Below are 142,232 nucleotides of genomic sequence, written 5' to 3'. Positions count from 1 at the left end.
CCGGGGTCCAACAGGAATGACAATAACGGGTTCGGAGTCTTTATGAGAGAGCCATTGGATTGCTAGTACCTGCCGGACAGGGTGGCTCACTGCCCTCCCCGGGGATAGGAGTTTTTTGACTGGGACTCTGTCAAATCAATCAAGTTACGTTCCGGTGCAGAAGGCACAATTTTCTCACAGCTTGGGGATTCTCTGGTTAGACTTTTCTCCCCAGCCGCATTATTCTTTCTAGTTAGAGATTGGACTAGCGTACGGAGATCTCCCGTAGGGACACCGTGCAAGAATTGTCGGGGCACCCCTAATTGTAGGGCTTTACACCACAACTCATTTCGGTCCTTATCAGGCTTAAACCTTCCCTCCAATTTAGGGTTTTGAGTGTGAGTTCGGACTTGGCGAACCTTTCGGGGGTGTTCGGAGGATTTCTCACTAGTTAGGCTGGCCCAGCCCATTCGGCGCCCATATTGATCTATTTCCTGTACATATTCATTCCAGGTGGGCATGTAGTGACCGCGGCCCCGCCCATGAGCACCCCGAGAATCCCGTATATGATCTTGAGTGCGAACAAGGAACGGTTTCAGGCAATCGGGAAGACCACGGATGAGAGGGGCTAATCGATATGGGTTGATAGGGGCTGACATTGGGGATTTCCGAAATTCCTCTCTGTCATACATGGCTTGCAGACAAGCTGCTTTCCGTACAGCCGCAAACAGATCAGAGTAGCCTGTAGCTCTAATCTCTAACGGCTCCCCCCTCTCTCGCGGATCCATACCCCCTGCCCAATAGGCTGCTCGAGCGCTTAGGGAATAGTTATGATCCCCAGGCATAGTGGTTAAAAACACTCCTGGTCCCCAAGAGTCTCCTGCTTCTTGCTCACTCAGCATAATTCTGTCCCTCCCTTCAGAAGAAACTCGCCACACGTACTCAACAGCTGACTCTTCTGGTCGCCTCGAATATTTCTCCCTTATTTTTGTTAACTTGGTCGGTGTCCATGGAACGGTACACACAGTGGTGTGAATTTCATCATCGTCATCAACCGCAGTTTCAGTTTTAACCAGAGGACGTAAAGGAAAAACTTGGGATTTCAAAGTAAAAGTCCTTTCCTCCTCATCTTCTTCGTCATCCTCACTATTAGACAAAAAAAATCTCCGGTCTGGGTTCCGGAATTTGGATAACACATTAACTTACGAATCTGTTGGACCTGGGTCGAGGGCTGCATTTTATCTAAGAGCCCAGTCACCCTTTCCAATAACATTTTAAGTTGGCGATTTTCACTCCCCAGTTGAGCATTCCGGTTTCCTAAACATTCACTCTCACTCACAAGCTTATCGACTTGAGTTCTTAATTTTTCTCCTGTCTCCTTTTGCAAGGCTAATGATGACTTCAGCACCTCATTCTCCGATTTCAGGGTTGCATATTCTACAGCTGAAATCAGATTAGGAGCAGGGGTTTCTCTAGCTTCTTGTTGTGCACAAGATAAACAGGTGCCTAACACAGCACAAATCACACCCTTGCCTTTCCCCGCTCTGAGCTTCTGTGAAGCCCGACACTCTTCAATATGTTCCACCACTTTCTCTTCATCCTTCCAAAATTTTTGGGCCCACTCCTTCCCAGCCTGGGAAGGGGCACAATCATATTTTTGCAGCAGTTTATCCATGGCAATCCTGCCGACTACGCCAAATTCTATTGCGTGAAACGGGGCCAAGCGGTTTTGGCAGAAGATAAACCCCCTTGCGTTCTAACACTCCTCACCGAGGTGGGAGGCTAGGTGCGGCTGGGTTTAAATTCTGAGTGATGCCCAATTCAGCACTATCAGCCCAATCGCGTTTAATATGTGTTAAACTATTACGATTTGGATACACTAGTAGTGGGCTGCACCTTCAGTCTAGTCGTGCTTATGAACTAGCACGGCCTCTCTCAAGTTTTGGTCGTGTTCAGTGAGAAAGCGAAACGGCTAGCTACTGAAACAGTGCAGTTTATTTAAACAACAGATATACAGGTTCTTTAGGATTGCCGGTGATAAATACACTGTCTGCAAAGCACGTGCAAATAAAGCTATTGTTAAGTATACAAAGGCGCGACAAAATTATAAACGATACAGCCTGGCTATAAATGTAGGGTAGAGATTCTCTAGAGAAATTTCTAAGTCCCCGAGAAAGCGCTCGGTGTAATCGAAGTCTTACCCAAAGGCATCTGTCGTGGTTTAGCCTCAGATGGCAACAAAGAACCACGTGCCGCTCGCACGTCCCTTCCTAATACAGGAAGGATCGTAAGAAAAGGCAAGACTCTTGGGTTGGGACAAAGGCAGTTTAACAGGACAGTAAAGGGAACAGGCAAACAACAACAACAACACGGATAGGGGAATATACAAACGCGATTACGGAACCGCCGCTCCCCGCCACTCGCCGACCAGCCGGACCCGGGACGCCCCAGCCCGCTTTTAAGCAGCAACTTCCTGCCCCCTCCCCCGGCAGCTCAGGGTGGGCGTGGCTCACATGGCATGGAATACCAGGAAAAGTTAACCCTATCCCCACCGGAACCAGGACATTATCCACCCCTTATTCCATACCATCTATGCCATGCCCAGCAGGTTCCAATGAATTGCCACCACTTTCCCCTGTTATATATATATATATACACACATATAATGCCCTTAGTTTATGGGTCATCCCTCCAAAGTGTCCGTTGAGTTCTTTTAATCCACGGCTTTGGGCTCCATTTGTTAGAACAGTCTCTCAGGGCAGGTGAGATGCTGGGTGGTGCTGGTCTGTTGCATGCTGTATTTTTCAGAGCTTGTGACTGGTGCACCTGGTGTGGCTCATGCACGCAGTCCGTGGGCTGAAGATGTAGATCTTGAGGAAACTGCTGGGCGCCAGCTGCTGAGATCAGTTCTTATCCCATCATCCCTGTGCCTTACTTGTAGTACAACTGATATCAATTATAGCAATGAGGACATACAGTGACAGTGTTACTTATCAATTAACAGCACACAATCTGATTCATTGGCTATTCTCGCCCAAAATCAGATCCCCATGAGGTACACATCGGACTTGCCCATCCTGCCGCATCACCCACCAAGTGCACCCAGGTCCTTGGGCAAAAGCAATCCCACGGATGGGTTTGCCTTTGCCTGAGGCAGGACTAACCCAGACTGTCTTCCCTAGCATATTCTTCATATGCACTACGGGGACTTTATCCCCTTCTACAGTACGTGGAAGTTTTGATTGGGCAGGGCCAGCCCGATTGTTAGATCCCCTGGTGTTAACTAGCCAGGTAGCTTTTGCTAAATGTGTATCCCAGTGTTTGAAAGTCCCACCACCCATTGCTCTCAGTGTAGTTTTTAACAGTCCATTGTATCGTTCTATCTTCCCAGAGGCTGGGGCGTGATAGGGGATGTGATACACCCACTCGATACCATGCTCTTTGGCCCAGGTGTCTATGAGGCTGTTTCGGAAATGAGTCCCGTTGTCCGACTCAATTCTCTCTGGGGTACCATGTTGCCACAGGACTTGCTTTTCAAGGCCCAGGATAGTGTTCCGGGCAGTGGCATGGGGCACAGGGTATGTTTCCAGCCATCCAGTGGTTGCTTCCACCATTGTGAGCACATAGCGCTTGCCTTGACGGGTTTGTGGCAGTGTGATATAATCAATCTGCCAGGCCTCCCCATATTTGTATTTCAGCCATCGCCCTCCATACCAAAGAGGCTTCAAACGCTTGGCTTGCTTGATCGCAGCGCATGTCTCACATTCATGGATGACCTGTGCAATAGTGTCCATGGTCAAGTCCACCCCTCGGTCACGAGCCCATCTATATGTCGCATCTATCCCTTGATGGCCTGAGGAGTCATGGGCCCACCGAGCTATGAATAGTTCACCCTTACGTTGCCAGTCCAGATCCACCTGAGCCACTTCAATCCTAGCGGCCCGATCCACCTGCTGGTTGTTCTGATGTTCCTCCGTGGCCCGATTCTTCGGTACATGGGCATCTACATGGCGTACTTTCACAACCAGATTCTCTATCCGGGCAGCAATATCTTTCCACAGTTCAGCAGCCCAGATGGGTTTGCCTCTGCGCTGCCAGTTGCCCTGCTTCCACTGCTGTAACCACCCCCACAGAGCATTTGCCACCATCCATGAGTCAGTGTAGAGATAAAGTACTGGCCATTTTTCTCGCTCAGCAATGTCCAAAGCCAGCTGAATGGCCTTCACCTCTGCAAACTGGCTCGATTCACCCTGTCCCTCACTGGCTTCTGCAACCTGTCGTGTAGGACTCCACACAGCAGCCTTCCACTTTCAATGCTTTCCCACAATACGGCAGGACCCATCATTGAACAGGGCATATTTCTTCTCATTTTCTGGCAGTTTATTATATGGTGGGGCCTCTTCTGCACGCGTCACCTCCTCCTCTGGTGACATTCCGAAATCCTTGCCTTCTGGCCAGTCCATGATCACTTCCAGAATTCCTGGGCGACTGGGGTTTCCCATTCGAGTTCGCTGCGTGATCAGTGCAATCCACTTACTCCATGTAGCATCGGTTGCATGATGTGTGGTGGGGACCCTTTCTTTGAACATCCAACCCAGCACCGGCAGTCGAGGTGCTAAGAGGAGCTGTGCTTCTGTACCAACTACTTCCGAAGCAGCTCGAACCCCTTCATATGCTGCCAATATCTCTTTTTCTGTTGGAGTGTAGCGGGCTTCGGATCCTCTGTATCCACGACTCCAAAACCCTAGGGGTCGACCTCGAGTCTCCCCTGGTGCTTTCTGCCAGAGGCTCCAGGTAGGGCCGTTCTCCCCGGCTGCGGTATAGAGCACATTTTTAACATCTTGTCCTGCCCGGACTGGCCCCAGGGCCACTGCATGGACTATTTCCTGTCTGATTTGTTCAAAAGCTTGTCGTTGCTCAGGACCCCATTTAAAATCATTCTTCTTCCGGGTTACTTGATACAGAGGGCTTACAATTTGACTGTAATCTGGGATATGCATTCTCCAAAAACCCACAATACCTAAGAAAGCCTGTGTTTCCTTTTTACTAGTTGGTGGAGACATAGCTGCTATTTTGTTGATCACATCCATTGGAATCTGACGGCGTCCATCTTGCCATTTTATTCCTAAAAACTGGATCTCCTGCGCAGGTCCCTTGACCTTACTTCGCTTTATAGCAAAACCAGTGTTCAGAAGGATTTGGACTATTTTACTCCCTTTCTCAAAAACTTCTTCTGCTGTGTTTCCCCATACAATGATGTCATCAATGTACTGCAGATGTTCTGGAGCTTCACCCTGTTCCAGTGCAGTCTGGATCAGTCCATGGCAAATGGTGGGGCTGTGTTTCCACCCCTGGGGCAGTCGATTCCAGGTGTATTGGACGCCCCTCCAAGTGAAAGCAAACTGTGGCCTGCACTCTGCTGCCAAAGGGATTGAGAAGAATGCATTCGCTATATCAATCGTGGCATACCATTTGGCTGCCTTGGACTCCAGTTCGTACTGGTGTTCTAGCATGTCCGGCACAGCAGCACTCAGCGGTGGCGTGACTTCATTCAGACCACGATAGTCTACAGTTAGCCTCCACTCTCCATTAGATTTTCGCACCGGCCATATGGGACTGTTAAAGGGTGAGCGAGTCTTGCTGATCACTCCTTGAACCTCTAGTTGACGAATCAGCTCATGGATGGGAATCAGAGAGTCTCGGTTAGTGCGATACTGCCGCCGATGCACCGTTGTGGTAGCAATCGGCACCTGTTGTTCTTTGACCCTCAACAACCCCACAACAGAAGAATCCTCAGAGAGACCAGGCAAGGCAGACAACTGTTTAACTTCCTCTGTCTCCAAAGCAGCTATGCCAAAGGCCCAGCGGTACCCTTTTGGGTCCTTAAAATACCCTCTCCTGAGGTAATCTATACCAAGGATGCATGGAGCCTCTGGGCCAGTCACAATGGGATGCTTTTGCCACTCATTCCCAGTTAGGCTCACTTCTGCCTCCGGTACAGTCAACTCTTGGGATCCCCCTGTCACCCCAGAAATACAAATGGGTTCTGCCCCTCTATAGCTTGATGGTATTAAAGTACACTGCGCACCCGTGTCCACTAGAGCCTTATACTCCTGTGGGTCTGATGTGCCAGGCCATCAAATCCACACCGTCCAATAAACCCGGTTGTCCCTTTCCTCCACCTGGCCGGAGGCAGGGCCCCCCTAATACTCGTCATAGTATCCATTACTCACTTCTTGCATAAATGACTTGGAAGTTCCTTCAAGAGGATCAGAAGCAAGATCAGGCCTTCTGCTTTGTCTGGGGAACGGCCCACTGGAAACTGGGGCGGCACTTCTCCTGGAGGGATCCCCTTTTGTGGTTGTCCTTCCTTGCAACTCCTGTATCCGTGTCCGCAGGATCGAAGTAGGTCGTCCATCCCACTTCCTCATGTCCTCTCCGTGGTCCCGCAGGTAGAACCACAGGGTGCCTCGTGGTGTGTACCCTCTGTACTCTCTCTCTTGAGTGGGGAAATGCCTGCTTCTAATAGCTGAGATGCTGGCCCGTGCAGGTGGGGAGTAGAACATATTCTCTTCAAGTTGCTGGACCTTCCGCGACAGTTTCTCCACAGCTGAGACAAGGGGGGAAGAGAGACTTTCTTCATATGGCCGGAGCCGGCCAGCCACCTCATCCACCGTTGGTCCCTCTTCACCTTTCCATTCCATTACTGCCAGGGAGTTGGCATATGACGATGGTGCGCTCCGTACAAACTTCCGCCACATGGGCCTTGTGCATCGCACCTCATCAGGGTCTGTGGGTAAGTCGGCATTGTCCAAGTCATAATAAATCATCTCCCGCACGGCTAATTCTCTCAGGTACTGGATACCTCTTTCCATGGTAGTCCACTTGCTTGGCTGACATACAACATCCTCACTGAAGGGGGACCTCTCCCTCACGCCTGACAGGAGTCGTTTCCAGAGGCTGAGGGCTTGGGTCTTTTTCCCAATCGCCTTGTCAATGCCGCCTTCCCTAGACAGGGATCCCAGCTGCCTGGCCTCCCTACCCTCTAATTCCAGGCTACTGGCCCCATTATCCCAGCACCGGAGCAGCCAGGTGACAATGTGCTCGCCTGAAAGTCGGCTGAAATCTTTTCGCATATCCCGCAGCTCACTCAAGGATAGGGATCGAGTAATTATCTCCGGTTCTGCCTCTTCCTCCTGCTCTCGTGATGGCCCTGGTTCATCATCATCTCTTACTAAGCGAACTGATTTCTTTGTGTACTTCTTCTTCTGTATGGGGGCAACTGATACCGGCACGGGTTGGTTCTCTGGTTCAGTGGCAGTGGCTACCACGGGGGTTGCAGTAGCCGCAGTGTCTGCCGCAGGGGCTGCAGCAGCCGCAGTGTCCGCCGCAGGGGCTGCAGCAGCCGCAGGGGCCGCCGCAGGGGCCGCAGCAGCCGCAGGGGCCGCCGGTCTGGTTTCCATCTCTTCCCCTTGAGGGTGCTGCATAATTCTGAGCAGTGCCTGGTAGATACTGGCCAGGGCCCAGCACAGCGCGGTGAGTTGTGCCTCTCTAGAATAGCCACAACATTTTCCCTTCAAATATTCTACCACTTTATCAGGGTCCTGTAATTGTTCAGGGGTGAAGTCCCAGACCATTGGAGGCGAGTAGTTCTCTAGGTACCTGCCCATGCTCTCCCACATGCCATGCCACCCCTGACTATCCAGCCTCGGAGCAGATCTCCGGGTGGTAGTCTTAAATAGTCGCTTAACCCTAAACAAGACCTGGAACGTATTCAGGAGACATAGCACTAGGAACACACTAGTTTGAGTATCCCAAGGATATTCAAGATTCTCAAAAGCTGTCATACCTGACCCGAAGGAGAAAAGGGAGGCAAAAGGGCTGGGGAAACTATTAACAAATTCTGAGAGACTGTGTCCAATGTACGGACAGGACAACAAAACCACATAAACACCCCAAAATAACCATCTGAACAGTGATGTTATCATATCATAAACAGATATCGCACAGGACAGCAGAATGATAATCCTCATCCCTCTTCCAGACATGGTAAACAGCATCGCAGGGAGTACATAAGCCATATAGGAATTTATGTAACACAGCCATGAGAACAAACCAAGCAACATGATGACCAGTTATCTCAACCCTTCGAGCCCCACGTTTGGGCGCCAAAAAGGACTGTCGTGGTTTAGCCTCAGATGGCAACAAAGAACCACGTGCCGCTCGCACGTCCCTTCCTAATACAGGAAGGATCGTAAGAAAAGGCAAGACTCTTGGGTTGGGACAAAGGCAGTTTAACAGAACAGCAAAGGGAACAGGCAAACAACAACAACAACACGGATAGGGGAATATACAAACGCGATTACGGAACCGCCGCTCCCCACCGCTCGCCGACCGGCCAGACCCGGGACGCCCCAGCCCGCTTTTAAGCAGCAACTTCCTGCCCCCTCCCCCGGCAGCTCAGGGTGGGCGTGGCTCACATGGCATGGAATACCAGGAAAAGTTAACCCTATCCCCACCGGAACCAGGACAGCATCCCTATGCGGGGGAAGAAAGGCTCAGCCCGTCGACTGATCCCAGAAAACAGCGGTGGAATTCTTCGCGATGGTGTCTTACCTGACATCCCCTCTTTCTTGGGCTATTTTTATATTATTTTTTTATCTTCAAAGTGGAGTTTGAGTGACTTTAGTCATACATACTTTTATTATGATTAATGTACTCAAGGAGGAGTGTTCACACCTCGGGGGCGGATAGCCTCTGGGATGGAGCTGTGTTTTGGTACATTGTGGTGAGCAAAGTTCGCACAAAAGGACAGCATTTCATCAACATTTGACGAAATGTTGGCTCGGGTAGCGTGTAGGCCGCTTATCAGTTCCGTAGTACCATCTCGTCCCCATATCTGCTATTCGTCACAAGGGAAGACCATGGAACAAGCGCGTTCCGTTCCATCCCTCGTGTAGTTTCGCAAACAACCTTGTACAGGGAATCACAGATGTTGCATTCTTCGTGTGCTAGCTGCGGCTGTATTCTACCTCAGAAGCCTCTTGATTTTATGACTTTCCTTAATGTGTGAACAATGCTGTATTTTTGTATTCTTGGCCAATTTAGTAATTATTCCACAAGAATAACCATTGGTTGCCGATTTATCAACGGGTCTACTCACCACAGGCCAACTGTAATTAAAACCATCTATGTAGACTCTACCAAACCGGACAAATACAACACTGATTCTTACAAAATTATGGAGCCAAATTCAGATTGCTGGCACAATTTCACTTTCATCAAAACTACAGTAGTGTACTGTATTTGGGTCTACAAGGGCACAGAATTGTTATTTGAATTTATGATCGACTCAAATACACCTGAACTTGCTGAAATAAATCCACAACCTACACCCCCACAAACTCTCAAAGGCGCTCTCTCTTCCAAGAGAAAAAAAAACACCTCTCTCTCTTCTAAGCCCTCCATTAGACTAACTCCTTACATTTTCAACATTGGCCCTTACATTATTAAACACACAGGTCAACAACAGATACTGTTTAATCCCACATATTCCCTCAAACGAGTAGAATTGTCCATGCAGATTAAAATCTCTGTGATCAAACCCACCTACTTACCATTCCTGAGTACATCTTATGCAGAATGGTCAGCATGGTTATGCAAACGAACTCTGGCCACTTCACACGGACGGATGAGGGATGCGACTGGTATCTTAGGAACAGGCCTGGGAGTCTTGAATAGTATAGATGCTGAGATACTTGCCAATAAACTAGTCACAACCACTACTGATCTGGACAAATTAAGACATCCCCCACAGTCCTCTCTATTAGCATTGGGAAACCACCAACGGCTTTTATCGAATATATTGCCTCAGTGGGAAGAAACGGGTGAAAAAGACCATCAGCTGATCACAGATGCACTTGGTACAACCCAAACCAATGTTTCCTTGGCTCCTAGTTGTATCCGAGCCCAATTGTGGATGCAATCTATGACAGCCGCAATCATAAGGGAAGGTGAAGAAGGCACCTTGCCCACCGAAATTCGAAAAGTAATATAGGATAACGCAATTGAATTTGAGAAAAAATTTCAGTCCAGGTGGTATCTGGTTAATTTCACCTATGATCCCATTGAGAGCAAGGCCACAGCTTTTGTCTTAACAATACGCAATGCCTCAGTATACACCATATACTGAATCATCGCACTGAGGTTGAATCACCAAGGAGCTATACTCTATCCAACACAGCACAGAGGTTGGGCACGACAAAATGAGACTAAATGGCAAACTGTTGATGTTGACGCATGCGTTTCACGAGATCAACAAGGATTCATTTGTGAGAGTAATACTCTCAAAGCACAAGACCTTTGTCTTGACACCAACCAGAATGTTTGTCACTTTGAGATACATCCCGATGAAACCCCAGAGACTGTGCTTGTATATATTGGGAAAGGGTGCGTTAGCATGAGGTCTCCCTGTAGTCTTGTATTCAGAGATGACATAGTAATCACTCAAATCTTTCTTTCTGAACTTTACTAACACAAAGTTATGGGATGGGACTTCAATTATTAAGCTCCTGTTACATCTTTTCAATTGCTACAATCTAATTATACATTGATTCGAGATTTGTTGCCACCGCTTACGTGGCCCCACACACCTTGGGGCTGCAGGCTTTCCTGGCGTCTTCAGCCTCAAAACCACCCTTTCCCACTTGGCACCCCGCCAGCCCCCGAAATTCCCATATGTCTGCAGATTGCTCCCACACCCAAAGAGCCGGGAGGGAAAACTATGCCTTGTTCTAAAGCTCTTTGGGAACCGCTTGCGTAGCCCCACAGACCTGGGGGCTGCAGGCTTTCCTGCTGCCTTCACACTCAAAACCACCCTTTCCCACTTGGCACCGCGCCAGGGACAAAAATGGCCATATGGCTGGAGATTGGTCCCACGCCCAAAGAGCCAGCAGGGAAAACTATGCCTTTTTCTAAAGCTCCTTGGAAACCGCTTGCGTAGCCCAACAGACCTGGGGGCTGCAGGCTTTCCTGCTGCCTTCAGCCTCAAAACCACCCTTTCCCACTTGGCGCCGCGCCAGGCACAATATGGCCATATCTCTGGAGATTGGTCCCACGCCCAAAGAGCCAGCAGGGAAAACTATGCCTTGTTCTAAAGCTCTTTGAGAACCGCTTGCGTAGCCCCACAGACCTGGGGGCTGCAGGCTTTCCTGCTGCCTTCAGCCTCAAAACCACCCTTTCCCACTTGGCGCCGCGCGAGGCACAAAAATGGCCATATGGCTGGAGATTGGTCCCACGCCCAAAGAGCCAGGAGGGAAAACTATGCCTTCTTCTAAAGCTCTTTGGGAATCGCTTGTGTAGCCCCACACACCTGGGGGCTGCAGGCTTTCCTGGCGCCTTCAGCCTCAAAACCACCCTTTCCCACTTGGCGCCGTGCCAGGCACAAAAATGGCCATATGTCTGGAGATTGGTCCCACGCCCAAAGAGCCAGCAGGGAAAACTATGCCTTCTTCTAAAGCTCTTTGGGAACCGCTTCCGTGGCCCCACAGACCTGCGGGCTGCAGGCTTTCCTGCTGCCTTCAGCCTCAAAATCACCCTTTCCCACTTGGCGCCCCAACAGCCTCGGAAATTCCCATATATCTGGAGACCGCTCCCATGCCCAAAGAGCCAGCAGGGAAAACTATGCCTTGTTCTAAAGCTCTTTGGGAACCGCTTGCGTAGCGCCAAAGACCTGGGGGCTGCAGGCTTTCCTGGCGCCTTCAGCCTCAAAACCACCCTTTCCCACTTGGCGCCGTGCCAGGCACAAAAATGGCTATCTGTCGGGAGGTGGGTCCCACGCCCAAAGAGCCAGGAGGGAAACCTGTGGCTTGTTCTAAAGCTCTTTGGGAACCGCTTGCGTGGCTCCACACACCTTGGGGCTGCAGGCTTTCCTGCTGCCTTCAGCCTCAAAACCACCCTTTCCCACTTGGTGCCCCGCCAGCCTCGGAAATTCCCATATGTCTGGAGACTGGTCCCACGCCCAAAGAGCCAGCAGGGAAAACTATGCCTTGTTCTAAAGCTCTTTGGGAACCACTTGCGTAGCCCCACAGACCTGCGGGCTGCAGGCTTTCCTGCTGCCTTCAGCCTCAAAACCACCCTTTCCCGCTTGGTGCGGCGCCAGCCTCCAAAATTTACATATGTCTGGAGATTGGTCCCACGCCCAAACAGCCAGCAGGGAAAAGTGTGGCTTCTTCTAAAGCTCTTTGGGAACCGCTTGCGTAGCCCCACAGACCTGGGGGCTGCAGGCTTTCCTGCTGCCTTCAGCCTCAGAAAACCACCGTTTCCCACTTGGCGCCGCGCCAGGCACAAAAATGGCCATATGGCTGGAGATTGGTCCCACGCCCAAGGAGCCAGCACGGAAAACTATGCCTTGTTCTAAAGCTCGTTGGCAACCGCTTGCGTAGCCCCACAGACCTGGGGGCTGCAGGCTTTCCTGCTGCCTTCAGCCTCAAAACCACCCTTTCCCACTTGGCGCGGCGCCAGGCACAAAAATGGCCATATGTCTGGAGACTGGTCCCACGCCCAAAGAGCCAGCACGGAAAAATATACCTTCTTCTAAAGGTCTTTGTGAACCGCTTGCGTAGCCCCACAGACCTGGGGGCTGCAGGCTTTTCTGTCGCCTTCAGCCTCAAAACCACCTTTTCCTACTTAGCGCAGCACCAGCCTCCAAAATTTCCATATATCTGGAGACTGTTCCCACGCCCAAACAGCCAGCAGGGAAAACTATGCCTTGTTCTAAAGCTCTTTGGCAACCGCTTGTGTGACCCCATAGACCTTGGCGCTGCGGGCTTTCCTGGCGCCTTCAGCCTCAAAACCACCCTTGCCCACTTTGCGCAGTGCCAGGCTCCAAAATCGACATATGTCTGGAGATTGGTCCCACACCCAAAGAGCCAGCAGGGCAAACTGCGCCTTGTTCTAAAGCTCTTTGGGAACTGCTTGCGTAGCCCCACAGACCTGGGGGCTGCAGGCTTTCCTGGCGCCTTCAGCGTTAAAACCACCCTTTCCCATTTGGCGCGGCGCCAGTCTCCAAAATGAATCATAGAATCATAGAATCATAGAATTGTTGATGTTGGAAGGGACCTTTAAGATCATCGAGTCCAACCTTTAGCCTACCCTGACAAGAGCCACTTCTAAACCATGTCCCTAAGTGCCCCATCTACCCTTTTTTTAAACACCTCCAGCGATGGTGAATCCACCACCTCCCTGGTCAGCCTATTCCAATGTTTAATAAAACTTTCAGTGAAAAAATGTTTTCTAATATCTAATCTAAACCTCCCCTGATGTAACTTGAACCCGTTTCCCCTCGTCCTATCACTTGTCACCAGGGAGAAGAGGTCAGCCCCCATCTCTCTACAACCTCCTTTCAGGTAGTTGTAGAGGGTGATAAGGTCTCCCCTCAGCCTCCTCTTCTCCAGGCTAAACAACCCCAGCTCCCTCAGTCGTTCTTCATAAGGTTTGTCCTCCAGACCCCTCACCAGCTTTGTAGCCCTTCTCTGGACATGCTCCAACACCTCAATGTCCCTCCTGTAGCGAGGGGCCCAAAACTGAACGCAGTACTCGAGGTGGGGCCTCACCAGTGCCGAGTACAGGGGGATGATCACTTCCCTAGTCCGGCTCACCACACTATTCCTGATACAGGCTAGGATGCTGTTGGCCTTCTTGGCCACCTGGGCACACTGCTGGCTCATATTCAGCCGGCTATCAACCAACACTCCCAAGTCCTTTTCTGTCGGGCTGCTTTCGAGCCACTCTGCCCCAATCCTGTAGCGCTGCATGGGGTTGTTGTGACCCAAGTGCAGGACCCGGCATTTGGCCTTGTTGAACCTCATACCATTGGTCTCAGCCCATCGGTCCAGCCTGTCCAGATCCCTCTGCAGAGCCAACCTACCCTCAAGCAGATCAACACGCCCGCCCAGTTTAGTGTCATCTGCGAACTTACTGAGGGTGCATTCGATCCCTTCATCCAGATCATTGATAAAGATATTAAAGAGAACCGGCCCCAGCACCGAGCCCTGGGGGACACCACTTGTGACTGGACACCAACTGGATTTAACTCCATTTACCACCACTCTCTGGGCACGGCCATCCAGCCAGTTTTTTACCCAGCGAAGAGTACACCTGTCCAGGCCATGAGCAGCCAGTTTCTCCAGGAGAATGCTGTGGGAAACAGTGTCAAAAGCTTTGCAAAAATCCAAGTAGATAACATCCACAGCTTTTCCCTCATCCACTAAGTGGGTCACCTTATCATAGAAGGATATTAGGTTTGATAGGCATGACCTGCCCTTCACAAACCCATGCTGACTGGGCCTGATCACCCTGTTCTCCTGCATGTGCCGTGTAATGGCACTGAGGAGGATCTGTTCCATGACCTTCCCAGGCACCGAGGTCAGACTGACTGGCCTGTAGTTCCCCGGATCCTCCTTCCGGCCCTTCTTGTGGATGGGTGTCACATTTGCTAACCTCCAGTCAGCTGGGACCTCCCCGGTTGTCCAGGACTGCTCATAAATGATACCAAGTGGCCCGGCGAGCACCTCCGCCAGCTCTTTCAATACCCTTGGGTGGATCCCATCCGGCCCCATAGATTTGTGCACCTCCAGGTGCTGAAGCAGGTCCCTCACCATTTCCCTTTGGATTACGGGGGCTTCATTCTGCTCCCCATCCCTGTCTTCTAGTTCAGGGGTCTGGGTGCTCAGGGAACAACTGGTCCTACTGCTGAAGACTGAGGCAAAGACTTCATTAAGTACCTCAGCCTTTTCTTCATCCTTGGTCACTATGTTGCCGGCCCTATCTACTAGAGGACAGAGATAATCCTTAGTCCTCTTCTTATTGCTAATATATTTATAGAAACTTTTTTGTTGTCCTTGACAACAGAAGCCAGGTTTAGCTCTAGCTGGGCTTTGGCCCTCCTGATTTTTTCCCTACATAGCTTAACTACCTCTTTGTAGTCGTCTTGAGTGGCCTGCCCTTCCTTCCAGAGGCCATAGATCCTCTTTTTTTCCCTAAGTTGCAACTCTAGCTCCCTGTTTAGCCAGGCCGGCCTTTTTCCCCGACGGCTTGTCTTCTGGCACATGGGGACAGCCTGCTCCTGCGCTTTTAAGACTTCCTTCTTGAAAATCATCCAGGCTTCCTGGGCTCCTTTGCCCTGGAGGACTGCCTCCCAGGGGACTTTGTCAACCAGGCTCCTGAAAAGCCCAAAGTCCGCCCTCCGGAAGTCCAAGGTAGCAGTTCTGCTGACCCCTCTCCTTGCTTCTCGCAGAATCGAAAACTCTATCATTTCATGGTCACTGTTCCCAAGACAGCCTCCAACCTTCACATCCCCCACAAGACCTTCCCTATTTACAAACAACAGATCCAGCAGGGCACCTTCCCTAGTTGGCTCTCTCACTAGCTGTGTCAGGAAGTTATCCCCAGCACATTCCAGGAACCTTCTAGACTGTTCCCTCCCTGCTGTATTGTATTCCCAGCAGATGTCCGGCAAATTGAAGTCCCCCACGAGGACAAGAGCTCGCGATCTTGAGACTTCTCCCAGCCGTTTATAGAATATTTCATCTGCCTCCTCATCCTGATTGGGCGGTCTATAACAGACTCCTACTACGATATCTGCCTTGTTAGCCCTGCCCCTGATTCTTACCCATAAACACTCAGTCTCATTATCACCATCATTAAGTTCAAAGCATTCATAACACTCCTTAACATACAGGGCCACACCCCCGCCTCTCCTTGCTTGCCTATCCTTCCTGAAGAGCCTATAGGCATCCATGGCAGCGCTACAGCTATGTGAGTCATCCCACCACGTTTCTGTGATGGCGACTACATCATAATTATCCTGCTCCACAATGGCTTCCAGCTCCTCCTGTTTGTAGCCCATGCTACGTGCATTAGTGTACAAGCACTTCAGCTGGGCTATCGGTCCTTTCTCCTTTTTACTGGCGGGAGCCGAAATTCTGCCACCCCCAGACTTATTCCTAAGGAGCCTGGTTACGCCCCCTATCTTTTCCAAGTCTAGTGCCAGCATGCCACCTTCAGGCTTTTTGCTAGCAAGCTTGGATCTATACCCTTCCCCCTTCGAATCTAGTTTAAAGCCCTGTCAATGAGCCCCGCCAACTCTTGCCCTAAAACCCTTTTCCCCCTCTGAGACAGGCTTTTGCCGTCTGTTGCCAGCAGGCCTGGCGTCCTGAAAAGCAGCCCATAATCAAAGAACCCCAAGTCCTGCCGATGACACCAGTCTCTGAGCCAGGCATTGAATAGCTGGCATTTCCTATTAATCTTCTTATCAATCCTTGCAACTGTTGGGATAGAAGCAAACACTATTTGTGCTCCTGATCCCCTAACCATCCATCCCAGGGCCCTGAAGTCTTTCTTCATTGCCCTCAGGCTTCTTCCTGAAATTTCATCATTGCCTAACTGAAAAATCAATAAAGGGTAGTAGTCAGCAGGCTTAACTAGGGTAGGGAGTTTCTTCTGGACATCCTTAACTTTGGCCCCAGGGAGACAGCAGACCTCCCTACAGATTGGGTCTGGTCTACATATGGGACCTTCTACTCCCTTCAGAATCGAGTCCCCTACTACAAGGATCCGTCTTTCTTTCCTAGCCGAAGATGTTGTTATATGAGGCTTAATCCATCTCGGCCTCAGTGACAACTCCAAGTTCAGTAAGCTGTTATCCTTCTCATCCTCCGGTTCCCTTTGCAGAACAACATATCCATTCTGCAAGGGCACCTTGGATGGTGTGGGGGTCACCTGGGTGGCACGCCTGCCACGCCAGACAGGGACTTGTTGCCACTGGCCCCTGTCCTCTGAATCTCCACATTCAGCTGTGCTGCTAGAGGGTGGGGAGTGGAGCTCTGTCTGCCTGAGGTGCTTCTTTCAGGGAAGGCAGGATGCGACTCCAGTTATCTATCTCCTGTTCACAATCCCTTATACTTCTCAGAGGACTTACCTCCTCACGGAGCTCCATCACTAGGTGAAGGAGTTCCTCTACCTGGGCACACCTCCCACAGGTCTGCTCACCACTGCCATTCAACACAGGCGCAAGAGCAGGGCACACCCTGCAACCTGACACCTGGGTGGCAGCATGTTCCCATGCAAGCTCCATCTGAGTGGCCACATCGGACCTGCTCGGTGCAGAGCTCAGGGATAGCATGGCCTTCTGCCGAGTTCTTACCATGACGTCCTGGTCAGGTTGAGAGGCTTCCAGTAACTTACGGTTCAAGGAGCTTCGTCATATACGACTGCTCTCGCCAGGGTGACACCGCCCAGCTGCCTGCGTGCTGGGTGCACAGCGGCCGGCCGCTGCGCTCCGGGACAGTCCGTTTAGAACTGCCGCGTGAGTCATTGTCTCCGCCCCCGCCGTGTCAGCAGCCCACCCCCGAGCTGCCGGTTCCGCTACGACGCAGCCGCTTTTCCCAGCCACGAAAGCCCTCAAAAGAGCCTTTTTGCCAGATTACCTGCCGCGATCCCCTTCCCCAGTGAGGCCTTACCTGCACTGGAGCTGGTCTCCTCGGCAACCAGCCATATGGCGATATGACATATGGCCATATGGCTGGAGATTGGTCCCACACCCAAAGAGCCAGCACGGAAAACTGTGGCTTGTTCTAAAGCTCATTAGCAGCCACTTGCGTAGCACCACAGACCGTGGGGCTGAAGGCTTTCCTGCTGCCTTCAGCCTCAAAACCACCCTTTCCCACTTGGCGCCGTGCCAGTCCAAAAAATGGACATATGTCTGGAGATTGCTCCCACGCCCAAAGAGCCAGCAGGGAAAACTGTCCCTTGTTCTAAAGCTCTTTGGGAACTGCTTGCGTGGCCCCCGAGAACCTTGCGGCTGCAGGCTTTCCTGGCGGCTTCAGCCTCAAAACCACCGTTTCCCATCTGGTACAGTGCCAGTCTCCAAAATGGCCATATGTCTGGAGACTGCTCCCACGCCCAAAGATCCAGCAGGGAAAAATGTGCCTTGTTCTACAGTTCTTTGGGAACCGCTTGCGTAGCCCCACACACCTGGGGGCTGCAGGCTTTCCTGCTACCTTCAGCCTCAAAACCACCCTTTCCCACTTGGTGCGGTGCCAGGTTCCAAAATGGCCATATGTCTGGTGATTGGCCCCACGCCCAAAGAGCCAGCAGGGAAAACTGTGCCTTGTTCAAAAGGTCTTTGGGAACCGCTCGTGTGGCCCCACACACCCTGGGCCTGCAGGCTTTCCTGCTGCCTTCAGCCTCAAAACCACCCTTTCCCACTTGGCGTGGCGCCAGGCTCCAAAATCGCCATATGTCTCGATATTGCTCCCAGGCCCAAAGAGCCAGGAGGGAAAAGTGTGGCTTGTTCTAAAGCTGTTTGGGAACCGCTTCCCTGGCCCCACAGACCTGGGGGCTGAAGGCTTTCCTGCTGCCTTCAGCCTCAAAACTACCCCTTCCCATTTGGCACCGCACCACCCTCCAAAATTTCCATATATCTGGAGATTGCTCCCACGGCCAAAGAGCCAGCAGGGAAAACTGTGGCTTGTTCTGAAAATCTATGCAAACGCTTGCATGGCCCCACACACCTTGGGGCTGCAGGCTTTCATGGTGCCTTCAGCCTCAAAAGCACACTTTCCCACTTGGCGCTGCCTCAGATGCCACAATTTCCATATGTCTGGAGATTGCTCCCATGCACAAAGAGCCAAGAGGGAAAAATGTGGCTTGTTCTAAAGCTCTTTGGGAACCGCTTGCGTAGCCCCACACACCTGGGGGCTGCAGGCTTTCCTGCTGCCTTCAGCCTCAAAACCACCCTTTCCCACTTGGCGCGGTGCCAGGCTCCAAATTGGTCATATGTCTGGAGATTTCTCCCATGCCCAAAGAGCCAGGAGGGTAAACTGTGGCTTGTTCTAAAGCTCTTTGGGAACCGCTTCCGTGGCCCCACAGACCTGTGGGCTGCAGGCTTTCCTGCTGCCTTCAGCCTCAAAACCACCCTTTCCCATTTGGCGACACGCCAGCCTCCAATATTTTCATATGTCTGGAGATTGGCCCCACGCCCAAAGAACCAGTAGGGAAAACTGTGTCTTGTTCTAAAGCTGTAACCAGAACCCGAACCCAAACGTTAAATCTAACCCTAACCCTAACCCTAACCCGAACCCAAACCCGAACCCTAACCCTAACGCTAACCCTAACACTAACCTAACCTTAACCCTAAACCTAACCCTAAACCCTAACCCTAACCCGAATCCTAACCCTAACCCTAACCCTAAACCCTAACCCTAACCCTAACCCTAAACCCTAACTGGTAACCCTAACCCTATCCCGAAAGAACAGGCAAGAGGAAGTCAGAAGCTTATGGGTAGGAATTAGAGACCGAGGCAACAAGGGGAACCTGGTGGTTGGTGTCTACTACAGGCTGCCTGATCAAGGGGAACTTGCTGATAAAGCCTTCTTCCTCCAGCTACAGGAGGCATCGTGCTCGAAGGCTCTTGTCCTGCTGGGGGATTTCAACCACCCCGGCACCTCCTGGAAATGTAACATGGTGAGCTGTAGACAATCCAGGAGGTTCCTGGAGTGCCTCGACGATAACTTCCTAAGACAGGAAACAGCCCTGCCCGAGGGGATGCCATACCGGACCTGACAGTCACCAATGCGAGTGAGCTCATTGGGGATGTCAAGATTGGAGGCAGGCTGGTGAGCAATGACCACGCACTGGTGGATTTCACAGTCCTAAGGGATTGTGTCAGACAAGGAGCATAGTCAGGACCCTGAACCTTAGGAAAGCAACACTCCAGCTCTTCAAGGAGTTAGTCAATAGGACCCCCTGGGAAACGGACAAGGGGGCAGAACAGAGCTGGCAGATCTTCAAGGACACTTTCCATAGAGCACAAGAGCTCTCTATCCCCAGGTGTAAGAAATCAAGCAAGAAAGGGAAGAGACCAGCATGGATGAGCTGTGTTCTTGGCTGAACTATGTGTTCTTCTCTGCATCTCCCCGGTAACTACCTCCAAAAAGGGATGGTGCTTCTTCCGGCTGCAGGGCCCTTGCCTCCATTGAGGGCAGCCCTCGGGAAAAGAGGGGATTTCTTTGGCAGCCCTCGTGAGACAGAAGCAGTTTTTGGAGGCTGGCTTTGGCCTGGACCTCCCTGACAATCAAGGGGACTGCCTGGGCACACACAAGTGGCTTTCTATGGGGAATGTAAAAGTACTGGCTGAAGGCAGAGGGATCTTCTGATGGCTGGCTCTCTCTCATTTCCAAACCAGACAACATGTCCTTCACTTGCAGAGTCCTGCCCAAAGATACCTTGCCCCCAGGGGGGACACCTGTATGGGACACCCAAGGTCTCAGCCCCACCAGGCTCAGCCCCAGGCTGACCGGCTGCACCTGGGACCTTCTCAGGACCTTGGATATCAGAGGCTTCTCCCGCTTCACAGACACCTTGAGACTTCATGGCAAGCAGATCCCAACACAGGCGACCTGAGCCACGCCCACAGGATTTCTCTTCATTCTCACTGTGCATACGATCACACACTTTTCTTTCTTCCTCCCTAGCACTAGGTGCTGTTACCGCAGCAGAGGGGAAGGTGCCGGGAGAGGCGGCCGTAGCAGTGGCTGTTAGCCAGGACACTGGAGGCTTCTCAGCTGCTGAGACGCACCGACAAATACAAAATAAAGAGCTCTGGGGCTGTTCCCCGCCAGACTGACTGGCCTGTGCCTGGCGATGGATCAGTCTAAAGGTGTGATCCCAAAACTGCTCCTCGGGGCAGGACAGAATGGAGTCCACACATACCCCACAGCGGGACCACGTGCAGCCCCACTCCTGCACATGCCAACACACAGGCAGCATGATCCAGGAGCCTCTCCCGCTCTTCCCGGAAAACAAGCAGAGCTGATGCCTCCCTGAAGCGCCTGCACGCTCCTGCTCGCAGCATGGAGAACGACCAGCGGGGCGAGAAGTCTGTGCGTGATTAGCAGGCTGGGACTGCCGGGGTAGCGCAGAGGTGTGGTGGGTAGATGGCACAGTGGGAGGGCTGCGGTGCAGGCATGGGAGGTCTGGGAAGGCGAGGTGGTGGACTTGGCTCCTGCTCGGGGTGCGACAGGAGACAGCAGACAGGTTCAGGGTCGGCAGGCAGACAAAGGTGGGTGCCATATTAGCAGGTATCTGCTAGAGAGTTCCTGTTCAGGAGGGAGACGGAGAGGAAGCCTTCTTCAAACAAGTGAAGGACGCATCATGTTTACAGGCCCTGGGCTTCACGGGGGATTCGAACAACCCGGGTACCTGCTGGAAGGACAATCTAGCAGGGCTCAAGCAATTGAGGAGAATTCTAGAGTGCATTTTCTGGCACGGGTGATGGAGGAATCAAGAAGGAGAGGTGCTCTGCTGGAGACGTTGTACTGGTAAAGGAGGAAGGACTGGGTGGGGATTTGAAAGTCAGTGACCCTGAGACTGTGGAAATGAGGATGTGGAAGGGAGGGAGCTGGGCAAAGAGCAGAACGACAGCCCTGGCTTTCAGGACAGCAGACTGCAGCTTTTCAGAGATCAGTTTGGAAGAATCCTGCGGGATGTGGCCTTGGAGAGAAGTGTGGTCCTGGAGAGCTACTTGACATTCACGGACCACCTGCGTGGTGAAGCAACAGAGCTGGTGAGTGGTCTGGAGCACAAGCCTTGTGAGGAGCGGCTGAGGGAGCTGGAGTTGTTCAGCCTGGAGAAAGGGGGCTGAGGGGAGACCTTCTCGCTCTCCACAACTCCTGAAAGGAGGGGGTAGCCAGGGGGACTGTCGTTCTCTTCTTCCGGTTTGTTCAAAATCCCTTTTTCTGCTTCTTCTGCTATCCTGCTTTCTCTTACATATTTTTGTATCATTATTCCAAATTCCTTGCCTTCAGGGGGGCGAAGACACCCTGAGGAATTGTTTTGGGGCTGGTCATCTCCTGTCAGGCAGAGATGTCCACGTTATATGTGGTCGGCCACAGAGGCCTTGCTGTGAATGGACTGATGGGTGGGTGTGTGGTCAGTGAAGGCTCTCCATTATACATAGTGCAGTCGGTCACGTCAGTGAATGATCTGGAGAGGTTTCAGATCAGTGGTAATTACATAATAATCATCATATAATTATTACTGCCTAGTCTGAGGTAATGAGGTAAACAGAGGTCTGGGGAGGAGAGGATACTTTTCAGTAGCCGTTAGCCTTTTACAACCGAGCTTTTGTGGGTCAATGACAAGACCATCTCGGAGGTGGTGGCTGAGATTGTGTAATGGAATTGAAGAACAAATGGCCTTCCAACAGCCGTAGACAACTTAATCTGGAAGGGTAGGGTTTCTTTTCTTGAAACAGCAGATAATTCCGCAAGAGGGAGAGCCTGTTTGTAAGTTTTTAGTAGTTTGTGGACAGAGGCCCATGGGGGGTTGGGGCCTTCAGGGGTGGGAGCTGTTTCTACCCCGTCCTCTCGGCCTGGCTCTCACAGCTGGAATGGGCTTTCCAAAATCCTGCAGGAAGGAGCCAGACTGTGGGACCTGTGGCTGTGCTGGGGTCACGAAGAACCCCTGGACTGGTCTCAGGACCTGCGTCAATCCTAGCTTGCAATCAGGTCTTCCCAGCAGGACGTTGCCCAGGACTTACTTTGGTTGTCGCTGTTTTCCTTTAGGAAGCACCGTACGCACCAAGCACACTCAGAGCTGCGCCTGTGCAGGAGAAGACGTCAGGCACAGCTGGGGCTGATGGCCACAGTTCACGCCAGCTGTCCTGGTCAGGAAGATGCACGTAAGATGCCACAGAGCGGGCATCGACTAGTTGTCACAGGAACAGTGTTTAACTGCAGAAGGGAGATGGGATGAGAGGGCCCATGAGGTCCAACCACTTAATCCTTGTTGGTGGTTTCTTGCTTTTTTACTGGTTTTCTTTGTCACCGGGCTAGCCTTTTTTTCTGAGGTTACCTCATTCTTTTGGAATTGTTTCCTTTGTCCTTTTTTTCTTCATTCTGCCTGCATCTCCCAGTTTCACCTAGTTCCGTGGTTTGTCCCCAAGTCAGCTCTCTCCACCGTCCCTCCCAGACAGCCTTTACCTTCTCTGTGCCTCACTCCTCTCCGCTCGGTGCCTGCAGGCACTCGCTGCTCCTGGGCACAGCTGTCTCCCTGCAGCGCTGCCTGCTTGCCATGAGCTCCCTCCGTCCCAGGAGCCCAGCCCACCCCAGCAGCAGAGGACCAGCCCAAGGCAGCACTTTCTCTGCCCCCGCTGGGCTCCCTCCAGGTGTCCCTGGGGCTCCAGGGGAACATGCTGGCAAACAGGCTGAAGGAATGGCTGATGTTCTCTTCCTCAGCCAGGGACAGAGGCTTCTTGCCAGCGGTGTCATTTCTCATGCCGGGAAAACAACTGGGCATGAGAATAGCCCTTCCTTGTGCTATCGTTAGGCAGGGCACCCAGACAGTGCCAGGGAAGGATCTCCGTTAGCCCTGCGGAGGGAAGGGATGCAGATGAGTCAACTCCTCCTGTGTTTTCAGTCCCGGGGACAGAAAGGGACTCGACTCTGTCCCATGTACAAATCCCTTGTGACACGTGTTGTGCAGGAGCCAACCAGGAGAGGAGAACCGAATGGATGGTCACTGGGCAGCCAATGACTGGCAGGTGAACAGAGTCCCAGTTTGGGAGACAGATATTTGGAAGTAAGTGTTGGAACATAGGAGGACAGAGAACGTTGCTCATTGGCTGGGTAAAAGGACATGATAGTTTGAACTTGATCACTGCTCAGTTCAACCAACAGGTAGATAGCCTCACGCAGCTGCAGCAAATTGATATTGTAGATGATGGTCGGGAATGGGAACGCTTACTCAAATGGTTACACGTTAAGTGTGGCCACACGGGCTGTGCTGACCTATAGCAGGAAGGTCTAGCCCGACAGTGGCCTGTATCAGTTAATCTGTGCAAACAAGTAGTAACTGCCTGTTCACAATGTCGCCTACGACTCAGCAAAGATCATCCAAGTGAGGCGCCTCCCTTACACATGCGGGACAAGAAAACATTGTGGCATTCACGGCAAATTGATTATATTGGGCCCTTGAGATCATCAGGTGAGAAAAGAGACGTCCTAGTAGGAGTGGACATTATCTCCAGTCTCACTATGGCCACCGGCTTCAAATCAGCTACGGGGGACAACACAGTGAAAGGCCTAAAAGGGTGGTTCAGCACACTTCCCCTTCCCGAGGAAATCCAAAGTGATAACGGTTCACACTTTACCGCTACGGTGGTACAAGATTGGGCCGAGGAGGAAGGGATTTGGTGGGTATTTCACACTCCCGACCATCCTTAAGCTAATGGCATTGTTGAATGCACCAATGGATTGGTTAAGCGTTTTGCAAAAGCTCATGAACCTGGTTGGCTTTGCAATTGGATGATGCCATCTATCAACTAAATAACAGATGGAGTGGAGACGGCTGTTCTAAAATGAAAGCTTTCTGTGTATCTGCCAACATCATCACTCCAAAAGTTCCCAATGAGCCGGGAAAATACCTAGGAAGATTTCACCCTGGACAACCTGCGGTGGTGAAAATGCTTCAAATTGGAACGGTACCAGTTATTCCCAAAAATCCCCATGCATGGGAAGACAGAGATTGTTCAGGAAACATATATGGGATCAATACCTGGTGGATCTCACCCTCTTTCTAACCCTGTTGGTCAAAATAAGAGAGAGCAGATTTTCTTGTCTTTTGCGTCTTACAGGAACCTCAAATGAATTCTAACCTTGCGTGCCTCCAAGGAGTCTTGACGTCGATCCTGGCAGTAATATTATTTTTATTGTGTATGGCTATTTGGAGACCCAAGTTCTAAAATGACGAACTGACAGACGGAATCGATGTTGTTGAGTTTTACCTTTTTATTCCCTGTTATTTGTAGTCACAGACACCCAGTGTGGCCATGGTCTCAAGCTTTTATTAAACACAATGCAATGGCAGGAACAGCAAAGGGAAAACTGAGTTTGGCCACTGTAGTTATACATGAAAACGAGATGTTTTCAAAACATGACTGGGTCTGGAATAGTTGGTATCCAACCCTGAAAGGTAAGGCAGGAGAGGAAACTCAGGTAGGATGTAGAATGATCAACGGTTCAAACCACGAGAAGGCCACAAGAATAAAATTATTTCGCCCTAAGAATCCATGCTCAATGACAACAAAGCACTGTATCACAGACAAGAGGGATTGCTGTTATAATTTTACTCGTGGAAACCACTTTTGTAACTTGCTGTTGCCAACAGCATGAAATAACGCTGTTATTTGAATTCAAAAGAGATATGGTTGAACCTGATCCAACCACACAGCCTAGTTTGATTCCACTCTTGCTATTTGAAACCCCTGAGAGTAACCACACTGAAACCTTATTAAGTGGACGATGACCTTTGGGATAATGCATTGTCAAGGTACACTGCAAGCACCGGACACCACAAAACAAAAAGGATTTAAATTTCTCTACTGTGATTATACAAGGAAGTGAAGTATATTCCAGAGATAAACAGAGTTGGAAAGACTCACTCCAAATGACTAAACTCGAAGCCGTCCCAGGAAAGGAAATACAAATTGGTTGCCAAGCAATAAATGTGTTTGCTCGCTACAGACCGACTGAAATTAAAACAATCTATGTGGACTCTACCAACCAGAAAAATATAATACTGAATGTTACAAAATTATGGAGCCAAATTCAGTTTGCTGGCACAATTTTACTTTTACCAAAACTACAGTACTGTATTGTCTTAGGGGCTATAAAGGCACAGAATTATCATTTGAATTTATGATTGACACAACTACATCTGACTGTGCTGGAAAGAACCCAGAACCTGTACCTCAACAAACTTTCAAAGGTGTACCTACTCAGCCAGCCATTAGTCTAACTCCTAACACCTTCAGCATTGGCCCTTAAATTATTAAACATACAGGTCAACAACAAATACTGTTCAAACAAACATATTCCCTCAAACGAGTGGAATTATCAATGGGGATTAACATCTCTGCGATCAAACCAACGTGCTCACCATTCCTGTGTACATCTTATGCAGGATGGTCAGCATGGTTACATGGGCAAATCCCTACCTCCTCACGACGACTGAAGAGAGATGTGACTGGTATCTTAGGAACAGGACTGGGAGTCTTAAATAGTTTAGATGCTGAGATACTTGTAAACAAACCAGTCACAACCACTAGTGATATAGACAAATTAAAACATCCTCTGCAGTCCTCTCTATCAGCATTGGGAAATCACCAATGGCTTTTATCGAATATATTGCCTCAGTGGGAAGAAACGGGTGAAAAAGACCATCAGCTGATCACAGATGCACTTGGTACAACCCAAAACAATGTTTTCTTGGCTCTTAGTTGTATCCAAGCCCAACTGTGGATGCAATCAATGACAGCCGCAATTATAAGGGAAGGTGAAGAAGGCAACTTGCCCACCGAAATTCGAAAAGTAATATGCGATGAAGCAACAGAGTTTGAGAAAAAATTTCAGTCCAGGTGGTATCTGGTTATTTTCACCTAAGATCCCATTGAGAGCAAGGCCACAGCTTTTGTCTTAACGATACGCAATGCTTTGGTATGCACTGTATACGCAATCATCGCGCTGGGGTTGAATTACCAAGGATATATTCTCTATCTCTATACTCTATCCGATAGAGCACAGAGTGTGGGCACAACAAAGTGGGAATAGGTGGCAAACTGTTGATGTTGACGCATGTGTTTCAGGAGACCAACAAGGATTCATTTGTGAGAGTAATACCCTCAATGCGCAAGACATTTGTCTTGATACCAACCAGAATGTTTGTCATTTTGAGAAACATCCCGAAGAAACCCCAGAAACTGTGCTCGTATAGACTGGGAAAGGGTCTGACATCATGACGTCTCCCCCTAGCCTTGTATTCGTAGATGACATAGTAGTAGATACAAGTAATCACTCAAATCTTTGTGATTGTAAGTTTACTAACATTATTGGATGTGACTTCAATTATTCAGTTCCTGTTACGTCTTATCAATTGCTACAGTCTAACTACTTGCTAAGGCGTGATTTATTACTTGGCCCCACTGGGACGAACATTACATTGTTGAAGAACCTGCTACAACATACTGACCTGAAGCAACTATTGAAAGAGGCCAAAGAAAATAGAAAAAGAACTGTGATTACTATCCATCATGATGTTGAAGAGATACACCAAGTGTTGGAAAGAGTCAACAAAGACGGAGCACATTTTTGGATTGTCGCCAACAGCTACAGGGCTTTTTAACAAGATGCTCCGTCCTGTATTTGTTTTACCAGTACTCACTGCATTATACTTTGCATTAACATTTTTTTTGTATGTTAAACTTTGGGTCACGATTAAAAGCTTAACTTGCTTGATGGCTCCACAACGTGTATTTGTACTTGATAACCTTCTCCACAAGAGCACATGTGATTTTTTTCCCAATCAGTTCAGAGTATCGTGGAGCTTGAGTAACTATAGTCACGGGGTGGAATAGTTACTAAAATGATAAAAAATCCAGCATTGTTCACACATTACGGAAAGCTATGCTGTCCTTTGTGCGAACTTTGGTCATTATAATACCAAAACATACCTCCATCCCAAAGTCTACCCGCCTAAAGGTATTTATGACTAAAGTCACTCAAACTCCACCTTGAAGGTAAAAAAATAGTATAAAAATAGCCCGAGAAAGGGGAGGATATGAGGGAAGACACCATCGTGAACAAGTCAAGAAGGACATCACAGACTGCCTTTGACTTCCGTGACCAGTCGACAGGCTGAACCTATCTATCTGTTGCTTAAATAAACCGCACTGTTTAGTTTTTCATTGAACGTCTCCTCAGCCTCTCCAGTGTCCTCTCAACATCCCCATGTCGCCTTAAACAGTCTCTGTGTGCCCTCAGGTTCCCTCGCCCCCGCCAACGTCACCTCAGCCACCCAAAATGTCCCCTTAGACACACCCACTATGTCTCCTCATCTCCCCATAGTCCGTCACCAATGTCCCTTCAAGCCCTCCATGTCTGCTTAGAGCCCCTCTGTGTCCTCAGCCCCCTCAATGTCCCCATAGCCCTGCCAGTATCCCCTCAGCCCCACAGCAGGGATTAGGGTCCCCCTTGCACCCCCAGGAGGCGTTGCAGGGGGCACCTCTAATGACATTCGCCCCCCATGTAATTAACAGCTGCTTTTAACTGGGGGGGCAGAGGAACATGGGAGTTTGGTCAAGCTTGGCGGAGGGGACCCAGGCATCTGGGAGGGGGTGACCCCTGCCCTACTTTTGGTGACCGCTCTCAGGAGACCCAGGCATTCAGGAGCAGTGACTCAGGGGAGCGGGATGGGGGGACCCAGATGTCCAGGACCCCCAAGGCCCCCCACCCCTATAAGTGCTAGAACCCCCTCTGCACCCCTTATGGTACCCTGTGGAATATGGATACTGAGGTGAAGTCTGTGTGTTCAAAGAGCAATTAACACTGGCTTTGCTATGTCTTGTGCAACCCAGAAAAACACATACAGAACATATAGATATACAGGTACATATCTATACATAGATATACATAGATACACATAGATATCTATGCATAGATTTACAGTTATACAGTACAGCAGGCATGCTGGCAACAGGTGGGGAAAGCCTAATCAAAAGGGGAAGAAGGACTCTGGGCAGCAGTTAGCAGGACTTATTGAAAGGGCTTTGAAATAGGTTTGAAGGCGGACGGGGATGTAACCAGAGTGACTAAAGAGGTGCCTGGGAGCAGCACGCCAGTGTTGGTGGGTAAAAGCGCTGGCAAGGTCTTGCAGCCTGTTGTTGCAACGGAAGTGGGAGATGATGACCCACGTGCTGGCAAAGACATGAGGAGCAGTGGTGGGCTGCCACCTGCAGAAATGTCTGAGTGCAGTCAGGTGGGAACAAGGGCTTGTCCCACCAATAAAGTGGCAAGGCAATTAGCCCAGCTGAAGTGCATCTACACAAATGCCCGCAGCATAGGCAACAAACAGGAAGAGTTGGAGGCCATTGTACAGCAGGGAAAGTATGACATAATTGCCATCACAGAAACGTGGTGGGAAGACACACACAACCGGAGTGCGGTGACTGATGGCTACCAACTCTTCAGAAGGGCTAGGCAAGGAAGGAGAGGTGGTGGGGTGGCCCCCTAGGTCAGGGGCAGTTTTGAATGCCAAGAACTTAACAATGTGCATGACGACTTTGTTGAGTGTTTATGGATAAGAATCAAGGGTAAGGTCAATAAGCCGGACAACACGGGGGGAGTTTGTTATAGACTCCCAACCAGGATGTAGAGGCCAATGAAATGGTCTATAAGCAGCTGGCAGAGGTCTCACGATCGCTCGCCCTTGTTCTTGTGGGGGACTTCAACTTCCCATATGTCTGCTGAAAATATAAGACAGCAGAGAGGGAACAGTCCTGGAAGTTCCTGGAGTGTGTGGAAGACAACTTCCCAACAGAAGTGGTGAGGGAGCAAACAAGGAAAAGTGTCCTACTGTACCTGCTGCTTGTTAACAGAGAGGGTCTTGCAGGAGATGTAGAGATTGGAGGTCATCTTGGGTAGCGTGATCATGAAATGATAGAATTTTTTATTCTTAGTGAAGCAAGGCAGGAAGCCAGCAGAACTGCCACCTTAGCTTTTCGAAGGGCAAACATTGACCTGCTTAGGAGCATGGTTGATGATGTCCCTGGGGGGGACAGTCCTGGACGGCAAAGGTGCCCAGGAAGGCTGATCTTATTTCAAGGAGAAACTCTTAAAAGCGCAGGAGAAGGCCATCACGAAGTCCCAAAAAACGAGCAGACAGGGAAAAAGACCAGCCTGGATAAATAGACAGCTTCGGCTGGACCTCAGGAAAAAAAGGAAAGTTTATGATCTTTGGAAAAGGGGGTTGGCTACTTACGGAAAATAGCAAGATGTAGTGAAGTTATGCAGGGTGAAAATTAGAAAGGCTAAAGCTCAGGCAGCATTCCTCTTGTCCACCACGGTTAAAGATACAAAGAAGAGGTTCTTTCACTATATCAATAGAACAAAGACGACTAGAGATAAATGTAGGCCACTAACGAATGAGATGGGCGCCCTAATGGTGGAAGACAGAGAGAAAGTAGAGCTACTGAATGCCTTCTTTGCTTCAGTCTTCACTGCTATAGCTCTCCGTCATGAATCGCAGGCCCTGGAGGCAAGAAGAGTTTTCCCCAGTAGAGGAAGGTCAGGTTAGAGACCACTTGGCCAAACTGGAGATCCATCAGTCCATGGGCCCTGAGTGCTGAGAGAGCTGGCACTTGTCATTGCTTGGCTACTCTCCATCATCTTTGAAAGGTCATGGAGAACAGGAGAGGTGTCTGAGGACTGGAGGAAAGCCAATGTCACTCCAGTCTTCAAAAATGGCAAGAAGGAGGACCCAGGGAACCACAGACCGATTAATCTCACCTGTGTCCCTTGGAAGAAAATGGAGCAACTCATTCTGGATGTCATATCCAAAAACGTTCAGGAGCAGGAAGTTATTGGAATTGGCGAACATGGATATACCAAGGATAAATCACGCTTGACCAATCGAATAGCCTTCTATAACTTCTATAACTGGTTGGCTGGATGAAGGCAGAGCAACAGATGTTCTCTACCTTGACTTCAGCAAAGCTTTTTGACACTCTCTCGCATAACTTCCTGCTGAGGAAACAGAGGAAGTGTGGACTAGACGAGGGGACAATGAGATGGATGGAGAGCTGGCTGTGTGACAGGACTCAGAGAGTCGTGATTAATGGAAGAGGGTTGAGTTGGAGGCCTGTAACCAGTGGTGTCCCCCAGGGGTCAATCCTTGGACCAGTATTGTTTAACATACCCATCAGCGACCTGGACGAGGGGACAGAGTGTATACTCAGCAAGTTTGCTGATGATACAAAACTGGGAGGGGTGGCTGACACCCCAGAGGGCCGTGCTGCCATCCGGTGTGACCTAGACATGCTGGAGAGCTGGGCAGAGAAGAACCTCATGAGGTTCAACAAGGACAAGTGTAGGGTCCTGCACCTGGGGAGGAAGAATGTCAGGCACCAGTAGAGGTTAGGGGTGGACCTGCTGGAAAGCAGCTCTGAAGAAAAGGCTCTAGGGGTCTTGGTAGACAGTAAATTATCCATAAGCAAGCAATGTGCCCTTGTCGCCAAAGCGGCCAATGAAATTCTGGGCTTCATGGGGAAAAGTGTGGCCAGCAGCTCAAGGGAGGTCATTCTCCCCTTCTGCTCTGCACTGGTGAGGCCACAACTGGAACACTGTATCCAAGTCTGCGCTCCCCAGTTCAAGAGAGAAAGGGAACTACTGGAGAGAGTGCAGCGTACGGCAACAAAGATGATGGAGGGGTTGGAGCATCTCCCTTATGAGGAAAGGCTGACAGAACTGGGACTCTTTAGGCTGGAGAAGAGAAGGCTGAGGGGAGACGTTACTGATGTTGACAAGTATCTAAATTGTGGGTTTAAGGAGGATGGAGCCAGACTCTTTTCTTTGGATCCCATTGAGCACAAGCTGGAACACAGGAAGTTCCCATCAAATATGAGGAAAAACTTCTTTACGGAGAGGGTGACAAAACATTGGGACAAGATCCTCAGGGGTTTCTGGAGTCCGCTTCTCTGGAGACCTTCAAGACGCGCCTGGATGCTGTCCTGAGTAATGTGCTCCAGGCAATCCTGCTTTAGCAGGGGAGATGAACTAGATGATCTCTAGAGGTACTTCCAACTCTGAAAAATTCCGTGAAAATTCGGTGAATCCTCTGTAGCCTCCTCTACTTCCCCATCCATTCTTCCCGGAGCAACTACCTTCAATGCTGCAATTAATCTCCCTTCTCTTTCATTCTCCCTCTATTTTTCTCTGTAATTCTAGACGGTCCAAGCTACGTACACCAATGTTTCCGTGTCCCTCGAACTGATCCTTCTAACTTTTGGAATTTCTTTCGTATATCCGGGGCAGATTGTCCCATAAAAATAGAGGCCAGTTGCCCAGCCTCCTCCAGCTTATCGGGGTCCAAGTTCTTTTCTTTCCTAGCAGTATTCTTTAATCATTCCAAAAATGCAGGAGTCGATTCATTTTGTAATAAGTAACTAAAGGTGATTTGCTGATCGAACAAGTTAAGCAAGAGGAACGAACCCATTGTGGCAGTCTTGAGAACTCCCTGTTTAACCAGAAGAGACATGTCCACAATGTTATCTTGCTACATCAACATGGGAACTCCTGTTTGACAAAAAGCTTCACCACAATGTTATCAGAATGTATTGTTTTGAGCTGATTCTGTGACCAACGTTTTATCTAAACTACCTCAAGCAAGAAGCTACAGAGGGGCGTACGGAAGATGTCGAAACCGACCTCCTTGAAGATAAAAAGAGCTGCTCAGCTTGCTTGAATTTGCGAGCCTTTGGTGGAGCTGCGACTCCCCGGCCGCCCAGCGCTGCTTTTGCCTTCCTACCTCAATAAATATTTATTGAATCTATTTTGGACTCGATTTATGTTTCCATTTCTAGTCGAGGGGAGTTAATTAAAATTCCCTCATATTTTAGCAGTCGACTATCTGTAAGCCGCTTATCAGCCCGTTGTTGCAATACTCCTCGAATGTTATGGGGGGTGTATACTTTTAGTTCACCTCCTAAGGTGACTTTTCCAACTTCTTCTACTACTAATGCAGTGGCCACTATTGCTTGCAAGCAGGTGGGCCACCCGCGGCTTACAGGATCCAGTATTTTAGAATAATATCCTACAGGCTTTCTCTGCCCTGCCCATCCTTGGGTCAGAACCCCATAAGCTGTCCCGTTATCTACATTGATAAAGAGTTGAAAGGGTTTACAGATATCGGGTAAACTGAGGACAGGTGGTCTGAGGACTGTTGATCTTTCGGCACCCGAGTCCACAAGGAACTCGAACACTTCGTGCTGAGGACCCACTTTCAATTTTATCAAGGGCTCAGTAACCTTAAGGGTCTCCAGCAAATAGAGCCCCTGACCCCCCTAATCTTCCTTAAAAATCTCCTCATCCTGCATTCTTTTCCGACAATTTCTCTGTAGATGTCCCTTCTTGCGACAATAAAAACATTCTATGTCCTGTGAACTAAATCTTCTTCTCCTCGGTTCTACTGGGCCCTTCTGGGGACTTTCTCCTCTCCTGCCCTGATTTTGTCCTTCCCTTACAGCTGCCATCAGGATTCTGGCTTGTTTCTTCTGAGTTTCTTCTTCCCTTCTCACATACACCTTCTGAGCTTCTCGTAATAATTCATCTAACCCCCTTCCCTGCCAGTCTTCTACTTTCTCTCACTTTTTCCTTATATCTGTCCAAGATTTAGCTACAAATTGAGTTTTCAGCAGGGCTTGACCCACTTGGCTATCGGGGTCTAACCCAGAATATAGCTGTAAACTTTTTCTCAATCTTTCCAGCCATTCGGTGGGGGTTTCATCTTTCTTTTGTTGTTCATTAAAGGCCTTATTAATATTTTGCCCTCTGGGTACAGAATCTCTAATCCCCTGAATTATCATATCCCGGAGATCAATCATGTTATTTCTATGTGCGGGGTCTTGATTGTCCCAATTGGGCCACTGTAAGGGCCATTTTACATCTCCGGCGGGACCATGCTGATGCCTCTGATCCCAATGCCTCATGCCTGCCGTTCTGATCATTCCTCGTTCTTCGTTTGTGAACAAGATCTTTAAAATAGACTCCGTCTTGTCCCAAGTATAAATGTTAGGCCCGAGGAATTGATCAAAACCTTCTGCTACCCCTAATGGGTCCTCTAACAAATGTCCCATTTCTTTCTTAAATTCCCTCACATCCCCGGAGCTGAGGGGTACAGATACAAATCCAACTCCGGGTTGTGGTCCCCCCATAGCAGTCTCCCTTAAGGGATACAACAAGTTTTCCTCCCTCCTTTCTCTAGTTTGACTTCTAGTTATTCTTCGATTAGAAGGAGGAGCCTCTTCCCCAGGTTCTGTGGGGGCTGTTGGAGGGAGATCTTGCTCAGGACCTTGCGGAGGGGGGACATAGGGTGGGGAAGACACTGGAGGTTCGTCTACATCCCACCTTTTCTTTCTATCATTTTTCTTTTCTTTTAATGGAAACAAATTAGCGGCCTGAGCCATGCCCAGGATCCATAAAAAGGCATATTCACTCTCCTCCTTATTAAATGGTCATTTGTTGTTAACATATATGTTTAATTGTTGGCATATCCAATCCTCTAAGGATCCATGAATTGGCCAATATAAATCTTTTCTTATCTGTTTTCTTCCCCATACCTCCATACAATAATAGACCAATTTCTCCTTGGACTTCCCTTTTCGAGAAGGGGAACTATCCCAATATCGAATCATTAGGCCTAACGGGCTACCTTGGGGTATATCGGGGAGCCCACCCCCACCCCGTATCTCTTGCATGGAACCAGAAGTCCTACTTTTCTTCTGTCCCATCTTCCGAAAGTGCCTTCTTTCACTCAAAATTCACTCACTTCCCTCCGTTCGTGGCCCACACCTTCGCGGACAATGGGAACCGCACTATTAGGAGGTCCACACTCACTTCATCTGGTGGGCTACTAAGCCCAGTGGACGTCTCAGTCACTCGCACGCGGGTACCCAATCCCCGACCGAACGGAACCGCAATATACTTACTCACTCCCGAGTCTTCGTCCGGCTCTTCGTGCACAAAAATTATGGGGAACTGCAGTATCTCCTTTCTCTTTTCTTTTTGCTTTCCTATCTCACTTCGGAAAATCCAGGTGAGCTAAGTTGGAATCTCCTCCGGGACCATCCGAAGATGGGGCACCCTCCCAGAGTTGAATTCCGAGTCGGCTGTCTGGATCCGAGTCACGGCACCAAATTTGTTATAGTTGAATTTAAAATAAATCGAGTCCAAAATAGATTCAATAAATATTTATTGAGGTAGGAAGGCAAAAGCAGCGCTGGGCGGCCGGGGAGTCGCAGCTCCACCAAAGGCTCGCAAATTCAAGCAAGCTGAGCAGCTCTTTTTATCTTCAAGGAGGTCGGTTTCGACATCTTCCGTACGCCCCTCTGTAGCTTCTTGCTTGAGGTAGTTTAGATAAAACGTTGGTCACAGAATCAGCTCAAAACAATACATTCTGATAACATTGTGGTGAAGCTTTTTGTCAAACAGGAGTTCCCATGTTGGTGTAGCAAGATAACATTGTGGACATGTCTCTTCTGGTTAAACAGGGAGTTCTCAAGACTGCCACAATGGGTTCGTTCCTCTTGCTTAACTTGTTCGATCAGCAAATCACCTTTAGTTACTTATTACAATTTGGTTCTTGTTTAACCTCATACGATTTTGACCAAGTAATCGCTTTTGGCGTAGCATGTCTCAATTCAAATAACCGTCTCTGATATCTTGTTATCTTCCACAATCCTTCTGCCACTCTGCCAAGTCTCTTAAAAGGAAAACCAAATCTACATAAGGTACATCATCCCATTTCTTTTCCCTTCTACAAAATAACATAAGCTGTAGAATTGTATTATATTTTAAAGGCCCACTTGGCCATTTTTCTTGATCTTCCAAAGTAACTGTCACCAATTGTTACAATATTCATTCAGCCGCTTTCTTGTGAGCGGGTCCCCTCCTATTTTTTTCAAATGCTTCAATACACAACCTTGTCGTGGTTTGGCCTCAGACGGCAAAAAAGAACCACGTGCTGCTCGTTCGGGCCTTCCCAATAGAGGAAGAATCCGAAGACAAAAAAAAGGCAAGACTCTTGGGTTGAGACAAAGGCAGTTTAACAGAACAGAAAGGGAATGAGAAAACAACAACATTAATAACAGGGACAGAGGAATATTCAAAGACGATTACGGAATGGCCGCTCCCTGACCGGACCTGGGACGCCCCAGCCTGCTCCAAGCACCGAATTCCTGCCCCCTTCCCCAGCAGCTCATGGTGGGCATGGCTCACATGGCATGGAATACCAGGGAGAATTAATCCCATCCCCACCGGAAACAGGAAAAACCTAAAGGAGATTTTTTCAAAATTCCCCCTTCCGCCGACAGCTTGCTACCCATTATAGGATAGTAGTAGTAGAACGAACAACAGAAAACACACAGAAAATGACAACTGAACATAGCACTTATTACACAAGACAAAAATATCAAAATCTTATGGCCCGAACCTTTTATAAGAGACCTTTGCTCTTGGTGTGGGCCTTCCCCGTCTGGTGTTGAGAGAAATACCTTAAGCTTATCACAGCCTTTCATCTGGTGAGGCCAACTCCTTTCCTTCGCCTCGCCTTACGGGCAGACAGCCCTTAATGTTCCTTACAGAAAGGAATACCTTTACCTTTCCAGGGCCCTTGCTCAAAGCTCTTCATTACGGGGATCGGAGGTTCTCCCGGACGATCCCTCCATGCTGGCTTGAGCTCCTGTGATCCCACAGATCATAGAATCATAGAATCATTGAGGTTGGAAAAGACCCTTGGCATCATCAAATCCAACCATCAACTCCGCTCTACAAAGTTCTCCCTTACACCATATCCCTTAACACCACATCCCTTAACACCACATCTAAAGGAGTCTTAAACACATTCAGGGATGGTGACTCCACCACCTCCCTGGGCAGCCTATTCCAGTGTCTGACCACTCTTTCTGGGAAGAATTTTTTCCTAATGTCCCACCTAGACCTACCCTGTTGCAGCTTCAAGCCATTCCCTCTTGTTCTATCACTTATTACCTGTGAGAAGAGACCAGCACCAACCTCTCTACAATGGCCTTTCAAGTAGTTATAGAGAGCGAGGAGGTCTCCCCTCAGCCTCCTCTTCCTCAAACTAAACAGTCCCAGCTCCTTCACTCGCTCCTCATCAGATTTATTCTCCAGGCCCTTCACCAGCTTCGTTGCCCTCCTCTGCACGCGCTCCAGCACCTCGAGATCGCTCTCGTATTGAGGTGCCCAGAACTGGACACAATACTCAAAGGGTGGCCTCCCCAGTGCTGAGTACAGGGGGACAATCACCTCCCTCCTTCTGCTGGTCACACTATTTCTAATACAAGCCAGGATGGCATTGGCCCTCTTGGCCACCTGGGCACACTGCTGGCTCCCGTTCAGCTGCTTGTCAATTAGAACCCCCAGGTCCTTTTCTGCCAGGCAGCTCTCCAGCCACACTTCCCCAAGCCTGTAGTGATGCATGGGGTTGTTGTGGCCCAAGTGCAGGACCCGGCACTTGGCCTTGTTGAAGCTCATACCGTTAGCATTGGCCCATCGGTCCAATCTATCCAAGTCTCTCCGTAGAGCCTCCCTATCCTCATGCAGATCAACACTCCCACTTAGCTTCGTGTCATCTGCAAACTTGCTGATGATACACTCTATGTCCTTATCAAGGTCATCAATAAAGATGTTAAACAGAAATGGTCCCAAAACTGAGCCCTGAGGGACACCACTTGTGACCACCCACCAGCTGGATTTAACTCCATTGACCACCACTCTTTGGGACCGCCCATCCAGCCAGTGCTTGATCCAGCAGATCGTATGCTCACCCAGGCCACGAGCCGCCAGTTTTTCCATGGAAGTTCTATGGGGGACAGTGTCAAATGCTTTTCCACAGTCCAGGTAGTCAATGTCCACAGCCTTTCCCTCATCCAATAATTGGGTCATCTTGTCATAGAAGGAGATCAGGTTCGTCAGGCAGGGCCTGCCTTTCCTAAACCCATGCTGACTGGGCCTGATCCCCTGCTTGTCCGTTATATGACTTGTAATGGCACTCAAGATGATCTGCTCCATGACCTTCCCTGCTACCGAGGTCAGACTGACAGGCCTATAGTTTCCCGGATCCTCCTTTCTGCCTTTCTTGTGGCTGGGCGCTACATTTGCTACCCTCCAGTCCATTGGGACCTCCCCAGTTAGCCATGACTTCAGGTAGATCATGGAAAGTGGCTTGGCGAGCACGTCTGCCAACTCTTTCAGCACTCTTGGATGTAACCCATCCGGTCCCATAGACTTGTGCGCATCCAAGCAGCGTAGCAGATCGTAGATCACTTCCTCTTTCATTGCGACGACCTCGTGCAGCTTCCCCTCCCTGTCTCCTAGCTCACGAGGCTGGGTGCCCAGGGAACTGTTAGTTCTACTGCTAAAGACTGAGGCAAAGTAGGCATTGAGCACCTCAGCCTTTTCCTCATCCTTTGGACTATGTTTCCCTCTGCATCCAGTAAGGGAGGGAGATTTTCCCTAATCCTCCCTTTGTTGTTAATGAATTTATAGAAACATTTTTTGTTATCCTTAACAGCTGTAGCTAGGTTGAGCTCGAGCTGCGCTTTGGCTCTCCTAATTTTCTCCCTGCATAGCTTCGCTATATCCTTATAGTCTTCATGAGAGCCCTGCCCCCTCTTCCAGAGGTCATAGACTCTCCTTTTGTTCTTGAGGTCCAGCCAAAGGTCCCTATTTAGCCAGGCCGGTCTCCTTCCCCGCCTACTTGTTTTTCGGCACACAGGGACAGCCTCCTCCTGTGCCTTTAAGACTTCTCTCTTGAAGTATGTCCAGCCTTCCTGGGCTCCTATATCCTTCAGGGCAGCCTCCCAAGGGACTTTGTCCAGCAGTCTTCTGAACAGGTCAAAATTTGCCCTCCGGAAGTCTAAGGTGGCAGTTTTACTAACCCCTCTCCTTGTTTCCCCAAGAATCAGAAATTCGATCATCTCACGATCACTGTGCCGTAGACGGCCACCAACCTTTACTTCCCGTACAAGTTCTTCCCTGTTCACAAGAAGCAGGTCCAGGAGGGCACCTTCCCTGGTCGGCTCACTTACCAGCTGTGTGAGGAAGTTATCTTCCACACATTCCAGGAGCCTCCCGGATTGTTCCCTCTCAGCTGTGTTGTATTCCCAGCAGATATTCGGGAGGTTAAAGTCCCCCACAAGAACAACGGCAAGTGATCGCGAGATATCCCCCAGCTGCTTATAGAAAGCTTCGTCCGCCTCACTGCTTTGGTTGGGAGGTCTATAGCAAACTCCCACAGCGATATCAGCTTTATCGGCCCTTAACCTAATCCAAACACTCTCCACCCCGTCATCGCTATACTCGATTTATGAGCTCTCATAGCATTCTCTAATATACAGGGCCACTCCTCCACCTCTCCTTTCCTGTCTGTCCCTCCTGAAGAGCTTGTAGCCATCGATTGTGGCACTCCAGTCATGTGAGGCATCCCACCACGTTTCTGTGATAGCCACTGTGTCATAGTTTCCCTGGTGCATCATGGCTTCAAGCTCCCCCTGTTTGTTGCACATACTGCGTGCATTGGTATAGATGCACTTCAGATGTGCTAATGACTCCAGCACCTTTTTGTGAGTGTGGGCCCCATTTCCCACCAGACCCCTCTCAGGTGCTTCCATGATTTCTAAGCGTCTATCCCTTCTCTCCAATGAAATGTCAGAGTGAGAGTCCTCGCTAGTCCACCATCCTTCAAGCCCTGGCATGCCTCCCTTGGATTTACTCCTGACGGGCCCAGTTGTCTCCCCTTCCCCCCTCATATCTAGTTTAAAGCCCTGTCAATGAGCCTTGCTAACTCCTGCCCCAAAATTTCCGCAGGCTTCCAAGTGTTTATCCCCCTCCGTAGCAATTTTTTGCTTGAGCAATTGTAAGGAAATTATTATATTTTGAATGCAAAGATTTGATATGAAAATTGCTTTGATACCAATTTATAACTTAACCTTAATTATAACTTTGTTATAATGTATTACGTATTATATTTATTATACATATTTGATATATATTTCATATTATCTATGATGCTTATACGTTATACAATTATTTTATGATTAATTTATTATATTATTTAAATAACACCGTATAATTATATTATGTAAATTTATTATAAAAGTATGGAGATTACCTTTCCCTACAGAGTACCTACACTGTGGTCTCATCTTGAGCGGAGAGAGGATGTTGCCGGGGTGGCTGAGAAGAGACAGGAGGGAAGTGAAGGGTGTGACCCCTGCTCTGCCAAGTAAAAAGTTCCTTCTTCTTCTGGCCTTTGGAGAACATTTGGACCAGCCTGTTTGGCCTCCTCTTTCAGATGGTGCATCATCTACCCCTGTACCCCAGATGAGAATGTGCTAGGAACTGCATCCTGCCATGAGAGAATGCTGTGCAGTCTGGGCTCGTCCCCTGAGTTGACGCCTAACTGGGCTTCTGCTGCATTTCATGTGAGGACCATCTGACCATAAGACTGGGGGGTTTTTTTTGCACGTATACTTTTCCCGTTTGGAGTGCCTGAGACAGAGTAAGAGCTCTAGGCGTGGAGAATATGCATTGCCTTCTGTGTAGCATGGCATTAGGGTGTATAATGTGGTTTGATGCATCACACATGCAGAAGGCAGATGCAAAGCATTTGGGGAACTGGTTCTGATAATGTCTTGCACATCATTCCTGTTGTAAGTGATGCCCAGCGTTTGCCATTGCTCCGTGGTGCATAAAATCCACGGTGTAAGCTGCCACATAGCAGGAACTAAAGCCATGCCTGCAGTTACGCAGTAAGCATTGTTGAGGTCGAAAAGCTGAGCTCGCTCTCTCTTTGGTTTATTTTAGAGTGAGAAAATGCCATAAACTTCTTTCTCTGTTCTAGGCCATCTAAGAGAAGCGTGAGTGGTTTATAAAAAGCTAGCTTAAGTCCAGTCATTATGCAGATACGAAGTGTTTCTCCCTGCCCCGTGAAGGCCCTGGAGGAGGGAGTTTTTCGCAACATAGTGTATGCGGTGGAACCTGATCTTCTCCTAACATCCCTCAGGTCTCCATCAGAGATCTCTAAGAGAGAGGTCTGAATCTTCCTCAGGTCTGTGTGAGTCCCGTGGCTGAAGCATGTCTTTGCTATCCTTTTATCCCGAAGGCAGTCAGTTGCAAACAAGGGAATTAAGCACCCGTTGGTGAATGTTTGGTCGTCAGAGCTTTTCACTGCAGAGTGAGCACTTGCCATGCTGACAGACCCCACAAGGACGGAGCGCAGTGCGCGATTGTCCACTTTTGCTCTAACGCAACTTTCAGAGCTGTGAGGTAATCGTACACATAAGAAAGGCTTCACAGCGTTGAAGGTGACTTCTGCAGTGGGAAAAGTGGCATGTGACAGAGGAGGCTGAAGAAGCCAGGAGGGCAAGTTACAAAGCACCGATACTGGAAGAACAGCGCAAGGACAATCAAGAGACTTGTACAACTACAAAGCAGAAAGGTGGGCAGGCGGAACCTCTTTCTGCGTTACATTGGTCAGAAAAATGGCCAAAGTATAACATCAGCAGCTCTACCGTAATGCATCGCTCAGGCACAGCAAAAAGCCTGAGAAGAGCTGAAAGATTTCTGTCAGACAACATGAGACCATAAGAAACACCACTGGGTCTTACGAAGCAGCGCTCTATCTGGTGACTGTGGGAGCACATAGGCCTGTCTGCGCTCTACAAACCACTCCCGTGCCTTTTCCACTGTCCACATCCTCTAAATCCAGGGAAGGGAGGGGAACAAGGTGCTGTGGTGACAGAGAAATGGGGGGTTCCATTACTGAGATATCACAGAGTCATGGAGTTGCCCAGATTGGAAAGACCTTTCAGATCATCAAGTCCAACCATCAACCTAACGCTGACAAGTCCACCATGGAACCATGTCCCTCAGCGTCACCTCTGCCTGTTTTTTAAATACCCGCACTGAGGTGGGTAATGGGAGTTAAGTACAACACCAAATTTCTCCACACTACTCAGGAAGGAGGACAAAAATCAAACATTCAGAATGAGTGGCTAATGCGTCTGCAAGCAGCCTGCGCTTCACTCTCTGGATCACAAGAATCATCTTACTTGGATACACTTATCTACCTCTCTGCCTCCCACTTGAGATGACACTCTGAAAGGCTTCTAAAGCCGGATCAAGTCTTGCATTGGCAGAAACTATTTTTCTGTCTGCTGAAGCCCTGGACGAGATCTGCTGTGCATATGGCATATGGTCAGTGCTCCGGTGGGCTGCTCTTTATGACCTGGGGCTATGCAAAATAGTTGGTCAAGTCGTTTCTTCGTTTTGATTCAGAGAGCCATGACACGGACAAGTAGTTAGCGGAATGGGCATTTCACCATGAATAGCACAAATATTTGAATTCAAATTTATGTTAACAGCAATTGATTGAAACCTTCATTGTGAGGGTCTACGGGAACCAAAGGCAGATGAAAGAAGAAGGAAAGATTCTTTTTAAGGCTAAGTTAGGCTATTAAGACAACACTGCTTCTTGCAAGTGTCAGCTGTGTTATGCATATAGCCACAGTAAGAGGACGAGAAAATTGTATTCTGCTTAGCCCCTGCACCACAGTGACAGCAAGGGGGTTACTGTGAAGGCGGGCTGGAATTTCACGTCATCTACTAAAATGTGGTCAAGTAAAAGGCCGTGCTATAACTATCTGTCTGTATGTTTTTTTCCTGGGGCGATGGTGCGTGCGCTTTCAAAAACGGAGTGCACAGCCGCAAAATGCCTGAAAATTCATGCGGGGAATGTGTGTTTAAAAAAATAATAAAACCTGCCTATATGGGCATGAGGCATTGAAATAAAGAACAATTTCTCATTTTTATACATAATGAAAAATAAGAATGTGTATATATAAAAGTTCAAAATAAAACCCTGTATCTACTCTATTATATAAACTATGTTATCATATTAAAAGATCTGTCCCATAGATAATTTTTGCCTTCATGGTTCTTTCTCTGTCTGGCTCCCTGTTGCATCCTCCTGTCTGGTCTGTAGCCCGTTGCTGTTTTCTTTCCCCTGTGTCTCTCTTTCCCTGTTTCTCACCTCCACCTTCTCTGCCCTGTAGCTGATCGCTGTTGTATTGAGTTTAAGTAACAAGGTTTTGTTAGCTGAGTTGCAGGGGCAGGGGCTGCAGGGGTGGGTTGGGGGAGAAGACACCTGAAACTCTCGCCACGTTAGGCACAGCCAGCGCAGAGAGGGACCTGCCGCTGGTCAAAGCCGAGCCCATCAGCAACGTTGGCTGAGAGTGGAGCAGAAAGTCCCTGCAACCCATGGAGGCCCCCCCATTGGAGCAGAAAAAGAGTGCAAGGAGGAAGGAGCAGCAGAGACAATGCGAGGTGAACTGACCACCACACCGAGTCCCTGTCATCACGTGTCGTCCAGGGGTAGGGAGCAGAGAAGTTGTGACTGAAGATGATTCCGGAAAAAAAAGAGAGGGGGGTGGGAAAGTGTTTTTTAAACTCGTTTATATTTCACATTGTTTGATTGACAATAAATTAAATGCATTTCCCCAAACTGAGTCTGTTGCTCTTGTGATGATGAGAGATCTCTTTGTCCTTGTCTCAACCTACAAGCTTTTTGATTTTAATTTCTCCCCTTGCCTTGTTGAGGAAGGGCCGCGATAGAGTGGCTGGGTGGGTACGAAGGGGCCAGCCAAGGTCAATCCACCACAGATGACTTCTGCTACGCTCCCTGTCTTTGTTGTTTTCATGCTTGACTTTGTCTCTTGTACCCAATATCTTTTCAAACTTTATTTCTTACTTTCCATCTCATTATTTCTAATTCTTGCTTATGTTTCTTGATCCCTGTTAGTTTTAAATAAAATTTGCAACCTTTCACTCTATCTGTCTCCCACAATAAATTTTAATTTCTTGCATATATTTCTTGTACCCTGTGGATTTTCATAATTGTCCTCCTCCATTTTTTACCAAAGCTCTTTGGGAACAGCTTGCATGCCCCACAGACCTCGGGGCTGCGGGCTTTCCTAGCGCGTGCTGCTCGAGAGATGCCCCAGACCAGGTTTGCAGCTGGTGGCGGGGACCCCCTGAGGGGAAGGGGCCAGCCCTGGATCTGGGCGTTGTGTTCCTTTTTTGGGGGAATTGAAAAAAAAGGGGATATGTGTGTGTGGCTGTAGGCATGATTGCGTCATTTCAGACACCACGGCGGAGGAGCAGGTGAGTGGGGGATCTGGGGGTTACGTGGAGTTCCCCCCAAAAGAGGTGGGCCACAGCCCCAAACCGTCTGAAAGTTTGGTGTTGGGGGTGGGGGGGTGTTAAAACCTGTAACTGCAAGGGCGAGGCACTGAAATACAGAACAAGCTCTCCTTTTTATAGCTATTGCAAAATAATCATTGGTGTATCTAAAAGGAGCTCAAAGCAAAAGAAAACCCCACCTCTCTAAGGATGCTACGCCCACCCCGTTGTGTGGCATGGCTGTAGGGCGCATGTGTGAGCCCTTGTCTGGACTGCGCATGCGTTGTCTCCCCGCCTGCAGTACGGCATTGTGGCCAAAAGGTGGCAGCAGTGAGGGCAGTACGGATGTACTGCGCATGCGCGCTCCCGTCGTGCCGTACGACTGTACTGGGCATGCACGCCCCCCCCGTTGTGCCGTACAGCTCTAACACACATGCGCGCCCTTCTTCCGCCGCACGGCCGTACTGCGCATGCATGCTCCGCTCTGCCGTACAGCTGTACTGAGCCATTTCAACCGCTGCCGGGCGGATGGACGGGCGGGTGGGCCAATCAGAGCTCCCATAGGTCAGATCGCCTCGCCGCGCTTCCATTGGTCATGTCGCTCACAGGGGCTGCTGCAAATAAGGTGAGTGAGCAGGGGCGGGCGGCGACCAATGGGCGCGCACTGTGGGTGGGGTGCTCTGGTAGCAGAGGGGGCTGGGGAAAAATGGCGGACGGCTCGAAATCGGAGACGCGTGGTCCGGGCGGACAGCGGGGCCCGGCGGGCGGGCGCTGGGCGCTCGGTCAGGTCGGGCCCGCGGTGCCACCGCGAGCACGTTGTGAGGAAGCTGGACCACGTGAAGGTGAGCAGGAGGCGGCGGGGAACATGGCGGGGAACGTCAGGAGGATTGAGAGGGCCTCGAGGGGTGATTGGGGGCAGCTGGGAGAATCCCGAATGGGACAGGGGGGGACTGAGGGTGGGACTTGAGGGAGGCTGGGGGGAGCAGGGAGGCTGTGGTGGCCCCGAGGGGCGGTGGAGGGAGCTGATGCAGGGGAAGGCAAGCGTTCTGAGGGGGACGGGCGGGGCTGAGTTGTCCCTGGGGAGTGGCTGAGGGGGAGCACGGGGTTCCTGAGGGTAATGGGGAGGCCTTGAGAGGGGCTGGGGGTCCTGAGAGGTCTCCGAGGGGGACTGAGGGATGATGGGGGATGCTGAAGGGACTCTCGGGGGGGGGGGGCTTTGTGGGGGGAACCAGGGGGCTGAAGGGGATCTGGGGGGCCGAGGGGTGAGGGGGGGCCTTGATGGGGGCTGGGGGAACGGAGGGCTGAGGGGGGCCCAGACGGTGGGGAGGTGGGCCCTGAGAGTGTGATGGAGGCAAACGGGGGGGGTCTGAGGGGGTGGCACTGAAGGGGGTTGGGATGGGGCGTGGGGGCCTGAAGGGAGCCCTGGGGGGGGCCGTGGTGGTGGTGGGGGCATGAGGGGAGCCCTGAGCTGGGGGATGGGGTGCTGGGGGAACCCTGAGTTTGGGGAGGGGGGCTATGGCCCGAAGTGGGTCCTGCGCTGGAGAGGGGCTGTGAGGGGGAGATGGGGACGGGCTGAGGGGTGATGGGGGGGTGCAGGGGGGCTGGGGGTGGGACGAGAGGGTGGAGGCATCCCCCAGCGTTTCTGGGTCCCCGTGACCCTCCTCCCACAGGATGAGGAGGCCTACAGCGAGCTGTAGCCGAGGGTCTGCGAGGGGCTCAGCGACTCCTCCCAGGTCATTGTCTTTGGCTTCAAGGGAGCGTCGCCCATCACTGCCACGTTTTCCCCCCAGCACAGGCTGCCTTCTCCACACCAGCTGTTGCTCGGGGGCCTGTGCCGTTGCCATCCATGTCACAGGTGTGGGGATACTGGGACCCCTCCGGAGCTCTCTGAGACAGCCTGGGACCCCCCAGAGCCCTCTGATAACCCCTGGGCTCCCCCAAACCCCTCAGGATCCCCCCGAGACCCCCTAGAATCTCCTAGGACCCCCTGCCCCCCCGAGAGCTCTGCAGGACGCCCTGCAACCCTTCATGTTCTCCCAGGACCGCTGTGGGTCTATCCAGGACCCTCTAGGACCTCTCGTGTTCCCCCCAGGGCTCCATGGAGCCTTCTGGGACCCCCCACATTCCCCCCAGGACCCCACACACCCCCTCTAGGACCCCACACATCCCCCCCTGGAGCCCCCCAGAAAACCCCAGAGCCCTCTGGGACCCCCTGGAGCTCCTCCCCAGTACCCGCCACGTCCCCCTGGGACTGTCCTGGGACCAGGTTTGCAGCCAGTGGCAGAGTTCCGCTGAGGGGAAGGGGCCAGCCCTGGCTCTGGGCGTTTTGGGCCTTTTTAGGGGGGGAATAGAACGGTGTCTCTGTCATTTGGGACACTGCGATGTCACCGGGGCAGCGATGATGCAGCAGAGGAGCAGGTGAGTGGGGGATGGGGGGGTTACGTGACAGTCTCCCAAAAGAGGTGGTTCACAGCCCCAAAATGTCTGAAAATTCTTGGGATGCATTAAAAAATGTGAGAACCTGTAACTATGGGTGTGAGGCACTGAAATAGCGAACAAGCTCTCTCATTTATATATGAGAAAGATATATTGAGAAATAATATTAATTTACGTATGTAAAATAAGTTCAAAATAAAAACCTCTATCTCTAAGGATTCTCTGATTCTGTGCTTCTGTGTTATATAAAAGATCCTAGAATATAAAAATACTTAAAAAAATGTATTTTTAAGAAGATATTAGTGTCAAAATAGATGTGTAAGCAGTCTAAATATATATTCGGTATCATAAGTGTTAATGTAGAAGTCTAAGCAGATTTTCTGTGTAAGTGTAAACAGATAATATAAATTCCCTAAATATATATACATGTGTGTGTAAATAAAGGAGGGGGTGCTGCTGTCCAGCGGCTGCAGGCCGGTCCTGCAGGTGGGGAGCCACGTGTGCACTTTGGCCCCACCTCCCGCCCTCCCTGGCCCCGCCCAGGACCTGCTTTGGCCCCCTCTTTGGGAACAGCTTACATGCCCCACAGACCTTGGGGCTGCGGGCTTTCCTGACGCTTCAGCCTTAAAAGAACCCTTTCCCACTTGGCGCTGCGCCGGCCTCCAAACTTCTGATATGTCTGGAGATTGCTCCCACGCCCAAAGAGCCAGGACGGAAAACTGTGGCTTGTTCTGAAGCTCTTTGGGTACCACTTGCGTGGCCCCACAGACCTTGGCGATGCGGGCTTTCCTGGCGCCTGCAGCCTCAAAACGACCCTTTCTCAGTTCCGCCAGGGCCGGCCTCCAAAATTTCCATATATCTGGAGATTGCCCCCTCGCCCAAAGAGCCAGGAGGGAAAACTGTGCCTTGTTCTAAAGCTCTTTCGCAACCGCTTGCTTGGCCCCACAGACCTTGGGGCTGCACGCTTTCCTGGCGCCTTCAGCCTCAAACCCACTTTTCTCAGAGCCTTATGGAGATGTCCTAGAGGCGAGTGTAGGCGGTCCCAGGATCCAGTCAAACACAGCCCAAATGCCAAGCTGCGCTGGATACAAACATTCAGGCGAGTCCTTCACAAGAGCCAAGCTGATGCATCCCCAGGAGCAGAGCAGCGCTGGACCAAGGAGCCGAGCTCAGACCGCACAGGGAACCAGGCTGAGATAGCACAAGGAGCTAAGCTGGCCCTAGGAACCCTGCAGAGCCAGCGTAGGAGCCTCCATGAGCCGTCTCAGGAGCCGAGATGAGCCGGCCAAGGAGTTGGGCAGAGCTGGGCGTTGCACCAAAAGACAAGGCAAGGCTGCACCGAGGTCCAAGCCAAGTCAGCTTAGGCATCAGACCAAGATGCCCCACATGCTGGGTGCAGCGAGCCCCAGGAGCCAAGCGCGTGTGTCCCAGGAATCGAGTGGAGGCATCCCCAAAAGTCGAGCTTTGCTGGCCTCAGGATGCGAGCTGAGCTGCCACCAGGAGTGAAGGTGAGTTGGACCAAGGAGCCAAGACAAGCCAGTTGCAAAAGGGGAGCCGCGAAGGCCAAAGGAGGCATGTTGAGTTGGTGCAGGGAGCTGAGTTGAGTGTGGCCTAGGAGCCATGCGGAGCCAGGCCAGGAGACTTACGGAGGCGTCCCAGGAGCCGAGTTGAGGCATTCCCAGGAGCCGAGTTGAACACAGCCCAAATGCCAAGCTGCACTGGATACAAACATTTGGGCGAGTCTGTCACAAGAGCCAAGACAATGCGGCCCCAGGAGCAGAGCAGCGCTGGACCAAGGAGCCGAGCTCAGACCACACAAGGAACCAGGCTGAGATAGCGCAAGGAGCTGAGCTGGCCCTAGGAACCCTGCAGAGCCAGCGTAGGAGCCTCCACGAGTCGTCCCAGGAGCCAAGATAAGCCAGCCAAGGAGTTGGTCAGAGCTGGCCGCAGGAGCCCATCTGACTGCGCCAAAGGCAAGGCAAGGCTGCGCTGAGGTCCAAGCCGAGTCACCTCAGGCATCGGGCCAAAATGCCCCACGTGCTGGGCACAGCCAGCCCCAGGAGCTGAGCTCGTGTGTCCCAGGAACCGAGTGGAGGCATCCCCAATAATAGAACTTCGCTGGCCCCAAGATCTGAGCTGAGCTGCTACCAGGAGCCAAGGTGACTTCATCGAAGCTGCCTAGATTAGTCTGCCCAACAGCCCATTTGAGTTGCCTTCAGGACCGAAGTTGCAACCAGAAATGGAGCTGAGGAAGACCCCGAAGCCAAACTGGACTGGCCCCAACAGTTGAGTGTCGTTTTTTGGGACGGACGGACCACCTAAATGAAAGCGAGATGCTCTACCCATCTCTCTGAGGAGACGTGGAAGAGAGAGAAAGAGATGAGTTTAGAAGAACTAAACTACTTTAATGGAAGTATTAGGAAAATAATAAAAATAAAATAATGAAAAATATACAATTTTTTCAAAACCTCATTAAGCTCCATCAGCACAGACATCACCATCACCACAAATCACCTTTTGCACAGCCAGTTCTCTCAGGTACTTAATTACTTTTTTCTATGCTGGTCCATTTGCTTGGATGGCATTCAATATCATCCCTGAAGGGATATCTGCCTTTTATGGCTGATACAGTTGCCTCCAGAGACTGAGAGTGTTTGTCTTTCTCCCAGTCACTTTATTGATACCTCTGTCTCTGGCCAGGTTTACCGACTGCTTAGCTACTTTACCTTCTAAGTCTATGGTATCAGCCCCATTGTCCCAGCATCAGAGCAACCAGCAGATAAGTATCTCACCTTCATGACAACTAAAGTCCTTCCTCATATTTCGCAAATCCTTCATAGAGAAGGATTTAACGATTATCTCCGCATCTGAATCCTCCTCCTGCATTGACACTGCCTGAAAAGGACCTTCTCCCTGATCTGCTTTAGAAGGAATCTTTTCTTTGTCTGTTTTAGAAGGACTCTTTCCTTTGTTTGCTTCAGAAGGACCCTCTCTTGGATCTTCATCAGAAGAACTCCAATGCTGTCTGGCTCGTGCTGGTCTCTTTCATAAGGGGCAGGGGAATGAGCTGACCTCCTTTTCTGCTTCCTGGTCACTGGGGCGACTTGTACCAGTTCTGATGGAGTTTGAGTAGCAGTGGTACTTGTTGTTAAAGCAGCTGGAGTAGTGATGGTGCTCGTTGTTGAGGCTGGAGTAGCTTGTGGCAGTACAGGCTGCAGAGGGGCTTGTGCCAGTGCAGGCGGCAGAGTGGCTGGTGCCAGTACAGGTCAGGGAGTGGCTTGTTGGCTTTGAGTAGCAGCAGCACATGTTACACAACTCTCACTCCCGCACTGGTTTAATAAAAAACTACCCTGCAACACATTCAGGAATACCAACAACAAAATCATGATTTTATGAAAGTAACATTCATTTTTGAAACAGCCCAAAAGGTTTCCCCTAGCTCTGATGGTGTCGCTTTGGCGTAAGTAAACTTTCCCCAGGTAAAATTGAAAGTGTAATTAGTAATAGAATACATCACTTGATGCCCAAAATATGCAGGAAGAACTGTTATCCAAGTAACCATATTATACATCTGAATTCCAAACCACAGCAAAATTGCACATTTAAACCACCGCATCCAAACCCAAAGAGCAAATAAACCATGCAACACATTCAGCGGGTTACACAGCGTTGCATCAACTAACTTCAAACAGAGCTCTCTAGAGGCATGATACAACATTTTGTTTAAGAATGATATGATGTGAGCTGTCTGTTTTAATCTCTGAGCAAGCTGGAATTCAAACTATTCAGGCAATCTATCAGAGCTCTGGTCAAGTCCCACTCGAGTCCCACGTTGGGCATCTGTCACAGTTTGGGCCGGACTGGCCACTGAGATGAATGACAGATGCTCTCCCCCGCCTCTGTCTCCAAGGAGAGGAGGGACAGAGAAAAAGAGACTTATGAGTTTAGGAAAAAAACTGAACTACTTTAATGAAATATTAATAATAAAATAAAAAGAAAAGAATGAAATATATAAAATATACACAAAACTGTAGTAAGCTCCCAAGATGATGATCACATCACCAGCAGGCATTGGGAAAGTCCCAGACTGGACTCAGCAATGGATGGGAACTGGATTCTGGATCTGGATTCAGGAAGGCACAGATTGGGATCAAAGGCATATGAACAGACAGAGTCCTCCTCGGACACCAGCCATTGAAGAAAGAGGCTGACCCATTGATCCCTCAGCTTTTATTCTGAGTATGGGGCAGATGGGATGGAATACACTCTTGGTCACTTTTGGGTCACCTATCCTGAACTCTCCTCCCTGCGGCTGCGACCCCTTTATGCTTTCTACTTTTGTCCCTCCAACGGGGCAAATAACAAAGTTATCTGGCCTTGGTTGTTATAGTGGTAAGTATAAGCAAGAGCCTCTCTGCATACCATCCCTTGGTCTTATCACTCTGAGAACGAACAGTGTCTCCATGAGGCTTAGCTAAAAGGTAAAATTACTGAACAGAAAATTCGTTCACGTCAAACCAGGACAGTGACCTGGATCCCTCCAGATCCCTGCCTTTGGCCCTTCTGAACAACCTAGCATAACCTTTGTGTGTTCCTACAGTCCTCTTCAAACACCCCCAAACAAGTTTTATACATTCCCACAAACCCCATTCACTATCCCACAAGGAGTTTGCTCTTTACAGGAGACCAAGGATCATTTTATCCCTTTGTGATAGGGCCTTTCTTGAGCCTCTCCCAAGTTGAACCAAGGGAAGATCCTTCAGTGCCCATCCACCACTGACCCAAGAGCTCTGGTCTCTGTTATCTGCTGCTTGAGACTCTGGAAGCCAGGTTGCTATTGAGGGGCATCTTGAAATTTCTATGAAGCCGGATGGGATCCACCTAAGGGAGGATTCAACTGAGGGAGTTAGTGAATGTGCTCACAAAGGCACTTTCCATCATTTATCATCAGTCCTGGCTAACCGGGGAGGTCCCAGTTGATTGGAGGTTAGCAAATGTGACGCCCGTCTACAAGAAGGACTGCAAGAAGGATCCAGTGAATTACAGGCCTGTCAGTCTGACCTTGGTGCTGGGGAAGGTCACGGAGCAGATAATCTTCAGTGCCATCCCGTGACACGTACAGGACAACCTGCCTGTCTGATCAGGTGCAGTCAGCATGGGTTTACGAAAGGCAAGTCCTGCTTGACAAACCTGATCTCCTTCTATGATAAGGTGACCCGCTTAGTGAATGATGGACAGGCTGTGGATGTTGTCTGCCTAGTCCTTAGTAAAGCCTTTGACACCATTTAGCACAGCATTCTCCTGGCGAAACTGGCTGACCATGGCTTGGATGTGCGTACACTTCACTGGGTGAAAAACTGGCTGGATGGCCCAGAGTTGTAGTGAACAGGGTTAAATCCAGTTGGCAGCTGGTCATAAGTGGTGTTCCCCAGGCTCAGTATTGGGGCCGGTTCTCTTTAATATCTTTATCAACAATCTGGACAAGGGGATTCAGTGCACCCTCAGTAAGTTTGCAGACAACACCAAGTTGGGTGGGATGTTGATCTGCTTGAGGTAGGAAGGCTCTACAGCCTTCCTGGATCGATGGACCCAGGCAATGGTATGAGGTTCAACAAGGCCAAGTGCCGGGTCCTGCACTTGGGTCACACCAACCCCATGAATGCCTCAGGCCGGGGGCAGAGTGGCTGGAGAGCTGCCCGGCAGAAAAGGACCTTCGGGTGTTGGTTGACAGCTGGATGAATATAAGCCAGCAGCGTGGCCAAGGTGGCCAATAGCATCTTGGCTTGTATTAGAAACAGTGTGGCCAGCACGACTGGGGAAGTGATTGTACCTCCGTGCTCGGCACTGGTGAGGCTGCACCTCGAATATTGTATGCAGTTTTGGGCCCCTCACCACAAGAAAGACATTGAGGTGCTGGAGCGTATCCAAAGAAGGGCAACGAACTGGTGAGGGGTCTAGAGCACAAGTCTTCTGAAAAGCATCTGAGCCAACTTGGGTTGTTCAGCCTGGAGAAAAGGAGCCAGAGGAGAGACCTTATTGCTCTCTACATCAACCTGAAAGGAGGTTGTAGCGAGGTGGGGGTCGGTCAGTAACAGGTGATAGGACAAGAGGGAACAGTCTCAAGTTGCACCAGGGGAGGTTTAGATTGGATATAAGGAAAAATGTCTTCAATGAAAGGGTTATCAAACATTGGAACAGGCTGCCCAGGGAAGTGGTTGAGTCGCCATCCCTGGAAGTATTTAAAAGACATGTAAATGTAGTGCTGAGGGACATGGTTTAGGGGTAACTTGGCAGTGCTAGGTTAGTGGTTGGACTCGATGATCTTAAAGGTCTCTTCCAACCAAAATGATTATACGATTCTATTTTACGACATGCTGCAGAGTGGGACTTTCAGGAGCATCCTGAAATCCAGCCAAGGCAGGGGCAGAGTCCTGCACATTGGGGTGCAGTAAACCCAAAAGCCCCGTGCAAGGAGTCAGCTAGGGGCCAAGTGATCAGAGAACAGCTTCACAGAAGAGGCCACAGGGCTCTTGGTGAGGAAGCTGAAGAGGAGTCAGCTGTGCTAGCTGGTGGCAAAGGCTCCCATCCCAAAGGGGACTGAAGGAGTCGAGATCTGTGGGAATCCAGACCCCAAGCCCACTCCTGTCCCTGGGCTCTGGAGGAAGGCTGAATCAGGGCTTTCCAGTGGAGAAATATGGCTGAAAAGGAAAGCCTGATCCTCCAAGGTGAAGAAGCTAGGATCAAGCTGTCCCTATTTCCCTACCAGAAAAGTGAAAAGAACAAGGTACAGCTGGAGCCAGAGGAGCGCAGCTGGGGCAGGGTCTTGTTGACCCCTCAGGGAACAGAGGAGGGAAAGATATGCCCTCATGCTTGTCTGGATGATACTCAGATGTTGTCCCAAATTTGGTCTTCTACTTTCTCAGTAAAGGAGAACTATCATTTAAAAAGTTCACACAAATAAGGTCACCAAACCATTTATTATGAAGGGAAAAGCCAACTCATTGCATTTTTCATAGTCTGTCCTCTACAAGAGTATTTATTTCTGAGAACTCTCCTCTTTCATCCCTGTGCTAGTTTCAAGTAGGCGCAGTGGCACACACTTCTGGAGGTGCACCCAGGATTCAGCACTTGCCCTTGTGAAAGAATTGTAAGTGGTTTGTTCCTACTGTCACCCTCACACCAGGAGCTCTGGGTGCAGGCCTTGGCTTTCCTGAGCACCTTCCAGAGGGCCTCCCTGACCTCCCTGTTCCTCAAACTGTAGATGAGAGGGTTAATCAGGTGTGTGAGGACAGTGTAGAAAAAGGAGAACACTTTGTTGAGCTGCCTCAGTGGAGTTGTCCTGGGCAGCATGTAGACAATGATGAGAGTGCCATAGAAGAGAGTGATGACAGTAAGGTGAGAGGAACAGGTGGAGAAGGCTTGTTGCCTGCCCTGATGGGACGGGATCCTCGGGATAGCAGCTATGATAAACACATAGGAGGCCAGTGTGAACAGAAAAGGGAATACTGCATCCAAGAAGACAAAGATTAAAGCAACCCTTGTAAGCACGTTGGTGTCACTGCAGGAGAGCTCCATCAATGGAGTAAAATCACAGAAGAAGTGGTCAATTGCCTTGGGGCTGCAGAACTTCAATTGAGATAAGAGGAAGGTGAGTACTGCAAATAGCAGCAATCCCCCCAGCCAAGACGCAGCTGCCAACTGGAGACTCACCTTCCAGGTCATGTGGCTTGCATAGAGTAAGGGCTGGCAGATGGCCAAGTACCAATCACGGGACATGGCTGCCAGCAGGTAACACTCAGTACCAGCAGAACTGGAAAAAAGTAGAACTGAGACATACAGCCATGAGCAGAGATGGTCTTGTCCCCAGTCAGGAAGCTGGCCAGCAGACAGGGCAAGATGGTGGAGCTGTAGCAGGTCTCCAAGGAGGACAGATTGCCCAGGAAGAAGTACACGGGGGTGCGCTGATGCTGATCTGCCATCACCAGCACAACGATGAGGATGTTCCCAAAGACAGTCGCAGTGTAGATGACAAGTGGAAGGATGAAGATCAGTGTCTGGAGAGAGGGATCATCGCTCATTCCCAGCTGCAGGAACTCCACTGGTGGTGTCCCATTGACCCATTGCCCTCCATCCATGCTGTGGTGTTTCTCTTTTATTTCTGCAGTTCCCAAGAAGAGGAGCACCAAGAAGGAATGCGTATTTCTGTCTTTACTTTTAAAAAGATTTTTTTTAAGAAATCTCTTCACATTGACTCTGTGGACTCTGTGCCTAGAGAAAGCAGAGAAACCGTTTCTTCCAGAGACCTCCTCATACCAAAGAGCTGAGCTGCCCTGTAGAGCTGCATGTTTCTCACTACGGAACAAAACCAAAACGTGCACTTGCTCTCTCTGAGAGAGCTTTCCTTCGTGTGCCCAAATTTGCTCCCAGGAAGACCCAGTTTAGGTATCAAGGACAGAGGTTCTTCTGCTCTCAGGAGAGAGAAAGGTGTCGGATATAACACACTCCTTTCACTCTGAAAGCCCTTTCTGTGAACCATGCGACACCAGAGACCCTTCTCCCTCCAAAGAAGAGGATGGACGCTGCACAAAGCAAGTGGTCCCGGCACTTCATGTAGGAGTCCCCCCAAAGCCACTCACTTCCCACACTGACCCAGAACAATCACTTCCATTGGCAAACTGAGTCTGGAATTCCTGCCTTAGAGAAACAGCAGGATGGGGCTGTCGATGCTGTGGGACTCTGACAGGATGCCTAAAATCACTTTGTGTATCAAACCATGGAGGAAAAACTGGTACAGAAGTTGAAAAACTAAACAGGAGGAAAATCATAACTGAGAGAATAAGGAAACATGAGAGACTGTGCAGGAAGGAAGGGAAAGGGACAGGGAGGATCATTTCAGTCATGTCTTTCCCTCTTCGTTGGTGGTTCCTGAGGGCTTTGGGGCTGCCTCCCCACACATCCCAGACCAGTAGCAGGACCTTATGAGGTCATCCCAGCCATCTGTGCTCACAGGGCTCACTGCCCAGCATTGCTGGGCACTGGCAAGGGTGTCCCCAGGGTGCCTGGGGGTGAGGTGGCACAAGAGCAGGGTCGGGGGCGTGTAAAAGTGCACAGAACATGCCTGAGAGTGCAGCCAGGGGAAGTCCACGCCTGAGAAACATCCTTCTGCTCAGCACTCCCTGGAAGCGGGATTCCCTTGAAATCTCTCACACCCATCTCCTGGTCTGGATGAATTGCTTCTGCAGGTGATGATGACAGACACCGTTGGGAGAGGTTACTAGAGTCACTGCAGAGTCACTGATGTCTCCAGCCCTCCTCACAGAGTAGAAGTGAGAAACATGACCACTGTAGGTCAAAACCTACATGATCATCATACAATCAGAGAGAAAGTAAAAAAAAGACAGAAACAAAGCAGCAATTTGTGTGGCAAAATGAAGGTCACAGGCAGTCTGGCCGAAAACACCCTGCCCAGACACTTCTTCCATCCCAGCCAAGGCAGTGAGTGCCCAGGGCCAGTCAAACACACCCCAGCCCAGCTGTAACCCAGCACCACCAGCCCCTCCCAAGCATCTCTGGTCCATGGTGCCTGGACTCAGGGTCTCTGGGGGAAGGAGGGGGCTGGGGTCAGAAGACGTGCAGGAAAGGACAGGACCCCGTTCTCCACTTACAAGTTTCTTCTTTTGAAAGATCCAGCAGCTTCATTAACACCCAGACTTTACTTAGAATCTAAGAATCATAGAATCATAGAATGATTCCACCCTTCTACCCTCAGCATCTTCAGCACCCACCTCAGCATCAAGGAGTGAATTCTGTGCTGACAGTGGCTGGAAATGAGGACTGAGGTCAGGGTCTCTCTGCTTTTTCTCCACCATGCTGTTCCCTTCCCTGGGCTCTCTGCAAACCAGAGAGTCTCAGCCCTGTCAAACCCCTGTCTCTGCCCTTGCTGTCTTCCCCCAGCAGCTCCTGCAGTGACTTTTCAGCAGCACCCAAATGCTCCTGTTCTCCAGCGTGTCCTGGGGTTTAGAGCAGTGTTCAGTCTCCCAGATGTTTTTTTTCCTCTGTGTCTCAGCTCTCCCTAAGGATTACTCTTAATAAACAGAGTATAATTGATTCCCTGGTGGAATGACAGCTCTGAGCTGGTAGGAATCGCGTTCCCATCTCAAGAAAGGGCTGAGCTCCCCTAAAACCTCTAGGGTAGACTTGAAACCTGCTGTTTCAAAAAGGGAAAGTGAGGCAGAGCAGTGAGCACGGGCATGTCTGAACTTGGTTATCGGGAACACAAGACAGGACGGGATCCCAGAAATGGTATTCAGCCCCTCTCCTCACAGATGACTGCGCTGTCATTGACTTTTAGACTAATACAGCCCTGATGGCCTGAGGTGGTCCCTCCAGCTTCCTCCAGTGGCCAGTAGGAAGGAAGAGGCAGAGCCAGAGCCAGCAGCATTTTCTCCAGCCACAGAGACTTGCCCTGTTGGATGGGTTGAGTCCTCCTTGGGTGCCAGGCTCTGTTCCCTGTTGGAAGAGGGCCTCCAAAACTCTCCCTGAGGCACAAGGGCCTGGAGTGTGATAGGATGAAGGCATGTTATGCTCTCTGAGGTGCTGACTGGAGAACAAGGATCATGTCTCGTCACCTCCAGGCCATGTTCCTCTTCATGCAGCCCTCAGTGCTGTGTGCACTCCTGGCTGCTTGAGCACACAAATGGCTAACAGCCACCTTGCTGTGCACCACAGCACCAAGGGCCTTTCCACAGAACTGCTCCCAGTCCTGCTGATGTCAGGGCCCCAAGGGCCCTGGGACGTGCCTTGTCCCTGTGGACCTGCCTGTTGAGTACTGGCCTCTCTCTGACCCTCATTATCCTCATTGAATCTAATCCTGATTTGCTCATCTGTGCTCCTGCCTTGATCTTGATCTTGATCCTGCCTCATCACCACAAAGCCATCTGATGATCTGGACTCCCAGTTGACCCAGGCCGCCATCTCCAGGCCTGCCCCAGTCCTCTTGCTAGGTAGATCCCTGCCCTGGTGGCTGTGCTCCTGTGCTGGGTTCACAGTTCTCCATTCCTCAGCAGCTGGACCTCTCTGCAACCCAACATGGCATGACATGTTTTCACTTAAGGATCATTTCTGGAACTGAGGTTTCTTTTTTCAACCTCTCAGCACAGGGAATAACTGAACATGGAAAATGAGGTCCTCTCACCCCAAGCTGTCGGACACTTTCCATTAAGGAAGAGGCATGAAAAAGATCCCTGAAAGGGCCTCCTTTACTCAGCTGGTGCCCCATAGAGTCCAGACTGTAAAGGGCCCTGAGGCAGATGCCTTTGTCCCACCTGGGGGCAGTGGGTTGTGTGGGCCCAGGGCCAGCCCCATAGACAAGTCCCATAGAGAGGCCAATCCACAGACACCTGCTTTTCAGCTCAGGCTTTCCCCCTTGCCCTTTCCCTCTTGCAGGTATGGTCCCACCTGGTCTCATTCCTCACTGACTTGGCCCTGATCCCAACCTCCTGACTTGCCTTTCACAACCCACCTCAAACCTGTCCCATTATGACTGACGTACTGAGTACTGACTGGGCTCTCAGCTGACCCCTGCAGCCATCACCACAACTGGTCTGTACTTCTTGGTCCAGTGCTGTCCATCACCAGACCTTGTCCCCTCATTTGACTCACCAGAAGGAGGACAGATGTCCAGGCATCCTACCAGTTGCCCTTTCAACCTAGAGGAAATGTCAACCTTCCAGTCTCCTGGGCATGACTGGAGAGAGGAGCCTGAAGTGCAGGAACAGCCTTCCAGTACCTAAATGGAGCCTACAGGAAAGATGGGGAGGGACTCTTTATCCGGGAATGGAGTGATAGGATGAGGGGTAACAGTTTTAAACTGAAAGAAGGGAGATTTAGATTGGATATTAGGAAGAAATTCTTTGCTGTGAGGGTGGTGAGCCCCTGGCCCAGGTTGCCCAGAGAAGCTGTGGCTGCCCCATCCCTGGAGGTGTTCAAGGCCAGGTTGGACAGGGCTCTGAGCAACCTGGGCTGGTGGGAGGTGTCCCTGCCCAGGGCAGGGGGGTGGAACTAGATAATCTTTAAGGCCCCTTCTAACCTGAACCATTCTATGATTCTGTGAACAGAAGGGATTGAGTTCACTCAACTTACCTTTATGGTCAGAGGTGTACTCTTGCTTCTGTATTCTCCAGGTAATATAAGGCTCTCCCAAGACTTTTCTGGAAACTCTTGAAAACATGTCCAGTTGTGGCTTCCTGTATGCTTGCTCCCTGGACTGCAAGGAAAAGATACCCTGTCTAGAGGGAAGAACAACTTTCCCTTGAATTACAGGTTCACCCTCAGTGAGCAAGAGATTTCAGTCTCTGTCCATCTTGTCTCTCTGAATGCATCATCATGACTTCCAAGGAGCCTGACGGTCCCAACAGATGAGAAAGGCAGCCCAAGAGGGCAGGATGGTGGAACAGTGGCTCTGAGCAGCCGCACAGAAGGCAGCACATCCACAGTCATGGCCACCAGCCAGATTTGCAAGGAAAGCAAAAGCTTTGTGGTTTAACCCCAGCCATTATCTAAGCACCACACATCCGCTAACTCACACACACCTCAGTGGGATGGGGGAGAGAGTCCGAAGAGTGAAAATGAGAAAACTTATGGATTGAGATAAAGATAGCTCAACAGGTAAAGCAAAAGCCACACACGCAAGCAAAGCAAACCAAGAAATTCATTCACTACTTCCCATTGATAGGCAGGTGTTCAGCCGTCTTCAAGAAAGCAGAGCTCCATCACACGCAATGGTTACTTGGGAAGACAAATGCCGTAACTCCATACACCCCCCCTTCCTTCTCCTTACCCCAGCTTTATATGCTGAGCATGACGTCACATGGCATGGAATATCTCTTTGGTCAGTTGGGGTAGGCTGGTCAGCTGTCCCAGCTGTGCCCTGTCCTGTCTTCTTGTGCACTCCCAGGCTCCTTGCTGGCAGGGCGGTATGAGAAGCTGAAAAGTCCTTGAATCTCTGTAAGCACTGCTCAGCTTACACATGAGTGAAAACGTCCCTGTATTATCAACACCATTTTCAGCACAAATACAAAACATAGCCCCATAGTAGCTACTGTCAAGAAAATTAAGTCTATCCCAGCCAAAACCAGCCCACTAAGGCACTCGAGCATGGCTGACACCTCCATGGGGATCCTTCCACCAAAGCTGAGGAGAAGAGGTGTTTCTTCTGTAACTATCTTTGCAAAGATGATCCTCAGCACCTCAAGTTGCTTTTCTTGGGTTCGCCCATCACCCCATCTTGGATTTGGACTGAGAATTTGGCCTGAACTAGTGACTTCCAAACCTCCTACAATACCAAGACAAACAATAGCTCATAAATGAGTTCCCACTGGAATGGGGCCTCTGGAAATCATCTGTCCCAGCACACTGTTGTAAGCATGAACAGAGATTTGGTTGTCCAGATCCCTGCCAGGTTTAGCCTTGAGCATTTCCAGCAGGAGGTGCAGATTCATTGTGATCCCAGTAAGAAAGGCACCCAGACTCTGCTAGGTGTCATTCACAATCCTATTTCTCAGAGCTAGCAGAAGAATAAGAGAACACAGATAATCTTACATCCCTTTAGGTGCTGGGAACCTGGAGTGGTGCAGTATCAAATACGACTCCAACCCATGTGCAGCACGCTGAGCAGACACTGTCCACAGAAGAGAGTGTCTCCCTTTGAGTCATTCAAGCTATTATGGAACTTTCTTACAAGAAAACAACTCTATTTGTCATTTCTATTGTGGTGGACTGACTTTGGCTTGCCCCCAGGTGCCCACCAAGCCACCCTATTGCTCTCCCTCCACCACAGGACAGGGGGAGAAAATATGACAAAAAGCTCCTCGGTTAAGTTAAGGACAGGGAGATCACTCACCAATTACCATCATGGGCTGAAAAAACTTGACTTGGAGAAATTAATTTAATGTATTGCTAATTAAACAGAGCAAGATAATGAGAAATAAGAACAAATCTAAAAACACATTCCCCCTATCCCTCCCTTCTTCCCAGGCCCAACTTCGCTCCTGACTTGTCTACCTCCTTCCTAGTGCAGGGGGATGGGGAATGGGGTTGCCATCAGTTTATAGCACTTCATCTCTGCTGCTCCTTCCTCCTCAAACTCTTCCCCTGCTCCAGCGTGGGGTCCCACCCATGGGAGACAGTCCTTCATGACTTTCTCCAATGTGGGTCCTGCCCATAGGCCGCAGTTCTTCATGAACTGCTCCAGCGTGGGTCCCCCATGGCATCACAAGACCTACCAGGAGCCTACTCCAGAGTGGGCTCTCCACGGACTGCAGCTTCCTTCAGGGCACATCCACCTGCTTTGATGTGGGGTCCTCCTAAATATAGGGGGTGTGAATAAAAGTAGGTGCGGGAAACAGGTTTTTGAAGTGACACTACAGTCAAAGGGGAGGTAGCCAGTGTGGATGCTGGAGACTGGCAGGAATTTGACCTCAGTGTGGGTTTCTGCTTTCACTGGAAGTCTCTGAAATACCTCCAAGGTGCAGGGGTTGGTAGATCTGCCCCAATAAAACCTGAGCCCTCCAGGAACAGAGACATGACATTCCAGAAGACGTGTCTGGAAACAATCATAGAAATGTGGCTGTTCGGCTGCCTGTGAGAACCCTTCAGCTGGAACAGGAGCCTGGCATGGCTAAGGAAGGTGGAAAAGTTTGCCATGCAGACATCTCAGGGTGAGTGAGATCTGCTTGAGAATGTCCTAGACCAAAAATGGTGCAGAGGAATCGTGTTCTAGTGCAGCCAGTGGCAGCCTGTATTTGGTTGACCCTGGCCAGCTGCTAGACCCTAACCTAGCTGCTCTCTCAGTATCCCTCCTCAAACAGGACAAGAAAATAAGATGGAAAAGATCTTATGGGTGGAGTTAAAAGGGAGATTACTTGCCAGTTATCATCATGGGCAAAATAGAATTGACTTGGTGAAAAGTAATTTAATTTGCTGCCCACAGAAATAGAGTTGTGTGGTGAGAAACAAAGAGAAAACTAAAACATCTTGTCCCCACCCCTTTCTTTTCCCAAAACACAACCTCACTCTTCATTCCTGACTCCTCTACTTCCTCCCTGCTGAGCAGCGCAGTGGCATGGGGAAGGGGGGGTTTCAGTCAGTCCATAACAGTTCCTCTCTGCTGCTCCTTCCTCCACATACTTTTTCCCTGGATCAGAGTGGGCTTTTCACAAGCCACAGAGAATAAGAAGAGCAAAAGTGACAAAACTTGTTAGCCAAGATAAAGAAACAGTGAACCGCACATGGTGTCTTTGAGAAACAACCACGTAAATGTAAATCATTCGCTTTGAGTGACTTAGTCCAGGCCTTATAGTTAGGGAGGCTGAATCCCAAACCCTTACAAATATCTAACACCAACTGAAGGGTCTCCCCTCTCAGCTGCCCAGCCGTGGCTCCTGCGTGGTGAGCACCCTCTGCTCCTGGCTGTAGAAGCATGGCAGCAACATGGCTGTGGCCTGGGCTCCTGTGTATCAGTTGGCATCCTGCTCACCCCAGAAAGATTTGGCTGGCTCTCTCCTTTGTGTTTTTACACCATCTGGACCTGTCCCTTCACCTTTTATGTTTAAAAAAACAAAACAAACAACTCAGAGAATAAACCTGGCAATTCCGAGAGAAATGCTGTCAGGTGTAGCCATTGCTTGATACCAAAGAAATAACAGCAAGAGAAAAGGCATTATTCTAAAAATCCCATGCAAGAAGATAAATATTGAAGTTACAGCATTTATTTATTTATTTATTTATTATTTTTAAGGTAAAAATGGCTGACAGGACTAAAACTAGATAACTTTGGTTATCTAATGAAGAAGATGTACATTCCACCATTACTGTTATTAGCGATAGCAGCACTAACTCTAAAACCTCCCTGAGAACTTTTTAATCTTTCCTCTGCTGCACAAGTCAGCCTACTCAGGCCCTAAGTGGACGACCTCAACCCTTCCAATCGCCATTGCTCCCAGCACTTTTTCCATAGGAGACAGAGGTGTAAAATAACCAACGACACACCGCTGGGACGAAGTTCCTCAGCCAGGCCACAGGGAGGACAAGTCCTCTGCTGAACCCTTTGCAGGGCTGGCAGCATCTGGGAGCCCCACAGGAGAAGGGAGCATGTGGAGGAGGTTCTGGGGCCCTGTAGAGCGTTCCCATACCCATAGGGGTCCTCAAACATGATCCCTGACTTCAAAGATCCAGCCCAGCTTCTTGTTGCTTGAACAGGCAGAGACTGCCCCTGGACGCTCCTTCCAAACCCAAGCCCTTATATCAGCCATTTCCAGCCCTGGCCATTGATCACAGAGCAGGTGAGGTCTGCTCTTTGAGATGTGATCAGCTTCATTCTCCTTCTGGGCTTCAGTGCCTGTATTAGGTGAATAGTCAACCCTGCCTGGTTCCTCTCCCCAGTCCAGACGCTGGCAGACCCCAGAGCAGGATAGAAGCAGTGCTGGCCACAGGCTGGGCACCGGAGGGAGCTCTTGTGCTCTGAAAAATGTCCTTCAAGAGCTGCCAGCAGCTGTTCGCTTCCTTTGTCCCTGAGGGCAGCTTCCCAGGGGGTCCCATCTGCTGTCTTAAAATTCAGGGTCCTGACTCTACTCTTCACCAAGCCCATATCCCTCAAGACTGCGAATTCCACCAGGGTTTGATCACTGCAGTCCAGGCTGCCACCAGTCTTGACATCTCTAATTAGTTCATCTTTGTTGGTAAGCAACAGGTCCGGTAATGCTTCTGCTCTGATGGGACTGTCTGTCATCTAGATCAAGAAATTATCTTCAACTCTCTCCAAGACTGCTTATATCTTCTGTGCTGCTTTTCCAGCACATGTCAGGATGAGTGGAGTCTCCCAGCAGGATCAGAGCCTGCAAGTGTGATGCTCCCTGTAGTTGAAGAATGCTTCATCTACAGGTTTCTCCTAGTCAGGGGACCTGTAGTAAACACCAACCACGAGGCTTCCTTTTTTATCTTGGCCCCTAGTTTTTACCCAGAAGCTCTCAACCTGTTCCTCGTTCTTTTCTCTGACAGCTCTGGCAATCAATCCATTTTTTACAAAGAGGGTGATGCCCCCAACCCACCCTTCCTTGACTGCCACTTCTGAACAGTTTGCGGTGCTCCAGTCGTGTGATTCGTCCCACCATGTTTCACTGATTAGATTGTAGCTTTTTAGATGCATGGTGGCTTCCAGATCCTCCTGCCTGTTATCCAGGCTGTGTGCATGGTGCCTACAGAGGCACTTCTGCAGGCCTATTTACGATGACACCTTTTTAGAGGAACACACCCTAATTCCTTTGAGGCATTTCACAGGTGTTTCCCTGTTGGTTCCAAATACACCAGCAGTCCCTGGCTCTTCTCTGTTGCTCAAAGCCCCAACTCCTTATCCTTCTTGATTTTTTCATTTTTCTTGACATTTTCAAAACATTTCTGTTATAGTCAGGACTGCATCATTAAAAAAAAGGGCATTTTGCTTCTTGCAGAGACCTGTGCCCTAAAAACGCTCCCATCCCAGCAGTGTGCATTCCACAACTCACTAAAGAGTGAGTCAGCCAGCCAGGTTCTTCCCACTATCTTTTACCTGATACTGGGAAGCAGGGTGACCAACTTCAGTGAAACACCATTTTTGTGTGGCCAGATTTGCACACTCCCTTTGGCTTAATGATATGGGACTCCATTTTTGGTGAAGAAAGGGAGGAGAAAGGTCTCCTCAAACACCAGATAACTCAGTGCAATATGCATCTCTAATCAAGTAGTCTAGACTTTGCTTTAATGGAGAGAAGGAAGTTGTCTCAACTGAGGTGTTTGGAAATACTTTAACTGGTGACCAGCTAATGCTTCAGAAGAGCTCCCATAGGTGCTGGGTCAGGTTTCCAAGCAGCATACTGATACTTCAGCTACCCCAAGGCATCTCAGACACTAACAGCTGCTGGATGTGGGCAAAGGAATCAGAGCAGATGTGGGCAGAGGTGCTGGATGTGGGGGCTCCGATGGCCGGGGGAGCGGTGGCGGGGACACAGGATGGGAAAGAGGGGCTCCAGGTGAGTACAACCCCCCCCAGCACACATGGCTGGGGGGATACAGACCCTCGCCCCCCCCAGGCACAGGGGCTGTGACCCACGGTCCCGCTCCACGGGCCAGCGCGGAGCCCCTCACTCATTCCACACCCGCCCAGCGTCTGGTTTTGGGGACACAGACTGGCCCTGCCGCAGTGGCTGGAGATTAAAGACTCCCATTTGCCCCCGCAGCTGCACTGGGAGCCCACTGGCTCCAGTACCTGCGCTGGAAGCCCACTGGCTCCGGTAACTGACACCACAGCCCAGGGACACTCCACCCTTGGTCTGACACCAGCAGCTGGCACCAAATTCCACTCACACACACAGGGGTGTCACCAGCAGCCAGCACTTGGTCCTTGCAGCACAGAATGTGTTGGGTTGGAAGGGACCTCTAAAGGCCATCTAGTCCAACGCCCTGCAGTCAGGGGGGCTCAGGACATCTTCAACTAGATCAGGTTGCTCAGAGCCTCATCAAACCTGGCCTTGGATGTCTCCAGGGATGGGGCCTCCACCCCCTCTCTGGGCAACCTGGGCCAGTGTCTCACCACCCTCATGGTAAAGAACTTCTTCCCCATGTCTAATCTAAACCCACCCTGCTCTAGTTTAAAACTGTATGTCTTTTAACGATTAACTCCTCTATGTTTCACGCAGGTGAAATACAAACTTAGACGGTTTCCTAAGTCCTTGTTCCTTAACGCAGCTAGTCCTGAAAAGCCCTACACTAAACTTCATCGTATTTTGGAAAAAGTCAGGACCTTTCCCCCAGGGGACGAGGCAGAAGCTTTGTTCTGAGCCTTGCTCTGACCATCCTTGTCTTCGCAAAGCCAGACAAGCCAATATTACTACCAGACGCAACCAAATAGTATATCCAACCCTTCTTTTTCTTCATAGTTCATGTTAGATCGTCATAGAAATGTAACCCTGTACCTTCTTATGACATTAAAAAAAAAATTTCCATGTGTTTACACGCAGTAGTCAAATTAAAAGCCTCCAAGGCTACGAGGAGATACGGATTTGTAATTAAAAAAAAAAGACTGACAATTTGAAATGAAGTAATGTTTGTGATACTCAGGAATCAAACAAGCTAAAAATATACCTGAAAATATTTTAATTATATTTTAAAATGTTCTTTCATGGCAGTAGCTTCAGTAAATTGCACTACATCAGTCCCTGCATAACATTCAAATTGCATTCCATTTCTAAAATAATGGTTCATTAGCAAATGACAAAATACAGTTTGTTCCTAATAATTTAAAAAAAAAACAACAACAAACAAACTGTAAAACATTTATAACTACTACTAAAAAAATAACACTTCAGCCTAGATTAGAATTGCTAACTTTAAGGAATGAAATATATTTTGTGGTGTAATATTTTTACTATGTTTTCTTGCTAATTTATACATCTCAGCAACAAGTGTGAGGTATCCTGGTAGTTGGTATAAAAGAGGATTCTAGTCTAACAATGCACGGGACTGCGGAGGTTGTCATTTACACCACAGTAAAAGTAAACAGAGGAGTAATAAGGAATATTAGAGTTATTACAAAAGAGTTCAAGAAATAAAAAGGAAAGAGAGAGGCTGTTATTTCCTTCTTCTGTAAGAAAGGCTACAAACGCTAGATGTGCCTAACAGAAACGTCTAGTGTCATTTCTTCACTAAACAACTTGGGAAGTCAAGGTTCGAGCGGTTCAAGCTCTGGCAGATATCCCTTTCTTCCCAAATACTTAGCAGCGTTAGGGATTTTTTTAACGTACCCCTTGAGGTGAACATTATCTGTGCTTAAATATATATTAAAAAAAAATAAAATAATAAGCAATGCATGGGGCAGAGTCCTACCGCCACGAGCAGTTCTGCGAGGGGTCTGCAGAGAGGGGGCAGGAGCCGATTCCTCGTGGGCCCTGGGACCCTGCACCCACCCTGCAAGCATGGGGCCGGGGGTCCATCCCCAGCCCAGCGCTGCTGCCCACAGGTGGCCCCTGGGCTGGCTCGTGCTCCAGGGTGGCTGCAAGACCAGGCTGCTCCTTCCCTCACCACCAAGGGAAACCTCACCCGGGCATTCCTGTCTCCAGCCAGTTAAACCCCTGCCGTGGCTGGACCTTCTCACCCTCTGTACCTGAAATTAAAGCTTCTTTACTTGCCAAAGGGTTATGGATCCCAAGCTTGAACACGCTTAGAAATAACAGTTCCAATCCCTGCTGTATCTAAATCCCTTCCAGCAACTAGTAAAGATCCTTAGTGTATGGCATCCTTACAGGTGGTTCTGCAGCGCTGCCTCCAGCTCTGGGGCCACCAACAGCAGAAGGACACGGAGCTGTTGGAGCGGGGCCAGAGGAGGCCCCGGAGATGCTGGGAGAGCTGGAGTCCCTCTGCTGGGAGGACAGGCTGAGAGAGCTGGGGGGGGTTCAGCCTGGAGAAGAGAAGGCTCCGGGGAGACCTTCCAGCCCCTTCCGGGCCCTCAAGGGGCTCCAGGAAAGCTGGGGAGGGACTCTGGAGCAGGGAGGGGAGCCATGGGATGAGGGGGAAGGGTTTTAAACTGAAAGAGGGGAGATTTAGATGGGATGTGAGGAAGAAATTGTTTGCTGTGAGGGCGGTGAGCCCCTGGCCCAGGTTGCCCAGAGAAGCTGTGGCTGCCCCATCTCTGGAGGGGTTCAAGGCCAGGTTGGACGGGGCTTGGAGCAACCTGGGCTGGTGGGAGGTGTCCCTGCCCAGGGCAGGGGGTGGCACTGGATGGTCTTTAAGGTCCCTTCCAACCCAAACCATTCTGTGATTCTGTGATACTGACCTGCCTACCTGCCTCTAGAATTGCGTTGTAGGTGCAATCCTCATTAGCGTACTCACAGTAAAAGCTGCACTGCTCATTAAAAAAACCCAAAACTGTTAAAACCTTTATTGGTAAAATGGGATAAATATATTTCTCTACATCACAGGGCTGATGTGATGCTAAATGAACTGAGGAATACTGACATATGAGGTATGCAACTATACAAATACGAGATAAATAATACATGAATAAAAAGTGATCTGCTCAGGAGCACCACACCGTAGTCAGAAGAACGACCTATGGAGAACCACCATGTAACATGGCACACAGAACACAGGCTTGAGAGATGATATTTAAAAGCCCCAAAGCCACACAATTCCGTGTCCTTGAGACTCCATTTAAAGCTGGAAGAAGACACGAAAATCTTCATGAAATATTTTAATAACAAAGTTACAAATCACCTTTTACTCAACTGCTCTCAAAGTACAGGGAGAAAAAAAATCCACTGGTAATGGAGTGAAAAATCAGTACTTACTGCAGTCAGTAAATGCCCGGAGTCACGTCAGTACAAAGCCTGTGCAAGATTACCATCAGCTTCTTTTTAATCTCCTGGTAAGTGTGCCAAAAAATAACTCTTAACACGGCCAGCTTCCCCCTGACGCCTTTCTGCTGCAATAGGTACAAAATCAACAGTTATAGCCGTCGGCAACAAACCCAGCAACCCAGAACCCAACACACCCAGGCAACAACGCAGCTAAAAATACTTGGCACACCTCACTTGGAACCGTCACACAAAATTAAAACGCTGCCCCAAAACCCAGCTTTCAGAGAAAGGGGCTTCACGTCTCAGTAATTTGGTTAAAAATCTCGTACCAAAGGAGGCTGCTCATAGAGAAATCAAATTTCTCTCCAAAGCGTTATTTTAATAAAGCTTGAAGTAACACTGCTTTAATCCACTTAATTGTAATAATATTAAAAAAAAAAAAAAATAGGGCAGACGATTTGCAAGATGGATGCTTTTGGGTGCAGACGGAGCCGGGAGCGTTTTATAGGCCCGTCTCCCCCCCTCAGACCGCCATGAAACCTCACGTTTTTTAAAAAACAAAACAAAAAAAATAAGACGTTACCAGCGTCAGAGCGGCTGCGGGCGGGGAAATGGAGGGCGCCAAGGCCCCTCGGCCCGCGGGGGGCCGGACCCGGCCGGGCAGGCCCGGCCCCCCCCCCAGCCCCCCCCCGGCCCCGCCCCCGGGGCCCGGCACTGCCGCGAGCCTTCTCCAAGATGTCGGCGTTCGCAGCCAGCCGGGTGAGCGGCCCGAGGGAGGGGGGAACGGGGAACGCTGGAGGGTGAACAGCCGGGGGGGGAGCCGGGCGGGCGCTGCCAGCCCCCACCGGCCCCGCGGGCTCCCGGCCCGCCACCGGCCCCGCGGGCACCCTGCCTCCCCTCACGGCCTCCGAGGCGTACCCGGCTGCGCCGCCGGTGGCGTGTTTTGATACGCCGTCCGTGAAAGCTGTTTGCTGAAGTACTAACCCTCCCCCTAGGAATTAAGAGCGTTCCTGCCGTACGAAGTTGTGGGTGACCTCCCCGCCCCGGGCAGCGGGGCGGCTCACGGCTCGGGCAGCCCCCGCTGCGCGCCCGCCCGCCCCGCGCTCCCCGCCCGGCTCCTGAACTGGGGGAAGGGTGAAGGGCGCTGGGACGGGGCGGCTGGGCAGCCGTCCCTCCTTCCCCCGGGCAGCCGTGTCCGTCCCTCCTTCCCTCAGACAGCCGCGTCCGTCTCTCCTTCCCCCGGGCAGCCGTTTGCTTCCCTCAGACAGCCGTGTCTGTCCCTCCGTACCCCGGGCAGCCGTGTCCCTCCTTCCTTCCCTCAGGCAGCCGTGTCCATCCTTCCCTCAGACAGCCGTGTCCCTCCTTCCCTCTTTCGACATGGTCTCCCACAGCATCCTCACAGGGAAGCTTAGGAAGCGTGGGTTAGGTGACTGGACAGTGGGGTGGATTGAAAACTGGTTGAAAGACAGAGCTCAGAGGGTCGTGATTAGGGCGCAAAGTCCAGTTGGAGGTCAGTGGCGAATGGTGTTCCCCAGGGGTCAGTTCAATATATTCATCAATGACCTGGATGAAGGGACAGAGGGTACCCTCAGCAAGTTTGCCGATGACACAAAGCTGGGGGGGGGTGGCTGACACACCAGAAGGCTGTGCCGCCATCCAGAGAGACCTCGACAGGCTGGAGAGTTGGGCGGAGAGAAACCTTATGAAATTCAACAAGGGCAAGTGTCGGGTGCTGCACCTGGGGAGGAACAACCCCATGCACCAGGACAGGTTGGGGGTGACCTTCTGGAGAGCAGCTCTGTGGAAAGAGACCTGGGAGTCCTGGTGGACAACAGGATGACAATGAGCCAGCAATGTGCCCTTGTGGCCAAGAAGGCCAATGGCATCCTGGGGTGCATCAAGAAGAGTGTGGCCAGCAGGTGGAGGGAGGTCATCCTCCCCCTCTGCTCTGCCCTGCTGAGGCCGCATCTGGAGCACTGTGTCCAGTTCTGGGCTCCCCGGTTCAAGGAGGACAGGGAACTGCTGGAGAGGGGACAGCAAAGGGCTACCAAGATGCTGAGGGGACTGGAACATCTCTCTTATGAAGAAAGGCTGAAGGATTTGGGTGTCTTCAGTCTGGAAAAAATATGGCTGAGGGGGGATCTTATCAACACTTATAAATACTTAAAGGATGGGTGTCAGGAGAATGGGGCCAGGCTCTTTTCAGTGGTGCCCAGGGACAGGACAAGAGGTAATGGGCACAAACTTGAGCATAGGAAGTTCCGCCTAAACGTGAGGAGGAACTTCTTTCCTTTGAGGGTGGCAGAGCCCTCGCACAGGCTGCCCAGAGAGGTGGTGGAGTCTCCATCTCTGGAGACATTCGAAACCCGCCTGGACGGGTTCCTGTGCAGCCTGCTCTAGGTGACCCTACTCTAGCAGGGGGGTTGGACTAGATGATCTCCAGAGGTCCCTTCCAGCCCCTACAATTCTGTGATTCTGCGATTCCCTCAGACAGCTGTGTCCCTCCTTCCCTCACGCAGCTGTGTCCTTCCCTTGGGCAACTGTGTCCATCCTTGCCCCGGGCAACCATGTCCATCCTTCCCTTGGGCAGCCGTGTCCATCCTTCCCTCAGGCAGCCATGTCCTTCCCTTGGGCAGCAGCTGTGTCCTTCAACGCGGCCAAGCGCCGGGTCCTGCACTTGGGTCACACCGACCCCGTGAACGCCTCAGGCCGGGGGCAGAGTGGCTGGAGAGCTGCCCAGTGGAAAAGGACCTGGGGGTGTTGGTCAACAGCCGGCTGAGTATTAGCCAGCAGCGTGCCCAGGTGGCCAAGAAGGCCAGCAGCATCCTGGCCTGTGTCAGTGATAGTGTTGCCAGCAGGACTGGGGCAGTGATGGTCCCCTTGTACTGGGCACTGGTGAGGCCCCACCTCGAGGGCTGTGTCCAGTTTTGGCCCCTCACGACTAGAGAGACATTGAGGTGCTGGAGCGTGTCCAGAGAAGGGTGACAGAGCTGGTGAGGGGTCTGGAGCACAAGTCTGGTGAGGAGCAGCTGAGGGAGCTGGGGGTGTTCAGCCTGGAGAAAAGGAGGCTGAGGGGTGACCTTCTCACTCTCTACAACTCCCTGAAAGGAGGGGGTAGCCAGGGGGGTCGGTCTCTTCTCCCAAGGAACAGGCGATGGGACAAGAGGAAACGGCCTCAAGTTGCGCCAGGGGAGGTTTAGGCTGGATATTGGGGAAAATTTCTCCACCGTAAGGGTTATCAAGCATTGGAAGAGACTGCCCAGGGACGTGGTGGAGTCGCCATGCCTGGAGGGATTTAAACCCGGGCAGACATGGTGGTGAGGGACATGGGTTAGTGGTGGTTTTGGCAGTGTTGGGTTGATGGTTGGACTCGATGATCTTAAAGGACCCTTCCAACCTAGACAATGCCATGATTCTAAGATTCCTTCCCTCGGGCAGCCTTGCCATGTCCCCCGGTGGGACGCAGCCACTTCCCAAAGCGTCACAGTGATGCTGGAGGTCAGAAAAGGCAGCTCCACCTGACGGCAGCCGGTCCCTCACAGACCAAGGGTGATGCTTTGGGCATCAGTGGTTGGAGTTCAGCCCCCACCAACCATCGCGCCGCGGCCGCATTTCCAAGGGTGGCAGAGCTGGTGTAACGCGCGAGGAGTTGGCTTTGAGCGTGGCCACCGGCGACATTGGCCACTGGGGACTTGTCGCTGAATCCACCCAACGACAGGGAGGTTGGCGGAGCGGGCAGGTCGTTGCCCAGATCCCTACATGTTGTGAACTGCAGTCCTTTGTCACCCTTTTGTGCCACCTCCAGGTATGAACCCCCCTCTCCAATCCGTATTTCCATTTGTTGGGGGCAGTGTCGGGTGTTTTCAGAGTAACCGTCAGTGTTGTGCACCACTCAGGTACGAAAATCATGATCGACTTGGGTTTTCTAGCGTGAATTTGGCAGCTTCTTTCTTGTAGGGTGTCACCTTTAGCATTATATTGAATTCAGGACTTTTTCTTGTTTAGACAACACTTTTTGGTGACAAAGTTATATGGGACTGGGTCATCCTTAATAAAAAAAAAAAATAAGCGATTACAATTACCTGGCTTTTCCTCAACCTTATCTTCTTGTCTGTTTCCAGATAAAATAAGGTATGAAAAGTTGGGAGGGCTGAGGTCTCTCCAGATGTTTGTGGGTATTGTTTGATTGCTTTGTTTTTTCTGTGTAGTGGTGGTAGCAGTTAGGTAAGAAAGCTGAGGCAAGAAGGTAAAACTTAGGTGAGAAAGCAATGTACCGCTTCGTAAAGGTTGTGGCTTGGGAAAACTCCAGATGAGTAATACATTGCCTACTGGAAAATACAATCCTGAGCCATTAATACACTCACTTACCTCTTCAGTATTCAGAGCTTCTACGCCTAGCAGTGGTCTTCCTGCATTTCTTCACCTTTTAGCTTTATAGATGTTTTCGGTATTCTCTGAAAATACTTCTTTTTCGCTGTGTTGATACCTGTCATTGCCCGTGTTCTTCATGCTTCATTCTGCAGTGGTGCTGCAGCCGGGCTAGCGGCTTTAGGAGACTTGAGCTGCAAAGATCTTACATCTCATCTTCTCTTTCCCTTTAGCAGGTGCTCCGAACCATTGCAGGCCACGGATGGAGAGCACGTTCTAGTAAACCTGCTCAAAACATACACATAAGCAAACCTGGAGCTGGCTTTAGCTTTGGTATGTACTGCAGTTTTTACAAGAAATACAACGCTTAAGGACAAATTGCAGTGTTAGGAAAAAAACAAAACAACTGTATTGCCATTTGGTATGAATTTACAATGAAGGTGTTTATTCTGAATAGATTTCTATTCTTTTTTTTAAAAGTGTTCGCAAACCAAAATTACGTTTTTCTCCAGGTATGCATGTGATATTTATGAGATTTTCTTCCTTTTTAAACTAACATGTCTTGAGCTTTTTTCATTGCCAAAGTTGCCTTAGCTTTGCATAATTATCTCATGCTGGCTTTTAAAATGTTAAAATAACTGTATGTAGCCTTAGTTGAACTTGACTGTAAAGAATTCATCCTCATCTTGGCGTATTATGTATGTAAAAGTGAATTTAGTGGGTCAGCAGCTAGATGTTTGGAACTGGGTAGCCAGAATTGTCAAATAAGGAACATTTATCTGCCTCCGTCTCCTTCATTTAATTAGCACAGCCACCTTCTCATTTCTGTTGGTACTGCATTTTATGGTACATGGTACTTCCTTCTGCATTTTCAGTATTTTGTGGATAATTGCGTCAGAAGTAATTAAGTGCACTGTACGTGTTCGTTAGAGATGAGTGGAGGTTTTCTCCAGACGAAGGAGGAAGCTGAGCTTCTCTGGTTTCTGGAGAGGCCCAGGACGGTGGGTCCTGACGGTTTGGATTGTCCTGGAAGGACCTGAGACTTGTTGTGGTTTTTTTTCTTTTCTCACAGTCTGACAACTGGCAGAGAGTACAGAATTTGTGACTTTATTTTTTACTTTTCTTTTTTTAATAGAACTTACTGAGGAACAGAAAGAGTTCCAAGCTACTGCTCGTAAATTTGCTTTGGAAGAAATTATTCCTGTTGCTGCACAATATGACAAAACTGGAGAGGTAAATTTACCATAGAGTAGAGGAAAAATAGATTTTTATCTTAACCTGTGTAAAATTTAAAACATCAACTGCGATGAATCAGGCAGTGACGTTCCCTCTCTATTTCAGTATCCTCTTCCGCTCATAAAACGGGCCTGGGAACTCGGTCTTATAAATTCACACATACCAGAAAGCTGTGGTAAGTAAACATTCTTTTTAATCTGTAAAATGAAACAAAGAAAAGTCCTTGGGGGATTTTTATATGTGTAATTATGCGTTCTGTATAAAAGGAAGAGTTGCATGCTTGAGCACCGTAAATTTAATCAGTAGGCGGGTTGACACATACAAGTGTTATTAGGGGTGGATGTAATCCGGCAACAAATTAGACAGATCACGATTTAGTAACTTACAACCAGTTTTTCTACCACGATTACAACTGACTGATGTTCCCCTGGTGCACCGCCTCAGCTGCGGAGGCAGAGAAATTGGAAGGTCGTATTTTGATCTAGTCTCTGACGCAGGCAGCAGCAGTTTTCCAGTTTCGGTGACGTGAGGTACAGCTGTGCTTTGGCAGTGCTTGGGTATGTGACTGACCAGGGGAAAATATGCTAAAAGTTTTTACATTTTCTTATTGCATCTGTATTGCGTGAAAAATAATTTGTGGAAATGTCCATAGCAGACCCTATTTTTTTTTTTTAAGACTCATCAGAGTGTATAGCTGTATCAAAAAAATTAATTAACGAGGGTAAGGCACAAAGACACGAAAGGAGCAATTGTGATGATCACATTTACTCCCAACACAAATTCTAGGGAAACTCACGGCTGAAATAGCTGGATTATTGCAATGTGTAATCGCTCCGTTATTAAATTAAAACTTACAAGTGACAAATTGGACACCATTTACAGGCTCTCCTGAGGGAGAGCTGGGAAAATACCAATGAGCCTGATACACGGTGTAAATAACGAACACGTAAGGTAAAGTACAGCTAGAGTGGGCACACACAAACAAAGGGTTGTCGTAAAAGGAAGTCATGGCACAAAAAATAGCTGGGGTTCTCTGAAGTAGCTAATAAGTGTGTGAACAAGAGCTGCCTGCTTGGTATAAAAATGCTGGAACTTCCAAAATGAATTTGAAAAATTATCAGGTTTCACAGCGGAAAAATCAGCGGCACGGTCTTGTTGGCGCTTGTGCTATTTGGAATATCTAGAAATAATCTGGAAAAGGACGTCAATAGTGAGGCCACAGAGTTTACTGATGATCCTAAATTATTCGGTATAGGAAAGGTGAGGCTGGTGCAAAGAGCTGTAGGAGAAGGTCGTGAAACGGGGTGACTGTTAAAACGGCAGATGGAAATTCAAAATAGGAAAAATGATGCACACAAGAAAGGAAAGAGGCAATCCAAACTTCCTAAATAAAACAGTGTCTTCTGAACAAGTTACTACCTCTAAAAAAAAAATAAAAATATTTTGGGGATTATAATATATAGTTTGTTGAAGATGTCAGCATGATGCCCAGAAGTGGTCAAAAGCGTAACTGTAAGGTCAGAAATTAAGGAGGGAATGACAAAAAAAAAAGCAGAAGCCATAATTCTGCTGCTGCTTGAATCCAGACTGCGCTTGCCTCTTTAATGTGTTGATCCTTCCACCCCAAAAGGGTGTTGTGGGAGTGGAGAAGGTTCCTAAACGGATGACAAAGATGATAAAAGACAAAGAACAGCTTCTGTGTGAGAAACACCTGAAACGCCAGTGTCATGGAGCGCGTGAAGAGGGATCCATGGCTCGTTGTCCCCTTCGCACAACCAGAAGGCAGCAAACAAGGGCAGCAGGCTCAGGATAAACGAAAGGAGATGGTTCTACGCTCAGTGCAAGGTTAATTTGGGAAACTCATTACCCCTGGATGATACCGATGCTAAAATTGTACACAGGTTCAAAAAGAGACCAGGCAAATTCACAGAAGAAGTGTCTATCAGGGGTTAGCTGACAAAGACACCAAGGATCCTTTTGGCTGAGGAAGTCACCTGAAGGCTGGGGAAAATATTTTGAGGGAGTATTGCTGTAGTGTTACTGTATTTTTATGCACTTCCCAAAGTGTTGGCTTGTGTCAGAAACAGACCACTGGGTTGGTTTTCTGACCGATACAGACGCTTTGGGTTTTTATTTCTAAGCACTGTGGTAGCTCAGGAGCCCCTGTGGCCCTTTCTCTGCTTCTTAAGAACTCTTAAAAAAATTCTCAGATGTAAAGTAGTTGAAAGATTCCAGTGGTACATTCCTGCTGTTCAGTGCAACGTGGCCCACAGCAAACAGGCAAGCAGCCTGGCGCAGCGAGCTGTCCTTCTGAAGTCACCTGTTACTAATCTGATGAACCTTCATTTAGAAAGCTTGGATGGGAAGGCCTAAGCGAACACCGTGCTCAATCAAATGGACTTGGGGGAATGTGTTTTTAATAAGTAAATTTTGTAAATCACTGATACCATAATGGTATCATAAATAATCATAAATTTTGTATGTTGGGTTGGGTTGGGAATGGTTTGCGTCGGATGGGACCTTAAACACCACCCAGTGCCACCCCCTGCCCTGGGCAGGGACACCTCCCACCAGCCCAGGTTGCTCCAAGCCCCGTCCAACCTGGCCTTGAACCCCTCCAGAGATGGGGCAGCCACAGCTTCTCTGGGCAACCTGGGCCAGGGGCCCAAGTTCCACTTTTAACTAATTTAGTCAAATATTTCAACTGTAGGTGGCCTTGGCCTCGGCAGTTTTGAAGCCTGCCTTATTACAGAAGAGTTAGCCTATGGATGTACGGGCGTCCAAACGGCCATCGAGGCGAACTCCCTCGGGGTGAGTTCTGTCTTTTCTTACCTCCTCTAAACTAGAACCAGTGCCCTTTGAAAAGGTGGATTAACGGTCCGTTTTCTTTCAGCAAATGCCAGTAATCATCGCGGGAAATGAGCAGCAGCAGAAGAAATACTTAGGAAGAATGACAGAGGAACCAATGATGTGTGTAAGTATAGCTTAGGAACACTGTGGAATGTTCTTAAATCGTATTAATCAGGTTGGTTGGTTGGTTTGTTTAAAACACTGATACCTACTCACAACTTAGCCTGTTTATTTTGTAAATTAACAGTGGTATTTGCTGAAAGACAAGGAATGTTGAACTAGATATATTCAATACGCAAATGGAAGATGTTACCTGGAAAACCATCCTAAGTCACTTAATGAAAATTAATACCTTTTATTTCCCTTTCAAGAGAAGGTGTAGGAGTTTAAGAAAAACGCAAGGCTTATATGAGCACACACTCGACTCAGATGGGCGTTAAACTGCAGTCACGAACCTTAAAAATTACCTAAGCAGTACTTGTTACACGGGAAGGAGTAAAGATTCACGTGCAATGGGTTAAAATCTGAACAACTAAGCCTCATAAAATGGAGCGCACAGTAAGCATAGAATGTTACCCTGTGCTCTTATTTTCAGATTTTAGAGATCCTTAGCTTTTCTATCAGAGTTTGCGAAGCGTGAGGAAGTGATGACTTGTTGAAAAGTACAGAACAGTCCTGTTTATCATTAAAGTAAAAGACAATTTTAAGTATTATTATGGATTTATGAGGAAAATTAACCTTAATGTGTTTGGATTCTTGCTCAGACAATTGTTGGGGTTGTTTGCTGTCATATTTTTGTGTTCTCCATGCAGTTCATTTAAAACCTTTGCAGGTCAGTTTGGTGCACGTAATTCTGCAATAATTTGTGGTTTCTTAAAATGAGAATTTTTATTCTTCCAGATTTTGCATTCGTTTTCTTTTAGGCTTACTGTGTAACAGAGCCCGGAGCAGGCTCTGACGTGGCTGGGATAAAAACAAAGGCTGAGAAGAAAGGAGATGAATATGTTATTAATGGCCAGAAGATGTGGATCACAAATGGTGGGAAAGCAAACTGGTGTGTTGACTTTTGACTCACCTTCCACTTTCTGTTATTCTGTTCTATACTGACGTGTGTCGTTCCCCCCCACCACCCAAGGTAGATGCTGGTGTTTCTTTAAAGATCTGCTGTAAATCCGAACGCTCGTCATGTTTCATCGCACTGCGCTTTAATCAGTGACCACTTTGTCAGGACAAGGTATGAGAAAGCAGTCCCAAGTGCTGTGCAGTACCTAAAAAGGAAACTGAGCGATGACAAGACTCCCTTCAAAAATGCCTCTCAAATTTTGCTGCTATCAAACAAAATCAATTCCGCTTTCTCTTCAGGAAAGGGCAGCAGCAGTAAGAGTTAACTCGCAAAGTTAACTGCTCGAGAGGCTCATGTTACCAGCGACCTTGCTTTGTGGGTGTGCTGACCCGGACCAGTTGCTTCTGATTCTACTGGAAACACCTCTCACTTTTAGTGAAGATAGGCAACACCACAGTCCAGGAGTTTGTCTTTCATTTTCTTAAGGAAAGATATTTTCCAAGTGTCAAAGAATCCAGATTTTGCTGTGGTGCCTATGGATCATGCTTTACAATATCGACCTCTGTCATCATGTCTCACGTAAGATCGTGCTAATCCCCAACACATAAATTCTTTCGAATTCAAGAGGAAAAGCTTTATACATTTATGAATAAAGCTGAATTTTCTCATTATTTATTTCGTGGTTCAAGGCAGAACCATCAAAGAGAATCTACCAGCTATCTTTTCATCTTGCTGAACACCATAAATGTGATTTACAACTGTTTAACTTCTAACAGAAAAAGACTTACTTAAAGCTTATACTGAGAAGAATAAAATTACGATGTTTGAAATCAAGAGGATAACATAACATTCTGTATGCAATACTGTATTTCCTAAATAACAATTTTCACGTCTGTGCTGTGAATGGGTTTCTTTTGTACTATTTGTGAAGCTGATCGTATTATTAAGACTTGGGTTACATGGAAAAGGTGCAGAACCTTTGCACGTTGATCTGAAGTAATTTTATTAAATCTTGACTTTTGTGGTAAGAGGTGCACTGCCACTTCCTCTCCCTCACTCCCTCTCACTTTATTTTTGGAAGGTCCAAGAAAGAAAGGTTGTTAACTTAGTGATAGATGTATTATATGGCACAAATACACATAACAATATTTAACATACGAGCTAAAAAAGTATCTGCTTGTTAATTGTGAGGATAAACTGACTCCCCTCTTCTTTGTTTTCCACTAGGTATTTTTTGCTAGCTCGTACCGATCCAGACCCAAAAGCTCCTGCAAGCAAAGCCTTTACTGGATTCATTGTGGAAGCAAATACCCCTGGAATCCAAATTGGAAGAAAGGTGAACAGCGATCTCTGATTTGACAAGCCAGGAATTACTATTCGCTTCCAAATCCGTAATGCAACAAATTGCCGTCAAAGAAAAAAGCCTGTTAAGCCACCGAACGTTTTCATGTGCTGAATGATCTCTCCATTTCCACAGCACACAGAAACTATTCACGAGACGGATGTACTTAGTAATTACATTAATTCAGATAAGGAATTACTCAGGATGGTCTAAAGTAAGATGACTTTGCAGAGCTGCAAAAGAATCTTTGCCACCCACTTAATTGACAAGTGCCAATTAAAGTAAAGTAGCAAGCCTTGAAAGCGTAAGCAGCAAGGTGGACAACTGACCGTAAACATGGCGTGCTTTAATGTTAGCATCTCCTGCTCAGGGAACGGGCCTCAGAGACGCTGGGCGAGTTCTTGTTTGAGGGGGGAAAGAAAGAAAGAAAAGAAAAGAAAGAAAAAGAAAAGAAAGAAAAGAAAGAAAAGAAAGAAAGAAAGAAAGAGAAAAGAAAGGAAAGAAAGGAAGAAAGGAAGGAAGAAAGGAAGAAAGGAAGAAAGGAAAGAAAGAAAGAAAGAAAAGAAAGAAAGAAAGAAAAAGAAAGAAAGGAAAGAAAGAAAGAAAGAAAGAAAGAAAGAAAGAAAGAAAGAAAAGAAAGAAAGAGAAAGAAAGAAAAAGAAAGAAAGAAAGAGAGAGAAAGAAAGAAAGAAAGAAAGAAAGAAAGAAAGAAAGAAAGAAAGAAAAGGAAGGAAGGAAGAAAAGAAAGTACTATTTTTGGTAGCAGGGAAAATTGGACATTGAACATTAGGAAGGGAGTCAGAAACCTTGAACATCTCATTTATTTATTTGTGTGTTTGTAGTACAGCTGCATTTTACTACTGCCTGCGTTTTAGGTTCTTTACTTTTTCCTCTCTCATCTCAAAAGGATATAATTGAACTAGAAAAAGACAAACAAGTGATTACAGCTACAGAATTAATTTCACAAACGAAGAAAGTAAACTGCCCGGCTTTGAGAAATCAAGGGCACGCAGATCAGTAAATGCAGAACGAGTATTTGGTGTGTATATGGTGATTTTTAGATAAAAATTTAGTGTTTGGCAGTGGGGGGGAGAGGGGAGCTTTCTTTATGCTTTGAGTAAACTAAGGAATGAAAACGTGTTGTACCTTGGAAGAATGTAATTTAGTTGCCCGTCTGTAAACTTCCCTTTTCAGGAAATGAACATGGGTCAGCGCTGCTCTGATACAAGGGGTATTGTCTTTGAAGACGTAAGAGTGCCAAAAGAAAACGTGTTAATAGCTGAAGGAGCTGGCTTCAAGATCGCAATGGGAGCTTTTGATAAGACCAGACCACCCGTAAGTATCAGAAATAAGTTACTTCATAAATATGGTAGGAATTTCTGATTTTCACTCTGTACTGTGTTTAATTCAGGTAGCAGCTGGTGCTGTTGGGTTGGCAAAAAGAGCGCTCGATGAAGCTACTAAATATGCTTTGGAGAGAAAAACCTTTGGGAAACCAATTGTTGAAGTAAGTTAAATATGTGGAAATGAATATATCAAAAAGCTCTGTTTTCATACCAGATGCACTACTAGTGAATTTTCAAGGTCGTTCCTTGATATTTAGTATGTGTGATTTATTATCTCTGCCATTGCTTGTTTTCAAGTGCATAGGTCAGTGCTATCTAAGTAAATGTAGCTTTGCAGTAACTCCTGGGATTCTTCAATAACTTATTAATGATAATTGTAATGATAATGATAAAAATGTAAAATCACAAAGCAAACTCTTCCCCAAACCCTGAAACTCGTGGACTGTCAGGCCATACTTATGTTCTTCAACGCTAATGTACAGGGAAGTTCAGGGGAGGAAAAAACCTCCTTGAGGTACGTGAAACAAGACTCAACGGTATTAACACTAATAGAATACATTGCCGGTCACACTGCTTACCAGGCGGAAAGAAATACCAATAAACATCAAACTAAATACAGATCTCATAAAAAGTAAAGCACAACTTCATAATTCAGTACTTGATCCCTGTGACTACGTGAATTTTAGAATTAAAAACTTAAAAGTCTGGTTCAACATACAGTTATGAGAGCCTGATCCAAATTTGGTACGACTCCTCAAGTCAAATCTCCCCAGCGTGTTAAGTTTGCAAACTAAGAAATTGAGAAGACTGTATTCTTCTCGGATGCCGTGGAATTTTCAGTGGGCGGTGTTAACCCAGTGCATTCCGTCACCCGCAGCACCAAGCGGTGTCTTTCATGCTTGCCGAAATGGCCATGAAGGTGGAGCTGGCTCGCATGGCTTACCAGCGAGCTGCCTGGGAGGTGGACGCTGGTCGCAGGAACACCTACTACGCCTCCATTGCAAAGGCCTTCGCTGGCGACGTCGCCAACCAAGTGGCTACAGACGCAGTGCAGATTTTCGGAGGGAATGGATTTAATACCGAATATCCTGTAGAAAAACTAATGAGAGATGCTAAAATCTACCAGGTAAGTAAACAAGAGAACGTCATCTTTATAGTAATGCATCCATGTTATATAAAATAAACTAATGGCTGCTTACTTGCAATCATGATGTACGTATATAAAAGAAGTTTCATGGATGAGAGCAATAATCCATTTAAAGAAAGGGCGTTCAAGTCAGGCAAATTCTTTCATGCAAGACTCTGCGTTAGATCAGTAACTTGACCCACGCAAGATAAATAAAGTTCGTGGTGTGGGTTTGTTTTTCTGATGTGGTAACTCTCGGAAATTCTCGGACTCGAGAATTCTTGGACTCGATTCAAATTCTTAGACTCTTCATTCCGAAGCTTTTGGACCCTTAGGAAACAACAGTGCAGGGAACACTGATGAAAACAGCAATGCGTGCTGGGGGGTTCTGTAAGTGCAGGTGGTTTATGTACATTCTCGTCATCGCTTCTTGCTGTGCTTTAACCCTTCTGTCTGAAACTCCGGTATCATAAGCCGGGCAGATTACTTCAGTGAAGATATCACCAGCGCTGCGTGTCATGGATTAATTATCTTGCACGTATTAGCCAGAGGCGTGGCACAGCCCAGAGCGCTGCGCCTTTTTTTTTTTTTAAAAAAAAACCGAACAAAACTCAACAGCAAAATCTGCTCATAGTTATTGATGTTTAGCCTGTAGTCACCCATAATCCCCAAATATTTTTCTGCAGTTTTATTACCAAGAAATTATTCCACGTTGTAATTCTTCTCTTAGCAAATACTAAACTACAGTGCTTTATTCAGCAAATGCAGTTTAATTATGTTCAGGAAACCCGGTAATTTTGTATCTTTTCACCTCTTTCTGACATTACTAGTGACCGGATAAAACATATAAAAACAGATGATATCAAGAAATGCATGTGGCCTGTGCTCTGTAATGTTGGTTGTAACCGCTGCCATCCGTGAGATTCTGGGCGGTTGAAGTTTCTCTTACAGCTGACTTTAAAATGAAAAGTATTCTTACTGGCCACGAATTTTTCTCTGTTCTAGGATAGAAAACTGCTGTTTTGGAATCAAAAGGTTCTTAGCCCTAATTGCGCTCCTGCAAGCGAGGAAATGAATGAGCAACTGAACTTTGTTATGATCGGGCTTTTTTTCCTGGGGGGTTCCATGTGTTTCTAGAGAAAGAGGGTGGGAGGGTTAGAAGTTTTATTTGAAAGCTGAAACTCATTTTACAGGATCCCAGTTACTTAGATTTTCCATTATGCTGATCCGTCAGGAATGCCTGGCTAGATAGACTTTTTTTTTTTTGATTGTTCAAATTAATCAGATTTAGTATTACTTTTTTTTTTTTGGTGTTTTTGTTCAAATTAATCAGATTTGGTATTACTTTTTTTTTTGGTGTTTTTCTGCTCCCCTTCATTCCCAAAAGAATACAGGAAAGGCTTTTGTCTTTACAGTTATTTCATCCGTGTCTCTTGATTGCGCTTCACTATATTTCTGCCCAGTTCCAGACGGTAAATGCTTTCGGCCATGTGTTTCCTGTAAAGAAACTTTGTTTTCCACCTGTTCTTTTCTGCCATATATTTGGTATTTCTCAGGGTGACACAGTTGTGCTGCGGCGCTTACTGGTAACACTCTTACACGTCCAGGCTGTGCTCTGGGCGTCTGTCTGGCCACAGATCCAGGCTGCTGGGACAGGCCCTCGTGACTTAACTTGTCCAATTCAGAAAACTTCCCATCTTTAATTGGCAGGGATTCTTGCAGCTACTCCCATTGCCTTACGAACCAAACCCTTTGTAAAGCCTAAATTAGGTATTTTCTTCCCCTGGTAAGACGTTTTCCCCATTCTTCTTCACCCACTGTGTCCGTTAATTTCCTGAGAGCCTTCCTGAGCTTTGATGGGAGTGTGTGAGAGAGCAAGACTGTCCATGGCTCCTCTGGGATTAGCCCACTGTTGTTACTCAAGTCACGCTGGATTTTTTTTTTGGTTTTCTCTGTCTTTCTGCACACACTGATCGACACTGGATTAGTGCTACGAAGGTTTACAAGCGTAGGAAGACCCGTTAAAATATTTTTTTTAAAAAATGATCAGCTAACATTACTTTAATTCCACTTTGCAGATTTATGAGGGAACCGCTCAGATCCAAAGGATGATCATTGCTCGTGAACACGTTGGCAAATACAAGGCTTAAAGACGTGTTTCAAGCACGGCTGGCGCCGCTGTAGTCCTGTGTTCTCATGGAAGAAGATTTTTGTGCAGTCCAATTAGAAAGGCCTGGAAAAATGCCTTTTCCTTTGAAATCCTTCTGTTGCATACACAATTAAGCACCACTTCTGTACTCCCCGCCCCTTCCCTCACTTCATGCCTCCTGACCAGCAAACTCGGTGTTTTCTAAACATTTCTGAATTCCAAAGTGATTGGTGGTCGTCTTTCCCCACTCACTCTCTTTCACTCAGACCTTTGGCTTTTGGTGGGAGAAGAGGTAAACACCTCCCCTGGAAAATTTATACGATCAAAAAAGTGCACAAAAGTCAGATTTTTTTTAATCTCTCTTTTTTTGGTCTGTGAAGGAATTGGATTTTAGGTGTTTCTGTATTGTTTATAATGATACAGTTTTGCTCCCCCTCCTTTAGCACTGGAGTTTGGGTGGATTTCAAATTAATAAATCTCAGGCAAATCTAAAAAAACAGTTCTGCTTCGTCGGGAATGCCGTCCTGCAGCACGCGGTCTCTACGTCACCACTTGCTAAAATAAATATGCTGACAGTGGGGGTTTGTGGCCTTTAGCAACTTGCATCTTTTAAAAAAGTTGGAAGTGACTATATACTGACTTATGGACCTTTCAGAAACGTACAGTCTCATAAATTACAACACAGATTGGTGTTATTTTTCTCAAACAGTGGCATTATGACTACTTGCAGATTATCTGTATTTTTACCTGCGTCCAGAAACTAGTTTTTGTTTTCAAAACATACAGTATAATAGGGCTGCTTTTCTGTGACTCAGCCATCTCAGTCCTCTGAGTCCAGCAGGCAGAAATTGTCCTTAAACGCGTTTATCTCTGTGCCTCCGAGAAAGCTGTAACATTTATGAAGAAAACATCTGTTTGCTTGTGCCTTAAGCAAGATTTCTTCTTCGTGGATGAACGTTAAGGACAGCTCTTGAGAAATTCAGGTACGTGTTTTTATCACCATAGGAAAAAAGAAGTATGATCGTTCAATTTTAAGCGTGTTTTCATTTTAACTGGTCCCATGTGGGAGAACCTGTAGGAAACTGCCTTATGTTCAGTTATAACGGCGCTGTTCTAAGCTCGGGTATTACCCCAGATACAATAAGCGGCAAGAAATGAGAACCTCGCAACGCAGTGCTTTTCCACTGTAAAATTAAGATGATCAAAATGTTGTTTCCGACAGACGTCGCTGCATTCTAATAAAAAAAAAAATCCAAACAAACAATTTTTAAGCAGAGAGGTGCGGTTGCTTTTATTCGCTTTGCTTGCCCCATCGTTTAAATTATATTTCGGGCGAGTTGTGCGGTGTCCGAGGCGCGTTCCAGCCCTGCTGCTTTCCGCCACAGCCCTCCTAGCTCAGCGCCCCTGAGCCCTGCGCTGCCGCCCTCTCTCCTCAAGGATTTAGATGCTGCCCAGTAAGAGAATACCGGCTTCCCGGAGCGCGGCCCCTCTCACCACCTCGCTTCCTGAGCAAGGCAGTGCTCCGTCAGGGTGAGGCAAGTGGAAGTGCGTAGCTTTTCCTCAGGCATCGCGTTCATTTCAAATCCGGTATATTTAAACCTATTATTTCTTTCCATCAGGATATTATGGTTTGAGAAACCCACAATTTGGACAATATATTTAGACAATTATTCTGTCACACGGTGACCCCTCCCCACCCAGGAAGAACTGGGGAAAAAACAAGGAAACCCGAGGGTTGAAATATAAACAGATTTAATAGGCTAAGACTAGATAACTGACACTAAAGAACAGTATTGATCCTGATACCAATATAAAACACACAAGGTTTGTACCCAGCCTGTTCCATCATCAGGAAGCCGTGCACTCCCCGCAGGGGACAGCAAATGTCGGATACTGCCAGCACTGCGGCTTTGGGAGGAAGGGAAGGGCTCCGGCACCAGGGCGAGGAGTTCTCAGGATCGCAGCCATCAAGGAAAGGAGAACTCCTCAGTAAATTTCCTAATTTCTATTGAACATGACGTTCACGGCATGAAATAACCCTGTTGGCAGCTTGGGTCAAGTGCCCGGGTCTCGCTCCTCCTCATCCCCGCACCTAGCGAGCTCAAAAACACTGAGACCTTGAAACCTGCCCACCAGAGCTGGCCCTAAAGTAAATATTTTCAAAATTCAAACACTAGAGTCTTGTAAAAGTGCAGATTTCCCAAGCGTTAGAAGAGAAATTAGACCTGTGTCCCTCCAACCAGGACAATGTATTTAATGACGTCTGCAGCAAGAACAGCTGGGAAGGAGGAATTCTTCCGAGATTTTTTACCATGAATGGCCCTTCTTTCAGCGCTGGCAGAACGCACCTTCCCCAGACCTCCTGGAAATGGCTGGGTGCTGGTGAGTGACGTGTCCGGTGCTGGGATCCCCGTGTCCAAGGCCTGGATGTACTGGAGAGAGTCCGTGGCAATGGCGGAGGGTCTGGAGCACGAGGCTGAGATCTGGGACGGTTCAGCCCGTGGAGGCTCGGGGGGATCCTCTCAATGCGCATCAACACCTGAGGGTATGGCAGGAAGCGGAGGGAGCCCACTCACAGCGCAAGAGGCAACGGGCATGAATTAAAACACGCAAAATCTCACTAGGAACACAAGGAAACATGTTGGTTTTCTTTTTTTTACTGCCAGGGTGGGTCAAAACCTGGCACAGGTTGCCCAGATGGGCTGTGGAGTCTCCATCCTTGGAGACAGTCAGAGCCCACCTGGACATGGTCTGCTGGAGTAGGTGGCCTCCAGAGGTGCCTCCCCACCGGAACCCCTCTGTGATTTCCTCTGCAGCTGCTCAGCAAAACGCCCTTGCTACACCACGGTCCCTGTCACCCCCACTCTGGGCAGTAGAGATCCTGTCACAGCTTGCGTTCCGCTTGCCTTGCTGAACCACAATCATAGCACTGTCCCGGTTCAAAGGGACCTTTAAGATCATCGAGTCCAACCATCAACCCAACACTGCCAAAACCACCACTAACCCATGTCCCTCACCACCATGTCTGCCCAGCGTTTAAATCCCTCTAGGCATGGCGACTCCACCACTTCAAGGGGAAGCCTGTTCCAATGCTTGATAACACTTTTAGTGAAGAAAATTTTCCTAATATCCAACCTAAACCTCCCATGGCGCAACTTGAGGCCGTTTCCTCTTGTCCCATCGCCTGTTCCTTGGGAGAAGAGACCGACCCCCCTGGCTACCCCCTCCTTTCAGGGAGTTGTAGAGAGTGAGAAGGTCACCCCTCAGCCTCCTTTTCTCCAGGCTGAACACCCCCAGCTCCCTCAGCCACTCCTCACCAGACTTGTGCTCCAGACCCCTCACCAGCTCTGTCACCCTTCTCTGGACACGCTCCAGCACCTCAATGTCTCTCTAGTCGTGAGGGGCCAAAACTGGACACAGCCCTCGAGGTGGGGCCTCACCAGTGCCCAGTACAAGGGGACCATCACTGCCCCAGTCCTGCTGGCCACACTATCACTGACACAGGCCAGGATGCTGCTGGCCTTCTTGGCCACCTGGGCACGCTGCTGGCTAATACTCAGCCGGCTGTTGACCAACACCCCCAGGTCCTTTTCCACCGGGCAGCTCTCCAGCCACTCTGCCCCCGGCCTGAGGCGTTCATGGGGTCGGTGTGACCCAAGTGCAGGACCCGGCGCTTGGCCGCATTGGCCCTCACACTATTGGCCTGGGCCCATCCATCCAGCCTGGCCCGATCCCTCTGCGGAGCCTCCCTGCCCTCCAGCAACCCCCACTCCCGCCCAACTCCGTGTCCTCTGCAGACCTACTGAAGGCCAAGCGCTTAACAGCTGTAACCCGCCACCTCCTTTACCTGCGGGAAGATCAACACTGTGACAGGCTGGACAAGTATTTGCTCTATTTAAAAAAAAAATAACACACACACCCACACCCCCACTCCCAAAAAAAACCAACCCAACACCACCCCGTAACCCCTCACACCCGCAACCCTGACCCCCGCAAAAAAACACCCACCCCGAACAAAACAAGAGACCTCATTTTCAACTGCTTTATGCCAGCCAGCATTACAGATATATAGACTGTATATTTAACTATATATACAGATAATAGACTATATATTACACATACATATATATATATACATAAATATTATATATTTATAGATTTCTTGTATAGTCTCAAAATGGCGTTGCCGCCCGGCAAGGATCACGGCTGCCGGAGCCCCACGTTGGTAATTAACAGCGCAATCAGAGTAATCGCCTTTAAAGAGGGAGGAAAAGGACCTGTTTCCGAGGGGAAGCTCCCGGGGCTGAGCTCCGCCACCGGCTCCCCCTCAGGCCGCGGAGTCCTTTCCGCCGCGGGGCGACCTGCCGGAACGCCTGCTCCCGCCCGCCCGCGGAGCCGCCTCGGCCGGACAGCACCGGTCAGGCGAACGGCGCGAACAGCTATGGCGGGGTCCTGCCGGGCAGGTAGCTATAGCCCTGCCCCGGGGGGACATGCTCTTTTCGGCGCGGGCGGCGGAGGGGACGGTGATGTGCACCGCGTGGTGCGGACGCGCCTGGGCCCGGTGGGGGCTCCGGGCCCTGGTAGCTCTAGGTCCAGCGGTGCGATGGGCCCGGCCGGGCCTGGCGGCGAGGGGCGTCCGCCGGGGTGAGGGGTGAGGGGTGGGGGAGCCCGTAAGAGGGTCACGGCCTCGGGGGGGGGGGGGGGGGGGTGGTGGGCGGCTGGGTAGGGGGGTAGCCCGGGGCGGGGTGGTGTCCCTAAAAGGAAGTGGGACCATTCAGCGTGGGGGGGATTGTCCATAATGGGGGGAGGAACGGCCTTGGGGGGGGTACGGTTCTCGGGGTGGTGGCGGGGGGAGCCTCCGTAAGGCGGGGTAGACGGTCCCGGAGGTGAAGAAGGGGGGCGTCCGTAAGGAGGGGGGACACAGCTCCCGGGGTGGCGGTGGTAGGGCCTACCTAAACGGCGGGGGTCGGCCCCGGAGGTGGGGGGAGTAGGCGTCTACGTGGAGCGGGGGCGCGATCTCCCACTGGTCGGGCCTGCCGGCGGCGAGCTGGTGGTTCGCCTCGGCTCCTCGGGGGCTTTCCAGCGCGGGCTCTTCCCGGGGAGGGTCCGGCCAGGCGGGGATGTGCCCGTGGTCAGCGCCGGTTGGCGGCATTTGACCTCGTTTGTGTTTCAGCCTCAGTCTTGGGATCATCACCAACTTCTTCTGAGCCCCACATCGGACCGGGACTTAACAATGCGTGGCCTGTATAGTTTCGTTTGGGACAAAGGCAGGCGGGTAAGTAAATACTGACTGATCTCAGCACAGCTGTGCTATTACGAAGAGTAACAAACCTCACTCAACTTGTTGAGAGTTAGGGTTTCTTTTTTCCTGACAATTACACTGGTCTGTTCAGTGACTATTTATTTAGTTTGTCCTGTTCCCCACAAAAAAAAGACTTAATCTCAGTCTTATTTGTTCACTGTAGCTATTTCCATTGTAAGCTAAATTCCTCACCATCATGGTGAAAAACAATACCCGAAAGGCTCTAATGCTTCCAGCCAGTGGCTTGATGGCCTGTGTAACGTATCTCTTGTCCCATCTCAAGAAGAAAGAAATATATTGATGGTGTTACAAATAAAGCAGGTAGCGTCCTGTTTTAGGAAGAAAGTGTGTTGTGTTGGAAACCCTTGGGTAGGGCAGAAGGAGGTGTCCTGCCTGGGTTAGTGATGAGTGTTGGCATGTATTATCTGATCTAAAGGTGATGTCCATCACCACTTTAGCTCTAGAATTACTCTGAGACCCAGACAACTCCAGTTTTATTTAAAATCTCCGTAAGGAGAAGGGGGCACAGTTTGAGTTCCTTCTCCTGGATGTGTTAGCAAGGTGTGGCTCTGGCTGTCACTCAGAGATGCTTCCGCGTGAACTGAGAGCAGCTCAGGATACCTGGAGCTGAGCAGTGCCAGCAGATGCTGAGGGGGAGATTTGGGGGTAAGCTCAACCTGCCTGTCTCAGCGAGCGTGTTGTTGAGTTGCACCATTTCGTGCCACCTGCAGCTGCAGGATGCTTAAAGGGTGCTGTCCCATCTTCCTTTGGTCACAATGAGCAGTCAGCTGTTTGGATTTGCTTTTTAAAGAGAAAAAGCAATGATGATATTGTGTTTTCTGTTGGGGCTGTATGTTGCATTTTGCAGTTCTGTAAGACTTAAATTTTAGCTAGCTGGTGATTAGAAGATTCCAGCTCTCTCCAGGCATGGAAAGCTAAAGTTGTTGAGGGTTGCCTCAGGAGTCTTCCTTAGTTTCATCTGTTCCTTCTATTATGCTTTGTATCATAAATTCTTAATTACTGTCTTTGCTCCCAACTTGTGTAATGTGTAAAGACACAAGGGCAGCTGGCGCTGAGGAGCAGCGCTGTTGTGTTCACAGGACATTTTGTCAGAGGGACGTACTGGCTCCAGTCAGTGCTAGCTCAGCAATCTTTATATTCGCTGCTCAGACCTTTCTTTTCCCTCCAGAATATATTTCCTGTGTGGTTTGTGTCTGACCACATTGTTTGTGGGGTTTTGTTTTTGTGAAGTTTTTAGGCAGCAATAGATGAACTGCAGTTGAACAAGTTTTACTTTAACAGATCTTACCAAAGAGTATTCACAGTCAATCTAGTGAAGCCTTGTACAAATCTAGGGGTTTGATTTTCCTTTTCTAAATAACTAAACGTTAACACCCTTGCCCCTCTGTGATTTTTTTGCTGTGGTTTCCCCCCCCCCCCCCCAGTTCCTTTCTGATGTCTCTGTGAAGTAAATGAAATTGTTGAATCTATAAAGAAGTTGCCCAAAGGTGAGTTGCTTGCTGACCACAAATGGGTTACATTTAGATGTTTAAAACACAGTGACGAGGCTGAGGTGTGTAAGCCTATAAACTGAAGTTTGCTTGGGTGGTATCTTTGCTTAGATACTATCTGTGAGCGCTTGTTCTTTTGCAAAGGACAGAGTTGGGTCTCTCATTCCTTTCTGAAAGATTCTAAACTTCATGTCTTTTGCATGAAAAATAAATCGTCCTGCTCCTAAGGAAGGAATCCTTTGGGCACTTGTGAGTGCTGGCTGATGTGCCAGTTATGCCAGTCCCTAGGGAATGTTTTGTGCTTGGTTGTTAGTGGTCATCAGTTGTGACTGTGAGCCATGTTGGCTGTGAAGGGCACTTGTCTTGCTGTATGGGAATGAGAAAGAGAAGAACTTTCTGCGCTTGTCAAGTGCGGTTGCTGCTAATTTAGCTTGTGCCCATGACAAACTTCCGTGTGACCACAGGCAGTGTTTATCAGCTGTAGCATGAATATTTAGCAACTCGGGCTTTCTGTGGGGATAGGGTTTCTTCAAAATCTACTGTATTTTCCTCATGTTACTGTTCTAGCAGAATTCATCAGTCAAGACTGACAGTGGACATTTGCGGCGCTAAAGCTGGCTGTTTTGATGCTGAATGTTGAAATGGCACATTATTTGCAGCACCCTTTTTGTTAGCGCATTGAAACTGATGTGCCGAGCGCACAGTGGCTTTGTGTTATTTCTGAAAAGCAATAAAAGCTCAACTGAAGGAGGGTGATACTTGATACGGCAGAGAAGAGTGTGTGTTTTGTTGCTTTCAGTTTGTGGATTTCTTAAGGAGAAGGGCCTTGCATCAGTTTTACCCCAAAATTGCATTGGTTCAAAGTTCGTCTCTGGGTTGAAGTTGAAATGCTGACTTGATAATTAATTGCTGCCAGTGTGTGTCAGGAGAGCTCTGTTGGTGCGGGCGTGCTGAGCAGTGGTTCAGCTGTGTGTGTGGTGTTTTGGGTTTAGCTTCCAGGTGTGAGGATGCTGAAGAAAACTTGCAACTGGAGTCAGTCTTGCTCTAAAACCAGGGATGGTTTCCACTTGTGCCCAGGCGTCCAAGGGAGCCATGGCCGTTTCAGGTGGGCCAAGAGTTGTTCCCCAGAGTTTCCCTGGGAGTCCCCAGCTCTGCAGTTAGCCAGTGGAGGCTAAAATGGCATAGCTGTTAGCAGCTTACAGTTGTTGAGTTGTGGGGGATGTGGGTGATGCGTGTCTGACTGTATCCCCAGCTGAATAGAATTGTTTGCTTTTATGTGCCCTAAACCCCCAGGTCACTTGTGTGTATGTGTCAGTTCTTGAGGAAGCTCTCTGGGGGCTGGAAAAGGAAATGGTGCAGGGGAACCGTTTATTTAGTTTTTGTGTTCAGTGTAAAACCTGGAGTTTAGCTTTTTGTCCCTTATTTTCAATGCTGATCTAAATGTATTTTTATTGGTATTAAATAGTATTTATTTCATTCCCTCTTCTCTTATGTTCTAGGACAAATAGCTGCAAGGTTCTCCCTCTGCTGCAAGACAATGCTGCGAAAGGACCTGATAAGACACCCTGCTGCCCCGAGCATGTTGCTTTGGGAAAGCACATGGCCTGTGTAGCTTTGTGAGGGAGAAGGAAAGGTGACTATGTGAGTATTGTCTTGTTTCAGCCCAGCCATGCTTTTCTCCAGAGGAATAAGCCCCAGGCCCTTGTTGGGAGTTGGGGGCTGGGTGTGTGCTCCCCAGCTGCTCCTCTCTTGCCCTGCTGTCCCCTGTGACACACAAATGGGAGCTGCTGTGTTTGTTCCCCTGGGTCTGTGATGGCTGTTGGCATGTATTACCTGAGCAGACAGCTGAGGATGATCAGTTGGATCTAGAATGACTCTGAGACCTGGGGAGCAAGCTTCTTGGTGCTCCTTTACCTGCCAGGAGACTGCAGCTGTATTTCCTCCTGGCTCTCTTGGTAGGAGAAAGCTCTGAGTGTGGCCGCAGCGCTGCTCTGTGCTTGCTGGGGTTGAAAACCGCTGCCACTAGTGTTGGCTTTGAAGGCGCGGGGTACCAGATGTAGCTGCAACACAGCTGGATTGCAGTTCCAGGAGGTGGAAAGTGTGGATAGCTGCTTATGTCTGGGGGAGAGAAAGCTGCAGTTCTTTTTGGTGTCCCAGAAGAACTGGAGGCACTCTTGCTTATGGTTGTTGTTGCTGTGCTGAAAACATGCAGGTTTTAAGTACTGAATCAAGAAAGAATGCTTGTGGGTAGTTGTGGTGGTTTAACCCCAGCTGGCAGCCAGGACCATGCAGCTCCTCCCCCTTCCTCCAGAAGGGCAGGGAGAAAAGGAGGGGAAAGGAAAAGGGAAGAAACAGCTTGTGTGTTGAGATAAGGAGAGTTCAATAGAACAAAAACAGAAAAGGAAGTAGCACTAATGATAATGACGTACTTGCCACCTGGTGAATTGGTCCCTTCCTGAGCAGTGATTGTGGGTTACAGCCCCCCGGCCAACCCCCATCTGGATACTGAACACGATGTCTATGGAAGGGAGTATTCCATTGTGCTGTCTGTGCTGCTTCTCAGCTTCTGTGGGAGGCTGAAAAGTGTCCTTGAAAAGTACATAAACATGCCTACCACCAATTAAAGTAACATGCATTCTTGACATTCCTTTCACAGCAATCACTGCAAAGAAAATTAACTCTTTACCAGTTCAAACTGGGACAATGTGTAGGTAAACAACAGGAGAGAGAGAGATCGGTGTATGAGTATTCCCTTCCTCGTGCCCCCTCCGACGGTGGGAGCAACCAGAGGGGAGGAAGGAAATGCGGTAGCGCGGGTGTCCACATGCACATGTGTGTGTAAGTTCGTGTGAGTGCTCAGCACATCCCGAGCTGTTGGTGGGTTGGAAAACGTTGTAGGCACTGTGAACTTTGTAAATGTTAAGGAAGGGCTTTCCTTGGCTCTGTTTCACTGCTGTGCTTCTCTGATTCAGAGCTGAAGCCATGCCCTGCTCAGGGGTGCAGTGTGTGGCGGTGTTTGAGGAAGAGCCGTGTTTCCTGGGGGCGGGCAGCAATGGATCTCCTGGGACGGCTGCAGGGAAGGGAGACAGATGGAATTCTGGCCTTCATCTGATCCTGTCAGCACAAACGTGGCGCAGGAAGTGACACACAGGTCACGGCGTTCCTCCTGTGTCAACCCTCATGCCCAGGTAAATGTAATGGGGTAACTGTAGAAGTGACCGCTTTTGGTTAACGATCCTGATTATTGCAGACGAATGAACCAGGTGCTGTTGGACACCGATGGCCAAAACTCTGTCAGGACCTTATTGGAAAAAAGGAATCATGCAATGTGCAAAACTAAGATTCATCTTCTAAAAGACATTGTCAGATCTGGGAACGCTGTGCTTTCAGTGTTGCTTTACTGGCAATTTTGTCTGCATTCTTCATGAATTTTGTAGTGGTCTTCCTGAAATACTTGTTAGCTACAGATGTTTATATAAACGATATGTTTATGCAGTACCTATAAATTGTGTGTTGTGTATTTACATTTTAGTATTATACAAAAGTGTTGTGGTAGTCAGCTCTTCGGTTGTCTTCCTCAAATCTGCTTTTTTCCTGTAATTTAAGAATTATACCAGTCTTTTGTGCACTTGATTTATTTGGTGTGCTCTTCCCCTGGGGGGGAAAAAAAAAACACCAACAACAAAACCAAACAAAGAAAGGGACTAAGTCTGAGCTTTTTTGTTTTCTCCAAAGCTGTCTCCATCTAGTCTGTCTTCAATTTTCTTTCTCATGCAAACCATGGTGAAAAACAATACCCGAAAGGCTCCAGTGCTTCCAACCGGTGGCTTGATGGCCTGTGTGATGTGCCTCTTGTCCCATCTCAAGAAGAAAGAAATATATTGATGGTGTTACAAATAAAGCAGGTAGCGTCCTGTTCTAGGAAGAAAGTGTGTTGTGTTGGAAACCCTTGGGTAGGGCAGAAGGAGGTGTCCTGCCTGGGTCAGTGATGAGTGTTGGCATGTATTATCTGATCTAAAGTTGATGTCCATCAACACTTTAGCTCTAGAATTACTCTGAGACCCAGGAAACTCCAGTCAGCTTTTCAGATTTGCTTTTTGGGGTGGGGAAAGCAATGATGATACTGTATTTTCTGTTGGGGTTGTACATTCCTTTTTGTATTTGCAGTTGGCGTTTCCTGGAAGGGTTAAATTTGTTGGGCATGTTCACGTACCTCTTAGAATACTGTAAATGGCAACTGCTTTGCCTGCACAGCAGTTCCAAAAATGTGGGAATATTACATGTTCTTGCAGTGGTTTTGTATATGCGCGTCCCTGTTGGTGGTTGCTTTGGGTTTTGGGTTTTGCTTGGTTTTTTTGGAAGGTGTTTTCTTATCAGGGGATTGTGAGCAGCCTTCGGTCAATACTGTGGTTTCCTGCAATTTGTGTTTTCCTAGTGACTGCCTGAAATGTGTCCAGAAGGACCGCAAATGTTGTCTCCCAGGGAAGACAGAGGGGTTTGTTGATGCCTAGGTATTATGTGACATGTTGTAAATGAGCCCGGTGGTTGATCTACGTGGGATTGCCAGGAATGTTAACGATCGGAGTTAACCTGTTTCTGCCAGAGAGCCCATTTGGCCTTCAGCTTGCCCTCCGTAAGCCTTAGGGTCAGAGGAATGGACAGGATTGAACCACAGGCTGGATGCAGAATTGTCCTAAGGCTGTATCCAGCCTCCAGGAAGCAGTTTTAGTACTGCTGTGGGGATTTTTGAAGAAGAGAGTAGTGCTCTGCTTATCTTTTAGGATCTTTTTTCCAAACTTTATACTAATGTAATATATTAGTTAAACATTACCATTCTATAATTGCATTGTGTAACTGGAACTTCTTTACAAAAGCAACATTAATCCAATGGAAAAGTAAAACTAATTTGAAACTAAAAGATGAGATGCGTGCATGTTTTTCGTCATGTGTGCAGGACTGCTTCAAGATCTTCCTGCATTTACTCTGCTAAATATACTTATTTTTTCAGTACAAGCTTACTTCTGTCATTTTGGATCCGGATAATCAGCGCGACATCCCGCACTGGAGTCAGGTGCTGTTCCTTGTATAATTCTGGTTCCTGAAACACAAACCATGCAAATGGCTTCTCATGAGGCCACTTAAAAGAGCTCTGTAAAAAATACTATTTTTAAAAAAACAAACAATTTGTAAGCTACTAGAAACCACGGTGGGTTAATTAGTCTTCAGCTCTTGGTGCTTTTGCCTGATCTAAATGAGTCAGAAATTGCTGTGAAGAATCCCTATGCCCCAGGGTCGGCTCCGTGCCAGCCCACCCACCGCAGAAATCCTCTCACTGCCATTTGTCTTGATGAAGGAGGAAGAAGATTTTGGGGTGACATGATGAAGAGGAAATGGAAGTCATTGAGATGGTCCAAGTGAAGTGGCGGATTAAGATCACGTCTTTCAAGGGCGCTGGCCAGATAAAATAAAAAGTGTTACGAGATCTCAGTGCCACTCCTATAGAATGCTTGGCGGCTTATTTGTCAAAGGTCGGGGGGAAATTGTAGCTGTTTTTATTATGGCTGTCCATGTCTTGTCCTTTCTCCACACGAGTGTTAACTGATGCAGTTTTCTCTTCCTTTGTAAGCTGATACATTCCTCGCGCTGGTGGGGCAGGGGGTGTCTGTTCTGCTCTGTCACTTCGGAAGGGTTTGGGGGGAGTTAAAAAGTTGTGGGGTTTTTTTTTTTTAATTTCTGAGGAGCTCATAAAAAAACCACCAAACCCAGCAAACACTTTCTCTTCAGAATGCCCTAAGAAAACCTTAACATCTGAAGTCCTAATGCTTTTCTGGTCTTGGGATTAAACTTGAGCTATTTCTGTCTTGCTGGAAGACCAAGTTGGCTGAGTTCTTCCATACGTAATGCAGGTACCTTTGGGGGCTTCTGCACGTTGTATTTTGCAGGCATTTTGTGCTATTTCTACCTGTCATATCTATTGTGGAAGTGGGCGCAGCCATAGAAACATCGGTGCTTACAGGTCTTTCCTTTCTTCTGCACTAACCCATTCCTAACAGATCCTGTTAGATTTTTTGCTTGTTTTATTTTTTTCTTTAAATTAGTTTTAGATCGTAGTCTTTTGACTTGACAATTGTGGTTGTATTTCAGGTTTTGAACCATTCGACTATAAAGACTTCTGTCTTTTAAGTAGCTTGGAACCTAGTGTAGTAGTTGTGCATATTAGCAGGTTTTTCCTTTTGTATTTGCTTTTAAACAAGAATTGCAGAGAGGAGCGGAGCGTGACATGGCCATAGATGCATCTGCTCCACATTCATGCTTCCCTGAAAACACATACAGCTCCCCAGAGCCTGAGTCTGCAATTAGTAACTTCATTTGCCCACTTGCCAGTGGGGAACATGCCCCTCTCTGAGCATCCCCATCTGTACAAGGGAAGTTTGTCGTCTTGTTCCTGAAGTGCACTGACTTTAATTATTATGTTTTTATACTGATTTTACTTCTCTAATAAGTACGTATTGGTTCTGGGAAGGAACAAGTAAACATACACACCGTACCTGTGTTTGGCAGACCCCTGCGGTGTGGGGCAGGACTTGTGCCCGTGTAGTTTTAGCCTTCTGTGATCAATGGTGGGGGCTCCTGTCTGTGGCTGTAACACGGTAATTGCCCTCGGCTTGCTGCGATTTGCAGCCTTTGCGATGAGATCCAGCAGTTCCGCTTGCACACGCAGGACGCGCGCTGCAACCTGACCCCGTGGGGGATTTTGGAGAGGATTTTGTGGAATGACTGATGAACCCCACTGACAGGATGCTCAGCTCGTGAGCCTTTCAGTAGCCTCGTGCAGTTGTGTGGTGACAGGTGCTCCTGGGGAAGGTTCATGTGGTGAAGGAACACTGGGATGCCAGATAACTGCTGCCTCTTTGGGGTTGTTTTTTTCGTTCCTTGTATTTTTTTCCTTCCAGTTCTATAGCACAGTAGGCTGCTGCTCCCCTCGGGGGTTTCCAGGAAAGCTCTAGTCAGAGACCATCAAAGAACATTATGCTGTTGCTGAAGAGAAAACGGGGAATTAGGGGAAGAGGCACTTGGAGGTGATCAAATTTACCTTTTCAGCCTTGGTTATCTTTGCTTCTGCTGCCGATGCCATCAGGTGCGATTGGGGACACATCAGTGCTTCCTGCTGAAGGCAGAGTTGGAAGCTGTCTTACAGCAAACGATCTACAGGTGTCTCTGAGTAAATCATAGGGCCGTAAATGCCACAGAAATTGCTCTGATGGGTGTTGACAGGCAAGACAAATAAAAGTTTATTCAGTTGCAGCAGCATCTTCAGCCATGGAGATTTGTGTTTCTCTTGCTGACAAAAGCTCCATCCCGTACAAACGACAGCTGGGCGGCTTTTTGGAGATGAACACAAACTTTCTTTCTTTTCCCAGGTGGTTCCATTTCACAACCTGTTGGGAATTGCTGGACCATCTCTTTTCAGAAGAACAAATGAAGGCTGTCAGTCCTGTCTTTCGTATGCCAGAAGATGCCCTGCAAGAGCAAAGGCACAGCCTGAGCTGTCTCACAGAGAGAAAAGGTGTCTGCCCTCTTGCCGTGGTTTGACTGCTAGGAGGTCATCTCCGAAACCGTTACCGTATTCTCTTTTTAAATGTGTTTATGTTACTGTAGTAGAGCAGAACTTTGGCCTGGGCTTTGTCACTTTGTAAGTTGTATAGAACAGGGTTGTTCTAATCATCTGAGCATAACCTGTTCTTTCGTTGTATATGAGGTGTAGAAACCTTTCTAATCTGTATCTAAACATGTGGGGCTTTGGACATTTTTCTGAATATTCAAGTCAAAGCAAGAGTGTGATTGGCTTAATTTTTGTATCCCTGTGATACCAACTGTATTAACCATCATCTGTCTTTATACGAAGGTGCTTTGATGATGGATTAGAGTGTACTTCAAAAGAATCTGAAAAAAGCCCTACCTAAGCTCTGCGTTAATGCCACACGCTTGTGCATTCTTCCCATTCATGCTTGACATGGCTTTTACATGCTGAGACACAAGCTGTTTCTTCTGATGGTGTGAAACCAGTGAAAACAAAAGTTATGGTTTCACTAAGTGTATATAAATGTCTTCATTGATTGAAGTCCCTTAGACGAGATTTTCCTGATATTTTGAATAAAGCATACCTTGAGTGTGTGTGATGTAGTGAAACTTGCTAACGTTTAGCACTCTAGAGAAAGTGTCTACAGGAGAGTGGCTTGTTATATAGTGTTGATCCTAAATTTGCTGGGTTAAAATTCTGCTGTCATGGCATTTAAGACAACATCTAATAACATGTTGGCAATTAAGAATAAAACTAGCCATGGAAAACACTTGCTTTCTGAAGGTTGGAGTCCTCTTTGTCTTCACAGGAGTCCTAAAATTGCCTCTTACTTTACATCTTGCGGATAGTTGTTGAGACTGGGTGGTATTCCAGATGAAATATAAGGTAAAAGATAACTGCAGAGGGGAAGTAGTTGCTAATAATCTCTATACATCTACTCCCACCCCCTGCCCTGGGCAGGGACACCTCCCACCAGCCCAGGTTGCTCCAAGCCCCGTCCAACCTGGCCTTGAACCCCTCCAGGGATGGGGCGGCCACAGCTTCTCTGGGCAACCTGGGCCAGGGGCTCACTGCCCTCATGGCAAAGAATTTCTTCCCAATATCTGATCTAAATCAAGGCTTAAATAAAAAAAGTTACGGTAGGCTTTGCGTGCATGGAATGAGAGCCAGGCCACATCTTCCCTAGACTTTAAACAGAAACTTTAAAAATTTTTTTTTTGTAACTCCAAGTTACATTTGCAAGTGCTGCTCCTTTTGGTCAAGGGAATCACAGCGCATAAGAACTTGCCAGATTTTTTTTCCATGTGTAGGAATAAAAAAATCCTCTTCTGAGCCTCTGGTATAGACTGAGACACTGTGGGGATTAATATGTGGGTAACGCTACCTGACAATGTAGACCATGGTAGGTTGAAATCCCATTAATATTACTGGAGACTGGAGCAGGTCTGGTTAACTTCATTTCCTAAGTCAGCTGTGATTTTTAAAGGCCTCTATAAGATTTACAGGTTAAAGGAGAGTAAGTATGTGTATGAACAGAAAACTTAAGGAAAAAAAAAAAAAAGCATTTTTTTACATCAGATCTTTAAAGAATACTGAATTTGTAAAGGGTACCCAAGCACAGATGTTCTACTTGGCGAGCACACAAGGCTAAATGATGATTAGTGTGAGGTATGGGGTTTTTCGACACCTCAGCTGCAAGTCACTCGAGCAGAACACATTGCTATTGCCTGCCTCTACTATTTTGTTAAATGTATTTCTTGGTATTTCTGATCTTTCATATTTAGAAACCTTGTAGTAATTAATCTGCTGTTCTCAGTCTTTGGTTGTGGCTCCTTTATTGAAGGCTTTCAGAAAGTTGCACTTCCCCCAGGCAAATCTTTACAGGGTCCGATCCCGACGCTCTCTCAGTACTCGGTTTTCAGCGGGACAATGGAGCTGCCCAGCCCAGCAGTACGTTTTATAAGGCGCTGTGTGAGAATTTGCAAAAGAACAATCAATAAGTCAAGAATACAAAACTGTAGGTATGTTTGTTAAAAGATCTGGGGGGAAAAGAGACTCGGCCATTCTGTTATCTTCGAAGAACATGCTCAAGTCCAGAGGTATGTGCTTTATTCCAGAGATAATTCTTAGCAGTTTTGGTGACCCAGCCTGGTTGGTAGAGTCAGACTTTGGATGAGAAAGGGATGAGGAGGGCGATGGGATATTCCTTTTGTTTCTGCTTTTCTTGCCATACTTTTGTGTTTGAGAAGCGGAGAAGGTCTACCGCCAGCTTCAGGAGCCTGACTGCAGCTGGGAGTGTCGGTGTGGGACTCGTCAGGGGACCAGCACTGCTGTCTTCCATCCCGTGCTCCGCGGTGACACCGAAGTTCCCGATGGTGGAATTTTTAAAGCCGGGTTTGTCTGACCAGAGAGTCGGTTCCTCCGCAGGGGCTGGGAGGGAGCAGCACTGCGCAGGGCTCTGCTGAGGAGCAGCCACCCGTCGCCGTCTCTGTAGGACTCGTGTGGTGAAGCCGAGGAGGTGTCAACCCACCGCTGCCCACAAGGTGCTGTGTCCTGGTAAAGGCTGGCGGCAGCTTGGGGTGGCTTTTAATGCAGGGCTGCTAAGTTCAAGAGGCAAAACATCTGGTTGAAATGTTTTGTTTCTTAATTGAAAGAGTTTTAGTGGTGGTAATACATGCTAATACATGGAGCAGCGCGCTCTAAAGCTTGGGTAGAAGCACATCGTGGTGGGCTGACCTTTGCTGGCTGCCAGCTGCCCTCAACGTCGAGAGGTCGGAGCGAGCACTGGCAGTTACCGGCGAGGGCAAAACAGACTCCGTGGGTGGGGAAGGCGGGGGGGAACTAATTTAATTTATTGCCAATTAATTGTAGCAGTAGGATAGTGAGAAATAAGAGCAAGTCTTAAAACACCTTCCCCTCTTCTTCCCCTTCCCTTCTTCCCAGGCTCAACTTCACTCCCCATTTCTCCACCTCCTCCTCGATGGTGAATGGGGGTTGCAGTCAGTTCGTCACACGTTCTCTCTGCTGTTCCATCCTCCCCACACTCTTTGCCTGCTCCAGCGAGGGGTCCTTCCCATGGGAGACGGTCCTCCATGACCTTCTCCAGTGTGAGACCTTCCCATGGGCTGCAGGTCTTCATGACCTGCTCCAGCGTGGGTCTTTTCCATGGGGTGCAGTCCTTCAGGAACAGACTGCTCCAGCGTGGGTCCCCCCATGGGGTCACAAGTCCTGCCAGCAAACCTGCTCCATGGTGGACTCCTCTCTCTCCATGGGTCCACCGGTCCTGCCAGGAGCCTGCTCCAACGTGGGCTTCCCATGGGGTCACAGCCCCCTTGGAGCGCATCTACCTGCTTTGGCGTGGGATCCTCCATGGGCTGCAGGTGGATATCTGCTCCACCACGGACCTCCATGGGCTGCAGGTGGATATCTGCTCCACCACAGACCCCCATGGGCTGCAGGGCAACAACCTGCCTCTCCATGGTCTTCACCATGGGCTGTAGGGGAACCTCTGCTCTGTGACCTCCTCCCCTTCTTCACTGACCTTGGTGCCTTCTTAGTTGTTTCTCTCACACATCCTCACTCCTCCCAGCTCCTGGGCAGCAGTTTTTACCCCTTAAATACATTACCATGGAGGTGCCACCAGCTTGCTGATGGGCTCAGCCTTGGCTAGCAGCATGTCCCCCTTGGAGCTGGCTGGAACTGTCTCTGTAGGACACGGGAGAGGCTTCTGGTGTCTTCTCACAGAAGCCACCCCTGCGCCCCCCCACCCCCTGCCTGCCACCAAAACCTTGCCACGTAAACCAAATACACACGTTTATTTCAGAGAACGTCTAGATCGTAACAAGCACCATGGGTTTTACTGGGAGCTTTCGGTATCTGGACTCACGAGGAGGGATGGGGGAGACAGTGTGTGACGTCCTGGCTAAAATAGTCCCTGCCTGCTGTGTCAGGTGAAGAAAAAAATGTGGCACAAGCCACATGTAAATGCTCCACTGGTGTTCTGAAGAGCAGCAGCGTTGCTTTCTCCTTCTGGGTCTTTTTTCCCCTCTTTTTTCATCCTCCTGCGCTCTCCGCTGGGGCTGGGCTTCGAGAGTCCTGCTGTAAACGGTGCTTGGGCTGAGCAGCAGCATCTCTACATCTCTTTTTTCCTTCCACCCCCTCAAAAAGAATGGAGGTGTCCTTCACTCATCTTTAAATAAAACCTTATTATTTTCTTTGCCTAAACCTTTTCGATTGCACTACCTCAGTTCCCTGCTGGGGTCCATAAAGTGGTTTGATTTGCAACACGATGTTTGCATGAACCACCTGGATACATGCTGGTTTTCAAAGCAGACTTATTTTCTATTTAATTTCGTACTTGGGCTGCTTCAGGGAGCTTTTACAGAATGGCGGTGAAGTTTATTGCTTGGTTATCTCTACTCCTAGTATGAAAAATGAACTTTTCTGAGGCGTATTTTTACGTATTGCTTTCTGAATAAAAAAGGACTTATTCGCCCACCCCCCCAGTTAGTGATCTACAATTTAATGTGTCTCTTCTGACAGATTGATTCCCCCACCCCCTCAGAATCATATTTTGGGGACAGGCGTTGTGTAGGCAATGCTGGCGCCGCACGTGGAACTCCCCACCTTCTGCTGCCCGTGGCCCAGAGAGCAGGAGTACGGGGAAAATGCCGCTCTCCCCCAGGGGATCCGATTGCAGGAGCCGTACCCCTCTTATTTGGGTAAAATTGGCAGTTCTTGCAGTAAATAGTCCAGCTTAGCATCCATTAATTTACTAAGCATCTTTTTTTTTACCATGATGCAGTGAGATACTGAAACATAATCAAAACGCACGTACCACCGAGGATGCCTGCCAACCAAAGATGCACCCGTTAAGGAAAGATGCTGTTTTCCGCGTAGGTGTTTTGGCGTTGAAATCTCCCATTACGTATTTTGTATTCATAAAATATTCATACAGCTAGAATTCAGATTTTATTTTTTTTTCCCAATTGTCCAACACTGTATCAGTTTTGTGGATGTCTTGGTTTCTGTGGTGACTGAAGAGCCCAAGTCATATGCATGCACAACTTTTCTCGTCAGGGTCTCTTTTGATGCCCGTGACGCATCATACCGCATGTATTGTGATGTAACACTCAGTTTTTTTTGACCCAAGTTCTATGTGTTTTTGTGTTGGCATCTTCAGAGGTGCCGAGCACGGGGGGGTCTTTAGAGGAGCACTCTATCAGACAGAATTGGACAGGATTCAAAGTTGGTCTTTTCACGGTCTGCGTTGGCATTTTCAGTTCAGTCTTTTGTGATCTTTAAGGTATTTATCGTTAGTTCTCTAAACCAATTAAACTTTAAAAAACATTTATTCCCGATAAGACTACAAATTGTCTCTCCACTTGCTACTGAATTGAATGAATTTGTTGCAAATTTTACATAGCATGAAGCTTCTCATTTCCTACAGCCGTTTTTGATCCCGTTTTCTTTGTGACTGCTCCGGGAACTGGAGATCGGAGCGGCTGCGACGCTGAGAGCCGCAGGGCCAGCTTCTCAAGCCTTTACACATCTCAACAACGAAACAAAACCACAGCGGCTGTCTCCTTCGATTTCATTAGTGTGTGTGCGTGTACATACGCTCGTGTGCGTGCGTCTGTGTGCTCATTCACACCTGCTGCATCGCGTGGGACATCCTTGGGTCACCCTTCCATGGATCTGTGTTGGAGGCGGCACATCCAGATCATCGCATTTGGAAGAACGGTGCTTGGTCACAGCATTTTTTTTTTCCTGTGTAGCACGAACGGAAATACCATCTTCAGGATAAAATTACTGTACCAAATTTAAAATACTTCAAGGAAAGCACAGAAGGATTGTTCTTCCCTCTGCTGGCCTCTCCCTGCCTCCAGCAGCTGGAGGTTTTGGGGCCTGTGGCCTGAAGGCGGGTGTGTGTCATGGTGCTGAGGGGCCAGTGAACCTCTTGGATGCCAGTTTGGTTTACCTTCTTTGATCCCATTTGCACACTGACCACCACCCAACACTCAGAGGAGCAGCAGGGTTGTGTGAAGGAGGACTCGAGGGCATGTGCCGGCACCAAGCCTTGTGGGACTTTGCTCATCGCTGTTCTTCCTAGATGGTGGTTTCACCTCTTCAGACGTGCCCCCAGTTGCTGCTGGCCTTGCTGGGAAGGGTCCCACTGAACCCGTGTCTTCACAGAATCACAGAATTATCGCAGAGTCATACAATCCCAGGTTGGAAGGCACTTCAAGGATCATCTGGTCCAACCTTTCTTGGCAAAAGCACGGTCTAGACAAGATGGCCCAGCAGCCTGTCCAGCTGAATCTTAGAGGCATCCAACAATGGGGAATCCCCCGCTTCCCTGGGGAGATTATTCCAGTGGATGATTGTTCTCACAGTGAAAAATTTTCCTCTTGTGTCCAGTCGGAGTCTCCCCAGGAGTAACTTGTACCCATTACCCCTCGTCTTTTCCACATGACTCCTTGTAAAAAGGGAGCCTCCATCTTCTCTGTGGCCACCCTTTAAATACTGGAACGTGGTGGTAAGGTCTCCCCTGAGCCTCCTTTTCTCAAAGCTGAACAAACCCGGTTCTGTCAGCCTTTCTTGACATGCCAGGCTTCCCAGTCCTTGGATCAACTTGGTGTCCCTTCTCTGGACCCTCTCCAGCCTGTCCACATCTGCTTTGTATAGCGGGGACCAAAACTGAACACAGTGTTCCAGGTGGGGCCTGACAAGTGACGAGTAGAGTGGGACCAGGACCCCCAAGTCCCTGTCCACAGAGCTTCTCCCCAGCCAGGTAGATCCCAGCCTGTGCTGCACTCCTGGATTATGTTTTCCCTGGTGCAAGACCTTACACTTGCCCTTGTTGAACTTCATAAGGTTCTTGTTAACCCACTCTTCCCGGACGATCCAGGGCTTCCTGCTGGGTGGCTCTCCCTTCCCAAGTGTCCATTTCCTCACTCTGGTATCATCAGCAAACTTCATCAGGGTACGCTTGATCCCATCTTCCAGATCACTTATGAAGATATTAAACAGTGTTAGCCCCAGTATCGATCCCTGGGGGACCCCACTTGTGACAGGTTGCCAGTCCGAGAAGGAACTATTGGCCACCACCGTAATGCATCAGTTTCTCTGGGAGGAGGCTGCAGGGAACCGTGTTGAAAGCATTGGAGAAATCCAGGCAGACAATGTCCACCGCTCGCCTCACATCAACCGAGCAGGTCACTTTGTTGTGGAAGGTGATCGGGTTTATCAAGCATGATTTGCCCTTGGTGAATCTGCGGTGGCTTTTCCCAATCACGTGCTTCATTTGACTTGTGGTCGCCCCCAGAAGGATTCATTCCATAACTTTCTGAGGGACTGAAGTAAGACTGATGGGTCTATAACTTCCTGGGTCCTCCTTTAAGCCCTTCTTGTAGAAGAGATTAGCCTTCATCCAATCTTCTGGGATGTCCCCCAGTCTCCACAGCTTCTCAAGGATTATGGAGAGCGGCCTCACCGCGACGTCAACCAGCTCTCTTTACACCCTTGGGTGGATGTTGTTAGGGCCCATCCATTGGCAGGGCTCAAGCTCCTGTAACTGTTCACCCACCAACTCTTCCTTCACTGGTGGTGGGTTTGGGTTAGCATCAACCTGAATTGTTGTTCCCAAGGCCCTAGTGCACACCAAGGTGAAAGTGCTGAGAACCTCTGCCTTTCCAGTGTTGGTGACTAATTCACCTCTCCTGTTTAACAGCGGGACAATATTTTCCTTCCATTTCAGCTTGTTGTTCATGTGCCTGAAGAACCCTTTTCATGTAGTTTTTGACATCTCTGGCCAGTTTCAATTTGTGCAACACCCTTGTAGTTCTCAACGGGCATTTGTCCACTTTTCCATCTCTGGAAGGCTTCTCTTTTGGTTTTGAGCAGACTCAGAAGCTCACAGTTAAGCCAGGAGGGTGTTTTGCTGCTCCTACTTCCCTTACCTTTAAAGGGGACATTCTTGTGCTTGCAGGAGAGTGTTCTTTCTCTCAATGGGAGCGTCTTTACTGGGAAGGTCTTCAGGAGCTATTTCATGGCTGTTGGCATAGGGCTCATTAGCCCTGAGCCAAGCCCCAGGAGCTCTGGGACCTCTTGGGAGATGGCTGGGCAGGGCTGGTGGCTGCAGCAAGAACCTGGATGGGGAGAGTCCCATGTGGCTCAGGGGTAATGGGGCAGCCGTGATTCCTGGGCCTCCTGGCTCTGTGCCTGGCCGTGGGTCCTGGTGGGGTGGGTTTGTTTTGGAGCCATCTGGAACCGGCTCCACCTGACGTCGGGGCAGCCCCTGGTCTCTTCTCTCCGGGGCCACCCCTGCAGCCCCTCCACCCAGACCTCCCCAGGTGAACCCCATACAACATGTCTAAGCCTCACTGCTGGATGGACTTCGAGGCCATGAAGCTGTGGCAGCCTTGCCTGTCCCAGGCTGCCATATTCGTATTGTCCTGACCTCTTGAAGGACTCACAATGTCTCTTCAGAGCTCTGCCTCAAAGAGTGCCCTTTATGGTCTGCTGATTCTTTACCTATTTGAATAGTTATTGCATCTATTTAGATAAGACGGGCACGTGCAATCATGGGCATTGAGGAGACTGACCGATAGTCCAGCTTACACCTAGGTGCTGTAGACAACCCCTGGTGACGCACGTGCCGGCCCCGAGTGCGATGCAGCCATGCCCACCTGCATCTCTTGCAGGTCAGGGCTGGCTGCCTGCAGGACGCCACACGTCGTCTTGTGGCAGGTGATACCAGGCTGAATGGCGCAGGTGATTTGCCAGAGGGGCGGGATGCCGTTCAGAGGGACCTGGACACGCTCAAGAAGTCAGTGTGAACCTCATGAGGCTCAACCAGGCCAAGTGCAGGGTCTTGCACCTGGGTCAGGGCAAGCTGCGGTCTCAGCACAGGCTGGGGAGGGAGAGATGGAGAGCAGCTCTGAGGATGAGGGCTTGGGGGTGCTGGGGGGTGAAAAGCTGGCCATGTGCTGGCACCGTCTGCTGGTAGCCCGGAAAGCCCCCCGCATCCTGGGCTGCATCCCCAGCAGCGTGGGCAGCAGGGTGAGGGGGAGGATTCTGCCCCTCTGCTCTGCTCTGGGGAGACCCCACTGCAGGACACCAACAGCAGAAGGACACGGAGCTGTTGGAGCGGGGCCAGAGGAGGCCCCGGAGATGCTGGGAGAGCTGGAGCCCCTCTGCTGGGAGGACAGGTTGAGAGAGCTGGGGGGGTTCAGCCTGGAGAAGAAAAGGCTCCGGGGAGACCTTCCAGTCCCTTCCAGTCCCTAAAGGGGCTCCAGGAAAGCTGGGGAGGGACTCTGGAGCAGGGAGGGGAGCCATGGGACGAGGGGGAAGGGTTTTAAATTGAAAGAGGGGAGATTTAGATGGGATGTGAGGAAGAAATTGTTTGCTGTGAGGGTGGTGAGCCCCTGGCCCAGGTTGCCCAGAGAAGCTGTGGCTGCCCCATCCCTGGAGGGGTTCAAGGCCAGGTTGGACGGGGCTTGGAGCAACCTGGGCTGGTGGGAGGTGTACCTGGGAGGAGAGAGGCTGGAAGTTACACCTGGAAGTTGCGGGAGGACGTCAGCTGGTGTGATAAAACCTTCTCGGCACACCCTCAACGGAGAACGGCAGGTGGAGGACCCTTCCCTTCCCCAAAAACTACCCCACAGCATCTTCTTTGTCTCTCACCACAGCACACGTGGGCCCACGCATCTTCACAAGCTCAGAGGAGGGCAGAGGCAAGGGCACAGCAGCAGGAACCCAAAGGAAGGTGCAGCCCACCCAGGCTCCTGTCCTGGGAAGGGCCTCAGCCCCACGGTGCAGGTAGAAACCTGTCATGGTGAGTAAGGGCCAGCACACCCACGGGACACCTTGAGGGATGCTGGGGATGAACGTCTTGGCATCATGCAAGACATTTCGCAGAGGATACAAAGGAATGATCCAGAGGATTTGGGGGAGAACAAGTAGGGGAACAATGGACAAAAGGGCCCACCACGCCTGCTGGTTTGTCACGCCGTGCCCTACGTGTCACCAGCGCTGTCCGTCCCACCTGCTTATTGAACCCCTTCCTAACGAGCGCAGCACCCGCAGCCAGCCCATGGGGTGGTGGCGGGTCCATGGGGCGGCGACTGGGGAGAGCGGAGCGAGGGAAACCACGTGGGAGAGGGGCCAGAGGCTCCCAGGGGCTCTCGGATCCGGCCTGACGCCCCCGTGGCAGCCCCCAGCTCCGTCGCGGGTGGGCGAAGATCGGGTATTACCAGGTCACGATGTGGGGGTCGCTGTGCCCTGTGACCCCCCCATATCGTGGGGGGATCACTGTGCCACGCCCCCCTCCCCCCCCCCGACCCACTGTCCCCTGATCCTCTGGGCTGCATCGCTGTGACGTCGCTGTGACATTGCTCATCCCAGTACCCGACCGCTGGCGACCTCACAGCTCCCGACACCCTGGGGGCTACCACAGGGCTGCCCTCGCTTGCCCTCATGGCTGACGTCACAGAAACCATGCCCCCCCCGCCAGCAGCGGGGAGTCCCTGCTTCTGCAGCCGCACTTCCAAGCCCCGCCCCCCCGCCACCTCCGATGTCACCGCCCCCGGCCCTGACATCACCGTGACATCACACGGACACCACTGCTGCCAACTGCTCCCTTTATTGGGCTGCTCCGGACGGTCCGGGGGTGGGTGGGGGGTGGCAGCCCGGCGACCTGGGTGCTCAGAGGGCGGGGCCCTGGGGGGCGGAGCTCTCCGGGGGCGGGGCCAGCCCCAGCAGCCCCCGGGCGGTGGTGAAGAGGTTGAGGGGGGCGTTGCCGTCGGTGATGAGGGTGGACTGCAGCCCCAGGCCCTGCAGCAGCTTCACCTTGGTGGGGGGGAACAACACACACACCTCCCGTCAGGCCACGCCCCCAAACCCCGCCCACGGAGACTCCGCCCCCCGGTAAGTGCCACGCCCAGCAAAGCCCCTCCCACCCTGCAGGCACACCCCCCCTCCCCATGCCCCCCACCCCTCACCTGGAGCTCGGGCCCGGCCCGGGCGATGTCTCGGATGGTTTCGGGCCCCAGGGCGGCTGCCACCTCCCGCACCCGCGAGGCCTCCACGTCCGCCAGCGCCTGGGCCCGCGCCGCCTCCGCCTCCCCCCGCGCCCGCTGCGCCCGCACCTCCTGCGCCTGCAGCCGCTCCTGCCGTGACAGCTCCGCCTCCTGGGGGCGGGGAACCGTCGGGACACGCCCCCGGCTCCACCTCCATTGGGTGGGACACGGCAGGGACACGCCCCCACCCCACAGCTCTGCCCCCGGGCCCCGCAGGGCACCTCCCCGGGCAGGTCCCGGCCGCCCCCCCCTTCCCCCGCACCGTCTCGATGGCGATGGCCTCCGCCTTCAGCTTGGCCTGCTGGACGGCCGCTTCCCCCTCAATGCGGGCGGCCTCCGCCCGGGCCTGCGCCTCCGCCCGCGCCGCCCCCGCGCTCTCCACAGCCGCGCTGGGGAGAAGGGAGGAGAGAGGGAAGGGCAGTCACACCCCCAGCCCGCCGCAGAACCCCCGCCCCGCACCCCCTCGCCCGCCGGGAAGATGGCCGACCTGAGGGCCTCCAGCTCCAGCAGCTCCCTGCGCGCCCGCTCGGCCTCCGCCTGGTCCAGCAGCCGCTGCCGCTCCAGGCGTCCCCGGGCCTCCTGCGCCAGCCGCTCCGCCTCGTGCCTGGGGACAGGAAGCGAGGGGTCAGGGGGCGCGGGGGACATGGGGGGACATGGCGGGGAAGCTGGTTGGGTGGAGGACATGGGGATGTAGGGGTGTAGGGGGACATGGTTGGTATGGGGGACATGGGTGTAGGGGACATTTAGGGACATGGGGGATCACATGGAGGGACACAGGCGATGCGGCAATATGGGGAGAGCATTGGAGGAGATGGGGGGGCTTAAGGGACATGGGGGGACACACTTGGGGATGCAAAGGACACCGAGACCTAGCAGTGGCCTCCTGGGAGTTAGTGCTGATGATCTCCAGCTGGAAGGTGGGCTGGGGGGACACAGGGGGACACAGGAGGAACCTGGTGGGACGTGAGGTGACCCGGGGGGGACATGAGGTGACATGGGGGGGACATGGGGACCTGGCTGCGGCCTCCTGGGAGTTGGTGGCGATCTCGATGGCCAGCTGGACGCTGCGCTGCAGGGCGTCGCGGGTGCGCTGGTCCACAGGCTCCACACTCTGGATGTCGACACTCGTCACCACCAGCCCATTGGGGGCAAAGCGGAGCTGCTCCCGCAGCCGCCCGCCCTCATCAAAGCCAAACACGGCCGAGCAGATGAGACGATTGGAGTTCTGGGGACAGCAGAGATACATGAGACACTTGGGGACATCGGGGTCCCCTGGGGACATTGAGGAGGTTGAGATACTGGGGACATGGGGGGATATGGGGAACATGTGGGGCTTCCTCAAAGCCAAACAAGGCTGAGCAGATCAGCCTCCTTGAGTTGCTGGGAGATGAGGGATACGCAAGACACTTGGGGACATCAGGGGGACATCAGGGACCGAGGGAGACCCAGGGTGACATGGAGGGGGGGCACAAGGACGTGGGTGAGGCGGGTGGAAGTGGGGGTGGTTGTGCGCAAGGGAGGGGCCGCGCTGGGGGCGCAGCCGAGGAGACCTTGTGGAAGTCATCGAAGGTGACGGCCGCCACGGCGCCACGCACGCGGGAGGCTAGGGACTTGCAGGCGTCGCCCACGAAGTCGGGGACGCTGAAGAGGCGCCCCAGCTCCTTGGGGTCCTTGGGCACCTCGAAGTGCCTGCGGAGGGGGAAGAAGGATCCACCCTCAGGCCCTGCCCACCACAGGCCTCACCCACCCTGGCCCTGCCCACTGCCATAACCTCGCCCCATCCTGGGGCCACGCCCACCCCAAGGCCATTGGTCACCTGGCTCTGCCTGGCTGTTAAGCCCCACCCCCTGGCTGCCAACCACGCCCTCTCCCTAGATGCCCCACACACGCTGTCTGACCACGCCTGCACCTAGCCCCACCCATAGTGCCTGACCATGCCCTCAGCACTGAGACCATAGCCCCACCCACAATGACCACGCCCTGAATGCCCAGGCCACACCCCCTTGCCTAGCCCCTCCCACACAGCATGACCACACCCCCAACACTGAGGGCACACCTTCCGTCTAGCCCCACCCACACTGACCACGCCCCCAATGCCCAGGCCACACCCACTTGAGTAGCCCTGCCCATGCTGCATGACCACGTCACCAAGACCACACCCCCTTGCATAGCCCGGCCACAGTGCATGACCACGCCCCAAAGACCCAGACCACGCCCCCTTGAGTAGCCCCACCCACACAGACCACGCCCCAAATGCCCAAGCCACACCCCCTCCCTCTAGCCCCACCCACAATGTCTGACCACGCCCCAAGACCCAGGCCACACCCCCAGTTTGACCACTGTCCCCACAGCCCAGTCCTGCCCCGCCCCAAATCTGTTCCCGCCCCTTGCCCTAGCCCTGCCCCTCCCACCCCAAGCCTCGCCCCCGAGCCCCGCCCACCAGTTGTAGGCCAGCTGGAGCTGGAGGCGGGCGTGGTCGGCCGTCTCGATGGTGACGATGTCAGTGCAGAAGTCGGGCCCCAGGCGGAGGCAGAGGCTGCGGCGGGCGTGGGGACGCTTGGGGCGCCCCGCTGAGAGGGACAGGACTGTCAGCTGCTCCCCGGGGCCCAGCACCACCAGCTCGGGGCCCAGCACCACCCTGTGACAGGACGAGAGCGTGTCAAGGGCATGGGTGACATGTCGGGGGCACCACCCTGCACAGGAGGGGACCAGGAGGAGGCCAAGGACAAGCCACCACATGCTGGGCCCAGCACCATCACCTGCTCCGCGGTGGCTCTGAGCCACCCTGCCGGGCCAAGGACATGCTGTGACATGTGGGTGCCCAACACCACCTTGTGACATAGCAACGGACATGTGCCAAGGACGAAGCTCACAAGACAAAGACAGGCCAAGGACGTATTGCAGCAGCACAGTATGGGTGAGGTGGGGAGGGACCTCTGAAGACCATCTTGTCCAACCTCCCTGGTCAAGCAGGGCCACCTGGAGCTGGCTGCTCAGGACCGCATCTAGTCAGGGTTGCAAATATCTCCAAGGATGGAGATTCCACCACTTCCGTGGGCAACCTGTGCCGGTGCTCGGTCCCCCTCACAGTGAAAGTGTTTCCTGGTGTTTAGAGGGAACCTCCAGTTTGTGCCTGTTGCCTCTGGTCCTGTCACTGTCCTCTCTGCACCCGACCGTCAGGTATTTATATACATTGATAAGATCCCCCAGAGCCTTCTCTTCTCCAGGCTGAACAGTCCCAGCTCTCTCAGCCTTTCCTTGTAGAAGAGATGCTCCAGTCCCTTCATCTTTGTGAGCTTTCTTTGGTGTGTCCGTGTCTGTCTTGTACTGGGGAGCCCAGCACTGGACACAGCACTCCAGGTGGGGCCTCACCAGTGCTGAGGGGAAGGATGAGGTCCCCCACCTCCTGGGAACACCCCTAACGCAGCCCAGGACACCATTTGCCACCTTTGCCACCAGCTTGGTGTCCATCAGGACCCCAGGTCCTTTTCTGCCGAGGTGCTTTCCAGCCATTCAGCCCCCAGCATATACCGGTGCACGGGGTTGTCCCTCCCCAGGGGCAGGACTTTGCACTTCCACTTGTTGGTCTTCATGAGGTTCCTGTCAGCCCGTTTCTCCAGCCTGTTGAGGTCCCTCAGGATGGCTGCCTGACTCTGGTGTCTCAGGTGTCCTCTGCGAACTTGCTGAGGGTACCCTCTGCCCCATCGTCCAGCTCAGTAATGAAGGTGTTAAACAGGACTGGACCCAGTATTCACCCCTGGGGTACACCACTAGCTACTGTCCTCCAACTAGAGCTCGTGCCACTGATCACCACGCTCTGGGCCTGGCCATTCAGACAGTTTTCAGTGCCCCTCGCTGCTCATCCAGCCCAAACTTCATCAGCTTCTCTATGAAGATCTTGTGGGAGACAGTGTCGAAGGACTTCCTGAAGTCTGAGTAGACAATAGCCACCGCTCTCCATCTACAGACCCAGGCATTTCATCAGAGATGTTCATCAGATTGGTCAAACATCACTTGCCCTTGGTGAATTCACGCTGACAGCTCCTGATGATCTTGTCCTTCACATGCCTGGAAATGGTTTCTAGGATGAGCTGCTCCATCACCTTCCCAGGGATCGAGGCGAGGCTGAGCGGCCTGTAGTTCCCTGGGTCCTCCTTCTTGCCCTTCTGGAAGATGAGGGTGACCTTTCCCATCTTCGGACACTTGTCCCAGTTGCCATGATTGATCAAAGATTATCGAGTGTCCTCTTAATGACATCAGCCAGCTCCTTCAACACTCGTAGTTGCGTCCCATCTTCTTCGCTCCAGACTCTCCCCCTGGTCTCTGGAGCCTGGGATCCCCAGCGTGACTTGTACTGAAGCCAAGGATATACCGTGACACAAGAGTCCCTGCACTGTCACTTGCTTCCCAGGGCCCTACACGACCAACTCTACACCCAGCACCACTCTGCAACATGCCAAAAACACGTGAAGGACATGGGTCACATGCCAAGGAAGCACCAGTCCCCACACCGTCAGCTGCTCCCCGGGGCCCAGCACCGCCAGCGCTGGGCCCAGCATCAGCCGGCCACAGACATGCCAAAGACACTGGTCACACGCCAAGGACACACCATGGCACAGGGGTCACAGCAACATCACCTGCACCCTGGTGCCCAGCACCCTCCTCAGTGTCCCCTCCATCCCCACATCCTCCTCCCACACCCCCCGTACATCCACTATGTCCTCCATGCCCTGCCACGTCCCTTCTCCCCCGCGCCCAGAACCACGGGTGCTCACCGTGCCCGCCGCTCCCGGTAGTCGTAGACCTGCACGGCGGCATTGTGGGGCACCTGGTAGGTGATAGCGCGGGTGCAGTCACGTTGGGGGACCCCAGCGTCCAGGACGGAGAAAGACTGGACACCGATGTCCATGCCGCGGATGTCTCCACGGGCTGCGGCCAGCAGCGCCTCCACCCCGGGGGGCAGCTCCTTCTCCCACAGCTCCTCAGACTCCGTCAGCATGTAGGTCTGGCCCATCACCACCCGCACCTGCAGCCAGAGCCACCTCAGGGTGCTGCTGGGCTCTGACAGCAGCTGGAGGGCTTGGAAGCACTGGAAGGGGGTGTCTGGGTGGCTTGGAGGGCAACAGGAGCACTTGGATGGGGTTCAGGAGTACCAGGAAGGGGTGTGGGGGATACTGGGGGGGGTTATGGAGAGTGTGTGGAGGCACTGGGAGAAGGTATAAGGGATACCAGCAGCACTGGGATGTGGTGGAGGGGTACTGGGGGCACATTGGGATGGGGTTTGGAGGCACTGGGAGCAGGTATACGGGGTACTGGGAAGACTGGGATGAAGTGGGGGGGGGCATCTGGGGGCACTGAGAAGGAGGCTGGGAGACTGGGACTGTGTTTGGGGGCACTGGGATGGCATACATGGAATACTGGGAGTGGTGGGAGGCAGCGAGTGGATACTGGGATGGGGTATACAGTTACTGAGAGCACTGGGAGTGGGCTGGGAGCACTGGGACGGGGTATGGGGAGCACTGGCGGGGACGTGGAATACTGGCATGGGAACTGGGGACATGGGGAAAGGTATGGGGGGCTAAGGGGGGTTGCATGGTTATGGTGGGCTGTAGGGGTTATGGGGAATTATGGGGCCCCATGGGGGGCTATGTGGCTTACAGGAAGCTACAAGGGGCTACAGTGGGGTTCGGCAGCTCTAGGGGTTAGGGGGGAGCTCCCGGGGTCTATGGGGGGCTGTGGAGGAGCTGTAGGGGGGCTATGGAGGATGATGGGGGGCTACGAGGAGCTATAGGTGGTCTATAGAGAGCTGCAGAGGACCGTGGGGAGCTCCATGAGTCTCTGGGGAGCTCTAGGGAACTGCGGGGGAGCTGCAGGGAGCAGGAACAGGGCTACGGGGAGCCACCAAGGTGGCTGTAAAGGAGCTACAGGAAGCCACAAAGGCCAGCGGGGGGCTATAGGGGGCTACAAGGAGCTGCAGGGGACCTACAGGGAGCCGGGGTGGGCACCTTGCCAGTGCGGATGTCGCGCACGTAGATGCCCTCATTGTCAGCAAGGGCCACGGCCCGGCGGCGCTCCAGCACGGTCACCTCAGCCGGTGGCACGTACTCGAGGGGCCCCCGGGCCAGCCAGCGGTCACCTGCCCGCCGTGTCACCTCCTTCCCCTCCTGAGAACGCAGGGATAGCATCAGTGACCAGCCTGGGGATGCAGAGACCCCGCCACCCCCTGGATGGGGACACAGGGACACAGACATTCCCCCATGGCCCTCTGCCACCCGCTGGCCTGAAGACATGGTGACAGGGACACCCTCCCTGTGCGGGAGGGACTCCCTCCGTGTCCCTCTGCTACCCACCTGGCTTGGGGACACAGGGATGAGGACAGGAGTCCCCACAGGTGTCCTCTGGGGCCTCCATAATCCTCCAGGAGTCCTTCATGTACCCCAACTGTCCCCAGGTGCCCTAACTGTCCCCAGTGACCCCCAATCACTCGTGGGTCCCATCCCCCTCCCATCGTCCCCATTGTCCCCCAACCACTTCTGGTTGCCCCAGTCATCCCAGGCTCACTGGGCCTCCCCCCCTAGTTTCTCCCAGGGGATCCTGAAACCCCAAGTGTCCCCTGGGCCACCTCATTGGTGTCCTTGATGGTCTGCAGCGCTTGGAGCAGCAGCCCCTCATCCTCAGAGAGCACGTAGACATCCTGGATGCCGGCCTGGAGCCGTTCGCCCGGCTGCAGAAAGAAGGACTTCTCCCCCTGGGGACACAGGGACATGTCACCAGCAGGACAGAGATGTGGCAAACCCATGGGGACATGCGGACACAGTGGAACATGAAGTAAGAGCATGGGCACACAGTGGCACAGGGGAGAAGGACATCAGGTCATGGCAGGACACAGGGCAGGGACATGAGTGCATTACAGTCCCTCAGGGATATCTTAGGGTCCCTGTGGACCACCTTCAAGACCTTTGGGGGTATGTCAGGGCCAGAGTCTTCTGGTTCTTGGTGTCCACCCATGGGTTCCTATGGAAGCTTAGGGTCCCTCAGCAAGACATCAGGGCTCACATAGGTGTTTTAGGGTACCTTAAGACCACGTTTGCGACCTTTGGGGATGTGTTTGGGTACATCAGCGCCACCTGTGGTCACTGGGGCCCTCAAGGGTACATTAGGATCCCTCAGGGATACCCTATGAACTTTTAGGGACACCTCAGGGGTACATTGGAGTCCCTTGGAGCCACCTTTGAGACTTTTGAGGACACCTATGCATAGAGAAGGTTCCATCAGAGCCACCCAGGTGTCCCTTAGGGCCACTCTCAGGTCCTGGGAGCCACATTTGGGTACCTCGGGGCACCTTAGGGTTCCCCGGTGACACAGTAGTGGTACATCGTATATCTTAAGGTCCCTCGGGACCACCTTTGATACCTATGGGACCCTACATTAGGTCCCTTGGGACCAGCTGCAGGTCCCCAGGGGCCACCCTTGTGTGCCCACCTTGACAACAAGCTGCTGGCCCAGCTGGGGCTGCCCATTGGGCCCCACGGGGTCGAGCACCACACAGTACTGCCGGGGGCCCAGCGTTGTCACCGCCACCTCCGCCACCACCTCCTCGAACACCTCCGGGATGTAGGCCTCGCTCTCCGCCTGGGTCACCAGCCACTCCTCCCCAGTGCGCCGCACCCGACCCTCCTCATCCTCAAAGGTCCGCGTTGCCCGCAGGTGTAGGGCTTTCTGCAGGGAGGGGACACAGGGGGAGATGGTGGGTGATGGGACACCCAAAGGTCGCCCCAACTGGCCTTGTCACCCATAGGCACAGGGAGACGGGGTGATGGGACCCCCAAACCTACTCCTGAGGGACCTCATCACCTGTGCATGCAGGGGGACAGAGATGGGGTGGGTGGAGGGAGCACAACCCCCTGGAGGGTCCTTGTCACCCATGAGTGCAGCAGAACTCATATGCCCATCCTGGGTGTCCTTATCCCCTGCAGGTGCAGGGGGCACAGGACCCCCAAACCTATCCCAGGGGGTCTTCATCACCCACGGGTGCGGCAGCAAAGGGGTCATGGTGGGCTGCAGGGGGACTGGAGGCTTTTCGTCATCCACTGAGGCAGGAAGAACAGGGACACCATGGGTGAAGGGGATGGGACGTCCTGGAGAATCCTCATCACTCATGGGCACAGGGGCCACGGGAACACAATGGCTTGGAGGGATCCCCAGGTCCCACTGGAGGGTCCTTTTCACCCATGGGCACAAGGGGTCAGGGTCATGGTGGATCAGGGGGTGATGGGACCCTTCACGCATCCTGGAGGGCTCCTGTCACCCATGGGTGCACAGGACCCCCAAACCCAGCCCAAAGGGGCCTCATCACCTGTGGGCACACAGGAGGCGAGGGCTAGGATGCCCAGTACCTTGTCGGTGAGGATGTAGGCATCCACAACGTCCACTACTTCCTCGTAGACACCGGGCAGGTAGGCACCCACCTGCTTCACCAGCCACTCCTCACCTGGGAGCAGGGTGACGGGTGCTGGGGGAGCTGAGGACACTAAGGGGCTTGGGGAGGCAGGGGACTGGAAATCCCAGGGGTTCTGGGGTGGGATGTGGGTCATGAGGGTGCTGGGGAACAGGCAGCACGGGGTGCCACAGAGGTCCTGGGGTGCTGAGGGTCCTACGGATCTCAAGTGTCCTTAGGGGTGCTGGGGGCAAGGGGTCCTACAGGTGGGATGGCAGCCCTGAGGGTGCTAGGGGGTCCAAAGGGTGGGATGGGAGGATGCTAAGGGTGCTGGGACCTGGGGGTTCTGGTGGTTCGGAGAGTACTGTGGGTGCTGGGGGATAAGACAGGGTCCCAAGGGCACTGCAGGGCTGGATGGGGTTTATGGGGGGTGGGATGGGTGAGCTGGGGATCCCAGGGATGTGGGGGGGGGGTCCCATAGGGATCCTGGGGGTGCTGTGGGGTGGGATGGAGGCTTATGGGGGGGTGGGATGGGAGCACTGGGGATCCCAGGGATGCTGTGGGGTGGGAGGAGGTTTATGGGGGGTGGGTTTGGAATGTTGGGGATCCCAGGAGCACTGAGGGATGGGACAGGGCTCCTGGGAATGCTGTGGGGTAGGAAGGGGGTGCTGGGGGTCCCAGGAGATGGGATGGGGGTGCTGGAAGCCCCAGGGGTGCTGCTAGATGACGTGGAGCTCCCGTGGGTGCTGGAGGGTGACAGAGGGGTACGAGAGGTGTTGGAGGGTGAGAAAAGGGTCCCAGGGGTATGGGGTGGGGTGTCCCAGGGTACGCCAGGGGTGCCTTCAGGCAACAGAGGGGTGCCATGGGTGCCCAGGGGTAGCACCAATGGTACAGGGTGATATCACGCCAGCTGACACCAAGGCCACTGAGCAAGGGCTGAACCCAGGAGGCCACCGGGCTGTCACCGGGTGCTACCTGTGACGCGGCGGGTGCCATTGCGGTCGAGGCACTCCTTGCGTGCTCGCAGGCGGATGGCCTGGTTGTGCCCAATGACAGTGGCCTGCAGAGTCTCGGCCACCTCCACCTCCTTGCGGGGGATGTAGGTGTCTGTGGGAAGGTGGCACCATCAGCCCATGGGTCCCCCAGGGTGTCCCCAAAAGGGAGTATCCCCCCTGTGCTCACTGGGACCCTCGAAGAGCCACTCGTCTCCTGCCACGAACTTCTTCCCGTCCTCGTCCGTGAAGTCAAGCAGGGCCCGCAGGCGCAGGGCAGTGTCAGCCAGCACCATCTGCAGTGGGGTGATGTCCTGGGGACACACGGACACGGGGTTGAGGGAGAATCCCCTGGGGACACAGGTGTCACAGCAGAGGTGTGGCCGACATGGGGACAAAGGGTGCATGGGGCACTTTGGAAGATGCCCTGGGGACACTCTGAGGACACAAGCGGCACGGTGGGAGACATGGGGGCCACGGGGGAGTCACAGCAGGGGACGTGGGGATGCATCTGGGGGGTCACCATGGGGAATGTGGGGACATGGGGGTCATGACAGGGTTGCGAGGGTAAGGGGGCACAGGGGTGACAGTGGGGGACACGGGGGGTGAAACCCTGGGGACTGGGAGACAGGTTTTTCGCTGCGGGGCGTGTGGGGGACAGCCTGGGAATGGAGAAACAGAGAACGCTCCAGGGACAACCTGGGGAGAGGTACATGGGTTCGGAGCAGGGAGAGGGATGAGATGCTGGGGGCTATAGGGGGCCATGGCGGGAGGCTATAGGAGCAATGGGGGGGTGATGAGGCAACTATAGGAGCTGGGGGGGGGAATTGGGAGGTATATGGGCTACAGGAGCTGTGAAAGACGACAGATTATGGAGCTACAGGGGCTATGGGGGGCCATGGAAGGCTACAGCAGTGAGTTACAGCGAGGTTATGGAGCCTACAGGGGACCATGGCGGGGCTACAGAAGCTGTGGGGAGCCCTGGGGCTGCTATAGGGGCTACAGGTACCTGCTTGATCTCCTCGCCTGGGTATAGGGGGAAGGGCTCCTGGGCCAGGCGGATATCGAGGTCGGCGTGCCGCAGACGGGCCTGCCCCGCTCCGTCGAGCATCACGGCCCCCGTGGGGCCCCGCACCACGGGGTTGAGCACCACGCAGTAGTGCCGGGGGGGCACCATCACCATGCGCCTGGGGGCGAACACCACCCTGCCGGCAGCCCCCCGTTGGTCCCCTCAGCCCTATAGAGCCCCCAGGGCCCTACAGAGCCCACCAGCCCCTCGACCCTCCAAAGCTCTGTAAAGCTCTATAGAGCCCAAGTCTCCCAGTCCTATAGAGCCCCACAGCCCCCCTTTAGCCCTCTACAGCATGATGGATTCCCCATGACCCTATAGAGCCCCTATGGCCCGACGGAGCCCCCAAACACTGCCCACAGCCCTATACAACCCCAATGCTCCACAGGGACCATAGAGTCCCCATAGTCCTAAAGAGCCCCACAGCATCCCCCACAGCCCTAAAGGGCGCCAACGGTCCTACGGATCCCCTCAAGCCCCTCATGACCCTACACAGCCCCCCAAACATCCCCCACAGAGACCCCACACACCTATAAGTCTAGACTGCCCCATAGCCATGGAAATCCACCCCCTGCCCCGTAGCACCCATGTCTTGTAGTCCTACCAGACAAAGGGGTAGGACCCATCCTCCCACAGATCCCCACCTGGCCCATAGCATCCACTCTTTGTGGTCCTGCCAGAGGTGGGAACCGGACCCCCACAACTCATAGGCGCCCCCCTGCCCCATAGCACCCACCTCTCGTGATCCTGCCTGATGTAGGTGTGGGGCCCAACCTCCACACGGGTGACATTGCTGTTGAGGTCCAGCACATGGACATAGTGGTAGGGGGGTATGCGGATCACAGGGTCCTCCATGGGGCAGCAGACTTCACAGTGGGGCAGGAGACCTTCCCGGGGTGTAGATGAGCTTGCTGTGGGGCAGAACAGCTTGTTGTGGCTCACAGACTTTGCCACAGGGTGGAAAAGCGTGCCACGGGGCTGATGGAAGTTGCCGTGGGGTGGATGAGCTCATCAGGCAGGGGAGGGGGAAGGACAGAAGACATCACCATGGGGCTTATGGTGGGGTGGGAGACCTTGCCACAGGGTGGAAAAGCTTTCTGTGGGGCAGACCAGGTCGCTGTGGGGCAGAAGACCTCGCTGTGGGGCTCATGGTGGGGTGTGAGACCTCGCCACAGGATGGAGAAGCTTGCCGTGGGGCAGATCAGGCTGCTGCAGGGCAGATGGGGACGCTTGGGTGGGGCAGGAGACCTCACCATAGGGCTCACGGGGGGGCAGGAGGCTTTGGCACGGGGTGGGAAAAGCTTGCCGTGGGGGTGAGACTTTGCCATGGGGCAGAGGAGCCCCCCCGCAGGGTGGGATGCCCAGGGTCCCTGCCGTGGGGTCGGGAGCTTGCTGTGGGGCAGGCGAGCTCGCCATGGGGCTGGGGGGAAATGGAGGCGGGGGGGGGGGGGGGAAGGAGACCTCACCGTGGGACAGGAGATCACCTCGCCGCGGGGCAGGACACCTCGCTGTGGCGCAGGACACTTCCCTGTGGGGCAGGACACCTCCCCGCGGCCGACGAGAGCACGGAAAAGCCTTCGCCCAGCCCCGCCCGGCCCATCGGGGCCCGCCCCACAGGCCCGGATTCACACCCCACACGGCGCCCCCGGGCAAGATCTACCCTCCCCGGGAGGATCTACCCCACCCAGGGCACAACCTGTCCTCCCCCACCCCCCAGGGCTGTATTTGCCCCTGCCCGGGCTGGATTCACCCCTCCCGGGGACACGGTTCGCCCCTGCCCGGCGCCGGGATTTTCCCAGGGGGGCGGGGCGAGGCGGGTGCGGACACAGGGTGCAGCGGGGGCGGGCGGGGACAGAGGCGTCAGCGCCGCTCCCGGCCCCGGCCCCGGCTCCGGCCCTGGCTCCGGCCCTGGCTCCGACCCCGGTGCCGGTCCCAGTCCCGGCTCCAGCAGGGACTCGCCGGGCGCAGGCCCGGACCGACCGACCCGGCGCCGGGCCCGGCCCCATTGCACGGCAACGGGCGCCGCCATCTTGCCCGCCCGCAGTACGCGTGCGCCGCTTCCCTCCCGCCCCCGCGGGGGACAGGCCCGGGGAGGGGGGTCTGAGGGAATGGGACGATGAGGGGGGTGAGCTCTGGGGGGACAGGCTTTGGGAAAAAGGGGACACATGTGCCCCCGGATGAATCCAAGCGGGGGTGCGGGACACCCAGGGGGTGTGTTCCCGGCCCCCCCGGGTGATCTCTAACCCCGGCACCCCTCTCGCCCGCAGGTCCTGCCCAGCGCCTCGGTGGCACAGCTCGCAGCACCCGGGGCCACCGCCATCGCCCCTGGCCGCGGCTTCATGTGTCTGTTGTGCCAGGACCTCGGTGCGCCCCCCGCTGCCGCGCCTTCTGGGGGGCTTGGGGCGAGGGACACAGTGGGGGTGATTAAGGGGATGGGACCAGGGGGAGCAGGTGGGGGACATTAGGCGATGGGTAAGGGGAGGTGGGGAGCCCCTGGGACAAGGGAGGGGACGTGGAGAGCCGTGGTGGGGATGTGGGGACCAGGAGAGGGGACAAGGTGAAGGTGGTGGTATGGGGATGTGAGTGGCCCCGGGGTGATGTGGGGCAGAGCAGGAGATGTGGGCACGGGGGCGTGATTTGGGGTCTGGGGGAGATGAGGCACTGGGAATGCTGGGGGGGGGTTAGGGAAGACTGCTGGGGGACACTGGGGGTGATGGTGGGGAGGGGTGAGGGGATGTGGGGTGCCCTGGGCACAAGGGAAGTGACATGAAGATTGGCTGGGGGGACATGGAAACCGGTGAAGGACGGAGGGGGCGTGACATGGGGATATGGGATGAGGACGGTGGGACCCAGGATCAGGGGAGAATGTGGGGGGACAGTGGGGGATGAGATGGGGACCCAGGGGGTATTTTAGAGCTCCTCTCTGACACAGCACCCCACCCCGCAGGTTACACTGCCACCAGTGCCACCCTGGAGCCTGGGCAGGGTCCGATAAGTGTAGGGGGTAGCAGGGGCCCCTGGCGTGTCCTCCGGGTGACAGATCCCCACCCCACGACCCCCAAGGTGGGGGATGTCCCAGTGTTCAGGGTGTTCCCAGGTAACAGATGCCGCCCTCCTCTCTGCAGGCTAACCTGCCCAGCACCCTAGGGACACTGCTGTCACCTCCCGCCCCCTCCCAGGCCCAAGGCTGCCTGTCACTGGTGGCACCAACCTTCTCCTGTTCCTGCCTGAACATCTGTGTCCCTGGGACAGGGGGATGCAGGGCACCCCCAGGCAACTGGGACCCTTGGAGGCCTGGGTCCTCCAGACGTGGGCGGAGGGGCTTGCAGGGATGGGTTCCCTGGACTCCTAGGTCCCCCAGACACAAGCCGAGAGGTTTTGGAGGGTGGGGGGCAGCTGGACACCTGGGTCCCTCAGAAACTGAGGGGTTCATGTGGGAGGTGGAGCGTGGGTGGCTGGGTCCCTCAGTCACCTGGGTAAATTGGATGTGAGGCACAGGATCGTTTAGGTTAGAAAAGATTTCCTGAGATCATGTGGTCCCACCTCCTGCTCAAGCATGGCCACCTAGAGCTGGTTGCCCGGAACCGTGTCTAGGTGGCTTTCGATCATCTCCATGGATAGGGACTCCTCAGCTTCCCTGAGCAACCTGTGCTGGTGCTCACAGTGAAAGTGCTTCCTGATGTTCAGAGGGAACCTCCAGTTTGTGCCTGTTGCCTCTGGTCCTGTCACTGTCCTCTCTGCACCCGACCGTCAGGTATTTATATACATTGATAAGATCCTCCGGAGCCTTCTCTTCTCCAGGCTGAACAGTCCCAGCTCTCTCAGCCTTTCCTTGTAGAAGAGATGCTCCAGTCCCTTCACCATCTTTGCGAGCTTTCCTTGGTGTGTCCGTGTCTGTCTTGTACTGGGGAGCCCAGCACTGGACACAGCACTCCTGGTGGGGCCTCACCAGTGCTGAGGGGAAGGACCACCTCCCCCGACCAGCACTCCTGACGCAGCCCAGGACATCCTTTGCCACCAGGGCATGCTGCCAGCTTGTGGTCAGCTTTGGTGTCCACCAGGATGCCCAAGGCACATACAAACACATGCACACGTAACACGCCCACAAGTGTGACCACAGCGCACAGACGCTCTCCCCACACTATGTGTCCTTCCTGTAGCATGAGTACAGACACGCACTTCTCATGCCCACGGGACCCTGACCCAGTGTTGATGCCACACGTTCACTTTCCACTGGGCTGAAAAGATAGCAGTCTCTATGAGATTTGTGGAGAAAAGAGATGATGGTCATCAGCTGAAACAAGCGCAGGTCAGACAGGATGTGAAGGACAGAAGTCAGTAAGGATTATGAAGCATTTGAACGTCTCTGGAGAGGTTATGGACTATGTTCTTCAAGGGTTTTAGGACTCTATTGGACAAAGCCCTGAGAAACTTGGGGTGGCTTCTGTGTTGATCCTCATGTGTGCACGCGGTTGGGCTGGAGACCACCCAAGGTCCCTTCCCACCTTGATGGTTGAGTGATTCTGTCACCTCTGATGATCCCCGAGTTCCTCCTCTGCATGTGGGTTAGCACCAGGTATCCCCAGAGCTACATCATCTTGGTGGTGGGATCTTCCCTTTTGGGCCCGAAACATTTTAAGTTCACAGTTTAATTACACGTGACTACTTGCTCAGAACCATCCCTCCTCACAGCCTGCGCCACCAGTGCATGTGGTGACAAACCAGAGTGATATCATGACAGGAGAATGGCTACGTTTTAACGTAGGAGAGATGGAGGAGGAGATGAGGAGAAGGAAGATGATCTCCAGTGGCAATATGGAGGCTTTGGGTTAGAATCAGCTTTCTCAGAGGAAGGATAGGCTGACGAGGAAGCTTTTGCCCCTCCCAGCACTGGAGGTCTTCCCTCAGCTTCCTAATGCAGCCTTCCAGGATCTGGCACATTTTGCTGCTTCTGCCTTGGGAAAGGATGGATGTTCACAGTAACTCCCAAGTGTCCTCGTGTCCCCAGTTGTTAACACAAGGTGCAAAGGAAATGTGGTGCCGTTCCTTCAGACTGGTGGTTTTTTTCCTCTTTCTGTGTGCAAGTTTGAGATGGCAGCTGGAAAGCCATTTGGGAGGCCTGTAGGACCTGTGAAGTCCACCTGGGAAGAGGAGTGGGGAAAACATGGTGCCTGGGCAAGACAGGTAGTGGAAGAGCTGATGGCAGGCAGGGGTGTGTGCCTCCTTCTCCTCCTGTCCTCCTTGGCAGGGGACTGGAGCCAAGGCTGCGAGACATGAGATGTGACGCTGCTTCCCTCTGATGGGAAGTCCCCAGTAACTCTTGGCGGTAAGAAAGTCTCAGGGTGGTCCAACACTCCCAGCTGCAGCTGGTGTTCCCGAATTCCACGTGCACTGCGAATGGCTCTTTGGTGGGAGGAGTTGCTCGGAAGGGAGTCGAGCTTGAGGACAGTCCTTCCCCTCCTTTGTGATGCCTTTGTGAGGCTGAGGGCTGCGCTGAAGTGGCCCTGCTGGTTCTCCAGCATCCCTGCCAGCAGTACCTGAGGCCACACCAGACGGAAGGGGCTGGTGACAGCACAGAATCTTTAGGCACTGGCTGCCCTAGTGGCGCATGTTCAGGGAGCTTGGAAGCAGGGCTAAAATATGTCAAATTGCCGTGCAGGTTCAGTGAAGTACTGAAACCCAACCGCTTGCGTTGGTCACTCTCATTTCTACCCCCAGCTGGGAAAGAAAAAACTGCTGAGAAGCTGCGTGAGTGTGGAATAAATACTAAATTGGCTAAAAAATACAAAAGTACAGCATTGTTCACACATTAAGGAAAAGTATAAAATCAAGAGGCTTCTGAGGTAGAAAATAGCCGCAGCTGGCATGAAGGACACAACATCTGTGGTTCCCTGATAAGCTACATGAGGTACGGGACGGGATGCAATTATTCCGTGGCTTTACCTTATGATGTATAGCGGATACAGGAATGGGATGATACCATGAAACAGATAAGCTGCCAATTAGCTGCCCGCTACATGCTCAGAGCCAACATTTTGTCAAATTTTGATGAAATGCTGTCCTTTGTGCGAACTTTGCTCATTATAATGTCATTATAATACCAAAACACACCTCCATCCCGAAGGCTACCCGCCTCCAAGGTGCGACCACTCCTTCTTGAGTCTGCGCCCTGAATTTCTTGTAAACTATACCTTTAATTGTGAAGCGAGAGAAATTTACACCAATCATGATAAAAGTATGTATGACTAAAGTCACTCAAACTCCACCTTGAAGATAACAAATAGTATAAAAATAGCCCAAGAAAGGGGGGATACCCAGGGAAGACACCATCACAAAGAATTACATCACTGACTTCTGGGATCAGTCGACGGGCTGAGCCTCTCTTCCCCCCCATAGGGACGCCTTTGGGTAAGACTTAGATTATACCGAGTGCTTCCTCGGGAAACTTAGAAATTTCTCTAGAGACTCTCTTTTCCTACATTTAAAGCCAGGCTGTATCGTTTATAACTTTGTCGCGCGTTTTGTATATGTAACAATACTTTCATTTGCACGTGCTTTGCAGACAGTGTATTTATCACCGGCAATCCTAAGAACCTATATATCTGTTGTTTAAATAAACTGCACTTTTTTAAGTAGCTAGTCGTTTTGGTTTCTCACTGAACGCGACCAAAGACTCGAGAGTGGCCGTGCTAGTTCATGAGCACGACTAGACTGAAGGTGCAGTCCACTATTAGTGTATCCAAATCGTAATAGTTTAATACATATTAAACGCGATTGGACTGATAGTGCTGAATTGGGCATCACTCAGAATTTAAACCTAGCCGCACCTAGCCTCCCACCTCGGTGAGGAGTGTTAGAACGCAAGGGGGTTTATCTTCTGCTAAAACCGCTTTGCCCCTTTTCACGCAACAGAATTTTGGCGTAGTCGGCAGGATTGCCATGGATAAACTGCTGCAAAAATATGATTGTGCCCCTTCCCAGGCTGGGAAGGAGTGGGCCCGTAAATTTTGGAAGGATGAAGAGAAAGTGGTGGAACGTATTGAAGAGTGTCGGGTTTCACAGAAGCTCAGAGCGGGGAAAGGCAAAGGTGTGATTTGTGCGGTGTTAGGCGCCTGTTTATCTTGTGCACAACAAGAAGCTAGGGAAACCCCTGCTCCTAATCTGATTTCAGCTGTAGAATATGCAACCCTGAAATCGGAGAATGAGGTGTTGAAGTCATCACTAGCCTTTCAAAAGGAGACAGGAGAAAAATTAAGAACTCAAGTTGATAAGCTTGTGAGTGAGAATGAATGTTTAGGAAACCGGAATGCTCAACTTGGGAGTGAAAATCACCAACTTAAAATGTTATTGGAAAGGGTGACTGGGCTCTTAGATAAAATGCAGCCCTCGACCCAGGTCCAACAGATTCGTAAATTAATGTGTTATCCAAATTCTGGAACCCAGACCGGAGATTTTTGGTCTAATAGTGAAGATGAGGAAGAAGATGAGGAGGGAAGGACTTTTACTGCAAAATCTCGAGTCTTTCCTTTACGACCTCTGATTAAAACTGAAACCACAGTTGATGAGGATGATGAGGAAGTCCGCAACACTGTGCGTACTATTCCGTGGACACCAACGGAGTTAGCGAAAATAAGGGAAAAATATTCGAGGCGGCCAGAAGAATCAGCTGTTGAGTATGTGTGGCGAGTTTCTTCTGAAGGAGGAGATAGAATTATGTTGAGTGAGGAAGAAGCAGGAGACTCTTGGGGACCAGGAGTGTTTTTAACTACAATGGACGGGGATCATAATTATTCCCTAACCGCTCGAGCAGCCTTTTGGGCAGGTGGTATGGATCCGCGAGAGAGGGGAGAGCCATTAGAGATTAGAGCTACAGGCTACTCTGAACTGTTTGCGGCGATACGGAAAGCAGCTTGTCTGCAAGCCATGTATGACAGAGAGGAATTTCGGAAATCCCCAATGTCAGCCGCTATCGACCCCGATCGATTAGCCCCTCTCATCCGTGGTCTTCCCGATTGCCTGAAGCCATTCGTTGTTCGCACTCAAGATCGTATACGAGAGGCTCGGGATGCTCATGGGCGGGGCCGGCGTCGCTACATGCCCACCTGGAATGAATATGTACAGGAAATAGACCAATATGGGCGCTGAATGGGCTGGGCCAGCCTAACTAGCGAAAAATCTTCCGAACACCCCCGAAAGGTTCGCCAAGTCCGAACTCACACTCAAAACCCCAAACCGGTGGAAAGGTTTAAGCCTGATAAGGACCGGAATGAGTTGTGGCGTAAAGCCCTACAATTAGGGGTGCCCCGACAATTCTTGCACGGTGTCCCTACGGGAGATCTCCGTACACTGGTCCAATCTCTAACTAGAAAGAATAATTCGGCTGGGGAGAAAAGTCTAACCAGAGAATCCCCAAGCTGTGAGAAAATTGTGCCTTCTGCACCGGAGCGTAATTTGATTGATTTGTCAGAGTCCCAGTCAAAAAACTCCTATCCCCGGGGAGGGCAGTGAGCCACCCTGTCCGGCGGGTACTAGCTATTCAATGGCTCTCTCATAAAGATTCTGAACCTATTATCGCCATTCCTGTCGGACCCCGGAGGATGTCAGTAAACTTTATTATTGATACCGGAGCCCAAATGTCTGCAATCACTAACGAAACGGCACAACTTTTAGGTATAAATCCCACCAGACGCAGAGTCAACTTCGCAGGAATTGATGGTGTGGTAAACACATGCCCCGTTGCAAAAATTAACCTCTGGTTGCCAGGAGAGCAGCGGATGACCAGGGCGGAAGTGTTAGTGGGTGCCTCGCGTACTAACCTCCTAGGATTTGACGTGCTGCGTGGGCGAATGTGGAAATTCCCAGATGGAACTGTGTGGAGTTTTGCAGGATGCGAAAAAGTAATAGACACAGTGAAATTGAGTCTCTTGGAAACTTCCATGCCTTTACCTCCCTCTAAAATCACTAATGTCCGGCAGTATCCACTGCCTGCAGCTGCACTTGCAGGAGCAGACGGGGTGGTATCAGATTTAGAAAAAAGAGACATCATCAAGAGGACTCACTCGCCTTATAATTCACCAGTGTGGCCGGTAAAGAAACCAAACGGGCAATGGCGTTTCACAGTAGATTACCGAAAGTTGAATGCCAACACTGCACCCCTCACTGCCGCAGTTCCAAATATCGCGGAAATTGTGACAATGATACAAGGAGCTGCCCATCCTTGGATGGCTGCCTTAGATGTTAAAGACATGTTTTTTATGATCCCCCTCCTTGAGCAGGACAAAGCGCGGTTTGCATTCACGTGGAAAGGAGTCCAATGTACCTTTAACCGACTTCCACAAGGATACAAACATTCCCCCACTATTGCTCATAATGCTTTAGCTAAAGTGCTATCAGAGATTCCTGTTTCACAGGGATGTACGGTATACCAATATATTGATGACATCCTAATAGGGGGAGAGAACCAAGAAAGTGTAAAAGACATGATGAAAAACATCCGAAAAACATTACTTGATTTAGGATTGGAAATTCCAGACTCAAAGTGTCAGGGACCTGCACAGGAAGTTAAATTCCTGGGGGTCTGGTGGATTAAGGGAGCTGCTTCTGTCCCTCAGGATACCCTGGAAAAAATAGAGCATGGACAGAATCCATCCAGCGTGAAGGAGTTACAGCAAGTTCTGGGAACTTTAAGTTATTGGCGTAAACACATCCCTGGCTTTTCCATCATTGCTCGCCCCCTTTATAGTTTGCTCAAAAAGGATAGATCCTGGGAGTGGACTAAACAACATACTAATGCTCTGCAATTACTAATAAAGGAGCTAAGGTTATTCCAACAGCTTGGTCCTATACATCCAACTGACCCTGTCCACGTAGAATGGGGGTTCAGTGAACATGGTTCCCATTGTAATTTATGGCAGAAAGGACCAGCAGGACCGGAGAGACCATTAGAATTTAGCTCTCACTCCTTCAATGATACTGAGAGCAGATATTCAGACCTTGAGAAGGGTTTACTGTCCCTAGTGCGAGCGTTGCAACGAACAGAGCAGATAAGAAGAGAACAGAGTGTGATCATTCGTGGACCTTTTCGCCTCCTAGATGTGGTCCGTAAAGGGACAACACCACCAGCTGGCATTGCCCAGAAACCTACAGTTCGAAAGTGGTATGCTTATTTAGAAGGCATTAATGAAATCATGCCAGTCTCTGAAGGCAGTGTTAAAGTATCCAAGCTGCAAAAGGATATAGATGGTGCCCTATTGTTCCAATCCCCACCAAACAGACCATCTCCGATCCAAGAAGCTCCTCCTTTGAAGGAAGGCAGTGATCTTACAGGAGTGTGGTTTACTGATGCGTCATCTCACCGTGAAAACAATAAGTGGAAATATAAGGCCGTAGCACTGGAAGTAGCAACGGGAGAAAGAGCGATTGAAACAGGGGAGGGTAGTGCACAAGTAGGGGAACTCAGAGCTGTCCTACTAGCTGCACAACATGGAGCCACCTCCATTTACACTGACTCATATGCTGTTTTTAAAGGAGCCACCGAATGGATAGGACACTGGGCAGCCAATGATTGGCAGGTGAACAGAGTCCCGATTTGGGAGACGGACAGTTGGAAGCAACTGTTAGAAATAGGAGAACAGAGAACATTGCACATTGGTTGGGTAAAAGGCCATGATCGTTCAAACTCGATCACTGCTCAATTCAACCAACAGGTAGATAGCCTCACGCGGCTACAGCAAATTGACATTGTAGATGATGGTCGGGAATGGGAACGCTTACTTGAATGGTTACATGTTAAACGTGGCCACACAGGCCGTGCTGACCTGTATCAGGAAGGTCTAGCCCGGGGGTGGCCTGTGTCGGTTAAGCTGTGCGAACAAATAGTAACTGCCTGTTCACAATGTCGCCTACGACTCAGCAAAGATCATCCGAGTAAGGCGCCTCCCTTACACATTCGGGACAAGAAAACGTTGTGGCATTCATGGCAGATTGACTATATTGGGCCCTTGAGATTATCAGGTGGGAACAGATATGTCCTGGTAGGAGTGGAGATTATCTCCAGCCTCAGTATGGCCAGCAGTTTCAAATCAGCTACCGGGGACAACACAGTGAAAGGCCTAAAAGGGTGGTTCAGCACACTTCCCCTTCCCGAGGAAATCCAAAGTGATAACGGTTCACACTTTACCGCTTCGGTGGTACAAGATTGGGCCAAAGAAGAAGGGATTCGATGGGTATTTCATACTCCCTATTATCCCCAGGCTAATGGCATTGTTGAACGCACCAATGGATTGGTTAAGCGTTTTGCAAAAACTCATGAACCTGGTTGGCATTTGCGATTGGACGATGCCATCTATCAATTAAATAACAGATGGAGTGGAGACGGCTGTCCTAAAATGAAAGCTTTCTGTGTATCTGCCAATATTATCTCTCCAAAGGCTCCCAATGAACCGGGAAAATACCCCAGAAGATTTCACCCTGGGCAACCTGTGCTAGTGAAAATGCCTCAAATTGGGACGGTACCAATGGTGCTAGCTACTCCCAAAAATCCCTATGCATGGGAAGCCAAGGACTGTTCAGGGAAGATACACCGGATCAGCACCCGGTGGATCTCGCCTTCTTTTTAACCCCGTCGGTCGAATAAGACCGAGCAGATTTTCTTTTCCTTTGTGTCTTACAGGAACCTTGGATGAGCTGTACAGACGGATTGGCCTACGCTACCTTTGAGTGTCTCCAGGGAATCCTGACATTGATCCTGGCAATAATACTATTTTTATTATGTATGGCTACCTGGAGGCCCAAATTCTAAAATGACGAATTGGCAGATGGAATTGATGCTATTCAGTTTTACCTTTTTATTCCCTGTTGTTTGTAGTCAGAGAGACCCAGAGTGGCCATGGTCTCAAGCCTTTGTTAAACACAATGCGATGGCAGGTACTAGAAAGGGAGAATTGCGTTTGGCCACTGTAGTTCTACAGGAAAATGAGGTGTTACATGAGTGGACCTGGAATAGTTGGTACCCAGTCCTGAAAGGTAAGGCAGGGGTGGAAGCCCGAGTAGGGTGTAGAATGATCAACGGCTCAAACCATGAGAAGGCCATGAGAATAGAGATATTTCGCCCTCAGAACCCACGCTCAATGACGACAAAGCACTGTGTCACCGACAAGTGGGATTGCTGGTATAATTTTACTCTTGTTGAACCCACTCTTGTAACTTGTCGTTGGCAACAGGATGAAATAGCGCTGCTATTTGAATTCAAGATAGACGTAGCACCTGACCTTTGGGATAATGCATTGTCACGGTACACTGCAAGCACCGGAACACCAGGAAACAAAAGGGGTTTAAATCTCTCCACTCTGGTTATACAAGGAAGTGAAGTATATTCCAGAGATAAATGGAGATGGAATGATTCACTTCAAATGGCTAAAATCGAGGCCACCCTTGGAAAGAGAATACACATTGGTTGCCGATTTATCAATGGGTCTACTCACCACAGGCCAACTTTAATTAAAACCATCTATGTAGACTCTACCAAACCAGACAAATACAACACTGACTGTTACAAAATTATGGAGCCAAATTCAGATTGCTGGCACAATTTCACTTTTATCAAACCTACAATAGTGTATTGTATTTGGGGCTACAGGGGCACAGAATTGTTATTTGAATTTATGATTGACTCAAATACACCTGAACTTGCCGAAATAAATCCAGAACCTACACCCCCACAAACTCTCAAAGGCGTACCTTCTAAGCCCTCGATTAGTCTAACTCCTTACATTTTCAACATTGGCCCTTATGTTATTAAACACACAGGTCAACAACAGATACTGTTTAATCCCACGTATTCCCTCAAACGAGTAGAATTGTCAATGCAGATTAAAATCTCTGCGATCAAACCCACTTGTTTACCATTCCTAAGTACATCTTATGCAGGATGGTCAGCATGGTTACGCAGACGAACTTTTGCCACTTCACAACGACTGAAGAGGGATGTGACTGGTATCTTAGGAACAGGCCTGGGAGTCTTAAATAGTATAGATGCTGAGATACTTGCCAACAAACTAGTCACAACCACTACTGATCTGGACAAATTAAGACGTCCCCTACAGTCCTCTCTATTAGCATTGGGAAACCACCAATGGCTTTTATCGAATATATTGCCTCAGTGGGAAGAAACGGGTGAAAAAGACCATCAGCTGATCACAGATGCACTTGGTACAACCCAAAACAATGTTTCCTTGGCTCTTAGTTGTATCCAAGCCCAATTGTGGATGCAATCTATGACAGCCGCAATCATAAGGGAAGGTGAAGAAGGCACCTTGCCCACCGAAATTCGAAAAGTAATATGGGATAACGCAATTGAATTTGAGAAAAAATTTCAGTCCTGGTGGTATCTGGTTAACTTCACCTATGATCCCATTGAGAGCAAGGCCACAGCTTTTGTCTTAACAATACGCAATGCTTTGGTATACACCATATACCCAATCATTGCGCTGGGGTTGAATCACCAAGGAGCCATACTCTATCCAGTAGAGCACAGAGTGTGGGCACAACAAAATGAGAATAAGTGGCAAACTGTTGATGTTGACGCATGCGTTTCACGAGACCAACAAGGATTCATTTGTGAGAGTAATACCCTGAAAGCACAAGACATTTGTCTTGACACCAACCAGAATGTTTGTCACTTTGAGATACATCCCGATGAAACCCCAGAAACTGTGCTTGTATATATTGGGAAAGGGTGTGTTTGCATGAGGTCTCCCTGTAGTCTTGTATTCATAGATGACATAGTAGTTGATATAAGTAATCACTCAAACCTCTGTGTTTGTAACTTTACTAACATTATCGGATGTGACTTCAATTATTCAGCTCCTGTTACATCTTTTCAATTGCTACAATCTAATTATACATTGATTCGAGATTTGTTGCCTACCCCCATCGGAATGAATCTCTCACTGGTGAAGAAGTTACTACAACACGATGAATTGAAGCGACTGTTGAAAGAGGCCCAAGAAAATGGACAGAGAACTTTGATTACCGTCCATCATGATGTTGAAGAAATACACCGAGTGCTGGAAAGAGTCAAGAGAGACGGAGGACATGGATGGGGAGATACTCTTTTTGGATGGTCACCGACAGTTACAGGACTTTATAACAAGATGCACCATCCTGTTGTTGTTTTACTAATACTCATTATTTTGTGCTTCGCTTTGACAATTGTTTTGTATGTTAGACTTTGGATTATGATGAAAAGTTTAACTCATTTGATCACTCCACGAGATGTATTTGCACTTGATATCCCTCACCACAAGAACACATGTGATCTTTCCTATCAGTATTGAGTATCGTGGAGCTTGAGTGACTGTAGTCACGGGGTGGATTATGTGGAATAAATACTAAATTGGCTAAAAAATACAAAAGTACAGCATTGTTCACACATTAAGGAAAAGTATAAAATCAAGAGGCTTCTGAGGTAGAAAATAGCCGCAGCTGGCATGAAGGACACAACATCTGTGGTTCCCTGATAAGCTACATGAGGTACGGGACGGGATGCAATTATTCCGTGGCTTTACCTTATGATGTATAGCGGATACAGGAATGGGATGATACCATGAAACAGATAAGCTGCCAATTAGCTGCCCGCTACATGCTCAGAGCCAACATTTTGTCAAATTTTGATGAAATGCTGTCCTTTGTGCGAACTTTGCTCATTATAATGTCATTATAATACCAAAACACACCTCCATCCCGAAGGCTACCCGCCTCCAAGGTGCGACCACTCCTTCTTGAGTCTGCGCCCTGAATTTCTTGTAAACTATACCTTTAATTGTGAAGCGAGAGAAATTTACACCAATCATGATAAAAGTATGTATGACTAAAGTCACTCAAACTCCACCTTGAAGATAACAAATAGTATAAAAATAGCCCAAGAAAGGGGGGATACCCAGGGAAGACACCATCACAAAGAATTACATCACTGACTTCTGGGATCAGTCGACGGGCTGAGCCTCTCTTCCCCCCCATAGGGACGCCTTTGGGTAAGACTTAGATTATACCGAGTGCTTCCTCGGGAAACTTAGAAATTTCTCTAGAGACTCTCTTTTCCTACATTTAAAGCCAGGCTGTATCATTTATAACTTTGTCGCGCGTTTTGTATATGTAACAATACTTTCATTTGCACGTGCTTTGCAGACAGTGTATTTATCACCGGCAATCCTAAGAACCTATATATCTGTTGTTTAAATAAACTGCACTTTTTTAAGTAGCTAGTCGTTTTGGTTTCTCACTGAACGCGACCAAAGACTCGAGAGTGGCCGTGCTAGTTCATGAGCACGACTAGACTGAAGGTGCAGTCCACTATTAGTGTATCCAAATTGTAATAGTTTAATACATATTAAACGCGATTGGACTGATAGTGCTGAATTGGGCATCACTCAGAATTTAAACCTAGCCGCACCTAGCCTCCCACCTCGGTGAGGAGTGTTAGAACGCAAGGGGGTTTATCTTCTGCTAAAACCGCTTTGCCCCTTTTCACGCAACAGTGAGGAAACGCCAACTGCTCAGGGGGGTCCTTGAGCGCCACCAGGCATCAGATGAGGACTGTGACTGTGGAAGTTAAAACTTCCTTTGCACAAATGAGGAGGAGAAAAGAGCAACTGAGAGGATGGGGACACGGCAGACGGTCCCGCCAGTCAAAAACTGCACTCCCTCCACCCTGACTTATCTTGGTGTCTTTTTGTTGCTGTTTTGCTTTGAGGTGGGGGAGGGCATCTGGCGTCTTGTCATAGGCCAGTCCGGCCTAAACCACGACAGTTGCTCTGCCAGTAGCTCTTTCTAAAATCGTCTGTTTCTAAATCTCATACTTTCCCACTACACCAGTTGTGTAATTTGTCAGTTTATAAACTGAGGCTCTGCCTGTGGTCCCCCAGATCTCTTCTCGTCTGACTGAGGGTGGTGGTTTGTTCTCCTAATTTGGGGATTTCCTTCTCCTTTAGCCTCTGGGTTTCTTTTTGCCACTTCTGTCCCTTCCCACCTTCCTCTGTTGGCAGACCCGGTGAGGCACAGCCGAAAGGGCACCAGCTGCCTTTTTACTGCCTTTCGATTTCACCCCTTGGCAGTGAGTGGCAGAAGCCTCCCAGCCCACAGAGGTGGGATTTGCTCCTTTAGAGCAGATCCTGCGGGGTCTTTTCCCTTGTTTAATCACGACTTGTGGTGTTTAGTAACACCCTGTTGGCGAGGGCGGCCTGGGCTCTTTGGCCTTGCGTGCTTCCCACGCTGCCTTGATGCACACACACATGACGCACACACACATGACGCACACACACAAATGAGGAATTTTCTTGCTCCAACAGACCGACTTCAAAGGAGTTTTAAAGGGTTTTTTTTTGGTAAGAACTAGTTCCAGATTTCCTTTCTTTCCGGGCTCAGTTGCTTCTGAGCCCCGCAGAGCCAGAGGGTTGGATGCATTTCTGGTCCTCGCGGTGACCGCCCTCCCTCACGAGCTCCCGCTTGTGCTGCAGGGCCTGTCCCCTGGCTTTGGGGCAGCAGAATGAGCCGGGTCAATGTGCCCCACAGCGCCTGCGGAGGAGCCAGGGCTGCCCTCAGCTCGACACGGCGCTGCTGGTGCGGGTCCTGCTGGTGCGGGGCAGGGGAGTCCGCACCACGGAGTTACTGCGGTCAGCCCAGGCGCCAAAAGCAGCCGCCGAGCCAGCGCCGGGACAGCCCGTCGTAGAGGAGTACGGAATATCGGTGGTGCGGTTTTAAATAAAAGGAATGGCTTCGTCACTTGGTGTTGGGCTGCGTTGGTGTCCTGCTCACGGAGAGCTCAGGTGGCAGAAGTCGCTGAAGTTGCCTTTGGGCCGCAGGCTGCGAACTTTCACTGAGATAAGTTGAACTTGTTTTGAACTTCTGCTTAGTTCCGTGAAGGAAGGCCCGGAGACCGGTACAGCCCGGGAGATAAGGAAGCTGCTGCTGTCAGCAGAGGCGGCAAACTGACCAGAACGGAACATGTCAGGGCCCTTCTGGCGACAGAGGGAGAATCCAGTGAGGAATAAGAAGACCCCAGACCATAAATTACCGTTGGACCAAGGGGCCCGTGCAAGGGGCCTGAAGAGTGCGTGAAGGGCGGGAGCACAGATTGGGAGGGTGTAATTGCCCAAGAATTTCTTTGTTCTGTGTCCCCCTCCAGAGGCACGCAGCTTCAGCTGTCCTTGCTGCTGTACCACTTGAATCAATAGGTATTTTTTGGGGGGAGTGTTGGCTGAGACTGCTGCGGGAAACGTAGGAGGAAGAAGCTTCTTTAAGACCTGCTGGCAGATGCCCCTAGGGCAGTGTGGGGCGGGTCTCAAAGACACCAGAGGGTGAAGGGTTAAGGCAAATACCCCGAACCCACAGACCTAGCGGGGCAATTGTCACTTTGCCCGGCACATAAATATTTCTTGAGAGGAGTATCCAGCCATCTGGCCAACCTGGATAAGCTCAGACCAACACAAAAGAAAAAAAAAAAAAGAAAAAAAAATGTTTTCTGTCAAGGAAGGAGTAAAAACGCGCAAAAAGGGAAGTGGTTTGGGGAATTCAGTTCCAATGGTGTGCACGCATTTGGGCTTGCAGCGTGCAGGCTAAGGGCCAAGTTCCCAACAAGATGCAGGCGCAGGTCGGGATATTCATAAATTCAGAGCCTTATTTGACAGAAATAAAACACAGGAGCGTGAGTGTACAAGCACAGGCATTTTGTTATAGGGTGCCTCAAAGACACCTGCTGGTGCAATGGGATTCCTACTGCAGACAAGGAATCCCGCCTTCGGTCAGTCTTTGCAAATCTGGCAACTCTCGGTCTCACCCAACAGGGTCCATCTCCCCAGGAACCACCAGAAACGGACCCCCCGGCATCTGGAAGATTTCCCAGACACAGCCCGGGAGACCTTCCAGTGCGGATGAGCAGCTGAGGACAGGGAGCAGCTTTCTGGTGCCAGCACGACCAGTGCTGGTGGAGACACCACCAGTGTCTTGGGCCTTGATGGTGTTACTTTCACAAGTAAGTCCCCGTTGTTCCCGTACAACACATGCGTCATCAATAGTTTGCCATTTGTTCCCATTTTGCTGGGCCCATACTCTGTGCTCTAACGGATAGAGCACGGTTCCGCTGTGATTTAATCCCGGTGCAATGAATGGGTACACAGTGTATTCCGAAGCATTGCGTATTGTCAAAACAAAAGCTGTGGCTTTACTGTCAGTGGGGTCATAAGTGAAATTAATTAGATGCCACCAAGATTGGAAATCCCTTTTGAACTGAATCGCATTATCTCAAATGACCTTCCGAAACTCAGTAAGCAAGGTGCTCTCATCACCTTCCCTTATAATTGTTGTTACAGTAGATTGCACCCCTAACTGAGAAACATGTAGGATGCAGAATGTACTAAAGATACGGTATTGATTAGCATAAATAAAAGAAGTGAAGGTCTCCAACCTGTGGGTCAGGTTTGTCAACATCTGAACCATATTTGGCTCATGGTGACGATAATCGGCTTGAGAGCAGCCTTGAGGGGAAGGACTTGGGGGTGCTGGTGGATGAGAAGCTCAACATGAGCCGGCAATGTGTGTTGGCAGCCCAGAAAGCCAACCGCATCCTCGGCTGCATCAAAAGATGCGTGGCCAGCAGTGCGAGACAGGGGATTCTGCCCCTCTGCTCCGCTCTGGTGAGACCCACCTGGAGTACTGTGTCCAGCTCTGGGGCCTCAGCACAAGAAGGACATGGAGCTGTTGGAGCAGGGCCAGAGGAGGGCCACAAAGATGATCAGAGGGCTGGAGCCCCTCTCTGCTATGAAGACAGTCTGAGAGAGTTGGGGTTGTTCAGCCTGGAGAAGAGAAGGCTCTGGGGAGATCTTATAGCAGCTTTCCAGTCCCTAAAGGGTGCCTACAGGAAGGGTGGGGAGGGACTCTTTATCCAGGAATGGAGCGATAGGATGAGGGGTAATGGTTTTAAACTGAAAGAGGGGAGATTTACATCAGATATTAGGAATAAACTCTTTATACTAAGGGTGGTGAGCCCCTGGCCCAGGTTGCCCAGAGAAGCTGTGGCTGCCCCATCTCGGGAGGGGTTCAAGGACAGGCTGGACGGGGCTTGGAGCAACCTGGGCTGGTGGGAGGTGTCCCTGCCCAGGGCAGGGGGTGGCACTGGATGATCTTTAAGGTCCCTTTGAACCCGAACCACTCTATGATCTTATGATTCTGTAATTACTCCTGTGAGGAGGATAAGCGATCCTCCGTCAGTTAACCTGACCTCCAGGGAGGTGTGCTGCTATCGTTCCTGGAAAGGAAAGCAACACAAGTCTCAGCAGGGTTTTTCTGGAGGGGTGACCCCTTAGTGGCCCAGCTGCTCGGACTGAAGAAAAAAGTCCTTTTGCCACTCACAATATATCTGTCCTGTCTCTTTAAATGTGGTTCAGCTAAAAGTTAAAGGCCTTTTTAGCATTTTTGGTCTGGTTTGGAATAGACTGGAATAAGTACCATGTTCTGCAAAACCCCATTCTGCTATAATAGAGCCACAGAGGTGTGCCGGCCCCAGTGACTGATATGTCTTTAATTCCTGTATTAGAATTTTGCCCACCTCTTTGTGTTCTGGGTTCCATTTTCATGGTTTTCCCTTTCATAAGAGTGAGTACAGTGGGTGAGTAATGATAAAAAATCCAGGTACATGTTTCCTCCAGTACTTGAAGTACCCATAAGCTGCTGTAATTCTTTCCCAGAATGGGGCATCTGCAATTATCACAGAATCATAGAATGGTTCGGGTTGGAAGAGACCATAAAGATCATCTAGTTCCAACCCTGCTGCCATTGTTTTATTTTGCTTGGGGTGTCCAGTGGAATTGCTGCACTACCTGCAATCCACTAAGTACCTAAAGATTTTACTTCTCTACTTGGTCGCTGACATTTTTCAGGTGGAATCTCAACTTCTGCTTTATGTAGTGCTTGCCGCACTGCTGCTGCCACTCCCCACACCTTTTCAGGGGAAGTGCCTCCAATTAGAATATCTTCTATATATTGGTACAGTTTCACATCCTGAGGAAGTGAGACTGTCTGTAAAAGTTCATCAAGTGCAGCACAAGCAATTGTGGGTGAATATTTATACCCCTGTGTGAGTCTGTTAGAGTCCCAGTCTGGACTGGGTCCAGTCCTGTTCAACATACCCATCAATGACCTGGATGAAGGGACAGAGTGCACCCGCAGCAAGTTTGCCAATGACACAAAGCTGGGGGGGGGTGGCTGACACACCAGAAGGCTGTGCCGCCATCCAGAGAGACCTCGACAGGCTGGAGAGTTGGGCGGAGAGAAACCTTATGAAATTCAACAAGGGCAAGTGTCGGGTGCTGCACCTGGGGAGGAACAACCCCATGCACCAGGACAGGTTGGGGGTGACCTTCTGGAGAGCAGCTCTGTGGAAAGAGACCTGGGAGTCCTGGTGGACAACAGGATGACAATGAGCCAGCAATGTGCCCTTGTGGCCAAGAAGGCCAATGGCATCCTGGGGTGCATCAAGAAGAGTGTGGCCAGCAGGTGGAGGGAGGTCATCCTTCCCCTCTGCTCTGCCCTGCTGAGGCCGCATCTGGAGCACTGTGTCCAGTTCTGGGCTCCCCGGTTCAAGAGGGACAGGGAACTGCTGGAGAGGGGACAGCAAAGGGCTACGAAGATGATGGGGGGACTGAAACACCTCTCTTATGAAGAAAGGCTGAAGGATTTGGGTCTCCTCAGTCTGGAAAGAAGACAGCTGAGGGGGTATCTTATCAACACTTATAAACACTTAAAGGGTGGGTGTCAGGAGGATGGGGCCAGGCTCCTTTCAGTGGTGCCCAGGGACAGGACAAGAGGTAACGGGCACAACCTTGACCATGGGAAGTTCCACCTAAACATGAGGAGGAACTTCTTTCCTTTGAGGGTGGCAGAGCCCTCGCACAGGCTGCCCAGAGAGGTGGTGGAGTCTCCATCTCTGGAGACATTCAAAACCCGCCTGGACGGGTTCCTGTGCAAGCTGCTGTAGGTGACCCTGCTCTGTCAGGGGGTTGGACTAGATGATCTCCAGAGGTCCCTTCCAGCCCCTACAATTCTGTGATTCTGCGATTCTGTGTACATTGCATACCTTCCCAAGTAAAAGCAAGTTTCTCTATCCTTCTGCTACAAGAGGATCACGAAGACCATATTTCTGACATCTAGCACTGCCATCCCTGAATGTGCAGCTGCTTGTAGTATAGCGGTTTAAGTTGCAATATTAAGTGCTGCAGCCATTAGCGGAGCTGTGTTGGCATTTAGGTGTCGATAATTATCATATGCCATCTCCCGTCCGGCTTTCAGACTGGCTAGATGGGTGAATTGTACGGGGAGTGGGTTCTGGAAACAGTGTGCCTTTTTTCCAAATCTGTTATTCCTTCAGAAATTCTGCTTTGTGCCACAGCAGAAATTAATTACTGTGGTACATTGTTAATTTTTGGACCAGGGAATGCACGGGCTGCACGGAACACACACACCATAGCCTCCCAATTTCTACCAGGGTTGGGGTTGGTACTTGTACCAAAGAACCACAGGCTGCCATGTGGCAAGTGACAGTTTCATCCAGACAAAACATGAAAACCCAAGTATTTTCATTGTGCTTTTTAATTGCAAACCGAGTAGACGACATGCACTTCTTGCCCGGGAGCTGTACATTAACACTTGTGGTTTAGCAAATAACACTTGCTCCGTTTACTTCTATGACTTTAACTCTCTGCTGTCCAGGTCGCACACCCAGCTTCTTGGTATCCTGGTGTGTTAGTACTGAAATTTGTGCTCCTGTATCCATTAGCAATTTTATCCGTTATTCTTGAGGGCCAACTGGAATTAAAATGTAAGGGCCTCCTTCATTTAGCCATTGGTATGCTTCCATTTGCTGGATGGACAGGCCCAATTGCTGTACTGGTGCTATTAGTTCTTTGACCTCAAGGTCTGCAATTCCCTCCTAAAAGGCATAAAAGGGTTTTGGCTTCCCTGTGGAGTCTGTGTCAGTTGTGGGACATTAGAGGTCCGTTTAGTTTCCTCATTTCCACTCAATTTTTGAAGTGCTTGCATTAAGCTTTGTATTATACCTGTCAGTTGTCCCTATATTGGCACCTTTAGAATACCTAGTGCTAATGCTTTTCTCTCTAACTCATTTCTTCTTTCTCAAGACTACTTGAGGGTCTTTGTTTTTATATTCCTGACAGCCTGACAGCCAATCCTTGTGGAAGCGTTTGTGTTAGGGGTCGCGCTCAGTGGTTTTCTGCTCGGGGTCGTGGGTCTGATTTCTCGGTCGACAGATCGTCTCACCCCATTTCATGGCCATAGTTTAATTCTGCCAAGGTAGGGAGTTGTCTCTGGGGATCATCACAACCTAATTCCTCTTTGTTCTCTGTCTCCTTTAATCTCATCCTGTTTTGCAATTAAATAGGGTTGGAGAACTGCTGGGGCTCCCATAATTAGTGGTTTTAACACAGTATGAACTACAGTACCGGATATCGGGGTATCACCTGACTCTCCATGTTTGTGCATAGCTTGTATGCAGGCAGCTTTAGTGACGGCAGTGGAGAGTTCACTTAGGGAATGGATGGGAATCATAGAAGGTTCACCTCAATCCAGTGCATTTATTCCCCCAGCCCCATAGGCTACCCTACTGGTCATAGAATGGGCTTCTTCTACCGGGTTGGGTCCCAGGTTTAAGAAAACTGGGGCAGAATTAAAGAAGACTATAAAGCCCTGGGCATGCAAGTGAAAAAAAAATGGTGCCCAAGTTATCTTTTCCTCCATTTTACCAGTTAGAGGAAAGGGAGCAGCCAGAAAAGGATGGATAATGCATATCAACTCCTGGCTACATGGCTGGTGCTGTTGTGAGAGTTTTGGCTTTTATGACAATGGGACATTCTTTGATGAATATGACCTGTTAGAGAGGGATGGGATACACCTGTGGCAAGGGAATCTTTGGCAGCAGGCTGGCCAACTCGATGAGGCGGGCTTTAAACTGAAGGACTCTTGGAACAAGATGATCTTTAAAGTCCTTTCCAACCCAAACAATTCTATGGTTCTATGATTCTATGATTTGGGGGATGGTGGCA

At 50.4% G+C, this 142,232-nt stretch overlaps 3 protein-coding genes, 1 long non-coding RNA gene and 3 other non-coding genes across 8 annotated transcripts; 5 read left to right on the top strand and 2 right to left on the bottom strand.

Moving 5' to 3' along the window:
* Positions 1–48,671: 48,671 nt before the first annotated feature.
* Positions 48,672–64,792, bottom strand: LOC141732431 (olfactory receptor 5B21-like). The gene is given in 5 exon segments (XM_074561388.1): positions 48,672–54,101; positions 54,104–54,555; positions 55,406–55,643; positions 57,949–58,086; positions 58,429–64,792. Coding segments are annotated over 3 exon segments (1,302 nt in total). The 5' UTR covers positions 55,501–55,643; positions 57,949–58,086; positions 58,429–64,792; the 3' UTR covers positions 48,672–53,346.
* Positions 64,793–68,348: 3,556 nt separating this feature from the next.
* Positions 68,349–84,421, top strand: LOC141732432 (medium-chain specific acyl-CoA dehydrogenase, mitochondrial). Of its 2 annotated transcripts, none has more exons than XM_074561390.1 (12): positions 68,349–68,429; positions 72,272–72,371; positions 73,174–73,271; positions 73,380–73,449; positions 75,985–76,085; positions 76,168–76,248; positions 77,048–77,178; positions 78,415–78,523; positions 79,724–79,864; positions 79,941–80,036; positions 80,753–81,001; positions 83,080–84,421. In XM_074561390.1, exons 1-12 carry the CDS (start codon positions 68,406–68,408, stop codon positions 83,149–83,151), a joined length of 1,272 nt encoding a protein of 423 aa, XP_074417491.1. In that variant the 5' UTR covers positions 68,349–68,405; the 3' UTR covers positions 83,152–84,421. The 2 variants fall into 2 exon arrangements, with proteins under 2 accessions (XP_074417491.1, XP_074417490.1); XM_074561389.1 differs by having other exon boundaries at positions 68,380–68,429; positions 72,275–72,371.
* A 3,228-nt stretch (positions 84,422–87,649) lies between these two features.
* LOC141732288 (uncharacterized) lies at positions 87,650–98,314 on the top strand. The gene is made up of 5 exons (XR_012584057.1): positions 87,650–87,794; positions 88,324–88,425; positions 91,463–91,604; positions 92,936–93,151; positions 97,385–98,314. It is a non-coding gene; the product is annotated as an uncharacterized LOC141732288 (long non-coding RNA).
* On the top strand, positions 88,849–88,933 carry LOC141732482 (small nucleolar RNA SNORD45). The gene has a single exon (XR_012584121.1). It is a non-coding gene; the product is annotated as a small nucleolar RNA SNORD45 (small nucleolar RNA).
* On the top strand, positions 91,768–91,849 carry LOC141732478 (small nucleolar RNA SNORD45). The gene has a single exon (XR_012584117.1). It is a non-coding gene; the product is annotated as a small nucleolar RNA SNORD45 (small nucleolar RNA).
* On the top strand, positions 93,944–94,028 carry LOC141732481 (small nucleolar RNA SNORD45). The gene has a single exon (XR_012584120.1). It is a non-coding gene; the product is annotated as a small nucleolar RNA SNORD45 (small nucleolar RNA).
* Positions 98,315–108,174: 9,860 nt separating the features above from the next.
* On the bottom strand, positions 108,175–121,112 carry LOC141732394 (major vault protein-like). The gene is given in 18 exon segments (XM_074561297.1): positions 108,175–108,396; positions 108,549–108,737; positions 108,889–109,015; positions 109,114–109,230; positions 109,640–109,851; positions 110,177–110,315; positions 111,067–111,264; positions 113,402–113,652; positions 114,632–114,790; positions 115,249–115,374; positions 116,109–116,345; positions 117,023–117,117; positions 118,039–118,170; positions 118,246–118,369; positions 119,065–119,260; positions 119,861–120,035; positions 120,591–120,618; positions 120,620–121,112. Coding segments are annotated over 18 exon segments (2,754 nt in total). The 5' UTR covers positions 120,725–121,112; the 3' UTR covers positions 108,175–108,252.
* Positions 121,113–142,232: the final 21,120 nt, after the last annotated feature.

This window comes from Larus michahellis, chromosome 17 (assembly GCF_964199755.1).
Source record: "Larus michahellis chromosome 17, bLarMic1.1, whole genome shotgun sequence".
Classification (NCBI taxonomy): domain Eukaryota; kingdom Metazoa; phylum Chordata; class Aves; order Charadriiformes; family Laridae; genus Larus; species Larus michahellis.
Note: the sequence above shows the minus strand (reverse complement) of the source record. Positions and strands in the feature narration are given on the sequence as shown.

Excerpts from the sequence above, each read along its gene's own strand:
- LOC141732432 (XM_074561390.1), top strand. The coding sequence starts at position 68,406 with ATGTCGGCGTTCGCAGCCAGCCGG. Across the intron at positions 79,865-79,940 it reads TTGATAAGACCAGACCACCC|GTAGCAGCTGGTGCTGTTGG; the intron begins GTAAGTATCAGA and ends TGTTTAATTCAG. Across the intron at positions 80,037-80,752 it reads TTGGGAAACCAATTGTTGAA|CACCAAGCGGTGTCTTTCAT; the intron begins GTAAGTTAAATA and ends CGTCACCCGCAG.